Here is a 110,440-nt window from a genome sequence, read left to right on the forward strand (position 1 = left end):
AACACAATTTGAAACAACAATAAAAATAATAAGAAGTGATAATGAGACTGAATTTGTCATGACTCATTCCTTTGTCAATGAATAGTACATTAAACATCATGTGTCAATATTCCACAACAAAATAGTACAGTTGAAAGAAAACATGGTCATTTATTAAATGTAGCAAGAGCTCTCATGATACAATCTCATTTACCCAAAATTTATTGGTCATATTCTGTGATATATGTTGCGCATATTATAATCATGATTCCCACACTTGTTTTAAACTATTATTCTCCTCATGAAATGCTTTATAAATTTGAAACAGATTTTAATGGATTTAAATATCCTTTAAATTATGTTTTGTCTTATAAAAATTTATCACCTTCTTACAAATCTTTTGTTATGTCTCTTTCTTCACATGTTGATCCAAATACTTATTTTGAAGCTGTGAAACATGATTGTTGAAGAAAAACTATGAAATGTGAGATATCTGCTTTAGAGTCAAATCAAACTTGGAAGACTGCTCTTCTGCCTAAGGACAAAGTTGCCATAGGTTGCAAATGATTATTCAAAATAAAATATAAGAATGATGGGACAATTGAAAGGTATAAAATAAGGTTAGTGACAAAGGAATACACACAAACAAAAGGCAAAAGGCATTGACTATCTTGATACTTTCTCTCCAGTAGCAAAGATGATCACCATAAGGTTACTTCTTTCTCTAACTTCTATTTATAATTAGGAATTGAAACAATTAAACATAAACAATGCCTTTTTACATGGAGATTTGAAAGAAAATGTATACATTGTTGCTCCTTCTGGATTGACTTCTATTCCACCAAGAAATGTTTGTAAACTAAAAAAGGTTTTATATGGCCTTAAGCACACCAGTAGATAGTGGTTTGCCAAACTGTCATATTTTTTGTTTTCTATGGATATACTCAATCTATGAATGATCATTCCTTGTTCATTAATTTTTCTGAAGGATCTTTTACAGTATTATTGGTGTATGTGGATGATATAATATTAACAAAAAATGATAAAGAAGAGATTGCTCGAATTAAACAAGTATTGAATCAGACATTCAAGATTAAAGATATTTTCTCGGTCTATAAATAGCAATAAGTAAGAAAAGGAATAATGGTGAATTAAAGGAAATATACATTGGAAAATTGTTAACCGATGTAGGTCTTTTAGCCTACCTGCAAACCTGCACTCACTTCTATTGATAATCATGAAAAATTCTCTTATACTAGAAATGTTCCTTTCACAGATATTTAAGCCTACATGAGATTGATTGAAAGGCTTATGTATCTCACTAATACCTAACCTGACATAACATTTTTCGTTGCTGCGTATTCGGTTTTGTTTCTCTGTACCAATTCATCTCTTGTTAATGCATCCAATGTGGAGTTAAACCCAAACTATTTGACTGGATTGTTTAATGTTGGATTGGTTTTAGTTTGACGGATTATGTACATTGTTGATGCAGATAAATGCTGTTGCACGACTTGCAAAACATATTAAAGAAATAATAATTATCAAATTATACGTAATTATTGAATATAATTATTTTACATTATTGTACGCAATTATACCTCTCTGTACAAAACATGATTGACTTTCACTTTTTTTGAACTAAATAATCTGTTTTCTATGCCTTTTTCCCTTAATGTTCTAATTTAATGTCTTCCTAACATAAATTTGTTGTCATTATATATATAATACAATGAAACTAATATTTTTTTATTAAATTTAATTACATAAATTTAATTGTATTAAATAAAAAAAATCAATTACTTACATTAATTCCATTTACTATCATTTTATAATAAAACTTTATTTTTAATAATTTTGCGTGACTTGCAAAACATATTAAAAAATAATAATTATCAAATTATATGTAATTGTATGCAATTATTGTACATCATTGTACGCAATTATATACAATTAATTTAATAATGATAAAATCTCATCATTAGTGGATTCCTACATAATTAGTAATTAGCGTGTAATTTTGGAGATAGAAAGTCTCCATACACTATACACAACAAAAAATAAAGATATCTTCATTTTTTTCTTACTATTCTACAATTTTCTTACAAAACAACCTGACTAACAATTATGTGACTAACAATTATGCATGTTTTTGCAAAATACTCAAAATCTGAAAACCAAGTTATTTGTCTTACAGGGTTGGTTTATTTAAACATTTCAATTATATATTATTATACCAAAATAAAATAAGTTAATTAATGAGTTAGGAGGGAGAAAAATGAGCAAGAAGGCAGAAAGAAAGGTTGGGAATTAAAGAAAAAGAAGACAACGACAAAGGTTAAGATTTAAATAAGAAGATTCAGATGTAACACTTTTTCTTTTTCTCTTTTCTTCCCTCCCTATTTTTTTTTAAGAGTACTTAGCTTTTACATAATAATACACTCTCTTTGTATAGTAGAGTGAAAGACTAACCATCAACCTTCACAAAACATGAGTTTCACTTTTTTTCTTGAACTACAAAATCTGTTTCTATGCCTTTTTCCTTAATGTTTTATTAACATAAATTTGTTGTCACAATATATATATATATATATATATATATATATATAAACTAATATTCTTTTATTAAATTAAATTTAATTGTATTTAATAAAAAATTCAATTACTTACATTAATTCCATTTAATCATAACTTTATTTTTAATAATTTTGTGTTTCTAAAATATATTAAAAAAATAATTATAAAATTATACGCAATTATTGTATGTAATTATTGTACGCAATTATATGCAATTAATTTAATAATGATAGAATATGAATGCATTTCTACGTAATTAGCGTGTAATTTTGGAGAGAAAAAGTCTCCATACACCTATATACACAAGAAAATAAAGAGATCTTTATTTTTTACCATCCGGATATATGACTAAATAGGTCATCGAAAGGATCTCGAAGACCCACCAACACGAAAGCTGTTGGGATCTTTCAGAAAATAGATTCCTATTCGAAGGGTGCATAACCGCATGGATAAGCTCACACTAACCCGTCAATTTGGGATTCAATTCGGTTCCGAGGTATCGGGAAGGAATTGGAATGTAATCATATCGATTCATCCAGATACAGAAGAAAGAGTTCTCTAATGATGTATGTTTTTGCAAATTATTCAAAATCTGAAAACCAAGTTATTTGTCTCATAGGTTTGATTTATTTAAACATTTCAAATATATATTATTATGCAAAAATAAAATAAGTTAATTAACGAGTTAGGAGGGGAGAGAAAGGTGAGCAGAAAGAGAAAGAGAGGTTGGAAAGTAAAAAAAAGATTTAGATGTAATACCTTTTTTTTATCTTTTCTTCCCTCCCTATATTTTTTTTTTTAGAGTACTTATCTTCTACATCATATACATACACTCTTTGTACTAACCATCAACCTGTAAAAACATGACTTTCACTTACTTGAACTACAGAATCTGTTTCTATGTCTTTTTCTTAATGTTTTAATTTATTGTCTTCTTAACATAAATTTGTTATATATATATATATAATATATATACAATTACTTACGTTAATTCCATTTACTATCATTTTTATAATAAAACTTTATTTTTAATAATTTTGATATTAACTAATATTATTAACTATTTATATATTATTATTTATTCTTAATATTTTTAAATGAATTTCTTAAACATATATCTCATGAATAATATATATATAGTAACTAAAAATTATTTTTTTTAAAACATATATAGTTAAATTTAATATAAATCTCGATATTTAGTTTTAGTCAATAGTTATAATTAAAATTAAAATAAATAAAACTAAATACAAAATATTAAAGTTAATATTAATTAAATAAATTTAATAACTTAAGCTTTATATAATAGGTGTTTATGGGTTAGACTTAGTTTCATCAAACTTGACCTTAAAGTAATTTGGGTTTGATATATGATTTTTTTTATTAAATTCAAACTAAATCAATCCTGTTAATAGTAGATTTAGATCAATAGATAAAAAATAATTAAAATTATTTTATATATTTTTTAAAATGTTTTTCCTTTTTGGAAAATAAATATTTTTCATGAAATAAAAATCTAAACTTACACATTTTCCATGATTAAAAAAAGTATTTAACCCTTTATTAAATACAATTGCCTGTGGTTTCCTAATTTTATTGCATTTTCCTTTACAATTATATTTTGTAGACTATAACTTAAAAAGAAAACTATACCAGGTCCCATGGTAATTCTGACTAATTTCTATGTTAGCCATATTTAATTTTTTAATTTATGAAAATATGATTTTTTTTTTTATCGGCAAACAAAATATGAGAATAGTATTAGATTAACTGTCATGTAAAAATTAGTTAGATCATAATAATCTACCTCCTATTTTGTTTTTCAAAATTTAAGACCATGATATATTATACTATGACATCTAAATATATACTTAATTGAATCTAAGTTTGAAAATTGTAGTTTTTTTTTAAACTTTTATAATGATACATTGGATATAGCGTTGACTTTTATCAAGTTTTAAGTGATATTCATCAAAATTGGAGGATTTTTTATCATAATAGTAAGTTTTCATTCTCTTTATCAGTAATAAATAAATTAAATAATTGGAATATTTTAAGAATACTTTAACCCTTATACTAATCTCTTAACACACTTTAACTAGCATGTAGTAGAATAACAGTCTTAACTAATAGAACTTTGTCTAGATATTTAGAACATTTTTAATGGGAATTTCCGTTCACAAGGTTCATATTTGATACCTTGTTTAAGGAAATTGAGTCCAGTACTCTTGAGATTAACACCTTTAACTGGGATTGTTTTTGGCATACCAAATTTGAGGCAGGGATATATTTATCTTTGTTCTAGGTTGATAATATTAGTTGGATGTTGCATTTGAGAGGATGATTGGTTAAAAACATTTTCACTAAGGTGTTTTACTTGTAGTTATGTATGATTTGAGTGCATGTAGGAAAAATTGCTGTCTTTAGACTCTAGTGGTCAAGAGGCTTATGGCAAAAACAGTCTTTAGACTTATTACTGGTTTAAACTCTATTTGAGCAATGACTTGGAAAGCAAGATTTGTAAGGTGTTGAACAAGTTTTCTATTTCTTGGTAATGTTATTAAAGATGTTTTTTTTTTTGTTTAAAAATTCTTTTATTCTTGTACATTCAGGTTCTAGAAGGTATAATTAAGTATAGATGGAATGCATTACCTGTTGAGCAGAGAGATGAAATGAAAAATTTCATCTCTGATGTCATTGTACAGGTACGAACCACATTTAAAGAAATCAGAGATTGGACCATTTCAGTTTTTCTTAGATTTTTTATGGACACCAAGCTTGTCTGCATTATTTATCTCATTATTGACTTTTTTTGCTAGCTTTCTAGCAATAATGCTTCATTTCGAGCAGAAAGGCTGTATGTCAACAAGTTCAGGTAAAAATAGTTGTTCTGTTCTGTCATTTCGACTGATTATTCTGTTTAAATTATCAGTCTCACAAACCATTGTTCATCAAGTATGTTTTATCCCATATTTTTCCATATTTTCGATTGTCTACCTTGTTGAAAGGTCTGAAATGTGAGCATTCCTTTATAAGTTTTAGTTCCTCTTTCATTTTAAATAGTATTATTAACCAAGACGTCTTTCCTCTACCAGAATTTTAACAGGACATGTGTTCTACCTGTATTTAATTTTCCATTTTAATTGACATGTTCTGACTTTCTCAATTAAGTTAAATCCAATGTGATAGTAAACAAATACTAGATTTTGCTGCTTTAATGGTATATCTTACTGAATTTTCTAACTCTTGGTCTCCTACGAAACTTACTGTTATTTTCACAGGTGTTAGAGGGCATTTGTTGGTAGCCTTGGGGTATGGTTTATGGCCATCAATGGTTCTTATCTCTGAAGATGTCCAGACCTTTTCTGTTACTATTATGTCAAAAGGTTGGTTTAGTTTCTAATGTAGTTCTTTTTCTCCCTGGCATTCGTTTAATGCTTCTGCTCAGAGTTTCTCAACATCACTCCAGCACTTCTCTTGTATATTTGACCTCATTATTTTTATTTAATTGCAGTGTTTTCGGGGGACAGCTTGTTCTATGGTCGGTTACCCTTGTTAGAGTACATTTTGTGTTGGCTCACTTGTTTGGTTCTTTGGTGGAGTGTAAACTTGTACCATCCTAATATTTCAATCTCTTGGAGTTATATAAAGTAAAGGTGTTCTGATAAGTATCTGATTCATGGTATGAGCATTGTAGGGAGTCACCATAATACTTCTTTTATTGGATTTTCTGCTTTTAAAGTGTTGAATTTGCTTTCGATCGAGTCATGTCTCACATAACCACACCTGTGATAATAATATCAATAAGCATGAGACTTCAAGCACACAAGTTCCTTGCAAGAATTCCCTCAAATGTAATTCCGGGTCCAAATGCAAGTATCAAGCCCCATTCAGAATCTCCTCTACCATCTTTTCTAGTCTTGAGAGCCTCCTCTATCATATACTCCAGCACATACACAATGGTGTTGCTGCTAGCATTGCCATAATCCATGAGAGCCCTTCTACTTGCACTTAGCTTCTCGGGTAACAAATCAAGTCTCTTCTCAATGCGATTCAAGATGGCAGGCCCCCCTGGATGCACAGCCCAAAACACCTTGTTGTACTCCTTATTCTGGAACCCAACAACACTCATTAATTTCTCACAGAATCCTTCAACATTGTCTTCAATTATCTGAGGAAGTTCCCTTGCTAGCTTGAAGCTTATCCCCTCTTCTGTCAGCCTCCCATCAATTTTCTTCTCAGTGTGTGGCAAAAACTCCTGAACTGCAGTGTGAAGCTCAAAGAGAGGCTTCTCATACTCCAATATTGGGTCTGACCCAATTATCATGGCACCAGCACCATCCCCAAAGAGTGCCACCCCGACAAGATCATAGGGTCTATCTGCACTTGGTGGCTTGAACCCAATAATTGTAGTTTCTGAGGTAGCAAGCAACACCCGACTTCCAGGGTTGTTCTCAGCTATGTCCTTTGCAACACGTAGGCCAGCCACACCTCCTGAACAACCAGCGAAATAGAGCATGATTCGTTGGGTATCAGGGCTCAGTCCTAGTCCTTTCGCTAGGTAAAGATCACCACCAGGTAGTCTTGCTTCACTAGATGACACATAAACCAAATGTGTTATGTCTGATAATGATCCACCCCAGTTCTTAATGCAACCTAGTGCAGCCTCAATGGCCATTTCTGTCACTGCCTCGTTGCATATCTCTAGCCTCTGCTTCACTGTGGGGGTGCCTTCAGTCACAAGCTCTGGATACTTTATCAGTATTTCCTCTGACATAACCACGTACCTTGTTTTCACTGTGGTTGTTTTGCCTGTTTATACCACATCAAGCCAAAGTCAGTGTCTCATTGACCTGCCTTGAGGTTTATTTTATTAAAATCAGTTTGGTTTGGTTTCTGTTTAGTAATTTTGCACGTGGCTTCAAATCAACTTCCAAACGAAAGCAACATCAGGGTTTGTTTTAAACATACATTTTAACTCTCTTTTTTATCAAAAAAGAATAAATAAAATAAAATGAGGTATTATAGGAGTGTCTCAATCCTTGTAAAAAATCTCAAATCAAGCTTCCAAGCACCCAACCAGCTGAGGATCCAGCAGACATTATAACACATCGAATATATTAACATATGAGATCAAGATACAAGAGCACAACAAATACAATTACATTAACCTTCAAAGGAATCACATTCTCAAAACAAGACACAACAGTCCAACAACTAAACAAGATCTTTGTCAGCAAACAGAAACAGAAGTACACAAAACATCCAAGTACATTTGCAACTTTTGATCCAAACATTCATAACAAGTTTGGGTAAAGCCATTGTTTGTTGTATTCAAACATGATTTCAGGTTTCCACACATTGTTGTATTCAAACATGATTTCAGGTTTCCACACATTGTTGTATTCAAACATGATTTCAGGTTTCCAACTGTTTGAAGAGTAAAAGGTGGTGGAAATAAAGAGTACACAAATCACCTGACATGAATAACAATATCCCTATGTATACATAGAAAAGGGTAAATTGGTGAAAGCTTGTGTGTGTACTTACAAAGTCTAGTGAGCTTCTGCTTAAGCTCAGGATTGTCACAGTTTGTGCTCCTGAAATATCCATCAACTAAATACTCTTGCATGACAAGCTGTGGAGGGAAAGCCTTGCCAAGAGCTAATATGGTAGCCTTCCCAGGGTTGACCCCTTTCTTTGTAACACCTTTCCAAATACCTTCTTCTCCCATATTTCTTCTTAGGTAGTGATATCAGATGCATGTAATTTCCTCTACCTAGAGAAAGCAGAACCAGTTGTATATATAATCTTCCAAGCATGTCTATGACGTTGTGGCGTGACAAGTTTATAATAGTATTACTTGATGCACACAACTTTTGTTATATGTATAAAATGTGGGTTAGTTAGGAGGCAAGTTGTTCATGGAGATCATATTGCATTAGTTGATGGGAAGATGTTGAGGATTTGTTTTTCAGTTGAAGTTAGATCAACCACACAAATGGCACCAACCATGAACCATGAACCATCTTAAGTCACTTCAACTACCATGATTAAGGTGGTCAACATAACACTTGAGATAAGAAAAATCCCCAGCAACAATACTGAACAATATGGATTTGCTATCTAACCATCCATCTCTCTCTAATGCTGCCACATTGATCCTTAAAATCAAAGATTAACAATTATCTTTTTCTTCAGTAAAAAAACTTTTTTAGCAAAATTTGAGTTGGTATATAACATTCATACTGAAAAATGTGCTTATGACTAAATAGTTGCACATGTAGGTCTTGAAATGTAAAAATATTATGTTGGGTTAAAAATGTATGAATCATGTTTCATTCATATATGTATATATATTAATCAACATAATTATTCATATATTTTTTATCTCTATGACTTCTGTGCTTCTATCTTCTTTGCAAACACAGTGGCAGTATACTATGCATATAAATGTTACTGGTGTATTTTCATGAATGGAATAAGTAGGTACCAGCAATGCTCCCTGGTATGGTTGATGGAGACCGTTCTCAGCTTCTTCCGCGCCGACAGCTGTATGCTGGTCCCATGTCAAAGTTGAGAATGCTCATGATCTGTCGAATGCCAAAACCTGAAGAAGTTCTCATAGTTGAAGATGGAAATGGGAACATCCTTAGTGAAACCTTGAAGGACAATGATGTGCATGTTCGGTACAAGGTTATAAGGTGACACCTTAATTCTGCTAAAAGTCTGTTGAATATTCATATCTATACATTAAAAAACTGTCTCAGTTTTTATCCTCAGAATAGTGTTTTAATAGATTGGTTATGTATAGTATTGTTTGTGATATTCAGTTAATTGGAGACACTTTTTGATTGGCAATCACTGGGAAAAATGCGAGATTACTACTCTAGATGTTAGTGCCGTCATTCCAAGTAATGACTATGTCATGAACACATACAATTAATTACACACATTTAATATGGCAATAAATGGCTGAATTATTCAAAGAGGGACTAATGAGGTCAGTGGGAGCAATGTTGGGGTGTGATGTTTCCCTGACTGGAAGGTTGTACATAAGTTGTTTGAGTTTATGCATGAGACCCATCTTGGAGTTCAGGTTATTTTTCCTACTTTGAAGCTTTCTGTCTCTACTTTTGCTAGCATATTATTCCTTATCATACAAATCATGGGTTGGTGGAATATAATCTTAATCTAAGCTAACACCTCTTTACTATGTTTATTTTGTTTGTGGTGGGTCTTTGTTTCAGGATATGGCTTGTGATACATTTCTGAAAATAGTTCAGAAGTGCAAGCGTGAATTTGTGATCACGCAGGTCTGCAAATTTTTTCCTTCCTAAATATGTAGCCATTTTATTACAATCTTGCATATAACTTGAGTACATAATCTAACTGCCTCAATGATTGGTATTTCAGGTTGGGGAAAATGAACCGTTTGTGTGTGAGATTCTGAATGGCCTTCCCAACAGCATTATGGATCTTGAACCCCATCAAATACATTCTTTCCATAAATCTGTATGCCTTTAGAAATCTATAATCTCAAGTTCATTGGTTAAATATATATACATGTTTTTTTCCCATATGCTCTATTTATATACTTGTGTTTGCACATATTTAAGTAATATTCTTGTTTTGTAGGTTCATCACATGATTGAGGCTGAGTCTAATGTGCAGAAGAAAAATGAATATTTTCAGCGGTTGATGGAGCTCCAAAATCAGGTCTTCCGCTAAATAATTTTCATTCTGCTAAATAAAAACATATTACAAAGAAAATAAATGTAAAATTTAAAGAATTGAAATACACATTTATATACAATTCTCAAAACGGTATATTCTAGAATTAAACTATCTCAGAAAATTACTTTCCAAAACTCTCTTGAAAGGTATCCTGGAATGATGAAAAAAATGAAAAAAAAAAAAATTCTAGACATAATATCAAATATTCATTGAAATGTTTTTATACGAATAACTTAATTTAATAAATTGTAATGCAATGAAATTAAAGTAATACTTGTGTACCTCTAATAGAAAAAAATACAGTGTTGAAAGGAAAATGATGCTTTGAGAATCTTGAAGTTGTATACAACTCTTGATGTAATGAGTTTAAAAATAAATATATATAATAAATGATAAATTTGTAATTAAATAATATTAAAATATTAAAATAATAATATTAGATGTTGTAATGCGGTTGTATAAAAAATATGAGTTGTCAATATATCATTACCGATGGTTATAAATTGTGACATAGAATCTGAATATTGGCTATGGTTCTAGGCAAGTGAGCCATCATTAGTACTACATGATTCTATTCACCACAAGAAACAACACAATGGCACATGATTGTTACCATTTTGTGACAATGGTAGCGATTGTGGTATTAAGTTTGTGCACAAAATTCTTGTACTACAGAGCGAACTGCTAATGGCATTCTGACTTCATGTGATCCATCTTCCCAGAAGAGGTAGCCAAATGAGAATCTGCCTTGAATTCGTAGCTTCGAAGAAAACGTTACCTTAAATTTCATTTTCTTTCGTTTAGGACTAAATGTCAAGGTTGGTGGCACAACTGTGACAGATACGCCAATTGGAGCTTCAACACGAGCAGTGTAGACAGATTTAATTGGGCCAACATTAGTGACTGTTCTTGAAACTGTGAGGGGTTGCTTCAGCTCAGGAATAATAATAGAAGGGAGGTTCATGTTTAAGAGGTACTTGTGTGATTTATGGCATTTGGTAGGAACTCCTGTCAAAAAGCTTATGGCAGTGTCGTTGTAGTCCATAGAACAAAGGAAATGAATGTAGTCTGAGTTTTTCATGTCATATACCAGACCAGGATCTGTCACTTTGTTAGGATCAACATGTCCACCTCCGTAGTCAAATGGGTCAGCTTGTTTATGAGGTGCTCCCTCAGCCCAAATATACTCATGGTATTCATTTTTCAGAGAAGCTTCAGAAAAAGCACAGAAAATTAGGGCCTTCGACAGTATGATATTGAAGTGTGAGATGAGACAATCTAGTGAGAGAGTAAAAAAAAACTAAGGAGTTATTCTTGATCTTTTAGGTTTGTTTCAAGTCATTTGATTTATGTAATTGATATCATTCCTCTCAGACTCTCTTAATTTATCTGCTCCTCTCTCACCCTCTGTGTATGTGTATATACATATCTGTACATGGATGTGTATAAAGTGAGAGATGAGAAGCGTAAGAAAAATGTATTTTAGCTATACATTTAGAATGAATGATTAAATCTACTTTTTTCAATAATATAGATTAGTTATGTATTGTTTTATCTTTTAAGCTTAACTAAATGTGTTTCCTACATATATGAGACTTAAGAAACATACTAATATGCTGTCAAAAAAGAACATACTAAAATTGTTTTATCTCTTAAGATTTTACAAGATAGTTTCCTACATACTTAAGTCATAATAACATTTAATCCAGAAAAAACCCCGTAAATATAAGATAAATTCTATGGTACCCGGCTAAATTTAAGAAGTTTGCTGATTTTTGAGTGACATAGCAACTCTATAGATACTTTTAGTGTTATTCTAATTAAAAGTCATGTTTTAATTTGGTAAGGATTTTCCAGGTAAAACTTTTATGACCAGAAAACAGCACTAGAAGCAGTTGAAAAAACTGATTCTAAAATGTTCTCTTTAATTTTAACCAGTTGTGAAATGAGCAAGAACATTTTACCTGTTGTGACAAGGGCAGATTTAATTGCAGCAGGGCTCCAAGTTGGATGGACAGTTTTTATAAGTGCAACAATACCAGAAATGTGAGGGCATGACATGGAAGTTCCTGACTCAATGTTGAAGGTAAGGGGCTGCAACTTTTCTGATTTTGCATCAGATACCAAACGCTCAGAAGAAGCAGGTGACCAGGCCGCAAGAATATTAACCCCAGGAGCAGCAATGTCAGGCTGCACCACATTCAACATAAATGTAAAGCTTTGCCTTTTGTTAAGATAAAAAATAGCTATTTATGACATTCAGGAGGAATGATCAGAACCTTCAATACTGAAGGAGACAAAGAACTTGGTCCTCGCGAAGAGAAGAATGCCACTTCCGGTGATATCTGTTGGCCAACAACTGTTTTTGTTTTGCCAAACTTTATTACAGGATCTCTACAATATACATGCATTCATTACAAGGTATTCGTACGTAATTAATTTGCTATTAGTATGCAAAAACATAAAGAAACCCAACATGGAATGTCACCTTGCAACTACTATTACTTGCATTTAGTACCATAGTGTCAGTGTTATTTTCTCGTTAGATCTGGAGTTTCATCTGGGTATATACACTATGATTTAGTAAAGTTATTTACTGAGTAAATTATTGAAGTAAAATTCCAAATGTGATAGGAGCATAATACCATGGAAAAACCATGTTGTTATCATGTAATAATAAGACTTTTCAGTAATCAATAATATTATGCTTTCTCAAACCAAATACTCTTGTTGCATTTTCTTTTTAATTCTGAGAGATAGATGAAACTAGCTAGCTGCATTTTCTACCATGAAAGATATATGTGCAGGTTACCGACCCAATAGACTCAACAACCATGACTCTGATACTACATAAAAATTCGAGTGAAAATCTAATTCAAATTTCTAAAAGCTAGTTCATAAAGTGAGAGTTATTCTCCCTTTACTGTATACACTGTTCTAGGCGAATCACTAGATGTTGTCATGTTGCACTTACAGAGTACTCACCTAGTTGCTTCTATGTATGATAGAATAGTTGTTCCCGTGATAAAATCAACTTGGACACAGGGTTTACTCCATGATGTATCAACATCTTTTGTAGGAAACTGAGCAAATATGAGACCAGAGCCCCCAGCTTCCGTAACTGTTCTTATAGCTACTGTGGCCGACCTCTGTGACCGAGACTGGAAACACAGAATTGCTTTACCTTTTGCTAAGGTGGCATTCAGACTCCCTGAATTGCAGCCCCTGAACAAAAAACAACAGATATGCACTACTTTCAGTCACAGTCACGACAGTTTCACGCAGATATCGAGCAAATACGAACAAGGAAATTTACCTTGCGCTTTCTTCATCAGCATCCGAAGCTGCTATGTCTTCTCCAAAAACTATTGGATAAAACTTGCTCAAGTCTTTTCCTGTATATAAACTCTGACCCTATATGAGGAAATAAAATATAGTACTGTGTCTGCACTGCTAACGGTTAATCTAGCAAGGATGCAAATTATTAACATACATTTTGTGTCTATTTGCTCAGTTTAAGGTTTAGATTTGCATCTATAAAATACCCCTTTTGGGCTTTACAAATTCACTTTTAATTGCAATTATTTTGGCCAGTGTTTTGAATCTACCTACAAATTAAATCACCTGAGAATGATATTCAGGTTTAATCTAAGAGTAGATGCTTGTTCAAAAGAGCATTCTTCAGTCTAACAAACTTTACTTGCAGAATCTTAATAAGGTAACAAACCTACACTTTAATTTCTTAATTATACTTAAGTTAAAGTATAGTGGAGGAAAGGAATTAAGCCAATGATATTTTAAAATATTTTACAAAGTCGGAGACTAAAATGAAATTTCTATAAACTCCATCACTAAAGTGAGTCAAGTAACTAAGGCTTACAAACTTATTAGGACCAAAAATGGAGGCTTAGTTGAACAAAGGACCTGCAGACATATGGAAATGGATGTATAATGTATTGTTGCTTCATACTTGACATGCCAATCTTATATTCGTAAGGAGATGAAGATTCATTACTGTTATCTGAAATCCTAAGCTAGGCTCATCTCAATCAATAAATAACTTCCTGGGCCTCGTTGGAATAAAAAAAATAATCGCTTTTCATTTATTAAATGTTTGAAGAATTTTGTGGTGAAACATCACAACAAGAAAGATGAAGTACCTGTAGAGTTTGATTGTTTCCGAGGATAATCCTTGATGGAAATTCTCTGTCTATGGTACTAGCAGCAACGGTAATAACCCAAGGTGCAGTGTTTATGACAGTTTGGGAATATGGACCAGAATTGCCACCAGAACATACCACAGAAATTCCTTTAGCAACAGCATGAAAAGAACCAATGGCCAGTGCATCCTCAACATAAGTAGGAAGTGGAGGATCTGAGCCAAGAGATGCTGAAAGAATGTCTACCCCATCAAATATTGCATCATCAAAAGCTGCAAGAATATCTGCTGAGCTGCATCCCCCAGTAGACCAACAAATTTTGTAGACAGCCAACCAAGCTGATGGAGCACCACCTCTTGCCAACCCTTTAGCTAGTCCCATAAAGCTTGCATTTTCCACTGCAACACCAGCTGCAGTAGATGATGTGTGAGTGCCATGGCCTGATGCATCTCGAGGAGACAAGTACTCCACCCCATCACTTGTATTTAGTTTACCAATTTCAGCTTCATATCCTTTAATATACCAACGTGCACCAATAATTTTCCTGCCATCATATGAAAGGATACCATTTAAGGTTACATTTTCCCCCAGAGTGTTCAAAGTAGAAAACATAAATGTAAATTTACTGGACCTCTCAATTTTAGAGACAAAACATAATTAGTTGCTATATTGATTAAAGTAGAGACCATTTTAGAGACTAAAAAAATTTTTGATTTCTAAATTGGTTTCTATTATTGTTAAATAGTTTATAAATTGGTATCTAATTAGCTACCAATGTTTTAACTACCAATTATTTAGATTCTAAATTTAGTAGCAAAAACTTTAATAGCTAATTAAATATCAATTTAGAAACTATTTAACACTAATAGAAACTAATTTAGAAATCAAAAAAATTTTAATCTCTAAAATGATCTCTAATTTAATCCTAACAACTAATTATTTTTTGTCTCTAAAATTAATTTCTATTTAATGAGTTTCTTGTAGTGTCTTAACAATTCCTTAACAAATTAAAGACATCCTACTATCAGCCACAACAAAAACACATTAGTGAATTAGGAAGTGTTGAGTTTTGGAGCTCATCGAGTGCCTAAGTTCAATAGTGGTTGTAACTTGGAACATTTAAAAAGGAAATTGAATGGCTAGAAATAAATTCTGAATGAACCTATTGCAAGTGGAGCGGTTGAAATTTTCTCCTCCTTGGCATACACCACGCCAGTGAAGAGGAGGATTGCCCATGTGTTCATCTCTAAAGCTCTCAGACTCTGGCCAAATACCTGAAGAGTAAAGAGCCAATTATATAATCACAATCTCATTTTATGATGTTAACATGCACAGCGTGAAGCAATTCCATACTAACCAGTGTCCATGATGCCGATGATGGTGCCTCTTCCAGATTGACCCCTAGAAAGAGCACTGGTTATCATTTCTTGCTTTACGTTCAAGAAGTCCCAACTTCTTGTTGTGTGAAGACTGAGAATTTTATTTGGAATTACACGGACAACCCCTGGGAAATCTGCATGTAAATAATACAGAAAAGGAGTGAAAATTATTAATTTATTAGTACTTATTTGGGAGAGCTTTGATTGAGATATGATAGAGTTCTCATTCTAGGAAAACAGAACATTTAAATACTCCACCAAACATCTCATACTATTTCCACAAGAGTTGAACATCCCATAATACCCAAATTTCTACTGCAATCACTCATCATCATATGCAAGTGCAATCAATTTGACTCAGAGCCACAACTTCTGTATATTACTTCCCAACGTATATTATTTTACAACCATCATTTTGACATTATGCTAACTAGAGAGATTGTAGTTTTTGTATCTGTCAGAATTATTTCATAATTTGAAATCAGCTATCTTTCTGCATGATTTCCTTAATTTCACTAGGATCTAAAAAAATCGTGCATGATGGATCATGGAATAGTCCGTGACTGTTGCTAGCTTAGGTTGGTACTGTGTGTCACGAATCTGGGGACCACTTTCACTTTTTATTGAGGAAGTACAAAGGTTCACATTTCTTCTAATAAAGTCTTTTTTAAAGGATAATAATGGTCAAACAATATCAATCTTCAAAATGTTCACCTTCATTTTGATCCTATTTATTCATTTGCACAGAAAGTATTTTGCAATGCTTTCACATATCCCCTACTGTGGATATAGACTCAGCTTGAAATTACCTGCAATGAGCCTAGCTTGGGGCTGACTTAAAACTGCAGCGAATCCAGAAAAGCCATGCTTATAGCTATACAGAATGGACTTCCTAGCAGCGTCTTTGCTGTTAAAATAAAAAGGAAGATATCAGATTCTGAATTTTAGTTTTTAAAGGAAGTTTCATAACAATATGCAAAGTAGGTTTCTCATGTTGAAAATTTCAAACATGTTATGTGCATCAAAATAGGCAGGGTAGATAACCTCATGGTTTCCCTCACACACCACATTTCCAAACTCAAATTGAAACTTCAGAGGAACAGAAACAATTTCACAGAAAAACAACAGCAATGAATTAAAGGGCAATTAACCTTCCGAGAATTCTTGATAGTATGTCAAGGTGGGAGTCTTCAACCAACTGTTGCTCACTCTGCTTTATTCTGTTGTTGCCCATATACACAATATGGACCTGCAAAAACCAGAAAGAGAATCAAATAAGTAGGATGCAACTAAGGGAAAATAAAAATGTGGTTGGTAGAAAAAAGAAGAAGCATAGTTTACATACATTGCTTGAGGCAAAGGTGACAAGGACACAAGCTTGTTGTTGCAGAACAAGAATTACAAAAGTAATGACTAAGTTCCAAGCAAGAGCCATGATGGAGTGAAAGCAAGAATGAGATTATGAAAACAGCACTGTTTGAGTGATGGTTTGGCTTAGTAGATTTTGGATAGTATATGTAACAGTGTACATAGATGTCAAAGAAACACACCCACTAAGTACCTGCTCCACCACCACTGCCAGCATTTACTCTATGGTGGGCTCAGTCTCAGCTTTTGGCTCCATCATTGATCTTGGAATCTTTGTACCTATTAAGGGATAAAGTGAGATAGAAACGGGGATTGAGGACCATGAAAATGATCTTTCTTCTAGATTGCCACTTTCTCTTTCCAACCATGTCCTGTTGCATTGACTAATATCGGAATAATTGATGGTGATGTCAACTCCTTCTATTATTTATTGTTTATAATATGCATAATGTGATTCCAACCAGGGAACAGAACACTTTTCTGGCTCAGAAAGAACAGGTATCAGTCTCAATATTTGAAAGGAATTTTACTTTATTCTTGGATAAAAAATTCACAACCACAAAGACTCTGCATATATATTAATCCTAGAGGTTATTTCCATCCAAAAATCTTAAAATTTTGTCAAAAAAATAAGTTATTAACAGAAATTTTATGATTTATTAATGATTGATAGTGTCTTCAAAGTTGATGGTATTCATAGTAACTACTGCAACAGTTTATGACTACTTGTCATCTTTCAGGAGCTGGAAAAGTTTAGGTTATAGTTATTGGAAGGAAGTAACCTTCTCATTCAAAGGAAAATGTTCTCAGAGCAATGACATTAGAGTAGAGATTTCAAATTTCAAAGGTAAACTCAAACCATGTGCACTAACTTGAAGTGAATCAGAATATAAAGTTTAACTCAACTTTATAAAATCAATTTCAATTTTATAAAATTTTACACTTACTTATATAATATAAAATATTTATTTTAAATTAATTTAAAATTACTTATATAATATAAAATATTTATTTTAAATTAATTTAAAATAAGATGATGTTACACTTATTTATATATTATAAAAGGTTTATTTTTAATTAATTTAAAATGTAAAAAAAAAATATAAATAAAATAAAATAAAGAAAACTTAGAGAAAATGAGACATGAGGTAACTTTTCATTTAAAATTATTATTATTATTTATACTTATATACAAAGGAATTCACCTTTTTAACTTCTGTAAACAAAATATATTTATATTAATATTTAATTTTATGAGGAATATTACATTATTTTTTATTTTACTTTTAACATATTAAAACAGTTATGGGAAACAGTTTTAAACATAGAGAAAAAAAAATTAATTTAATTTTCTAAAATATTTCTTCATTTTTTTCAATTTTTATGAAAAGTTGCTGATTTCAAATTTGAATTTTTGAATTTTTTTACCTTTTTTTTCTCTTTTTGCTTTTTCTCATTTTTTTCTCTCTTCTTTCTCAAATTTCTCGTACTCTCTTTCTTTCATACATACTAATAATAAAAAAAGTGGATGTCCGGGTAGTTTAGATAAAATTAATAAACTCTGGTAGGAAAACAAATAAATTTAATTTCTTCATAAATGAAATTTGATCTTGCGGTGCTTTAGAAAAGTGATAATTTAATGGTAACTGTTTCTATTTAAAAAAATAAATAAATAAATAAAATGGTTTTTCGAAGAGACAAGTTTGTGGAGGAAGGATCCAAAAGCTCGGCGAACGGATATAGTTTGGAAGTTGTTGGTAGCAGAAGCAGTGCTATGAGAAAGAATCAGTGAAACTATTATCGTGGCTAGATTCAATTTCTTCGTTCCTCTGAACGAAATTGAATTCAATGGATGCTATCAGAAAGCAAGCCTCCAAGCTTCGAGAACAGGTCGCTCGCCAGCAACAGGTTCGTTACTGCAGATCCTTCGCTTTCTCCTTTATTTCTCTGAAATTTGTTAGAGTTTCTCAAGGTTTTCTTTATCATTTCCTATTTTCCGATGCAATTCTCGTTTAGCTCCCGCTGCGCGGTTATAGCCTTGTAGTTGTTGCTCTCGTCAAACATGATGCCGTCGAGTATTGGATCTAATCGAATTTCGCACTTGCATTGTGAAAATCAATTAATGAAACGGTAGATTCGAGATGAATTTTAAATCGGTAGCTTATCTTGCTAAGGCGTTGAGATCGGTAGCTGAATTCGAAATCACCGCGTGTGTATGAGTTTCCGTGCCTTTAATTGTGAGGATTATGCTTAAATTAGTATCTGATTAATATCAGTGTCTGAATTCAAAGTCACCGAGCCACGTGCATGCCTGTGTTTCATTTCATCAATGAACATAACATAGATGCAATTTAGTAGCAGATCAGAATTGGAGTTTTACATGGATAATCTGCGTAATAAATAAAGGTTTTCATTGAAAACCAACATTGGTTACCGATATCAAACTTCAGTTAAAATTGGAGAACAACAGCACGTCTACCTTTGAAAGTGCATGTAGGTTTTGTCCTTCGTTAGTTGTGACGATTAAGTTTTTTTTTTCTTCTTTTTGTCTCGAATGTTCCTTTGGCTTGATTTGTTTCTTTCTCAATCAGCGAGGTGCTAACTAAAATTCAGAACTGTTGCTATTCAGGCTGTTCTGAAGCAATTTGGGGGTGGTGGTTATGGAGGTTCAGATAATGTGGCTACCAATGGAATGGAACTCCAGCTGCACCAGAAACTTGAGAAACTTTATATATCGACGCGTGCAGGGAAGGTTGCTTGGTTCTTCGATTTCAATTATTTTCTATTCGTGTATAGTTCATGTCAATTTATCTCTTCTTCTCTAGGCTGATAATAGCTCTCCTATTGTGTTTTCAGCATTATCAAAGGGATATTGTTCGTGGTGTAGAAGGTTATATTGTTACTGGGTCTAAGCAAGTGGAAATAGGCAAGTAATATTGGTTTGGGAAGCTTTTGTAAAAATTTGTTGCTGTTACTTTGCAGGAAATATTGTTATTGAATTCCTATGTATCGCATGTAAACAGGAACAAAGTTGTCAGAAGATAGCAGGAAATATGGTGCAGAAAATACATGTACCAGTGGTAATACACTGAGTAGAGCTGCACTAAGTTTTGCACAAGCACGTGCTCAAACGGAGAAGGAGCGTGGAAATTTACTAAAAGCTCTTGGTACACAGGTACTGTATATGTATTGATGCTTTCTGTTGTGTATATGTTGATGTATGAGCTCATTGAGCAGTACTTGCAACGCAAGGTTTATAAGGCTCAAACCTGACTTCACAGAAATAATGATTGGGTTTCCACTAACTGAACTGGTTTACAGAATATGATTGAGATTTACAGATATTTAGCTCTATTTTAATCTAATGCAAAAAGAACATGCAGGCTATTATGTCCAAATCCATTATGAATAGAATTTAATAGTCTCACTCATATACCGAGTTCATGAATCTTGCTTTATCTATAGCGGTGTCTCATATTGTTGACCAGGTTGCAGAGCCCCTAAGGGCAATGGTGGTGGGAGCTCCATTGGAGGATGCACGCCATCTTGCTCAACGTTACGACAGAATACGACAAGAAGCTGAAGCCCAGGTATTCTAAAATTTATCTTTCATTTTTTTTAATCAGCAATATTATCTTTCACTTAACTTTTCAAAACTTGTTGGACTTCCACTTTCATTTGTCAGCCTGTTTTTTGTTGTCTCCCGTGTTTCATTACATGTTTCGATAAGGATTTTATTTTGCTATTTGACGTGTAATTACTGTCTTTTTAACCTAGACAGGCTATTGAAGTTTCTAAACGCCAGGCAAAAGTAAGAGAAATGCCACCCAGTGCTGAGAATTCTATGAAATTAGAAGCAGCTGAAGGGAAGCTGCAAGATCTGAAGACAAACATGACCACACTGGGGAAGGAAGCAGCTGCAGCATTGGCTGCTGTTGAAGCACAGCAACAGAGGTTAACTCTTCAGCGTCTTATAGCTATGGTATTGCAGTGTGCCCTTACGATTCCGCAATGCTTCGATTTAATGAAAAACGCTGGATCAGAGTCATAACTTCTCATTGATCCCACATCTTATTTCTTCTTATGAAGGTTGAAGCAGAGCGTGCCTATCATCAAATAATCCTACAAATACTTGATCAGCTTGAGGGGGAGGTAAGCATTCATATCACTTGCTCATTTGACCATTTATTCCGCATACAGACGCTAAATATTCCTTTTGACGGACAGATAATTTTATTTCGATATCAACTTGATTTCGTGCTGTATGTTTATTGATGATAGATGATATCAGAACAACGACGAATTGAAACCCCTCCTATTCCCAGTCTGGATAACAGCATGCCACCACCTCCGTCATATGAAGAAGTGAATGGTGTCTATGCATCTCAAGCACATAATGGAACAACAGATAGCATGGGTTACTTCTTAGGAGAGGTTAGTACGAGACTGCTTCTACTCTCTTGTACACAGGGAAACACCTACAAATATTAAATTTTGAGAAAGGTGACAACTGTTTTCTTTTTTAATTTTACTCTTCTTGCAGGTTTTATTTCCATATTCTGCTGTATCCGAAGTGGAGCTAAATCTATCGGTTGGTGATTACATTGTTGTTCGAAAGGTTCGTTGAACCAAAAACATGACTTATCTCGCACAACCCCCTCGCGCTCCCCTCTGGTTTTGGAGGGTGCTCGTGCTTCTCTTGAATTACATTATTTCTGCCATCATTTCACCCATGCTAACGGATTAATATAATTTTCGAAACAGATTCGGGTAATAACCAAGTAGAGTGCATTTATACTATTCTCATGCAATACTGAACCCATCAAAACAGAACTAAAGCAGTATTGATAACCTGATATGAACTCTGAACATGATCGATTATGTCATTGCCCATTCATCTCTGAATGATTGTTTGGTCATCTATTTATGATGTTGCTTGTGTGTCCCAAATCAAGCTGTTGTGCTTCACGTGCTGATGACTAACACAAAATCCTTGTTTTTCAAGTTGGCCTGATTTTCCTTTGGTTAATGATTATGGTGGCTGTGGTTTTAACAGGTGACAAACAGCGGATGGGCCGAGGGCGAATGCAAAGGCAAGGCAGGTTGGTTTCCGTTTAGTTACATTGAAAGGAGGGAACGTGTTCTTGCAAGTAAGGTGGCTGAAGTGTTTTAAGCTTTTCCTGTTGAGTTGGTTTCTTAACCTGCGAATTTTGTATGTATGTTTTGATATGTAAAACAAATTGATTTGGGATATAGGTGGAAACTTTTCCCATGTGATTATCATGTAGAATTTATAAATGAATATTTTGTTATCCACTTTTATTTTATTGCACTCAACTTGTTTCCTTTATACAAGTGCTTATGCGACTTCTAAGAACTAATTATTTGGGTGATCTCATTTGTCATTTTGATTATGCATCAAACTAATTTTAGTTAGAAGTGACGTTTTCTTTTTATTATAAATTTTTATTCATTAAATGTCAACCAATTTTGGATTTATAATATCTTCAGCATAAACTCAAATATGTGAATATTTATCTAAAATCATGTTCATTGGTATTTTAAATTGATTTTGAAGGATTTAATGTTAATCCGTGTTTTTGGACTCATTGACGTATCGATGAACATGTTAAAATATAAACTAACTGAAATATAAATGAACTGAAATTATATCTAACTAATGAAATTATTCAAGATTTTAATATATCGGTCATAATTTCAAAGAAAAAAAATTATGTTCAAAATCAAATTTTAATAAAACTATTTCTTTATGTTCACACTTCAACACCTGTGCACAAAATTTTGGTATAATCATACTTTTGAGGATCTAACGAAGTTTTTCTATAATACAATTTAATATCGTTGCACTAAAAAATTGAAATTGAGATCATTAATTAAATAAAAAATTATTTTGTAGAAATTGACTTACACTGTGGATGATATTAAATAACAATCTATTTAAAGGAACGTTTCCATCAATTTAATTAAGAGAAAAATAGTTTTCACTTAAATTTATTGCCATCCTTATTACAATTAATGTCAAGGATTTTAGTTCACAATGTTTGCTAAGTTGCATATCTCCTACCTGATTGCAGCATGAATAAAATTTTCTATACTTGATACATTTTTTGTGTCACTTCCTCTCATTCCTTCTGAATGAAGTTTTCCCCAATATAAAAAATACATTACTATTCTGAAAGAATGAGAGGTGACTAAAAAATTTACGAAATGCAAAAGTATTATTTGTATTGTTGCATCAGATTTCTTTTGTAGCACTCTCATAGTTTATGCAGTTGGCATTTCTGACATATATTAACAACAAAAAATGAATCAATACACAAATTAAATAATCAAATTAAACTAGTCTTAAAATTAAAGGATGAAAAATATTTGTTTTATCTGAATTAAATATTTGTATATTCATACCCTTCTTGTTACTTGTTTTTCAACAATTATCTAATTCATAATATTTTTATAATTGTTTCAAATTTATATACACATCTTATGTTAGTTTCATTCATATTTAATTTAGATAAATATAGTTTTGATTCCTTAATATTTTGAAATATTTGTTTCAGTGAATTGAAAATGAAGTGTACCCAAAGCAAAATGAAAACTTCCCCTTGTGCAAGTTCGTTAACTCTCTGTTCCTAAACAGTTTGCTACACGACTGTTTAACAACTCTAAATAATAAAGAATTAAAATATAAATTAAATTATTGAATAAAAATTAGTAAAACGGGTTATAAAATAGTGGTATAAATTTCAACACACTCTTATCTAATGAATATTAGACAAGTAGAAAAATGTGTTTTATAATAAAAAAATTGTTTTTATTTAATTTATTCACAAAAGTGTGAACTTACAAAAATATAGTTTTTATTATTTTAAGTAGGTTTAAACAATTTTAAAATGATAAAATAAGGGCTGAAAGGATCTGTAACCATGTTTTCTAGGGCTTCACAGTTTTACAAGTACTCAACAACGAGGAAAACGTTTCAAGTACATTGCAAAACCATTAAGTGACTTGTTATAATAATATATAATATATTAAATCGAGTCACGATTTACCATTTATGAATAGAAGAAGCGGGAAATTTTCAATTCTTCTCACTCACGTTTGGAAAGACAAATCTAAATAGAATGAAAAAAGGAGTGGACAATTTTATAAATAAGGATAATTGTTCTTACAATTTTCACCGTACATTAAAATTAACAATAGAACTTAACTTACACTAGTTATTATGGTGGTTAGCAGACAGATAGGCAAAAATGATGGAAACCATGATGACCAGCATGACAATCTGCAGGGATGGTTTACGTCAGTATATTCTAAGAAATGCAGAATCCAGTTTAAAAAAGCAAAAGCCAAAACGTACCATAAATGAGCCATATCCATTTTCATTCTTCACAATGAATGATTTCCTGCTTAAAAGAAACCAAGGGTTTGTTTGTTAGACTATGAATGGTAAAAAAAGACACTTTTGAAGCAAATCGGTCATGTACCTTTTACTCAAGAGACCAGATTCTCTGCAACTTTTCTGTATAGCTACCAGCCTGCTCAATGTTTTTGTGGCATTGGGATCATTTTTGTCAACCTACAATGGAAAATATAGAAGCTTTTTATTTGGAAAAGGACGGCTTTAAGAACTGCTGCTTATAGGGGGGAAAACGGCAAGATCGGCAATTTTGAACTTTGGCTACTATAAAATGTCTTTTACATTAGGTCAATGGAATGGTAGGATCAAGGGTTATTTGCTATTTTCTTGGGAAAAAAACACCCAACCAGGAAATTTTTTTGAAGTGTGTGCATCAAGTTATTGATGAACCAAAAGTGTGATCCTTTTAACAGATTGTTCAGGGTAGAACAAACAAAACAATATAGTGACTCTGCAATCCAATGAAGACTTGTAAGACTGTAACTTGCTTTATTGTTCAGTCAACGACTTCAAATATTTATTGTAGCAATTGCTACCGTATTGTGGCAAAAACTATGGTTTTAGTAAAAGTCATAGTCATTTTCCCGTTGTAAATATTATGTGTTTATTGTATAAACATTCAGTAGGAAGTAGGAATATTATCCAATCTTAAATGCAACATGAGTAGCGTTCACATTCTTCTGTTGCAAACCTAATACGGTGTTAATGACAACAGATTCATACCTTGGACTCCAACACAGAAGCAAAATCAAAGAAAGCGCCATAGACATCAGCCATAGTCTTTGTTCGGTCAATCACCTTGGCAGTTAAACCTATAAATTGGAAACAAAAATGAATAAATAACATCTAGTTTGATATTACACACCCACAAACAGTAACAGCGTATAACAAGCACAAAACCAATAGTTACATGTTGATCCTTTTTTATTCCCAGAAGAAAAAACAATAGTTTGAAAATGAAATGGGAAGAAAGGAACCCATACAAATGCCACAGCTAACGTACATACATCTAGGTTATGGTATTATCACTTCACTTCAAAATTATAAGGATATCCATCATAGAATTGTAGCTCCTGGCCTCTAAACTAAAAAAGTATATGCTATTTAGCATTAGCTACTTTGTCCAAGTTCAAACTGTCTTTCCAATTCTTAACCAACATCCATAAGGGAGGATGCAAGTATTTATTTAGATGTGATATTTAAACATCCAAGCTACAAATACAGAATCTAACAGGATATGGACATCACGCAGCCCAAGAGTAGTTATCTTTCAGACAAATGCATATGCAGGTTCCATAACAAACAGATTCCAAGGCAATTTTATGGGGATTGATTCAGCATGAAATAACGTGAAATCCAAATTGAAGCAATTAAATATTCCTACGACTTCAAAAACATATGTCCTGTCTTATATACCAATTGTGGCTTTACGTTTAGCATGCCTCAAAATTACATTACAAGGACTTCAGTATCAAAATAGTTGTTCTGACCTCTCCTCATTTTAACTACACCTCTGAAGACCTCAATGTTGTTGTAACATAACGCTAGTGTTCCAATTGCCATTATCTGTCACAGTGCAGCTATGTCAAATAAACATCAAAATTACTGGGGAAAGATTATCAAAATAACTATTGCTAGATACATTAATCATTAAACATAAAATGAATATGAACGAAACTAACACCCCTTTGACCCCAAAAAAAGTTAATAGTGCTTAAAGAAAAATAGGTTCCACATAGCATCAGGGTAATCCACCCAAGCAGCTTCTTCCTCTAGAACATATGCAGCTCAAAAGAAAAAATTTCTTATTCCACATAGTATTAACTAAAACCAGCAAGGCTATATAGCTAAACCCTCAGACCATCATGATCTATTAAAATAACTCAACCACAGGAAGACGATCTGTACTCTAACAATTATTGTACATGAAGTTTTGATTAAAAGATATTCTGTTTCATGGCTTACCACTATGTATCGGTAAAACATTTAACTAAAAAATGTATAATAGATTGTTATTAACACATCTTTTGGGAAGTCTTTAAACTAAATCTTAGAAGAAACTGAAATAATATATTCATTTTACTTTTTCATATTTTATTGAACTGAATAGGGAGGAAGCTGAAATTATTAAACTCTTCTGAAACATAACATGGTATGCAAACAATATAAAACATGCAGATAAATTACGGTATATCATTGCAACAAAGAGTGACATGAACTAAATAACAGTTCCATCAGAAGTAACTAAGTAAAAGAACAGCACCTGGGGTATAGCACAAAAGCGAAATATAGACGAGTCTCTTAAAGCAGCCATGTATATTAAGGAATCTTCAGCATGCATCAGAGCATTAGTGACCATGTCATTTAAGCATTGTACTGCTTTAACAGAGTTCTCCTCATATTTCAAATCCTGGATTATAACAATTAAATTGAAGTGACAAATAAGAAACCCATACATCAGCACACCTGGACATCGAGCGAAAGTCAAAAAGGCATTTCATGTGTACGTTAAAAGTGTGACTGGAAATTTGATTTCACCATCACACCGTGTGAGATTAATGAAATGGGGGAGAAAGAGCAGAAAGGATTTGTGTAAGACTTTGTGCCCCTTCAATTTAGTGTTTGATGGAATTGATTTTAAACTGTCAACTATAATTGACGTGCGTGCTTAAATTAATCTGAACCACATACTTGTCATGGGACATGTGCTTTTTCATTGGAGAATGCGAGAACTGATTTTCTAGCTTTTGAAATTAATTAAGCTAGATGTAAATTCCTGTAGTGTAGAGCCAAACCTCGAGTTTGTTAACATATTTACTCCAAATCTCTCGTGGCCAGAACATGCGTGACTTGGGGATTTCATTGATGTCTTCCAGATAATCTCGAATGATGTTTGTTTTCTGCAATCTCAAGAGGTAGCATAAAATGTAAGCAAGCAATTGCAACCGTACTGCAGTTTTCATATCTTACAACCATGATACCTGAAGAAACAAGCCCATTGAATTGGAAAGGGAATCAGAAGCCAGATCTTCTGAACCAGAGGCATGGAAGAGCTTTGATAAACCCAGCCCAACAAGTCCAGCCACGTAGTGACAATATTCATCATAGTCATCAATTGTTTCAACCTGCAGATGGAAGAAAAAGGTCTCTTGGCATAAATCAAGATGATCTTTCTATGTTGAAAACATGGCAGAAATCCCTTTGCAGCATAGTGTTCAGTACATAAGAACTTATAATAGATGCATTAACAATAATAGTAGTATAACATCAAAATTAAAAAATTGTTGTGTTTAAATAAAAATAAAAGATATCTGTTTTCAAATCATTATATTGACCATCTCTCTAAATTGCCATCTACCAAACAAGATAATTTAAAAGACCAAAAATCATTAAAAACCAGAAACTAGCAGGACATTTAAAGGAATAACAAACATCATATAATGTCTTGTCAATCACAGAGGTTCACAATATTAATTGTAAGATAATAAACATAATATTTGCAGAACAGAAGCCTTGTGAGACAAACCTCCTTGCAAATAAATTTGGCCATGCCAGCACCCATTCTTTTTGTAATGTCCTCAATTGCTTCCTGATAGCTGCAAAAATCATTGACTAACATTTAACTTGTTTGTCATAGAATATACAGCAATAATTTAATTACATAAATAACTGAGAAAAGCTAAATAAAAAGGAAGTGAATCAATAGTCCATATACACATCTCCGTTGGTCGTGAAATCTCTTCAATTTGAACAATATGAATGCACCAACACAAATTATAGAATGAGATCCCCAGTTTAGGCCTTAAATATTTTTTGTGTAAAAACCTACCAGAGACCAAGTGGAATATAACTAGCAATGGACAGGAACCCCGAAATTTTTGTAACTGGTGAAAAAAATACAAAATACAGAAACCTCTGTGTTATAATGTGGAAATAATTGATAATTCTTATTAATCACAGATACAAAACACCATGTTTATTCATCAGTATGTAATCGACATTATAATAAGTAATTCCAACCCAAATTTTAATATTCCAGAAAGGGATACAAATGAATCCACAAATGTTATTCACAAAGATATTCTATTGGTAGCACAGCATGCATTAATGATAAACAGTACACACCCCCACTTCCCCAAGTGTAATAACAATGATAGCATAAAATTGGAACCAAGATTCAAAGGGCTGCTGCTGATTGGAAAGGAAAAATCATATGCTGTGGAATTTAAAGTTCAATTTAGGTAAACGAGCACAGATAAAAACTGACTTCTTTCCAAGTTCCAGAAAAGCAGTTGAAACATGATGAATCTGGTCCATTAGAACTTTGTACTCCTTTGTGCCACCTAGTTACATTAAAAACAATTAGTGTTCGAATCAGCATGAATAAATTTGGAGGCTCATATACTATAAACTCATTCTTCTCGTGATCAATAAAGGTTGTCTTTAATAACAATATAAGTAATTCCTGTATGTAGTTTAAAATCCCATTCAATTTCTGAAAAAATAAGTTAGATGTGGTTAAATTGAATATTTATGACTAAAAAAACCACAGATTGGGAAAAGAATGTTCAAATTGTATTGAATCTTAACTTAGCATAAAAATATTAAATAAAGAGCACAAAGACGACACACTCACATGAAAAGTGCCAATCACGATCATAAATATGACGGTGAAAAGCTATCAGTATAGGCACCTTGACATCTGTAGCTATGCTAGTGTCATCCTCTGTCAAAAAAAAATTGAGTTACAACAATATAGATAATTTCAATTTTGTAACAACGGAAGAGTTATTGTTTAGAATAACTTTAAACTAAACATGCATCGTTCAAAGGAAATGGACGCAATAACCAGCAGATTCATAAGGACTCGGAAATTCTATGCCAAATATGCGTGCCTTCCATAAAGTATTCTAGAAAAAGAAAAAAACATTGAAAAAAAAAAAACTCGAGCTACTGGTTTTCAATTGAGTTTCCATTTTCAAGAGCTTCTAAAAAGAGCAGAATCTTAAAATCACTATCGTTTCCCAAAGAAGTTGGACGATAACACCAATCCCTGCACAACATTCAAAGCTTCAAAAAATAAAAGAAATAAAAACAAAGCATTGAACAATCACATCTCCACACAGCGTTGATAATTAAAACCGACAGTACTGACATTCATTCGTCATCGCAAGCTACAAAAAAACAAAACAATAAAAAGCGCGCGCATCCAATCGAATATACGAATACAAACCAACGGTGTCGAGCGCTCGAAGAACCAGATAGAATATGCAAACCTGACGGAAAAGGAAAACGAGGTCAGTGGAGAAAAGGCGGAATCGAAATCAGAAAACGAGAGAGGAATCGGAAGGAACTAACCGCGTTGCGAAGGTCGGTGCCGAGCTGCTGAATGACGAGTGCGAAGCTTCTAGAAACCTTGTGCAGCATAGTGTAACAGAAGGCCCAGTGCAGCTCCGGCGGGATCTGCTTCTCAGCGTTTCTGGCGGCTATTTTGAGCTTCAGCAACGGGTAAAAGTCATCTGGATGCTTCAGAATCGATCTCAGAGTCCCCATTCTCGAAGCTTCCGCGTTCGAATTTCGATAACCACAATCGACGTTCTTTGGAGCTATTTGTAACTGCGCAAGATCTTCCCTCCGATGGTGACTACGACTACTTCGCCTTTCGGGTTTGCCAAATTTTGGAAAAAGGGAATATATAACTATTTATTCATTTATGGATTTAATTATTATTTATTTATTTATTTATTTGAGATTGAAAATTATAAATTATATTTCTAGTCACACTCGGTATCAGCTAGCAATTGCTTTCATCCGCGACATAAATAAACATAAATAAAACAGTTTTAAATATATAAATTAAGATGTGTCTTCCAATATAAATCATCCATTATCTTATTTAGATTCTAGACATTAAAATCCAAAAGTTTTTTTTTCTTATTTTGGATACCAAAATTCAAAAAAGATAAAAAGATAACCAGAGAATTAGCATTTTCATTTTGTAGACAAATTCGTTTAAATGCACGTCTTGTCCCTTTGTCTGGACTGGATCAGATTTTTATATAGGAATCATCCTTCCTTAGCCTAACCACCAATGACTACCATTTCTTTTTTGTAGTCTTTTAAATTAAAATTATCGTTTTACCCTTAAAAAATATACTTTTAATGAATAATAATAAAGGTAGTTAACAAATAAATAATTGATGGTACTATATCATGATTTTTACTAATATGTTGTAATATTATTTTTTTCATTATTAAAATTGATAAATTATATTATTTGATACTATTTTAGTCTTGTGTTACTTAATATGATTTTTAAAGTCGTGACTTATTTATTTTAGTAATTTTTAAAAAAATTATTTAATATAATAATTAAGAGATAAAATTATACTATATTAATAAATATTTTTATTATACTTAACGAAATCTTGTCATCTTATATGATTTATCAATTTTAATAATTTTTATAAAATTTATTTACTTTGATAAGTAAAAAATAAGACTACACCACATTAGGAATATCTACTATGTGTGAATAGTTAAAAAAGATGTAAGTAAACAAGAATTTTAAAAAATAAATAAATGTTGTAACTCTAAAGATAAAATACTGCATACAAAATTATATCCTTTTAGATGACTTTTATTATTTATAGGTTTTAATTTTGGAAGAAATTACACTTGAGTCTCTATTCCTATCAAAATATTTTTAAGTATTTTTTCATAATATAATGATTCTACAATAATTTTTTATTTATACTTTAAAAGAGATATAAATCATGTATATTAAATATTTTATTTTATAATCTATGGTCTTAAGTTTAAGATATTTTGAGGTCGTATTAGAATGTTTTGATAAGATTTTATCCAACTAAAATATCTTAGATACAATTATTCACTCTAATGATACTATCCCAATATTTTCTGTTTTAAAATTTAAAATTTTATCATAATTTTATTTTTAAAAACACATAAAAAAATTAAGAAATGAAATGAATATGTGTTTAAATTATCTTTAAATTGATTTCAACATATAAAACTATTAAAATACTGAAATAATATATAATTTATTTTAAAATATAAATGGTAAAATATACTATATGCAACGATGAGATTAATATATTACTACGTCCGTGTAGCAGCTTTAATGATAAGACAGCATATTAATTGTAAAAATTGAAAATATTAAATTTCTTTACATTTTTTTATATTATTTATCATTGAGAGTGGAAAATATTTTTTTCTAAATAACGATGACATTAATATATTACTACTTCGTGTATCAGTTTTAATGATTTAATCACATCATATTAATTGTGAAATTACCAAAATATTAAATCTTTTTACTTTTTTATATTATTTATCATCGAGAATGGAAAATATTTTTTTTTCTAAATACCACCACTAACTGTGTAAACAAGTTTTACCAACGAGGACTGAAACTTTAACTTTTATTTATTTGCAAACACTAAAACTTGTGTATTTCTCATGTGAGAACAAAAACTTGAAACAATTACCAAGTGTATCGTTTAATCCTTTTAAAATAAGTACATTAAAATTTGTAGCAGAGAAAATTCTTATATAATTAACAGTGTAAAATCTTGTACAGTAAAAAAATATCTAAGTGGGAAAAAAAAAACAATAATAAATAAAAAATTGTTATCACAAGTTAGCAAAGAGACAGATACCAACCTATTTAATAGTATATCTAACTTAAACTACAGTCTTAATTTAAGACTTGTATTAAAAAAACATTATTAAAACATACTAATGTAATATAAAGATAATCTTAAATTTAAGATTCTAAAACTCAAAAGTGAAAAATATTTTAAATTTTAATATAATAATTAAATTATTTTTTAAGACTAGAAAACATGAAATATTAAACTATACAATAAAATAAAATAAAACAAAAAATAAATGAATAAATGGATGTTATAAAAATCGTTCATGTACTAATCACATAGTACACACGATGAATAAGATAAGAAAAGATCATAAATATCACAAAAGTTTTATATCTTCGATGTTACATATATCTCGATCTTCCATAAATGCATGGTTATTAAAGTCAACGAAACACACAGATTTTTTTTTAAAAAAAAATATGTTTGAAATACGTTGACCATGGAAGATATTTCACGTTAATTGTCAGTGTAAATAGTAAATTAACATATATATATATATATAAAATACATTTCTTGATTTTTTTCTTTGAAAACAACGAAATGTTTTCAATTGATAGTATATTAAAAACCTATAAAAATAAATTATTTAAAACGTACTTATATAATTTTTTAAATATTTAAATTAATGTTACATGAGTAATCAAGTGATACTTTGAGTATACACTTAAAATATTTTAAATTATTAAAATAATAAAAATGTAAGAAAAAAAAGTGAAAGTTTAGTTAAGTTTGGGATATGTATGCTCGTTTTTATAATTTAATTTATTAGATTTGGTTAAGTTTGAGATGAATATTTTCATGTACTATTAAATTAAAATACTTTGAAAGGTGATTTTATTAATGCATGGTATAAAATAAATTTAATCAAAACAGTAAAATGATTAATAATTTGATAACTTAATATCTTGAGAAAAAAATAAGAGAATATACAAGTATAAACTAAATTAATATTGAAAGATATGGATATAAGTGTGTATATTATAGTTAATTCCAATGAAATATTAGAAATATAAATCGAAGAAAAATACTCGAAATTAAAAAAAATGAAACATGTGTCTTTATAAAAAAAATTAATAAAAATATTGTAAATAAAAAGGTACAAGATAAACGTATACTAAAACATTATTTCTATTTTACTTTCAACGATTTAACATAAGACGGGATATATCCTTTTTATTATGTAATCACTAAATTATAATTATATTATCTGAATTATTCATTTTTTATCTTGAAAAACGTGACCAATAAATCTTAAATTACTTTTAGTTTTTAAGCATTTAAAAGTACATATTAAATTAACTTTAATATACATTCTTAAATAGTTTTAAATTGATTAATAAGCTATTTAACGAGTTTTTGAATAAATTTTCGAATTCAAAATTTATAAATAAAAAGCATGTTTTAAAAAGATATCTTATTAAAAATATCCAATTACATTATTCCAGGAATTATATTTATTATGAAAAATAATGAATATTTTTTTAAAAAATACAATGATCCATTTTGAATCTAATAATAACTTTTTTAACCAATTTGATTTCAACATTATATTTTCACAGTTGTTTTCAGGTATCACTACTTCATATTATTCCACACAAAAAATGAAATATCAATAAGTAAACATAAAAAATTTAAATAATGAGACGCACCTAACTAAGAAAAAGAAAAGAAAACACGTTTTGTTGCGGTTTTTTTTCCACCAATTTGTTTATGCAGGGCACGCGAGAAGCGAGTGACACGCTAAAAGCGAGTGACTCAAAAATATAATTATTAATATATACTTCTCCTCTACTCACTGAATATATGAAGTATATGTCACGAAATTTATTTAATATTTTTGTTTATATAATAAATATATTATTCTCAAATTATATTTATTGAGAATTAGATTTAAGTTTATAAATAAAGCTATTTTGATATTAAATAAGGTTTAGAAAATAAAAATTAAGTCTAATAAATATTTTTTAATATTTGATGTTAAAGGAAAAACTTTACAAAATCATTATTACATTGAGGATTGAGGGAAATGAATTAGGTGAATTTTATCATTTGTTTTATCTATTAAATTACTGAAATGATAATTTCTAGAATGAAAATATAAATTATTTGATGTTTTCAATTTTTAATTCAACATTCATTTTTATTTATTATTCAATTTAAATATGTATTAAGAGAAGGTTAGTGTTTTGCTATGGAAAAGAATAGTGTATTTGTTAGAATGAAGAAACCGTTAATTGGGACCGTTCGATATAATCATATGTTAGACCGATAGTAAAATGCCTTTCCTCACCTAGCTATTAAATTTATTTTGGGTGTAATTTATATTTTAGTTTTTAAAATTTTAGAGTAAAATGTATTTTTTCTGTTTCAAATTTTGTAAAAAAATAGTTTCTAAAATATTTTTATATTATTCTAAATGCTAAATCCAAGAAACTAAAATAAATCAATATCTTAAACAATAAATATATGAAGACTAAAGGAACTAAAATGATTTTTTTAAGGGAATCCGAATTCCATTAAAAATTAGGGTTTAGGTTTGAATATGTTTAAAATTGCATGGGTTAAAAATATGTTTAAATTTTTATTATAAGGATATAGGTTTTTAAAGTGCATTTATATGGGAAGTGTGATTTGTGGTTGTAAATTGAATAATATTTTATTTCTGTGGGGTGGTGTAGATAGTAGATAATTGTTAGTACTGGTTTTCTTTGGGCGTGGGCTTTGGGAGGGGCAATGGGAGTGGAAATAGTGAATTAGGGAGTGGCGTGGGAAGTTATAAGTTTAAGCATTTTAAGTTAGAGATGACCCACAAGACAAATCTTTCTTTCTTCTTTCTTTTCTCTAAGTTTCACTTTGATTTCTCAAATTCTCCTCCATTTTTAAGTTTCAGTGATTTCATCTTAAAAAAATAAAAATAAAAAGTAGCACAATTTGGAGTTAGAAAAGTGTAAGTTTGTTTTATTTTAGTGATTTCCTTTTGGAAGAAGTGAGCTTGTGTTCAATTCACCAATATAAGGTTTTGGGTTATTAAGTTTGAAATTTTATGAGTTGAATCACTGTTATTCTTTAGCACTTTCCCTTGAATGATCCAATGTTGAGGATAACTAATTTTCATTATGTTAAATATTAAATTTGGTACGTGTAAGAGTTGTTTGGGTTTTAATTTTAATGAATTTTGATTGCACATGAAATGTTAAAAAAATGGGATTTCATTAAAATGTTAAATGTTACCTGTATGGTTTTTATTCTGGTGCGATGAGTAAATTACATTCTTGTTGAAATGAAAGAAGATACTTCCTAACCTCCATTCTAGCTTTTATACTTTCATTCTAATTAGTTTAGAATTTAAAAGTTTCCAAAAATATGAACAAGTCAAATAAATATATTTTAAAACGTGTTATGAAATTTCTGGAATTTTGGGAGGAAGAATTTCCCATTAATTGAATGTTATGTTTTAAGTTAGTCATATCAATGCAATGATATAAAAAACCACTTTAGAGTATATCTCGTATATTTTAAATGGTAATTAAATATTTAATTATTAAAACAAAAAATAGTATATAGATAGAAAAATCAATTATTTATGTTTTATTTTAAGATAATCATTATTTCTCTATAAAAATTTTTCATCAACTTTCTCTTTAATTTGCTAAATTCATATGTCATCAAACTAATTATCGAAGTTCACCATTAGATTCTTAACAACGAATACTATAAGATTGTCCTGTTGGAGTTTTAGATAAAGTAAGTTCATTTTTCTCTTTTTTACATTTGAGTTGGTTTTGAACTTGTTACTTTGGTATAGATTTTTGCATGTGATATTTTTAGCTTAAAGACCAGTCTTTGTCAGAGTCTTAGTAATATGCCTTTGATCAGGACTATGTATTGCAAGTTAAGTTATCCTTGGAGCCATGTAGTTGAAGCTCTATGTGAGCACACATAATCAAGTAAAAAAAGTTAGATTAAATTTTCAATAAAATCCTAGATTAGAATATTTGGATATGGGTGAAGTGGTCACCGTTTTTAAATCTCCTTGCAAGATTGTTTACTTTTGAGTAAAACAATATTGAATGGAATTAAATGTGAAATGGTTTATTTTGTATAGTATATGTTGATTTTGACATTGATAAGTTATTAAATGTGTTTTTGTCTGAGATTGAAAGTATTGAATGATAGTATGAATTGGTTTGAATTTCATCATCATTCAATTGAAGTGTAAGAATGATAAGTATTGGTTGTTTGAATCTAAATGATTGAAAGTGGTTTAGAAATAACAAATGTATAAACTGACATAATAACTTAATGAAAGTAACTTTGCAACTCTAAGCATGATATGTTTTGTTGCCTCGTATGTTTTATAAAATTCAAGTTTGAGTGTGAAATTTTGTTGGAAATTTTGAAATATAGTAGTTTTATGTAGCTTTTAATATGCAACTTTCGTTGAAACTAGAAGATTATCGCAAAAACAAGGTAAAAAATGGGGTGCTATCGATTTGATTTTCATTTCTGCTAAAGCTAAAAAAAACTTAAATTTCAATGTTTGCTTATGTGTTTTTGGATTATTTTTTTTTTTTTTTAATTTAATTTTATATGAAATTTAATTATATATTTAGTTGAAAATTCTTTAGTCCGTGTGATTATGTTCATTTTATGAGTAGAATTTATTTGTTTGTTTTCTAAACTTTGGTGTGATTAACTTGTGTGTTTTTGTATAATGTAAGATAAGAAATATGAAGTTGTAATCAAGATATGATATTTTTAGAAAATAAAATACTATGTTAAAATTGTTAGGATGTACATTGATTGGTGATTTGTTTTGAAAGATATATTTTGATTTTATTGATATAATGAAATCATATAAATGAAGTTATTTAAGTGACAAAGTCGAATGTAGTTCCCATGAACGTGTCCGTTGTTTGAAAGACAACTAATTTGACATGATATGTGAATTAATCATGTATTTAATTATGTTTTCTTTATCTGTGATGATCGTGTTTTTACACGGAAGAAAATGATGATGAAGGTGGAAGAGTTCTAAATTAGATAAAGAAAATGTTTAATTTTTCAAGAATTTTATTTGATATGGGTAGATATTAAATTTCAAATAAAAAAAATATTTTGAATTATGTATAATTTATATGTTATATATAGAGAGATATTTATTTTAATATTCATACCTATTATATTTTATATATATAATAAAATAAGAATGTTACAATTCAGATTGATTTAATTTAAACAAAATCTACTATCTTTTTTAGATGATTTAACAATTTCATAACAAACAATTCCATGCATCATCTATGTGATAATTTTTATGACTATCATCATAAGTTGAAGAATAGACAATAAAAATATATAATTCGAACTAAACAAATATTCATTAACAATCTGATAGCTTTTTACGTGATTATAATCATACAATTATATTTACATTCATAAACCATTAAATAACACAATAATGAATCTTAATTAAGCAACATCACATAATACATTTTTTCAGTAAAACAAAGTTAACAGCAAAAAACCCGTAACTAATTAATCAATTATTCTCACAATTTCAATATATTTTTTCATACGACGCTGACCTTTGACTTACTATATTTTTAAACATTTTTTAATAATTAACAGTCTAGATTGTAGACTCAATTACTATTAACATTTGAAAATGTAACCATTAGAATCTCATGAAAAGATAATGTAACTATTTAGTTTTTATTTTGAAAATGAAATTTTGATTATAAATTAAACAGTTTTTTTAAAAAAATTGCTAACGAAGGGTGAAATGATGAAAGTGTTGAAAAAAGAGTGTAGGATTTTTTATATTAAATATTTGTGTAGTTATAACTTAAAATTTATAATAAATATATCAAATGAGTTTTTTAATTGTCAAATAAATGGATGGAAAAAAATTTGGTGTGATGGAATATGTTACAAAATTCTTATTAAGCATTCATGTGAAAATAATTTAGTTTGATAACATATATAAATTAAACTTTAAGAAGTGGAAGTTGCATTTAAGGCTTGGCAATAAATGTTATATAGAAGGATAATAAGAACAAGTCATCTACTTATTATAATTCATAATGAATTTATATTTTTTAATTAAAACTTCACCATTTATTGTTATCTTCTTCGGGGAAACATATATAGTTATTTTGATTTTTTTTTATGATGTACCCTTTTTCACATATATTGTATTTTCTTTTATTAAATATTAAATATTTGTTCTATTTAGTCATCAAAGATGAAGTTCAGATTTTTCTCTTAAATGGCGTGTCGGTGTTCGATACTTGTATCAGACACCACACTCTTATGACATTGTAGAACACGTATCCGTGAAGTGTCTAATTCAAAAACTATTTGTTAGATTTCTGACAATTCTAGTACGGTTGCAACACAATTTTAAAAAGAAAAAAAAAATTAATTTTCTAAAAATTCAAACTTGATTATATAAATTATTATTATGATTATAAAAAAAATAAACAAATCCTTGTGAACCAGTCAGGAAAAACATCTTTTTGTTTTAAAAAAATAATCTGAAATATACTTATGCAAATAAATCTTTATTGTCAATTTATATAATTCATAATTATATAATATATAGATTCGTGTATCTGTGTTCTATATTTGTGTATCTGTGTTCTATATTTTAGAAATTTTTACGTATCTCCGTTCGTACAGTGTCTCTGAGGTGATAAATAATAAAATTGTTTACTATTCTGAATAATGGTTTACCATGAAACCGTCTCAATCAACATTTACTGTCAATAAAATGCAATTTGATTTATATAATTTTGCAGAGCTAAACAATAATTAAAATATATAAAATTGTTGAAAATTTAATTACAAAACCCTATCAATAAAAATCTCTTAGAAAAACTTTAGAAAATCACCACATACTTACAAATTTCTTTTAAAACCTACATTTTTTTTTTTGAAATCTCAATGGAATAAATCCTCTTATTTTTGCAAAATATAAAATTAGAACTTCTAGCAACAAGAATAGAAATATTGAATATATAATGTTGAACACATTTCCCTGTCGTTATATAAATCTATTACAAATTATTAAATTTCATAAATTCAATAATCCATCCACAGTACTTTTATAATTTTAATAAATAATAATATTATTACTAAAATAAGCATGTGAAGAATGTACTGTTAGCAAGAGAAGAAAAGGATAGAAAATCAGTTGAAGTGTGGTGAGCCACTCAGACCTGTGTTCGGTGGGAGGGAATACTCTGTTTCGTTTTCCTTCCCTCCACCAAAGCAGTGCAGAGAGCAAGAAATGGCATTCAAACTCAAATCACTACCTCTTCCTTACTCTCTCTACTCCTCTCCCCGCCAAAACCCTAATTTCATGCTTTCAAACCATCGTCTTCCTCGTCGTTTCGCTGCACATTCTCTTCCTCTCAGTCTCTGTCTCTCAAGCACAGCTTCTGCATCCACGTTTCATCGCACTGCCTTCGTTACCGCACGCGCATTTCAAAGTGATGAACTCATTAACGAAGGCGAAGAAGACAGAGATGAAGAAATGCCGAGACAGGGTGAGAAAAAGGAACTAGCGAATCAAGGGATATGGAGGCAGATGAAGGACATTGTGATGTTTACAGGTCCAGCAACCGGACTTTGGATATGTGCACCACTTATGAGTCTCATCGATACTGCAGTTATTGGTCAGAGAAGCTCCATTGAACTTGCTGCTCTAGGTATTGAAACGGATCAATCGTCGCTTAATCCGCATTATTAAGATTTCTCTTAATTATGAAAAATATATCGTTTATCTTCTTTTTTTCCTTCGAGCAGGTCCTGCTACTGTTGTTTGTGATTACATGAGCTACGTGTTCATGTTTCTCTCAATCGCCACTTCCAATATGGTTGCCACTGCCCTTGCTAAACAGGTTGGTAACAGACACGTGAGATTATTGAATGCTAAATAAGATAGTGTATCGAAAAACTGAGGCACGATGCAATTAGGTCCATATCTGTGATGTTGACACCATTGATGTTGTTAAGTATAGTGAGTGTAGTGAAGTTACTCTTATGTGCTACAAGGGAGAATGGTGGTGCCCTGCGGTTTTTCGTCACAGATCTTTTAACATGGTTTATCTTGTATATAGCTTGCATGTGAGGACAACATAGAACTGTAAAATTTTGTTCCCAGACAATTTTTTTTAGTGGTTTATCTTTACGAGAAAGTTTATGTAGTGGCTCTATACTGGCATTTTTTTTCTGGTGTTAACACTATGGACCAAAGCTTAAATTTATGCATGTGTAGGAACTAAAGCTCACAGTTTTCTCTCAGACGGACTAAACTTAGAATGGAGACAAGTATAGGGACCAGTGAATAATTTAACCCAACACTTATTAGCAGTAACGAGCCGGCTAGACAATAGAGAGTGATCGTAAAACTAAATAACAGATTATTTGAAATTAAATAAGCTCTATTGTTATCTGCAGTTTGTTATTATAAGTAGAGACCATACCTTCTTCTGGTTTCTAGGCTACTGTATCGTTATGTATCTATTTAAACAAGTGTATACCGATACAAGTGAATACAAATCTCTTTACCAGATTGATTGCTATAACAATATCGGTGATTAGGAAATTAATGTCTACACTACAGTAAATATTGGCGTGGATGATTTATCTACTACTACTACTACTATTATTTTTATTTGAATTGACTGAATCTACACGGTTGTGTAGACTTCAATTTGTATACTTACACTACAGCTTAGCATTGAATGTTGTAAAATGTAAATACGCTGTGATGCATGGTTTATCTATTATTATTATTATTATTATTATTATTTGATTCGACTTAATCTACACGATTCAATTTGTATATCCACCACTCTGCACTTTCAGGACTTATACTGCTCTTTCACGAGTTTATGTAGGACAAAGAAGAAGTACAACACCACATATCTGTTTTGCTTTTTGTTGGGCTATCTTGTGGCATTGCGATGCTTTTGTTCACAAGGCTATTTGGTGCTGCAATAATAACTGGTATTGAAAATGGAGTGTTTTATCCATCTGTGCTCTTCAACTCATTTTGGATAGCTAGAATGAACCTGAAAGGTTAGTACTGTAGAGCCAATCCCATAACTGATGATTTTGCTATTTACATGCCTTTTCAGCTTTCATTGGACCAAAGAATGCACACATAGTACCAGCAGCTAGCAGTTATGTAAAGGTTTGTTTCTACCCGATTTTATATCCTTTGAGTTAAATAAAGACTGCAATCCATGCTCTATAAATTCTAGAAGTTACAGAACTGTTATGGAGACAAGTAATTTACCAGTTCATAAGCTTTTTTTTTTCTTGTAATTATGATAAAGGTATTATGTAAGATTGCTTTTTTTACAAAGGGATAGAATCTTGTAATATGAATTTGCTTCATTAATTATTTTTAAACAATATGTGATGGTGTTCACATCCACTTTTTTTTATGCTGTAAATTTTCAGTTACAGTTTTCTTTTTCTTCTTTCAATTTTAGATTCGAGGCTTGGCATCACCTGCCTTACTTGTTGGATGGGTTGCTCAGAGTGCAAGGTGCAAATATGCTATTTATTTCTAACATCTGATTCTCTGATGTAAGTAGTTGGAATTTTTATGTCAAATCTGAGATACTGCTCCAGTCTTGGTATTCCATTTCATGCAGCAATTGATATCAAGATGAAATACTGTTCAATATATCAGTAGATTATTCTTGATATTTTATTGTGTAAAATTCCTTTGCTTTAACATTTCTGAAACAACATCTCTATATCTGGAATATATATTGTCTATTTCTTATATTTTAAGCTAAGTATGTATTTTCCTCTTTCTAAGTTTTCTTTAAAAAATAATTGTAATTATGAATAACCTCTTAAAGTTTCTCTTATATTCGCAGAGCTTAATACATACCAAGTATCAATGTTTGCTTTGTCTGATTTGAAGAATATGTCAATATTTGGCTTGTTAAATTAATTAATGGTTTTGGTATTCATGTTCTGCAGTCTTGGTATGAAAGATTCCTGGGGACCCTTGAAAGCTTTGGCTGCTGCTAGTTTTATAAATATAAGTGGTTGTATAATTTTGTGCATCTGTTTAGGCTATGGTATTGTAGGGGCAGCATGGGCTACAATGGTTTCACAAGTATGCTGAACTAACTCTTATTTATGATAATATAGTGGCTTGTATTATATACGGTTGTACTCATTCTCAAAGTACTAAGCTCATTGTGCACTGCTTTTCTCTTCCCTTTTTGCTTCTAGGTTGTTGCTGCTTGCATGATGATTCACACTCTAAACAAAAAGGGATATAATGCACTTGCCTTCTCCATTCCTTCAGGGCAGGAAGTTTTGACGATATTTGGTCTTGCTGCTCCTGTATTTATGACAATGATGTCAAAGGTTGTCTCTAGTGTAATACTAGTTCTGTAGCTTTGTACGCAGTAGTCTAACCTTTTAATATAATCTGAAGTTATGATGTTTAGGTGGCTTTCTACTCACTACTTATATATTTTGCTACATCAATGGGTACACATACAATGGCTGCTCATCAAGTTAGTTTTATTTCCTGTCTCCTGTTTTTGTGACTATTGCTTCCTTTGCCTGCTATCTGAGTTTTTTTTTTTCTTTCTTTCCGAAAACGAAATTCTAGGACAATAATAATCTAATTTCTTGCTTCAGGTCATGGTCCAAACATATTCCATGTGTACAGTATGGGGTGAACCTCTCTCCCAAACCGCTCAATCATTTATGCCTGAACTGATATATGGAGCAAATCGGAGTTTGTCCAAGGTTAGTTAGTGTTTCTCATTTATAATGTCACAAATCATTCTCTGATGTCAAAAGGTATTTGCCCTGTCTTCTATCTACGGCCTTTGATCTCTCAACCCCCCTTTTTCTTGTTTTCATAATATCAAACAGGCCTGATTGCTTCTAAGGTCGCTTGTGATAATTGGAGTTATACTTGGCTTATTGTTAGGGATTGTTGGAACATCAGTTCCTTGGTTATTTCCCTACATTTTTACACCTGATCGGATGATCACCCAGGAGGTCAGTTCATTCTTTTTTCAAAATTTAGATCACATATTTGTGTTGTCTCCTCTTTCATTTTAATCCACTGCAACCTGTTTCAAAATGTGTGGCAGTACTATCAATCATTAGAAGCTAAATTGCTTTCTTCCCATGGTTTATTTTGTCCCTTGAGAGTTTTATGATTTTAAAACGTAGTCTGGATAATAATGATTTTAAAGCCGGAATAGAGACATTAAAATGGTAAGATACTAATGCACAGTCGAACTATTATAAATTATACACAAAATAATTATAAAATATAATAAAACATAAAGAGGATTCTTTTGGTTATATTTGAAAATTAAAAAAAGGACCATATTATTATGTCTCTTGCATTGTTAAAACTTAATAGCAATAGTTGAATTAATAAATAAATTTAATTTACATAAATACTATTAGTAAAATGAGTAAATATGATTTAAAATGAGCTATTATAAAGATTTTGTGAAATAAAATAGCCACCACATGTAATGTAACAAAGAAGTAGTTGCCAGCAGTGAGGTGATGATGGATGAAGCTGGAGGTATCAAATTTGAATCCTGAGATTAGATGTATGTGCAGAGATTTTTATGAATTATAATAATTTGAAATTTAGACTATACATAACTGTTAACTACTGTATTTGTAACCTTGCAGATGCATAAGGTGCTGATTCCATACTTTATAGCCCTTGCTGTAACACCCCCTACTATCAGCCTTGAGGGAACATTGCTGGTATGTATGCTCACTTCATCTTCTTCCATACTTGTTCTTGTAGGATGTTTACGATCTTTGGGTGTGTTTGGGTAAAACGTGTATTTGAAAGTTGCACAGCTGTGCAGAAAAATGGCGCAGCTGTGCAATTTGTCATGCAGAATGAGGCATGCGATTTTTAATTTTAAATCCCTTTCCTCAACCCTTAAATCCCACATTATATCCTAAAAACCCTCATCCCCTTCTCAGTTGTGCCCCTATTTGACTCACCCCTCAAATTTTCATCTTCCTCGTCCCCCCAGAACCTCCTTAGCCACTCCTTTCACCACCATCATATACCTACCCTCCACCACAGTTAAACCAACCATACTCCATATAAAATCTTCCTTATCTCTTTCCCAGGTCACACAACCTTCTCCTTTATCCTACCCACCAGCTTTCATCTTCTTTCTATCTCCTCCAAATCACCATTATTGCAACTCAGTGGTCTCCAAGCAGAAGAATCCAGTTGTTGGGTCATCTCAACCCAAACCCTCAAGGGAGAAGCTCTATTTGAGGAAGATGGTGGAAACACCCACTGCTAATTCACTTGATTTCACTAGAAAAAATATGATGCTTTGTACTGCCACACTTTTTGTGCCACTGGTTACTTGGATTTCTCCTTCCTTGATTTTATAAGCTTGAGGATGATTTCAATTTATGTTTTTGGCAATATGGGGGTGGGCGAGATCTACCTCAATGAAGGAAAACTTCTACTTGGGATTAGTTTTGGAATTCTTAGTACTTTGTATATTGGAATTAATTATGGTGATCCAGTCAATGAAGGAGAAGTATCATTCAGACAACGGGGTACAACAATGTCGTGGCTGAAATCAATCCCATTTTTGGCTTCCTGCTAGTGGAATAAAGCATGAGCCCCCCATTCACCTATTAGTGAGTCTTAGTGGATGCTAAAAAAATGCATCTTTTCATCCTTAGTTCCCCCCCTTCATCTAGATTATGCATAGGTTATTAACATCCACCATTTTGGTGGAGGTGAGTGAAATGGAAAAATCAGTTACCGTGACCTTCTCTTTTTTATGGGCTACTGATTGACGAATAGGAACAACTTGATATTGGTGTCTTGCTTGCTAGGTGACTTCAAACTATTGCCAATGGAACTTTTAGTGTAGTTGTGCTTGAGGGCCTCATTATCTCGATTGCTAAGTGCTATTGTCATACTTAATTCCTTGATCATTTGGATCCCCTTGAAGGTTTACCCACAATGATCTAGTTATTGTACAATTCATGGGATGCATCAAGCTCCACATGTTGTTTATGAACATAAGGTTGGTGCATACTACTTTGAGAGAACATGGGTAGCTACTGGTTATAGACATTTGTTTGAGGAACTACTAAGTAGCAAGCATCAGTCTTTTGTTCATAAACAAAGTGTTAGACCTTGATGCATCCCATGGTAGTGTCTAGGTCAATTGTTGGTGAGCCTTCACAGATATTCAGTTGATAAGAATTGAGTATGATCATAATGCTTAGCAATGGACGTCAGAACCCCAAGCATAAATGCTTGTGGGTCAAGCATAACCCATAAAAAGACGAGGTCAAGGGAGCTGATTTTTCTGTTCGACTCACCTCGACAAAAAAAAAAATAAATAGTTGATGCTTAAAACCTATGCATAATCTGAGGTGGAGAAAGAATGTGGAGTTGCAATGCGATGTTGTCCACTCATTAGTGATAGCCTCCAGAAAGTTTTTGGGTCAATAGGTGGATGAGGGTTTGTGTTTCATTCCACAAGTAGGAAACCCAATAATGGAATTGAACTCAGCCAATGCAATGTTAACAACATACCAAGAAGTACTGAGAAATTTCAAAACCACTGTTAGGCATAATATTTCCTTCTATGTGGCAAATCTTGTCCACCCCACATTGCCTAACAAAATTGAAATCATCCCTCAAAACTAGGAGATCAAGGGAGGTGAAATCCAAGTACACATAGTGGTATGACCATACATAACATTGTACCTTGTCTAATGGAAAGGGTAAGGAATACAAGAACCAAAATTGTTGGTGGGCGGTTGCCATGTTATTTTTTTGTACGATAAATGTTAGTTTTTCCGTTGGGGGGACTCAAACCCACGATTAGGATGAGTACGGGTAGTAGCTATCCACTACCCCCGATTACCCGTTTAAAATTACCTGTGGATTATTTTATACCCTTAGATATTTATTTTTTGTAAATTTTAAAAATGGTTATCTGAATATAAATTCAAATAAAAAAATTATCCTTGTTGGAGATCCCACATCGACTAGAGATTAGAGTCTTTCATTGTATATAAGTAGGTGCAAACCTCAACCCTATGAGCCGGTTTAATGGGGTTGAGTTAGGCTTAAAGTCCACTTCGTAATATGGTATCAGAGCCCTTTCGAGCCTATCCTAGCGAGTGTTTGTGTTGGGCCTATCGTGCCACCCGCTATCGGGCCGCTATCGAACCACCCATAATATATAATCCCACGCACGAGTTGGTAGTCTCAGCATGAGGGGTGGGTTGGAGATTCCACATTAGTCTAGCTCAGTTGATTGAACAAGATGTGAGTTATTCTAAACTCCTTACCATGTGTTTAATTTCTATGGATAAAAGAAATAAAATTCAATTATTAGTCTTTTTAAAAAAACAAAGTTAAATAAGTCTACTTTGTGTGTTTCATTAACTCTCTCAATATCTAAATTCTGTTGTTTCAAGTTGAATTAATATTTTGATATTTTTTTATCATAATGGTATCTAATGCTTATTTGATGATGATTTAATTTTATGCCCAGTATTGCAACTCATTAGAAACAGGGACCTCTGCATGTGCCACATAATAACTGCTATTGCAACTTCAATGTATGTTTACTCGTGCAGGCTGGGCGGGATCTGAGATATATAAGTTTGTCAATGACTGGATGCTTTTGCGTGGGTTCACTAGTATTATGGGTAAACACCTTTCCTTGAACTCCTGGCATATTGCTTCACCAATTTTGCCTGAAACATCCAATTTTTTGTGATGCCCAGGCCTTGAGTAGTAGATTTGGTTTGCTAGGTTGCTGGTTTTCCCTCGCAATATTTCAATGGGTAAGAATATGACCTAGACTTGTACTAAGTTAAAGCACCAGTTCCTTAAGTATCCTGATTTTCAATTCTGTTATGGTTGTTAGGCTCGGTTTTCGATGGCCCTCCTGCGCCTTCTTTCTCCCAAGGGCATTTTATACTCGGAAGATACAGGCCAGTATGAGCTGCTAAAGCTAAAGACTGCTTAGTTTGTGTCCCTGCTTTTATACTTATATTATATTTCATCACACAAGTTACAAGGACAGAAGACTGTTGGGTCATCTCAACCCACGGGTCATTAGTTTTATAATTCATTTTATCTGTGTTAGATTGGATTGAATAAATGATTTTTCCTTCTAGTAGCATAAAAAATAATTCAGATCCTTGTAGTGGTGCAATTTGTATTGGTTTATGTAATACTTTTCTTTTTAATTTTGTATTTTTTTAATGATTTTTATTTAACTGCCATCTTCAAGGTTTAGAATAATAGTAATTACACTTTTATCATTTATATAAACTGTCACTTAATATTTAATTAATTTACATATATTTGTATATTATGGTATAGAAATGAAAAATATGAAATAGAAAATTTTATAAATATTTATTAAAGTCAAGAAAATTTGTATTTTTTAATCTTTTAAGAGAATCTTAAATTATACCTAAAAAGAAAGTAGTATGGTATGACTTATTACTTCGGTTGTAAACCATTAACTAAGGGCCTTCAGAACAATTCTCATTTCCCTCAATTAATTTTGAAAAATTGTATATGCTTGAGAAATGAAACATTTATTTTCTGACTTGGTATTCTTTTAGGATTCTGTGACAATTGCGATATACAATTGTGGTTTGTATAAAACTAATCCTGAGGAAAATGTTATGTTTGGTAGTAAATGAATTTTGTGGTGAGGACTATTGAAGGATAGCACTTGTATGATACAATTGGATAACACATGATCATCTTTTTCAGCATCGAGTTATCTTAACATCTAGAAATGAGATTGTTATCAAGTTGCATGCTGATATTGACTCCGGGTGATAGTCTTTGCTTATTGAATGAAGCCATGGATTTCAAAGGAGAATGTTGATACTTTGGTTTTTTTTAAACCATTTCTTCCAAATCACCATTTAGAACTCAAAATCGGTGTTCATGTTATATTGATAATCATGCATATAGTTTTTGGATTATACAATGGTATAAGGTTTATAATCACTAAAGTGAGTTGTTCTCTTCCACAAGCAAAGTAAGTTTGAGGGATATTATTTGGCAAAAGGTTTTTATTTCTTTATTGTCATTATTTCCATTGCATAATGAAATTCCTTCTAACTTTTCAGACTTTTTTGTTTTTTTAGTGAAAATAAATAAGAGTTAAGGACAATGCCACCAATTATACATAGAAGCAATCTCAAAAAATTTAATTAAGGGTGGACAAAAACTCCAATTAAACTAATCAATATATCAATAGCAGTTCAAGTTCAAAGCAACTCAAATTTTAATTTAAATGATAGTTTTCATTTTAAATTTGTATTCAAATTTCTATTTAAAGAATATTTTGGATTCTAAAATACAACACTGAGGTCTTACAAAATTTATATCACGTCAATTTTTTTATACAGAAATAATGAATACAAGTTTGTCTCGATCTATATGTGGTTTTGATTTTTATTTTCAGAACACAAAAAGCTATTCCGATTTTATTTTTCTGGAATGTATTATTTTTTATTCTAGATTTTTATTTTTGGAATAAAGGATATTTTCGAAATTTTATAATTGTGTTGAGTGCAGTTTAAAAAATATTAGGTGTAGGAAGAATTTGCCCGAAAATGAACAGAATGTGAAGAAGGAATTTGGGCTTTCAATCTGGAAGGATCAAGAATGTAAAATTTGTAGTGGATAGAGACACCTCGTACAAACTACAAATATGAATTGGACGTGGAGGGTTTTGAAGGTGGCATTTAGACACTAATCATGTGCCCGTGCCTCTTCGTTCTCATTCGACGAGACTGCAAGTTCAAATCTCGTGATTGGGTTCTTCAGCGAAGACCATAGAGATATATGAACAACAACATGCATGTGCACTTGCACCCTCCAAAATCACATCACTCATTTGTATTTTATTCAATCAGTGCGAGTTTTTTTTCCTGGAATTGATCGGGTGGATGAAAACAAAATGGTTGAGAGACTTATGCCCCTTGATTCTGTAACCACATCAATTTGTGATGGTGACCCAAATAAAAAAAATTAAATGCTGTTAATTCCTTTTTTGTATTTTAAAACTAAAAATGGAAAACTCGCCGACGCCCAACACAGCCTAACGATTTTCGGTTATAATTCGCTTTCGTTTCGTTTCGTTTCGTTCGCCAAAGCCGAGAGAGCGAAGAATGGCATTCAAACTTCAACAACTACCTCTTTCTTCCTCTCTTCACTCCTCTCCCCGCCAAAACCCTAATTTCGCACTTTCAAACCTTCGTCTCCCTCGTCTCTTCTCTGCACCTTCTCTTCCTCTCACTCTCCGTCTCTCAACCACAGCTTCAGCATCCTCGTTTCATCGCACTGCATTCGTAACTGCTCGCGCATTTCGAAGCGATGAACTCGCTGACGAAGGCGAAGGCGAAGAAGAAGAAGAAGTATCGAGGCAGGGTGAGAAAAAGGAACTGGCAAATAAAGGCATATTGGATCAGATAAAGGAAATTGTGATGTTTACAGGTCCGGCAACCGGACTTTGGATATGTGCACCGCTTATGAGTCTCATTGATACTGCAGTTATTGGTCAGAGAAGCTCCATTGAGCTTGCTGCTCTAGGTATTGAAACGGATTAATTGTTGCTTAATTCACATTATTAGGTTTTCTTTCAATTACGTGAAATATCTAGTTTATCTTATTTTAATCTCCTTCGCGCAGGTCCTGCTACTGTCGTTTGTGATTACATGAGCTACGTGTTCATGTTTCTATCAATTGCCACTTCCAATATGGTTGCCACTGCCCTTGCTAAACAGGTTGGTAACAAATGTGTGAGATTGTTGGATGTCGAATCAGATGCATGTGTCGTTACACAAAATTGATGTTCTTATTCTAAGTTGAACAAATATTGCGAAAACTGACTAGTAGTAAACACCTTGTCTCTATCTGGAACAATGGTTTTAGGATTAACATATAGTTTGACTGGTCTTCATGAATATATCAGCCATTTGCTTGCTGGTGTAACCAGCTTTGAGTGTGGAGATATGGGCGTATTTGAATAATCTATCAATTACCACCAAAATCACTTAAACCATTGGAAGAGGGAAGCCCTGCGATAAAATACATAGCTAAATCTTCCCAATTTGATCTGGAATAGGAAGGGGTTGAAGTAAACAAGCAGAAAGAGTATTTTCAGTTTTAGCTTGTTGACAAACGAGGCAATCCTGAACATATATTGCTTGACATCTTTGTGCATGCCCTGCCGATAAATTGGGCTGTTATTCTGGACAAGTTGTAGCCACACCAGCATGTACCTCTAGCAACGAGCTATGAAACTCATACCTAATCTGTTTTTTTAATTCATGTTCTGCTAGAATAACTAGCCTGCCTTTCAATTATAACAATTGATAATGTACTGTGTAATAGTCTAGAATCAGCACATACAGCCTCTTTCAGCATTGAATGGTTGAGATCAGGCCACGAAGAATGATCTTGATAATGAATCTGCTGTCTCATTATCTTTACCAGGTTTATATTCAATTGTGAAGTCATAGACCAACAATTTGGGTAGCCAATATTTCTGTTCCGGTGTCTGGAGTACTTTATCAGTTAAACTCCTCAAACTGTTCTGATCCATCATAATCACAAATTTCTGGCCAAGGAGGTATGTCCCGAACTCAACAACCACCTCAGATATAGCATAAAACTCCCTGCTATAGTCTGACTGCTTGTGCATTCTAGTCGTCAATTGGATGGTGATTTTTGCTCAACACAGCACCTATACCTAATCCTGAGGCATCTGTTTCCAAGACAAAAGTTGAGAAAATCAGGAAGAGTAGGACTGGGGCCTGAACAATGGCAGTTTTGAGATCTACAAAGGCTGTGGCAGTATGATTATCTCTGTGGAAATTTTCTTTCTTAAATAAATGTTAAGAGGGATGGTTAATCAAGCATAACTTTTTATAAATCTTCTATAGTATTCTGTAAGTACAAGAAGGCCTCCTAACAGATTAAGATTCAAAGGTATAGGCCAATCCAACAGTACCTGGATTTTACTTTTGTCCATTCCCACTCTTTTACTTGAGACTGTGTTCCAAATAATCTACTTGCGGCAATCCAAATGAGCATTTATATAATTCGCACAAAGTCTATGGTGCTGCAATATCTGAAGTAGCACCTCCAAGTGAGACTAATGGGGTGGGAGGACCAAGAAGAGCTATAAATCAATATATCATCAAAGAATACCAAGGCATATTTCCTCAAGAAGACCTTGAAAAGCTTCATTCATAAGCTCTGAAAAGTTGCAGGGGAAATTAGTTATTGTCCAAATGCTTTCATCAACCATTCATAATGGTCGTGGTGAGTTCTGAATGTTGTCTTATGTCTATCATCATCCTCCCTGACTAAAATTTGATGATATCAGAATCTTAAATCCAGCTTAGAGAAATAAGTTGCTCCATCTAATTCATTAACAACTGGCATAGGGAAACTGTCTTTTATCATAATTCATTCATAGCACTATAATCAATACAAATCTTCGTGTGCCATCTTTTTTACAATAGGAGAGGAAAAGGAGCCAGTGCTTGTCACAATAATACCTTCTTGTAGCATGTCTCAAATCATACTCTTAATTTTCTGTTTCTGACTTATATGTACTTCATTAAAAACATAGTATTGACACCTAACCTTCGATGTTGCAATATTTAAATATGTGGTAATGCAATGACCTCATCTTTATCTAGTATTACTTGATTTGACTAAATCTACATGACCTTGTAGATTTCAATCTGCAGATCTAACTAGTGCACTTTTGGGACTTACACTAATTTTTTCTCGAGCTTGTGTAGGACAAACAAGAAGTACAACATCACATATCTATCTTGTCTTTTGTTGGGTTATCTTGTGGCGTTGTGATGCTTTTGTTCACTAGGCTATTTGGTGCTGCAATAATAACTGGTATTGAAAATAGAGTGCTTTAGTCACTTGTGTTCTTTGACACATTTTGAAGAACAAGAATTCACTTGTGCTAGAAGGGTAGCAGAATCAATCCCATAACCTATGATTTTTCTATTTATGCAGCTTTCACTGGGTCAAAGAATGCACACATAGTACCTGCAGCTAGCAGTTATGTAAAGGTTTGTTTCTACTTGTTTTTATATGTTTTGATTTAAATAAAGACTGTAATTAACATTCTATGAATTCAAGAAGTTACTTGACATGTTATATATGGAGGGAAGTAATGCAGAGGGTGATTAAATGTGTTTCTATTATCCGTTTTCACCTTTTAATTAAAATAGTCAACCTTGTTTATAATTTGATTCATATTTCAAATATTTATACTGGAAACATTAAAAACATTTTTTTTTTCTCATACAAATTCTTAATAACAAATTGAAAATAAGTTGCTGTTTTTTAGTTTGAAAATAAAATCAACAATTGAAAATGGGAAATAAAAATGCATGTAAATTTCACCAATTTTTTTATTTGCAATTCTAGATTAAGAATAACATGACAATTCTCAAAAACTGCTAATAAGATTTTGCTTTGTGTTTCCTAATTATAAACTGTGGTGTTCTCCTCTTAATTTACTGCAGTGATTTTTCGGTTACTCTGTTTTTGTTAGATTCGAGGCTTGGCATGGCCTGCTTTACTTGTTGGATGGGTTTCTCAAAGTGCAAGGTGCAACTATGCTTATTTCTAACATCTGAGTCTCTGAAGGGATAGGTTTTGTTCAATCTGAGTTAATGATCTCGAGGCTTGATATTCTATTTCATGTAGCAATTGATATCATGTAGGAAATACTATTCAATATAATAATAGATTTGTCTTGATAAATTCTTGGAAACTATTGGCTAAAGTTCCCTTGCTTTGACATTTCTCAGACAACAAGGTTAATTTACTACGTCTTTGTGTTGAATATATATTGTCTGTATCTTGTATTTTGAACTAAGTATGCAGTTCCTCTTTCTAAACTGTGTAAACAACTTTTTTAGGCTGCTCTTACAATTGGCAGCTTAATATAATACCAATTGTCAATGTTTGCTTTGAAAGATTTCAAAGAATGGTGAGCGTTGGCTTATTAATTTAATTGCACATTCTGTAGTCTTGGCATGAAAGATTCCTTGGGACCCTTGAAGTCTTTGGCTGCTGCTACTGTTATAAATGTTATTGGTTGCATAGTTTTGTGCACCTGGTTAGGCTATGGAATTGTAGGGGCAGCGTGGGCTACAATGGTTTCACAAGTATGCTGAGCTAACCCTTATGCATTGTATTATATGTGGCTCTACCTACTCTCAAAGTACTCTCTCTTACTCGTTATATACTATTTTCCTATTCTCATACTGATTCCAGGCTGCTGCTGCTTACATGATGATTCAAACTCTAAACAAAAAGGGATATAATTCACTTGCCTTCTCCATTCCATCAGCGAAGGAACTTCAGATGATATTTGGGCTTGCTGCTCCTGTATTTATGACAATGATGTCAAAGGTTGTCTCCAGCATTATACTAGATCTGTACCTTTTTCTGGATTAGTTAAAGATTTTAATGTAATCTGAAGTTCTACTGTTTAGGTGGCTTTCTACTCACTGCTTATATATTTCGCTACATCATTGGGTACTCATACAATGGCTGCTCATCAAGTTAGTTTTATTTCTGTCTGCTGTTTTGTGATTTTTCCTTTCTTTGCTTGTTGTTTGAGCTTTTTCCGTGAAAACCAAATTCAAGGCCAGTAATAATATAAATTTTTGCTTTAGGTCATGGTCCAAACATATTCCATGTGTACTGTTTGGGGTGAACCTCTCTCCCAAACTTCTCAGTCATTTATGCCCGAATTGTTATATGGAGTAAATCGCAGTTTGTCAAAGGTCAGTGTTTATTTATTATGTCACAAATCATACTCCGATGTTCAAGAGCCTGTGCCCTATCCTTATATCTACTGTCTGTGATCACTCGTGTTTAGTTGACATTCATGTTATATAAGACATTTCTGATCATTTCTTCTTTTTCAAATTTTCATGACAGGCCCAATTGCTTCTAAGGTCTCTTCTGACAATCGGAGTCATACTTGGAATATTGTTAGGGATTGTTGGAACATCAGTTCCTTGGTTATTTCCATACATTTTTACACCTGATCGGATGGTTATTCAGGAGGTTAGTTCAATCCTTTTTATAATTTTCATATTTGTGTTGTCACCCCTTTTGTGCTTAATCCTTTGCAACTTATTTCAAAACATGTGCCGGTATTGTCAATCAAGTATTTAGAAGTTTAATTACTATTTTTCCTTGTTTGTCTTGTTCTTTAAGAGTTTATGATTTTAAATCACTACCTGTGTAATAATATTTTTAAAAACATATCAGATATTAAAACTGAAAATATTGTAGTTCAGAGTTTGTCTTTGACGGGTTGAACCAATGTAATTGTTACATAATCACAAAGTAATAGATAAATATTATGCTTATAGAATTTGAGGTTTAGATTTTAAAATAACATAAAAGACTGTGTCTTGCAGTGTGAAAATTTAATAGAGTTGAATAAATAAATGAATAAATTTAAGTTGCACAAAATAATATTAGTAAAACATATAAATATTAGATTTAACACAATCTAAAAGCAGTATTATAATTTTTTTTATTTTTTTTAAATAAACGACCTGCTGTAGTGGCCAACAGTATGGTATGGTTATGAAGCTGGACATATCAAATTTTAAATCCTAGGGTCGAAGTTTTGTACAAGAAGCTCAAACCAGTTAAATACTAAACAGGCTGGTTCACTTAATTCTTTACTGGTTTTCAAACACCAAGTTAAAGAGGGTGTGCTGACTGGTTACTGAACCAGTGCCTGGTTGGACCTGCAGGCACTCAAGAGGGAAAACAAACGGAAATGCAGCGATTTTTGTGAATTAGTATATTTTGGAATTTAGATTGTAGATAGCTGTTAACTGGTGTGTTTGTAATCATGATCGTGCAGATGCATAAGGTGCTGATTCCATACTTTATAGCGCTGTCTATAACTCCCCCTACTCACAGCCTCGAGGGAACATTGCTGGTATGTTCGTTACATCTTTATATAAATGGGAAAAATAAGCATATAAATTTTTTTCATTACGTTCTCTTCAAGGATTTTCAAAGGACTTTTGGTGAGTTTGTTTTAAACAGCTTGGTGAAGCGCTTATTCTATATGTTTTTATCATGAGAGCTTATGTTATAAATTTGACTACAATACTTATCGGAATAAACTAAAAAGAACTTGTTCTTGAAAAGTTTGCTAAGAAGCTTATTATAATAATCTATTTTATTCCCGACACCTCAGTCAAACTTATTTTATTTATGGTATTACTCATTCAAAACAGGGACCTGCGTGCCACATAAAAACTATATTGTAACTTTAATGTATCTTTACTCATGCAGGCTGGGCGGGACCTGAGATTTATAAGTTTGTCAATGACTGGATGCTTTTGCGCGGGTTCAGTATTATTATGGGTAAACTACCTTTCCTTAAACTCGCTTGTTTGCTTGCCCAATTTTGCCTGAAACGCCCAATTTTTTGTGATGCCCAGGCCATGAGTAGTAGATTTGGTTTACTTGGCTGCTGGTTTTCCCTCGCAATATTTCAATGGGTAAGAATAAGATCTCTAGCTTGTATCAAGTTAAAGTCTTCAAGTATTCTGATTTGCAATTATTTTCTGGTTGTTAGGCTCGCTTTTCAATCGCCCTCCAGCGCATTCTTTCTCCCAAGGGTGTTTTGTACTCAGGAAACACAGATCAGCATAAGCTGCGAAAGCTAAGGACTACTTAACTTGTGCCCTTGGTTTTATAAAATAGATCTTTCAAATCATTAGCAAAAAATGATTTTGAGTGAGATCAAATTTACAAATTGATTTTAGTTAAAATTGATTTGAAATTATGTAATTTATGTTTGGATATCTTTGTTTTAAAAATAATTTTGAAGCAAAACTAAGTATTAATTTATCGATTAAGTAAAACTTGTTTAAAATTGTTTTAATTCAGAATTAATTTGAGACCCAATCAATTTTTCTTATGTTACTGAAATAACAGAAGTTTCAACTTCATGATTCTAACGTGAAACTAGAAAATCTAACATGAAACTAAACGCGGTCTATATTACATTTCTATTGTAGTACAATGCACTTAAACAACTTGGAGCCTAAATTCTGAAATACTCGTAACAGAAAAAGAATGCAGAGTCGCATGAATTGCAGCTTGCCAATCAATAATTGTTTTATCTGATGGGTTTAGGGTTTATATTATAGTGAAAGATGTTCCTTGTTACCAACAAAAGGTTATTCCTTGAAGGAAATGTATTTATCGAGGTTTTTAAGTTATTGCCATCACTGTGTTCAACAAGATTTCTGATTAATAATTGCAAATACAATATCGCGGTAGAATCTACTGATTTGGTCTTAAACAATCTTGACCTAAGTCGATGCACTGTTATGTTCTCCAGTGGTTACAAGCACATTCTATCGTCGTATTGATGCGTTCTCTGATTTAAAATGAGCTTTAACTGAATTTTCCTCCGCCAATAAACATCCAATACCATGACCTTTGGTTTTTATGCATGCAATAGCCTCAACCTTGGTCGGGCAGGCACCATGACTAACCTCAACAAAGGTAGAATGTGTTCATGACCTACTTCTTCCCTTCCATGAAGAACCAGGCCGCGATAATTTAGGTACTTGAACCCTACTCTGCAATTTCACAATAGCATTAGGGAAACGTGGCTATTGAACACAATACTTTATGCAAAACAACATAACGGCACAAACTTTACCTTGTTTACCATTCTTGGATTTAGTTGCTTTTTCAGAATAAGGTTACGAACTTGTTTCTTCTTTTCTTCCGTTTTCAATTTGGATGCACTGGGCCTGTATAAAATCACAGTTCGACCAACCTGACCAACAGCCACCGAACCAGTTGCTTCTTCCAACTGCTTCACCACATCATCTAACTCGCCTGGACAGCTCCTATGTATTTTAATCTGTACATACCATGCAAACTTCAAGTTACACTTTTTCACTTTACAAGTTACAAAGCAATAGAGGAAACACAAGATGAAGACACCATGGTAGAAACAATTATGTGGATGGAAAAAACAGTGGCTGCAGTCTACAGCAACCTAATTAAGTGACTGGTAGAGAATGAATCCACCCACACATTAGTGAAAATCGCATTTTGTTTTCTACGCATGCAACGTAAATGAATGCCTCCAGCCACACGAAGTTTCAACTAATTTAAGTAGACCACTGAATTTTATGAAAATATTTGAAGAGCAATCAGCCAAAAAGCAAGAAAAATACAACTACAACGGTTCCTTTTTCCAAGCATCAGGAAAATTCATAAAAACAAAAAAGACAACCACAATCAAAACGGAGAATAATTTTTATTTTCAGAACACAAACATACTAAACATGGGATCGAGAAATTAACGTAGTTGATTGATACCTTGAGAAGTTCATTGGCTTCAAGGGTTTCAACGAAAGAGGTGGCAACATTGGCCGTAACACCAGACTTTCCCACCAACTGGGTCTTGAGCTTATCCCCCAAACTGTGAGCATAAGACGAAAGCTCTTTCCTTTCTTTCACACTGAGACTCGGCACTTCCAACTTCAGCCTCTCCTCCCTCTTTTCCACCAAGGGCGACGACGTTGAATCCAATTGGACATCTCCCAAATTGCCTCTTTCACTATCCAATTCGTCGTTTACAATTTCTGTTTCTTCGCCGTCTTGGGAAACCACAAGAGAAGAAGAAATGGAGAAGAGAGATTTTCGAAGCGGTGGGAAATGGACATGTCGAAGGGGTGTAGATACACTATTACGAGACGAAACAAGAAGAGGTTTGAGGAAAGAAAAGAAAGAAGAGGGTGACGGTGACAATGGTTGTGAACGAAGAACAAACATTAGATGAGAAGATGCTGCTGCTACTGCCGCCATTTTAGTTTGGATGAATCGTGAGATGGTGTCTGACTGTCTTTTACACAGGTTTGGATTTGGAAAGATAGCACACAAGAAAATAGGCTATGCTATATTACATATATATTATATACAAATATATAATTACATGTTAAAAACACTAACAACAGAAGGGTGTTTGGTCTAGTGGTATGATTCTCGCTTCGGGTGCGAGAGGTCGCGAGTTCGATTCTCGCAACACCCCATTCATATTTTTCTAAACGCTGGAATTTTCACCTTTTGTATTTTACATATTTTTGGTTCTTTGACCTTTCATAAGATACTTATATTTTGACAACACTGGCAATTCTTTTACATATTGTAGATCATTTATATGAAGGAAAATTACTTAATACATCCAAATTGTTTTGCAATAAAAATAGTCGTTTATCACAAGTTAGTGTCGGATATAAGAAGACATGTATATAAGTTCGAAAACAAGCTGGATCTACCCATTTTCAAATTATGAAACACATGACTGATTCAAAATTTAATCAATAAGGCACTTAACAAAGCTAACGCGATAGAATTTTCTACCTTGTACGAGAACATCATAATGCAGAAAGAGAAAATAAAGTAGCGCACGCTTTCCCTCCAATACAAAAATTAATGAACCTTGTATTCATAATCTTCGAAGGAAGCTGCTCCCAAGGACCATATTCTACATTCTACCTCATTAAGGTTCCCACATTTTAATAAACTATGGAAATCACAGATTTTATTAGGCCTTTCTGAATTCTATTAAAACATAGCATGTATTCCATGTAAACAAATAGGTCACATTCGTTTTATAATTACAAAAGTCACGACTCACAAGAGAGTTCATTCAAATTTAGAAGCACTCAGCTTCCGTTTCTGTATTACACAAGAGTTTGCACGCCACTAACAATTTCATGTAACTACAGCAACTTACCCAAATTCTGAAAGACAAGGTTTTAAAGAGCCACAAAAAGCACACTACTTACAAGTGCAGAGACAATATCAATAAAAATAGTGCCAAATTTGCTGAGGACAAACAAGCTGTACTTTCCAAACGACCATCCTAAGAAAAAAGCTGAACCCACCCAATGTGCACCATTTTTAACCACCTTTGAAAGAGCACAAAACACCTCCTTTGACTGACCCATTAATTCCAATTGCTTCAAAAGGGTTAAAATCTTTTGACCCAGCAAGCACAATCTTAAAAGTAAACCAACCATTCAGTACTTAGCACCTTTGACTTCATACATATATCTCCAGGCGCTGACTAAAGCCCTAACATGCCAGATATCACAAAACCAAACATGAAGAATTTGAACTTTCGGAGCAACAAACTGCGACATTACTACAAATAGAAACACAAGCGACACAACGCATTAAACCATATTCCCTTAGCTAAACAACAAGTTCAGCTTTCGTAGGACACAAGCTACATATATATTTAGCAAATTTATAAACAGATATAAGAATCGCAACACCCACAGAGTAACACTGCAAACACTACATAGACTGAACATCCCCAAAAGGAACATCATTAGCATAAGCCTTGATTCAGAGTTTAGCCTCCAACAAGAGAAAGGGTGGACCCCACCACACAACCTGAATCATATCATAGGTTCAAGTGGCCAGTGTCCACCCAACCCATTCGTGGAAACTTTTCAAAACCACGTTCATCACTACTACTACAATCACCACAACACAAAACCTACTCAGAAACAAAATGTGCATGCATATTAACAAATACAACAAACATTGAACCATGTTCCAGCAACCACGAAAAGCTTTGTCCTTTACACACAATCCTTCACTTCAAACTTCTTCACGCTTCCAAAAGTTTTCCACAAGTTCGTTGCTTTCCCTTCGTTACACCATCGCGAGGTGGGTTAAAGCACACTGGCAGAACTTCCTCGGACTCGTACGGAAAGTTCATTGTTTCGAAGTGCTTCTCCAATTTCTCTATCCCCTAATATTAGAACAAAGTAACAATATATGTTAATAAAGCACTACAATAATAATCAAAAGTCAAATTATATTTTAGTTTTAATGCAGAAACTTCATAAAAAAAAGGTTGTTTTTCTTTAGCAAAAAATTATAATGAGGTGAAGAGAGAGATATAATAATATTAATGATGATTAAGTGTATTCTATGATTACATGTGTATGTGACCATACCTGCAAACGTGCAGAAACCACTTCACGTATCTTGTGGGACTGGAACAAGTCCCATTTCATATTGGAGGCTGTCAAAAGAAACTTCCACGCTGCCTGGGGTTTGGTGAAGTTCACAAAAGCGTAACCCTTGTTCATCCCAGTTCTGCTGAACAAAATCACCATCAATGGTGTTCACACAGGAAAAATAAAATCATAGCTAAACACGCAAAAATTGTGCAAACCAACTTACTTGAAATCAATAGGCAAATAAACAAAATCAAAAGCCAGAGAACTGGACTCTTCGCCTCTCTCTTTGTCTCTTAGATTCACTTTCATGCAGTGATTGTCCAGAAACTCCACCAGCATATCTCGGCTGCGTCAGACACAATGAACAGTTAAAAAAAATCCCAAATGACAAAAATCACAGTAAATAAGAAGTTGAACCATCACAGGCTTTGAAAATTGATCCAAGAAAATCTGAAACAGAAGGGAATACGAAGGGATATATATTGAAGATCGCATACGTGTATTTGCTAGGAATGTTTCTGATCATGACAGTGGTTTCATTCCTGTCCACTCTAACAGGCAACAGAGGATAACAGCGTTTCTTCTTCGGAAAGCCCTTGAAACACTGTTCATCTGGGTTCCTCGTAACCTTTCCGTTCCTCAAAAAGTCAAAACTTTTTCGTTGACCGTTTTCTTCTCCCTTCTTTCTCCGCGCGTAAGCCTTCATTCTCGAGCCGTCAGAACGGTGCCCTCTCACTGTTCCGCAGCTTATGAAAGCCTTGAACACTTGCTTCTGCACAAGCCCTTTTGCGCCACACGTCACGGCTTCTGCTACAACCAGTTCATCGTTCTTTGGGTTCACTGCATGGGCATTCACCGGAGAAGAGTACTTTTGTGTTCCATGAAAACAGGGTGGTTGAGCTTGTGGTTCCAAAGGGGTGGTTGCGGTGGCATTGTGAGAGGGAAGGGAAAGTGGTGGAAGTGTTGTGGTGGGGTAGTAAAAATAAGGGTGAAGTTCTCTGGAGGGGAATGAAGAAACGACGTAGTAGTGGTAGTGGGAGTGAGGAGTGAACGTGGAAGTGGGGAAATTGGGGCATGGAAAGGGTTGTTCTTGTTGGTGAAGCTTGAAGGTGCGAGAAGGGAAAAATTCGGGTGCTTCAGGATTGAGAGAAACCATGGTTGTTGATGGAGAAAGGTATGCAGAAGAAAAACGATGATGGCGCAGTGCAAGGAGTGATGATTAAATGGCTTTTCCGATGAGAAAGAAGAAGAAATAGCTAAAAGACTGTTGAAGGAATGACTTACACATTTATCACATTACTGCTCCTCCTTTTATAGATATTCCAGTGCTACTTTCTAAATTTTCTCTCTTTTATAATAATAATTATCAATTACTAATTAATATTATTAATTTTATTATATCCAAAGTTTCCTTAGATACTCTACAATTTTACAAGTTTTTTCCTTAATAATCTCTTTTTAAATAATAAATTCACGTGTTTGACTTTATTTTCAATAATATACCCATTTACTCTATTTGAAAACCTAACTTCCAACGAATGCGTTTTTATTGAAAAAAGTCACTTGAAATTTTGTTTATACTGATGAATTCTAATAAGGGTTCTATTTTCTTTTATTTTGTAGAGGCTGAATAGGGTAGAAGACGGAGAAAGAATAAAATAATAAGTTTTTTCTTGGTAAAAAATTATTTGAAAAAAGTTAACTAAAGTTAGGAGAAAATGAAATTTAAATGGTTTGTCAGAGATATTTAAAAGATTATGTAAGGTAGAATATAATTTGATTTTGTAAAAATTATAAATATTTTAAAATAGAAGTAAATATAAAAAAATATTAGATATTTATTCATTAAAAAAAATTATTAAATAAAAAATAATTTTTAAAATAAAAAATAATTATTTATTATATTAACTATAATCTTTTTTATTTTTAAAATAATATTTAATTTAGTTAATATAATAACTAATTATTTTTATCTTTAAAACTAAATTTTATTTAATAATTTTTTTAACAGTAATTATTGTTTGTGAATTAAAGATTTTAAAGGATTTAAAAAAAATGCAGTTGAAAGTATAAAATAAATAAAAATAATTTTTTTATCTGCAAGAAATAAATAAAATAAAATGAGACAATTCAGGCTGTCTCAACCCTTATACAAAAACCTAAATCAAGTTCCTAACCTCCAACCACCTAGGGAACCGACAAACATTATAACACAATAGCATAATAATAAACCCGAACAAGATACAAGGTCCCAACAACACCTCAAAGAAAAACACACCCTCTAATTAGGATACAAAAACCAACAACTAAACAAAAACTTTGTCATAACCAAAAGCACGTCAAATATCCAAGTGCCTAAACCAACCCTACGAGAGGGCACCAAAAAAACCAAATTGAACCTGCACAAAGTACACCACAACTTTCAAATGTGGCCAAATCATAATCATCAAACATCAATCTCTCTAAACTCATACATCATACAAGATTTTGGCTCTAAATAAATAAATAAATAAAAGTATGTGTTGTGTATTTTTATATTTAAAAATAGAAAAAGAAAGAAAAATATTTTATAGTAGAAAATGTATTAAAAATTGAATTAGTATATTGGAGGGTTTTTCTTAATTTGTACGAGAGAAGGAGAAAAAAAAATATATAAGAGAAGAATTAATATATTTTGTTAAATTTGTGTGAAATTAAAATTGTGATTATTACTTGGTTTAAAATAAAAAGGAATAAATAATATGAAAAGATTAAATTAAAATTTTGGCTTGGTGCATTCAAAAATAAATATGGTGATTGTAAAAAAAAATAGTTTCTGTGTTAAAAAAAGTAGAAATAGAACTTAATTAATTTAATAATTTTTGTTATTGTGTGTGATGATAAATATATATATATATATAAGAAAGAAATATAAAATAAGTAATTAAAAATATTTAGTTTAAAATGTAATTTTTTTAGAATGAAAAAAAAAATATGTTTTAATCTAGAGATAACATTAGGAGGGTGAATCATGACATTTAAAATATTATTCATTTTAAAGGTCATTCCTCCGTTACAATTTCTTTGTTAAAAGACGCGATGAGTTAGAATAAAAAAAATATATAAATTGAGTGATATAAAACTATATTGAAACAATTATTATTATTGGTGAGCTAAATTAAGATAAGATTCTAAAAATTGTAATAAAATAAAGTTAAATTTATAAACATAGATTAAGGATAACATTTGTTGTTTGCGAAAAATTAAAAATTGGAAAATAATAATATTAAGGTAAATTTGTAATTTGCTTGAGATAAAGAAAAAAAGTATGGTTCAATTTTTTTTGCTTTTGTTTTATAATTAAGAATTAAGAGTAATTATTATAATGATTTAGAATATTGTTGTTTATTATATCTGTTGTTCATGACATGATTGTGTTAAAATGATTGCTTTTGTTCATGACATGATTGTTGTGTTAAAAGTTATTTAAAGAATGCAGTAGGAATAGTAAAGACTTGCATCTTCCACAAACAAAAAGATGAATTTCAGTTTGGAAAGACTCTCACATTTGGAATTCCTTTTACAACATTAAAGTGATATGTTTTGGGAAATAAAATAGGTAAGAGTCCATTTTCAAATATTTTTAAATTATTATTTTGGAAAAAAAATTCACAGTTTTACATGGGATTATGTTCATGTCATGTTACACTAAATTTTTCAACTTTTTTTTTTTCACTCTATGACCATTTTTATTGCTGCATTTTAAATAAATTTATGTAAACATATAAAAGTTGCCAATGATTAGTTATTCTATGAAAAAATTCTTAAAAAACGTTTAAATGGACCTACTACTAAATAACTCTTATTTCTTATATTTCTGATATAAAATATAATGTTAACACAAAATTACTATTTTTCATTTCTATATTCGACAACATCATCTATTTAATATTTTGATTAAGGTGTAATTACCCTAAGAGAGTGACAATAAGGTAAATGTATAATAATTTTTTAATATTTGAAGACATATATTCACAGTGAAAATTTTATCATAATTACATAGTCTAATTAAGGTTTAAAAAAGTATTTTTGTGATAAAAAATTGAATGAAAATGATTTAAAACTAATTTCACTAATTATTGTTAACAAATTTGCAATTTTTTAATGTGCTTGTGGTGTTAAGGAATGATGTTTGTTGAATGAAAAATGTTTTTTGGTACAATAATTATAAATAGTTTAAAAGTATGTAATTAAATGATCATTCATATTTATTGTTTGGATGAAGAGAAGTAGGAGAAAAGAAAAGAAAAAGTACGGACATAACAACTAGAGTAACTTCCATTATATAATAATATTTAATAATGTTGATTATAAAAAAATAATACAATTATTTTATTTTATAAATATATTTACATATTAAATTAATTTTAAAATATATTAATTATTTTTTAATATTATTATTGTTAACATATTTTTTGAAAAATGTTGAATAATAATATTAATAAAAATAAATAATAATAATAATCAAATAAAATTATAATATAAAAAATATATATAATTATTTATAATACAAAAATTCTATAATTATTATTATAATAATAATATTATTTAAATTAACTACAAAATTACTTTCTAAATATATTTTATAAAATTGTAAATATTTTAAATTATTTATTTATATATAATATTTTTTAATTTTTACATATATCCATAATTTTTCATCTATAATTTTTCATAATATATAATATTAAAATTTTATTTTTAATTAAAATATAATTATTTCTTGATAAATTTTTATGTTCTAACTAAATTACATAATTTGTGATTTTTCCAAAGTCAATTTCTAGACAAGGTTAATATAGTTAATTACAAACAATTAAAATAGACAAACAAATAAATTATATTTTTTAAATTAATTTAAAAATAGCAGTAAATTTAATTTGTATATGCTTAAATAAAGTTATTTTATGGCAATTTTCTATGTTCCTATAATTTTAAGTAAATTTTTTTTTCTAAAAATATTTATTCAACGTATCGAAAATCATTTACAAAACTTTAATTAACTCAAATATACGTAAAAATACATCATATTTTATTATTCAATTTTTTTTAAAGATAAGAATAAATTTGTAAACTTTCATTTTACACCTAACAACCATCATATCACTCACAAACTCTACTTTAACTTATCTCATTTTAAACACATGTACTATTTTCATACTTTCTTCTCAAATCTTCATACATCCACTCCCTTAAATCCTCATAAATCTTCTTTCCGATCCAAACACACCCTGCAAGTTTTACAATAATTCACACATTATGTAATTGGTTAAATTAAATATTATTGATAAAATTTGATAGACTAATGCAATATATGTTTTACCTACATGTTAGGGAAAAAACTTGAATTTGAGAAGTTGCATTTGCTCTTCATGCAAAATTATATATATATATATATATAAATGCATACGACATCTTGATAATTTTAATATCACAGTCAAACTTACTATTTTGTCAAAACTTGTTGTATAATATAAACATATGGTTGTCGATACCAAATAAACTAACGATGCCCCCCACAAGAAAGTGATTGGTGTCATAGAGAAACAAAAATTTGTTATTGAGGTACAAGTATATAATATACTTGTTCATAATGCATGGGTGATGGAGGTTAAGGAAATTGCTATTGATCTTGGTAACTTTGTTGAAGTTGTAGTTGGTCAGGCGATATCCACGAATAAAATGATTTGCTAAAAAAACAAATAACTTTTTGTCTCATAAAGATTATGATCTTTTAGAAGGATTCTCTCATCTCAAAATTGTGACTAATGCAACAAGTCATAAATTAATTTTTGTGAAACAAGTTACTTTTCAATCTATTTCTCGATATTTAGTATTGCAAAATTGTTTTAAATCTCTTCAAGTGATTAATATAGTTAAATCTACCTCAACTATTTTATTTTTTTTAAAGAAATAATATGGTGTATAAGGTATGTTGAAAAGATCAAATATAAATTAGTTAATAATTAAATCTTTAGTTGAATAGCAATTTAAAAATTACATTATAAAATTAATAATATTTTTTTAGTTTATAAAATGGTCTCTAGTCTATATATACAAACTAATTAAATTAATTTGTATTTAATTATTTTCTTACAATATATATATATATATATATATAATTATAATAATAATAAACCATGGTACTAATACATAATATGTATTTATTGCATGGATGACAACTGTTTATTTAGAAATATGAGGAGTCACTTTTAATGAATAATTTGATTTTCATCAAGTTTTCTATAAATTATTTTCTATTATACCTATTATTAATCTCTATAAAAACAATATAACTAATTGTTTTGAATGATCTATTCTATCCATTTTTTAGTACAACTTAGATTAATGATTTTTTTTATTAAATTTAATGTGAGTATTTAATAAAGTAGAGTATTTAATAAATGTTTTAAAATAAGTAATTTGAATAAAGAAAAGATGGAAGAGTAGGGAGTAGTGGTTGGCCCAAAAAATGACGGAAAGAGAAGAAAAGGTGAAAGAGTGAAAAGGTAATCATTACATAAACATTTAATGCATCTCTCTGCCACAACATTATTGTCATCTACTATCTGAAAAATAATCTCTTTTCAAGATATTCAATTTTTCTTCTAAATTTATTATTTAAAACCAAAATACATTTCAAAAATACTATTTATTTCATGCTTCTTATTCTGTGTTCCATTCTAAACAATCAAAATACAGAGAAAATAAATATGAAGGACCAAGAATTTGGTAGGATAAAAATCGATAAAATAGAATAAAATCTGTAAAAAAAAAAGAACATAAAATTTTAGTTATATTCTTAATTTACTTAATATAATTAATATAAAGAAAGACAAATTATTTATGATAAAAAAATATATATAAAAGGCGATAACACATAAATGTACATTAAAACAAATCAATTAAATAAGGTATAATAGCCAAGCTACTTAAAATTACATTAAAATAAAATAAAAAAATATTTCGACAGGTTGTTATTAGTCCAATGGTTACTAAACATGATTAAATAACGTAATTATCCGGTTCTCTTTTTTCGATTTATTTTGATAAATAGCTGTTTTTTAATGTTATTTTTTAAACTTTTAAATAGTATAATTCTTCAATTATATCTGTTAATATGTAAATAGAGAAAATAATCAGTGTTTTTGAAATTAAGATGGATTGATAGTTAATTAAGGTGTGAGTCTAATTGAGATGTCAAATAACATAGTAATGCATAGTGATGCATAACATGAAAGTTTAAAAAAAAAATTAAAAATTAAGATGGATTGAAAGAGATTTTAAAATGTTTGATGTTGCATTTTTTTTTTTTAGTGATTATTAAGTTTTGTGAATGAAATACCAAGTGAAGGTTCATTTGAAAAATTATTCAACATTAAGTAAGAACTAGAAAAATATTTTATAAGTATGAATTACCTTTTTGTGGGAGTATCGCTCATTTAGTTGAGTTTTCCTAAGTTGCACTTAAGAAAGAAAAGTACAAGATGAGTTTATATTCTCTAAATGAATATTGCTCAAGAGACAAGAGATTGCTTGAGTAATAACTATTCTTAAGAGACAAACGAGATGATCTCGTTAAATAAATATGATTCCTCAAACACAAATATCATTGTAACTCAAGTTTAATTATATACACGTGTATTCGTGTTGTTGGTGTGTTATTAAGTATTAATTAAAATACATTGATATATTAATTATACATGTTTTAATATAATTGATTAATGTATCATATGCCTTTTAATATGTGTATGATGATAATGGTAAGGGTAAATCTATATAAGGTGATATATATATGTAGAGTGATATATTTATGATATGTTGTGGGTACTTAGAGTGGTATGACCTTGCATGATTAGTAGCTTGTGTGGCAAATGACTTATGTGACAAAATGCCAAACATGTTCGCTCATTAAATAATGTATGAGATATTTTGGGTTTACAAATCATTTGGTAACACAAATTAAGACATTAGGCGGTGTCATATATCATATTTGGATAAATAAGTGGATCAACTACCTCGACATGGGGCAAATGTTAGTATCAAGTGAGACATGCTTAATACCTATATGTCTTTTTAGCACATGTCTTGTGGAGCTTATATTATACATTGATGATGTGACTAATGACTCTGACACCTTATTGACGATGTTTCAATTGAGGTTCGTAAGTGTTGTTGAGAGATACCTTCACCTTATTATCAATGCAATGTGTAATAGGTGATGTGATGTGGTGTACATGATGTGTGATATATGCGTGTTTGTATTATGTGCTTTATGTACAATGTATGAGAAGTTTAAAACTAGATTAACGTATCTTTGCATTTTGTTGTTGATAGTTATAATCTTATGTAGTACATAAATAAATGATGTTGTAACTGGTAGCACAAGTACCTAAAAGTAGAGGTATTCACAATATGATTTAGTTTGATTTTATTTTTAGTTAAAAATATACTAAAACCAAACATAAAATTATATGTAGTTCAATTTGATTTGATTATACATAAAAAAAGTAAACCAACAAACTTTTGTGATTTGATTTAGATTAGTTTTGTAGATTGATTGTATAGTTTTTCTTATCAGTACATGTATTCAATATAATTTTTTTAACGTAACAACCTAATGTTATATTGTGATTAATAAGTGTATTCTACTTCAGTATAACGAAGGATTTGTTTTCTTCAATATTGTGTATAGTATTAAACCATTTGTTTACACATATTACCAACTTTTTTTTTTATCAATAAGGGAATTATATTAAGTTATAAAAACACAAGTCGTGTTTATGCGAAGAAAAAATAAATAAATATTATATTTTATTCATTGTGACATAAATATTAAATAACATGTAGGATATTTCATTGTATTAAAAAAAAAACACGTGTATAGTATTACATGACATGAATTCAAAATATAACCATCAAAATCTCTTTATAATGTTTCTTTTCAATAGTCTTTTTATTTTTTTTAACACTCTTTTCTCATAAGGTTAGTAATGTAACATCCATATTACGACTCATCCTATATATCATTCACATGTTAAAACATGTTGTGTAACTCATTTGTCAACCAGATTAAACATATTAAGTATTTGCCTCACACATCTTTTATATACAAGTGAAATAACAAGTACTATAATAATATTTAAAAAATAGATTTCGGTTTTTGTACTATTTTGAAGTATCAAACTGAAAATAAATAGAATCATTTAATTTTAAAAACAAACATCCAAATTGATAAAACAAATTATTTTAGTCATTGATTTTTTAAATTAATTTTCAGTTATTTTTTATCAATTCGATTTTAAACACTTTTATCATGTATCAAGGATATTTATTATTTGTTTACATACTACTATAATACTACTATAATGCAAATATTTTTATTATCAGACATTATTTATAATCTCATCACACTATTTATATATATATATATATATAAAGATAAAATAAAATAAAATAATTGTTTTCTTTTTATTGGGAAACAAAATACATATATCTTGAGAGAAATAAATAAATAAATAATATATATATATATATAAATAAAAGTTTCTCATAACTTAACCTTTCTATGTAGTTTATGACCATCACAATTAATAAAGAAGAGCACAAACACAAGGTAAGTCATATTTAAAAAAAATAATAATACAATTATTTTTATCAAACACTTTCAAATACATCTCAAAATTAATTTAAGACATTTAAATCATACACAAAATCTAGTGTTTTTCACAAATATATGTACTCTACATCTCATGTCATAACACTATTAACATATATCACAAAACATTTGGCTCTACTTTTAGAATACGCCTGTGTTGAATTTGACCTAAAGATATGTATTTCTCATACTATCTTCACTATGTTGTCTCTCAAACACATGTATGTCAATAGGAGTTCAATCCTATCATATGAATAAATCCCCATGACTTGTGAGTCCAACTATTTTTCACACCACAGACTAAGTCATAAGAACCTTCTTTGACTCTTAAGACCTGATAATCGTTCTCTATGTGATTCTAAATTGGTAGTTAAAACTTTGATAGCTATTTAGATATCAATTTATAAACTATTTATTAATGATATAAACTACTTTAGATAACAATAATTTTTTATTCTCCAAAATAGTATATAATTTAGTCAATATAATGACTAATTATTTTTTGTTTCTATTTCTTTTTATTTAATGATTTTCTTGTAGTGACTAAACTAGTTTCTCTTAATGGTTAGTTGCTCGACATAAAACCAAAGTTTTCAACTTCATAAGACTCACAATATCAATAAACTTGTATTTAGAAAATCCTAATCAATGTTTTGAACATACCTCTATGAATCCTGGACTAACAAGAGACTCATTTTAGCTTTAAAAATATGACATATAACACCTTCCTCCCCAAACATTTTGAAATTCTCAAAGCTGACAAAAAAAGACAAGGAAGAACTTACTTCAAAGAAATTTGGTAAAAATCTTAAAAAATAAAAAAAAGAGAAGAATTTTAAAAAATAATGATTATTTTAAAATAAAATTTAAATACTTGTATTATTTATATGATTTATGTTTTAATAATAAAATATTCATACTTTATTTTTTTAATCTATTATTTATAAACTTCCTTTTACAATTTTAACTCCTAATACGTGATTTATTCATACCGCAATTTATATTTTCTTTAATAATTGGTAGAAAAATATGTTTTCAATAAAGAAAAAATATTATTTCTATAATTATAAATATTATTTAAAATACAATATTTTAAATGTATATCATATTAATATATTTTTTTTAAATACATTAAATACAAAATCTCACTTATAACTTATGTCTCTAGATGATTCAGGTTACATCCTTTTGTTGCATATCAAAATTAACTGAATCTCCTAGAATTGACTAAAAGAAAACAAAAAATCTCCTAAAAAAATATCATGTATGGTATCATATTATTTTAAATTAATAAAAAATACATTGAAATTAAAAAAACTAAAAAAAATAGTTTTTTTGTTTAAAAATTTGGTAAATCTTGGATCATTGATGATGATGAAGATATGGGAAGAAGGGGGTGTCGAATATGGATTAGAAAGGCGTAATGATTTGATGGACCCACGTGGTTATAGGTGAATTCAACACCCTCCTTTGGGATGCACGCTACTTTCTTCGCTTCGGCGCAGTAACTTGCACTACTTTCTATATCAAACCAAACCAAACACCACTTCCAAAATCTTCCAACCAAAACACACTAATTATAATGTTTTTACATTATAATACAAGATCTAATCTTTTATAACAAAGTTAAATGCATAACACATATCAATCCATAAATCAAAAGTATTGACAATTTTTTTTATCAATAATTTATTTAAAAAAAAAAAATTAAAATTTTGTACCTGTAAGACTTACGACTGACCATATATCTTTCCATCAATGGTCGACCAACACCATGTCTCGGTTCTTATTAATGGTTTGACTGACGCCCTAAACCAATTACGCTCAAACAAGATTAATCAAGCTAATCAATGGTTAAGAGTTAGGTAATGTATTTCTAAACATGACCCAAACCCTCTAATTTGACCCAATGAGAAAAAACCACTAAAATAATATAAATAACATAAATTTCAAGAACTAGTTACGTCCTCATACAATGTTCTCACTATCGAATGCCGAATACTAAAACTGATTTGAGTGTCGGATTGTCTTCTGCATGTACTACCCACGCCTGGATTACGAGAAGACCGAAAGGTAAAACGAATAAAGAAAAGATAAGTGTTTGTTTAGAGAGGAAGTGAAGTGTTATCCAACCGACCGATCAAATAAGAAGAAAACAAATTTAAAAAATAAGATCAAATAAAATGTCATTTGTTTAATTTAGACATAAAAAAAAATATTATTTAAAAAAATACATACACAAGGTAAACCGAGTTTTTATTATATTATTTGCCCTTTTGAATATTAGTTGGTCCCAAATTAGTCATAAGAAAACAAACTACACCTGGTTGGCCAACTTGATAAGGATTGACATGTTTTTTCCATTAAAATTAAAATAAGAATAGTTAGAAAAACACAAATATATAATAATGACGTAACTTAATTGATAAAACTTATAAAATAAATTTTGATTATTAATTATAACAAAATTATTTAATAAGTAAAAATAATATTACTTAAGAATAAATGTAAATGAGTAGGAAGTCAAGTTTAATAATATATTTAAATTGATATGAATTAAATTACAATAGAGCTATATTAGAGAGCCTTATTATGGACAATCTATATTAATGTTGCAGAAAGAAGGTAAACTTAACATAACTATGGTGCGATCCATGTAGAAACATTCTTGGGTCTTCTTTCACAAAAGAGTTCAATTTTATTTTCATAAGAACAATTTGAATGCAGAATTACTCCTAGTTACCATGATCAAACAGGTGGAGTGCAAGAATACTATGAAAAAATATTTTGTTGATCACCCTTTTTTGCCAATAATGCAGCTCCATATGCAGCTTCTGTTTGATTTGCACGACTCACGGGCAAACCAAGCACCCTCTCACGAATCTTTATCCACTTTTCATTTCTGGCTCCTCCACCAGCAGTGAAAACTTCCTCTACCTGGGTTGCTCCTAGCTCCTTTAGCAACTCATATGCCTTTGCCTAAAATACCATTCAAGAGTCTTTCACATTTGGCTCTAGTGGATGCGTGAAGATCCACTTGTTTCAACAAAAATATGAAACAAAGACAGTGTCTCAACTGAGTCAGAAGATTTTCAGTTTTACCTCTATACGCGCAATGGATTCTAAAATCCCATGCAAGTACTCAACATCATTTTCAGGACGTGGATGAATCCTGCCCAAAAATTCAAACTTGGTTATGGAAATGAAAAAGTCTTTTAGACTTGTTCAGATGAAGTTTTCAATGAATGCTTCAAAGAAGAAAATACGAAAGTTGACATAAATTGTACTTTTTGCTATAAGTTAAGATTGATTTGTGGTGAAGTTAAAAATAGCCTTTTGAATGGTACAGTTAGCAGAACCAAATTTGGCTTTGTCACAAAACCCAAAATGAACTAGCCTTTTAAGAACTAGCTAATGCTGATTCTTTCTTTATATTGAACTTCAGACATCGTTTCTCCTTTCTAAAAATTGGCACAATCACCCAAAACTTTACCTTCTGTTGATAACTTGTTTAACGAATTTTCTGTTTTTGGTTAGCACTTGTTTTGTTTAAGAGACTTTTTGGGAGAATATTATAAACAGGATTCCAAACAAGCTAAAAATGAAATGTGAACTCAAAAAAAAGAGTATTCCAATGGTAAAGCAGATGGGATTCAGTACCTTGGAGCCAAATTTGGATCTGCTACTGGGAATCTTTCACCTGCTTTGGGCAGAGGATAGTAATCCAGAAGAGAAGGTTGTGAGGGATTGATCTGTTCACTCAGTTTCTCTAATTGGTCATCGGTGAAAAGCTGTCTAAGAATGGCTCCACCAGTGTTTGAAGCACCACCAACTAGCCATTTATCATCAAGACGATGGCTGTACACCCCAAACCGAGAATCCTCAATTCTTGTGTTGCTGAGTAGTTTAATAGCTAGTGTTGAACCCAATGAAGTTACCTAATCAAGGACAGTATGAGAAACGAAGTTATAAAAAGAGACACAGTTGCATTGATAAGGAACATGATCTGCAAGTGTCAGATATGGTTTAGCAGAAACACTTCTTTTGCAAAATCATAATTGACTAAGTATTAGCACAGAAAAATTCCATTCTTGAAGCTAATAAGCTTCAACATTATTCTTAGATGCTAAACCGAATACAAAATCATGAAAAATACGAAGTTTCCAATTTAATTAGCAATCCATAAATGCAGCTTCCTATAAAACTGAAGTTGTATTTTGAGATAAAGAATAAGCAAAGTAAAAAATAAGTTAAAAAGAAGATTACAGCTTTCCCAGGTTGAGTAGCACGAGCTGCAAGAAATGCAGCAATACTGTCGGTGGTTCCGGTGCATACAACACAACTCTTTTGAAAACCTGAAAGGATGTGGATCATACATGATTTTGAACTTTATAGCAGTAAGATTTTAATCAGGATGTTTAAGGAGACTCTGATGTATATCACTACACCAAATAGCACAAACACATACAAAAACAATGATGTGCTACTTGGATACCAAATTTATTAGAAGCCAAATTGGAAGCATTGTTTCAAATCTCAAGAAGGCACTAGTCTGAAGAGAAAACAACACCCAGATAAGGTTGTACATAACGAATTGGAAGGACAAAAAAACCTTATTAATTGCGTCCTAGTAACGAACAAGTGCCTTGAGTGTACTCAAGAAGTATTCAATACACTCTACTAAAGGTTCAAACTAATTAAAAAGGCAACAATTTTTATGTTGCCTATCAGATATGCTTTATTTTTTCAATAAATAATCAATAATCTATATCCCCCCAACCAACGTCCCTAAAGTTAGAATTGCCAAATTAATAATAAGGTTTTAGCCATACAAGTGTAATTTAGTTTTATAAAAGGTATTAAGCACTGAACTTTAAACTTAACCTTATAAAACCGGTTCATAAAATAATATTTGCACTCACTTATATACTATGCAATATCTCTATCTCGTGAGACTATATATTTATGGGTTCTCTAACACACATGTCACAAAGACCCTCCAATCTGTACTTTTGTTAGGGGATATAATCTAAACAACTTTGATAACATATTAAGAAGTGAACTTTAAGTACAATTCAACCTTATAAAACTGATTTATAAATTTAACACTTACTTATATACAATAACATGTTGTTATTTCTAATCGATTTAAGATCTACAACAGAATTCACAAAAGGACTCCTTAGATACAGATTACGCAATCAATGTATAAAGAAAACATACCATATTTATTTCCAATTTCCTCCTTTAGACGAGCAATCGGAGTTCCAGGAGCAAGAACTGAAGGTAAAAGATGATAATATGGTTGAGAGATTAACCATGAAGGATAGGAGTCCATTTCAGGATCATAGCCAACCTGCAAAACATAGAAAATGGTCAAAATTGCAACATAGACATAAATCTCCTAGCTGTGAAAAACACAATGGTGATAGACTTATTAAATGATGCCTTGAGAGCATTATTATAATCTGTAACTCCAAGCTTTCCATGAAGAAGCCACAAAAGCCAATCTGCTTGGTGCAACAAGAGAGCTGGTTTTTTATCCGAACCAACATGATTCCACCAAGAGACAAGTTTACACAGAGTGGACGACCCAGTGCAAACCGTATGGTTTGGAGGAGCAAAAGACTTCACCATTGGTAATGCATCAGAACAACTCTCATTGTAAAGAAAAGGTCTCCACAACGGTTCCCCTGTGTAACTGCAACACCAGATTCCACAGAATTCAGATACACAATCTTCAATAAAATTCAAATTAACACAAAGGAATCAAATAAAATAAAAAAGTGCAGGTCAATACTCATGCACCTATCAACAATGATAGTAGTGGCAGAAGTCCCATCAATGGAAATAGACACAACATGTTTGCGAATGTCAATTGGGACATCTTCAAGCAGAGAAAACAGTGTCTCCTTCCATGAACGTACCCAATCATGTGACTCACCATTCTTTCTAGACAAGACAAACAGAAATCTCAGCCTACCATAGCAGTACTAGTAGTAGAAATTAATAATTGCACAAACCTTCATTTCAGTGGCAATTTCATATTATTTGTTACTGAAAATCTCCATGTTAAACACAGAATGAATTCAATTCATCATCTGCTAGAAAATTGAAACGGGAAATATAATAATACCATGTACAAGGGGTACTCTCTCTTTGCCTCAGCTTGAATTGCCCCATCTTTGTCGATTATGGCAAACCTGGCACCAGATGTGCCAAAATCAAACCCCAGATAGAGTCTTGCTACTTCTGCATTCTGATTTTTCTGGTTACCAAGGGACATTGACACTGCTCTTTGTTTTCTTACCTTATTACATAACCCATTCCCTGTGAGAATAGGTTCAAAGTATGATTACACTATAATGAATATGAGGGAATTGAAGAAATAGCAGTTGATAATTGCTATGTTCAAGAAAGATCATATACCACGTTTTTGCCTTTGGATTGATGGCAAAGATGCAAAAACGGAACTTGCTTGATGGGTTATTGAAATTGTGCCAACCATGTTGAACTCTTCTTAGCATCTTCTACCATTATCCAGGGATAAGGTGCTGAGAAACAAAACATGGTGGCAATTGGCAAAGCCACTCCACATAAAATTAATTAATTAAAAAGACAGTAATAAACCTCATAGTGTGTTTTTTTTATTGGTTAAAAATTACCAAAAACTATAAATTAATTTAGTAAAATAAAAAAATGTTATTGTTAATTTCATAATTTCCCAAAAAATTGTTAAAGTTGAAATATTATTATAAAAAGCAAAATTTAAATACGGTATCATATTATAGAGATGTTGATCGTGTTGCCTTAAATTTAATTACAAAAAATGACACCAACAACTGTTATAATAAATTTTGTCCATAAAACTGTGGTGATACTATCATGTCTTAAAATAAAAGTAGCAAATAATGTTCCTAAAATTTGTCCTTAATAATTAGCATTGCTGCGATTTCTTGATGTAAAAAGTTGCAAAAGAATGTAAATTGTGTTTATAGGTCTTTTCTTACTATAACTCCATAATTTTTTTCGACACTTCCTAGTTTTTAAAATATCAAAATTATATTGTATTTTATTATTATTTTGAAAATATATTTTTAATTCTATAATTCAAATTATGTTTTTTAAAAACATATATTTTGGACAGAATATATTTTTTTTCTTAAAAATAAATTATAAATTCTATAATCTAAAATATGTTTCTATAATGAAACATTATGACCGTACAATCTGAATTTTTTTGGAAAATATCTCCAAATTTTATAATTTTGAATATATTTTTAAAGATTAAATGATATTTTGTCTAATTTATGGGGTGTTAGAAGAAATTAAGGGGGTGCAGAAAGAAAATGTAAAATTGTTATCATGGTTGAAGGCCCATTGGGTAGCTTAAATGTCTTGCAATTGCTTTGTTTTTTGTGTGTTGGTTTTGAAATAAGAAAAAAAATATTGAAAACTTTAATGGGCCGGACGGCTCTTTTTTTCTATAATGATTCCAAGGACCCATACAATAAAACTTTGCCATAAAGTAGAGGAATAGAAGCAAATTTTATACCCAGGAAAGAACAATTTTAAGGATATTTCTTCATGCACCTCTATATTTTTTGAAATATCATAATTATTTTTGATAATTTTGGTTGATTCTAGAATAAAAATTCCGTAAGCAAAAGGTGTTTGTAGAATAAGAATTCTAAGCAAAGTGTGTTTTCAGAATAGGAAATCCAGAAGACAAAAAACTATTCTGGAATATCCTTTCTGAAACACATTTTTGTAATTTTCAAAATGGTAAATCTGGAATTCATAAAATTTATTCCCAAAAAATATGTTCTAGAGATATTTCGGAAAAACTTTTTGAAAGTCATTTTTAAAAGGGGTAAAATGGTCTTTTCGAAAAATAATGGGGTGCAGAAAGCCATATGTGGGGGTGCAAGAGAAACACCCTAATCTTAAACGCTCTTGGTACACCAATACCCAATTGAACATTCCATGCGTGAAAAGAATAGAAAAGGAATATTGAAAGAAGTATGTTGTGTTAACTGAAGGCATTTATCGTATTTACACAATTATGTATACATCGCATGTTTAAAGCTATTTAGTTTAGTATTAGTAGTAATACCTAAAATAAGCACACTCTTATTCTAGCAATAGAAATTTCAGGTGAAATTGCACAGTGGCCACAAAAGTACTACCACTACTATAATGTACTAGGATAGGGCAGGGAATTGTAATAAAAACTGAAGAAACCATGACCTCTTGTTCCGTGACCAATAAAACCAATATTGCCACAAAACATGAAAACTGAATTGGAAATTCGAATCATGAAACATTACTATCCTAGTTCAGCATGATGTCCCACTTACACGTGAATCTTCGTTTCAGTTTAAGCAACTTATTTGTTTAAATATCTTAAAATTTAAGTTCATTTACATATTATATTGTTCTCACTTTAAGTTCGAAAGATAACGTTAGAATCAATCATTGTATTTGAGATATTGTCCACTTTGAAGATTGGTGTTCCGTTTTTATCTTTAAAATACATTTCGATAAGTTGTGATATGAGGAAATATTTAAATTGTTATTGATCTCGATTCCTAAACAATATGAGACTATATTAACATTATCCGAACATATATTTTTTAGCCTACTAACATAGTATTATTATTTTGTAGTAATGAATGTGAAGTGAATGTGATACAAGTAACTAGCTTCTGGTCACCGTCAGAGGCACAGCCAAAATAAGGACCACAAACAATAAAAAAGGTTACCCTTATCATCGTGCATGTGCCATAAAGCTAACAACATCCACTCAAGGTGGAGTGAAGTGCCCCAAAGAGAAAATCAATTTCTTAGCCTTGTATTCTTTGCCTGTACTCTTTCACACCCAGAATATATACATAGAGACAGAGACACCAATCATGAAAAACTTTGCCCATATATATTTTACTTTAAATATTTACAGTCAAAAATATAACATGGCTGGTGGACTTTTAAAGTTTAGATTTAAAATTTACTTCTTAATATGGTATCAGAGTTATTTAAAGTATATTCTAACGTGTATTAGTTGAACTTTTCAAGTCATCCGTTGTTAAACCGTTATCGGATCATTCATAATATATAGTTTTAACGTGAGGAAAATGTGTTGGAGATCTCATGTCGACTAGAGACTAAGACATTACAAGTGAGTGCAAATCTCACTTTATAAGTCATGTTGATTTAAGCTTACAATTCACTTCTTAATAAAATTGATTAAAAATAAAATAAATATTTATAATATATAAATGTAAATTTCTCTAAGGTGATTTTATAAATTATTAACATGATTTATAAAATTTGTTAGACATCAACTATCTCCATAAACTTCTATTGTTTTTTTACCTTTTTGTTTATCATCTCTAATTGAATATTTTCATTAAGGCTACATGCACGGTGGTTGTTGGTTAGTTGAAACAAATCCATCTTTTCTAGCTTTTCATTATGATCCCAAATTTCCATCATACGTTTTTTTTTTCTCTCTTGTTCTTCTGATTTTTAGGTTTGCTAATGGTCTTGCAAATTCGAAACAAAACTAAAATATTTTGTTAGGAACGGTATCAACATCTAGTGACACCTTTTATATTAAAAATTAAATTTGATATAATTAAGAAAAAATATAATGAAAAAATATTTAATACTTTTAATACTTCAGCTTCTCACATCTCATTAACGAACTAGGTTACCACCGTAGACAATGAATGAAAAAATATTTAATATTTTTAATATGTTGGTCACTTGCAGCAATTTCCCTTTTCACTAACCTAATTTATATCATTGTTTTTAGATATAGTTATTGATATTTAAAGTATTATATTTGATATCATGAGTAGATCTTTTTTAAGCTTAAATTCCACACAATTAAGGTAGTGTGTTACTTTCACGTAATTATCTTTCAAAACGCAGTGTGTGTGAATATAGTATATTCTTTAATTGTGCACCTAGATAGAACTAATATATAATTTAGAGTGCTCTATTTCCGATATTTATAGTTTTCAAAGTAGAAACCTTTACTACAACAAAAATTGAATGAAAGGACTAAATATTTTCTCAATTAAAAGATTTTTTTTTTTTTTTTTTGGAAAAGGTCATTTTTTTCTTGTTTTCTTGGTGAATCCACCTAACCTTCTATATTGCACAAAACTTGATATCTGATGGTAAAAACGAGATTAAAATATGTATCTTTTCTCTTAAATATAGTGTTATAATGAATCATTGATTATGAATTTATATTAGGATAGGTCGCAAAATTAATTTTGTTGTTAAAGTAAATTTTACATACAATCCTTTTATCTTTTGTTTTGGGTCAAATCCGATACTCTACCATACCCACCCTATTATTTATTAAGAAAAATAATAATTATCAAATTATAAATAATTATTGCATAATATTATATACAATCTCATGAGTAGTGATCTACATAATTAGGTAGTAACTTTGAAATAAAGTCTTCATACATTTGTATTTTTATTTTTTTTCACATTGAGTGATGTAAATATAAAAAATAAATAAAGACATATTCAATTTTTTTACCATATTCTTATATAATTTTCCTATACTATTAATAGAAATACTCCGTCAATCAGTAGACCAAATGGAGTAAAAAACATGAGTTTAATTTTTCGGTTTATCAGTGAACATAACAAATATTATCCACATAGATTGACTTTAAAACAAGTAAGATTAATTATAATTGATATAAAACAAGCTCGTAGTACGACATTTGGTTAGTTTTAAACATTAAAATTAAGAAATGTACAATGTTAAAAAAATGACAAGGTGAAGTGATTAGTTAAATTGTTATTTTTATTCGAATACAATATATATTTAACCCTAAATAGAGAATAGTAACTCGAAGGAAGAGAATAAAGCGTAGGGGGAAAGGAAAAAATCTAAACATATTTTAGATTTGAAGCATCCAATGGTAGCTCTTGGGTCTAAATGTACACATAAAAAAAAAAGTGATTCTGTTGAAATCACATGCAAGGGAAAGTTTTTAATTCACGAGAGTGTTAGATAAAGTGGTTGAATTTGATTTTATTAATATACAGCATTAATTAATTGGTTCATCGATACCTGTGATGCGTGTTGCCAAAATTGTTCAACCAGAAGCTCAAGCATTAACGCGTGCAACCACGACGGCGATAGCGGTGCCGTGAATTCAACAACAATAACAAAAATAGAAAATCTTATATATAAAAAAAATGATATTATTCTTTAACTATATTTATAATTTATTTTTAATAAGATAAGCTACAAATTATCAAGGTAACACTCTAGAAAAACACCTACAATTCTATAATTATGCATGTAAATTTTCTCTTAAAAATATATGTTTTAGGAGGAAAAGAACAATAAATAAAAAAGATAAATGTAAAAAGCAAAAGGTAAACAAAACAGAATTGCTTGAAATTTAAGGTATCATGGTTGCATGGTCACATGGTACCAAACCCAAATGTTATATTTTTGATAAATAATGTATTGGTATGGATCGATCGGTCACGGTCATTACTCAATATTCCTGATCGAGTTGATCGTCATCTTCATGGATGACCTGATCGATTGACATATTTAACCATTAACGTTCAAACCAATGTCAGTGAAACTAAACTACCATTAAGAATTAGGTAATACAATCACAAATATAATTCATTCCACTAATCAGTCCCAATAAGGCAAGTCTATTAAAATAATACAAATAACACACATTCTAAGAAGAAAATTACGTCATTATTACTGTACACACTCGAGTCTCTAATACTCTCTTTATTGACTTGAGTGTCGGAGTGTCTTCTGCAAATACCTCTCTCATTTAGCATTCACCCGAAATTGAAGAGCAAAAGACCAAAAGAATTACAGTAAAACTTTAACAACCTAAGAAAAAAAAAAAACGAAATCTTCGATAGTTGTACATGTACATCTCCTTATGAGAATAAATAATAAAAAGATATATTATATTTTATTCAACTTATTTTAGTATTATTGTTTATTATTCAAATTGTGCCTGTTCCTAAAAAGTTAAACATGTGCATGTAACTGTATATAAAGTTTTGGCCAAATTTTTAATCGAGTTTTTTTTCCTAATACTTCCTATATGTGCACTTAAATTTGATAATTTTCTCAAAATATATGTGCATAATGGACTCAAAGCCAACTTTATTTTTTAAACTTTTAACATGCTATTTAAATATAATAAAAAATCTCTATCATTCTAATTGTGACCATAGCTTTTAAAAACTTTATTTTCTCTTAATGGAAGGCTATAATTTTGGAGTTTACAAATTTATTATATATAGTCTCGTAAAAGTGATTAAAAGGCTTATTTGAGAATGATTAATTTTAGTAGTAGATACAAAAGCCAATTATAATTTTTACCCAACAAAAGAGAATAATAACATAATCAAAACAAAGGAAGGAAAATGACGTAATAACATAGGCAACTATATAGAATGGGCAAACTTTAATCCATTGATTTGATTTTTTCAATGTACATTTATTTCAAATGTAATTTCATGTGTTTATCCACGTAGACCCAATCATCACTCACTTAACGACATTAAAATAAATATATAAAAAAATCAAATTAAATCATTTCAAAGAAATTTGAAATTATATTGAATAAAATAAAAACTAACGGACCAAATTAAATTATATTAAACAATTTATATAAAAGACCACTACATCACACCCAATTTAAAACCCAATATAATATGTTTATGAGTTTTGTGTCTAACCACTCACTTTTTTTAAGACCTCAAAATGATATGTTTGTGGATATTTTTTTCTAACTAGTCGTGCATTTGTTTTATGTTCGCCACATCATGTATTAGATCATAGATTTTGTTGAAGGAAAAATGTCAACATGATTCAACACTAATCAACTACAAACATATTAAATAGTATAAGTGAGATACCAAAACATCACCTTTAATTAAAATCCACAAAATAATAAATTTATAAACATTGTCTTTTATTGTTATCTTAATCATTCTAGTTAAAGTAAAACACAAACTCAAAATCATATCAATTTGGTCAAATTTTTTTAGGTTTTTCAACATATGTTTTGATGTTGTTATTTACAAAATGACATGGACAACATTTTAATGGTGGTTTTTAATTGGGTTGGTTGATTTCGATTTGCACATAAGATTATGACAAATGGCAAACAAACCTTTTAAAAAAATGCTGAGAGGTGAATATTGAAAATGTTTGTCAAGCATAAATAATTTTGTTTGAATAAAAATTAGATAAAATTTATTTTCTTGTACAACCAATTTGTTTAATAATAAAATATAAAATTAAGATATTTAATAAAAATATAAATTAAACCATTTAATAAAAAAAAAGAGTTATAAAATGAGTGTATAGAATAAGAAAAGAGTTAAACGTACCATAATTTTTTTAGCATCAACATTTTTGTGTTTCTCAAAGTCATTACTGAGAGATGTTATTGCCTTCCAAACTTTAAAATTTCCTTAAATTTTGTTTTGGAAGCAATAAAACATATCTTCTCTTTTACCTCTATATCTCAATTTTCTCTCTATTATCTTTATTAAGTTACGTGTGTAGAGTTTCTAAACTGTCCACACTCGATCAAAACTTCATATAAGTGATTTTTAAATATACTCACGAACTTAAATCAATTATTGTTTAGTTCTAATATATAAATAATTTGATACAATCGCTTATTTTGAACTCACTATACAAATAAATTAATGTAGATTTGCGAGTATATATTTCTTTTACCTTGATCATAATGATGTCTATCTAAGCTTAAGTATACTTTTAATCTTTATATTTTGTTTAATCAAAATTATGAATTTTATTTGTTTAATAAAATTTTTATTCTCCTTATTTTATAAATTTTGTATTTTTGGTTTAATCTAATATCTGTCTACATTTGATTCTAAAAAGTTAACCAAAAATAAATAAATTTGTCATTGCACTTTAAATGAATACGTTCACTTTAAGGTTTAATTAAGTCTAAATATGGTTTTTTAAAATAGGACAATCAAATATCTATTTTACGGATTAAGAAAAAAATAAGATTTTTTTTAAGCATATCTATTGTTATATTTTTCAACCGCTTGGAATATTTTTTAATAATTATGGATTTTCCTAACTGGTACAAAACTCCACCTTAAAAACCTCAAATCTCTCGCAATTTTTTTTAAAGTTGTTTTTTCATTTAGATTTTGATTGATTATTTTTGTAAAAAATAGTTTTTTTACAGAGGTAATGTACTTCTTAGACATTGCCCATTTTTATATTTAAAATACATCACAATTAAACTTCGTGACCACAATAAAAAATTTAAACAGATAATTACCCATGCAATAAAAAAAGATAACATTGAAATAATATAAAAATAAATTACAATTTTAATTTAAAAAATTGTCCGTGTAATTTTTCTTATACTACTACGTTATCAAAAGTACCATATATTATATACATTATCAATTTTCCATGTGTTACAGTATCAATTAATTAGAAGTTTTTTAATATTTTAAAGTAATTGTTATAAAACACCATTAACTTACTATAAACAAAAAAACTTGTATATCCACAATACATTATTATTCCCTAATAAAACATCACTGTTTATTTGTCTATTAAAACTTAAGTCAGACATATAATTTAGTATACATACTAATTATAGATTTCAAAATCTATTTTCTAATACATTAAATGTAACCATTGATAACACTAACACATGTAACTAATCCGTGATAAGTAAGTAATATATAATAATAATAATTCATTTTTTGCATAATTTTTTACAATTTTTTTTTTTGCATAGTTTTGTTACATCGTTATTACATCGTTATTAATCAATTTTTGTTTCATTGAAAAAAGCTATAAAAAAATAATATATATATATTTTAAATATATTTATTATCTTCTATTATCATAGAAAATGTGGACAGATATATATAATATGCATGTGTTTCACTTTCACTAGTTTAATTAAAGTTCTTATCAACAAGCAAGTTATCATTCAAGTTTTATTTGAATTTTTTTTCTAAAAGATTTTGAAAAAAATATCGCGGGAGATAAAAATATACTTAAATATTTTTCTTATTAAAATTTTTAATTATATAAATTGAACATTTATGGAAATTGGCCATTAATATGTTTATTGCTCTTGTGCTCCCGCTCAATCTCAGGCTTAGGCTTATTTAAAGCAATTGCTCTCTGATATTATTGCGCGGGCACTTCCACTGTTCCGCTTAGTTTAAAAACCCATCTCAACCTCCTCATCCGCCACGTCAGCATTTGGAAATTTCTAAATCATTTTTTATATTTCTCCTATAAAAAATAAATAAATAAAATTAAAATTACAATGAAGAAAATAAAATTTGAACTGAGACCATGCCCTACATTTTCTCACCATTTTCACCATCTTCTTCACCCACTCTCTCTCTCTCTCTCTCTCTCTCTGCAACTCGCCTCGTCTTAGAGAAAACGAAACACACTGTATGTGATAATCATATATCAAAGCTTCAAAGCAGGAAATAAAGAAAAAGAGAAGAAAGAGAGCTAAATGTTCTTCGCTTTTTCTTTCCATCGCCATGTGAGTTCTGACACATTCTATTCTTCTTCTCGTGTTCCCTCTTTAATTCGTATTTCGCTGGTTTCTATTGACTCACCAACTCGGTGAGTCAACTCATGGCCTCGTCCTCACGTGCAAGGAGCAGCTCGCCATTTTCGCACCGCAAACCCTCCACTCCTCACTCCTCCTCCTCCTCCACTTCTTCCTTCACCAACGGACGCGTAATGCCTCGCTCCTGCTCTTCTTCCACGTCGTCGTTTTACAACTCCGGCGGCGGTGGCGGTCCGTCCATGACTCCGAGTCGCGGTCGCAGCGATTCAATCTGCTACGGTTACGGTAATCCTTCGCCGGTGGAGTTCGGAATGGAGGACGAGGTGATCATGGAGCCTGTGGATCCTTCCAGGTCTCGGGATAGCATTTCGGCCACGATTCGGTTCAGACCGTTGAGGTAATGCTTAGATCTGTAGCTGTGAAATCAGATCCATTAGCTGTGAGTTTTAGAGAAACCGAATCGTTCGGTTTGTTTCTATTTTTTCCGCCTTTATTTGTCTGTGATCGAATGAGTTGTTACGATGTTTTTTGGCTGCAGTGAAAGAGAGTACCAGAGAGGAGACGAGATCGCGTGGTATGCGGATGGTGATAAGATTGTGAGGAACGAGTATAATCCAGCTACTGCTTATGCATTTGGTATTTTTCATTTCGAACTTCTCTTAGCGTGATTTTTTGGGGAACTACTAGTGAGCAGTTAGGTTTTTTCTCTCCGTGTAGAAAATTATGGACGTGGATGTTAGAATTCTGAATTGTTTTGTGGCAGATAGAGTGTTCGGACCGCATACAAATTCCGACGAGGTGTATGAGGTAGCTGCCAAACCCGTGGTGAAGTCTGCCATGGACGGTGTAAATGGTATGAACTCTTGATTCAAGACAATATTTGACAGCGGGAATGTACTGCCTTTGGCAGTGTCCAATTAGTAGCAATTGCAGAGTCATTTTATTTCTTCGATGGAAGCTGCTTTAGTTTCTACTGATGCATATAGTTAGTAGCTAGATTTCAATGGTTAATACGTACTGGTTATGTGTTTAGTGCTGGTGGAGTTTGCTGGGTTTGGAAGATAACTTATGATAAACATTGCAGGAACTGTGTTTGCATACGGTGTGACGAGTAGTGGTAAGACACATACTATGCATGTAAGTGTCACCTTTAAAATTAATGTATTGATTTTGAATCTTTGATATCTGGGTTTATACTTTGAAAGTCAAATATCTGTGTTTTATCTCTTCATCACATTGTAACATAACGTCAGTCATTTAATTCAGTAATTATGCAGATATTTATTACGGGTTATTGTATTCACGCTCTCTCCGATTCAAAACTATCTGACTGTTTAGAAATTGTTTTGTTTCAATTTATCTTTAGCTTAAGGATTTAATAAAATACTTAATGGGATTAATTTCTATATATTATTAATATAAGAATTATTACACATTTGAAAATTATGGTAGATATGATTTTTGAGATATTTATTTTAAAAATTAATTAAGTTACCATACATTATTAATTTGTGATTGAATGACAATATATAAATATTTTACACTCTCATTGTATGAGCTATTTTTCTGATACTTAATTATGTTTTTTTCCACCTTTTTCCATATCTCTTAATATCTTCACTAAGTCCATGTTGGTTCAGCCTATTTTGGGGAATGATAAAAATATATTAATGAAGCGACAATACTTTTGGTATTTTAATGAAGATAAGTTAGTTCAATGTGTATTTTCTGGTTATGGATACTATTTTATATTTTTCTTTGTCCTTGTGAGTGAATAACCTTTAACGGTGGTAGTTTGAACGAATTTGTTCTGTTTTCAATTTTCTAATACAATACATGAAAGCAACTTTCTTGTAAGCCTTTACTTTTTATATTATTTTGCTTGATAAAAGGTCCAATTCGTTAACAGAAAATAGAGATTTATTCATATAAAGATACAATGTATTAGCTTTGTCAAGGGTCGTGTACTTGACGGTGGAACTGAAACTTTTGATTTGAGAGTAGATCATTAGTTATCATATGAAACTAGCAGCCATTTTTAAGGTTGATTTGCTTGTTACATATTATATGGTTTCAAGTAGATCTAATGTAATTCAATATTGCAACTTTGTACGTTAAATTTTGAAATTCAGTACCAGGATTTGGGATTCAAACTTTTGGATGACACTGAAGTCTTACAGATATTTACCATACCATAATTATTGTTTGCCTTTCCAATTCATTCTTTCTCTAGAATCTTTTTCATGGTGTACTTTTATAAATTTATGTGATCTTTAAAGTTGTGTTTCTGATTTGCATTTTAATAATGATATTTTCAGGGAGACCAAAATTGTCCTGGTATCATACCGCTGGCTATCAAAGATGTTTTCAGCATTATCCAAGATGTGAGCTTTCATGCTAACTTAGTAAATGTTGATGAAGTCATTGTTATATGTGGGTTTATTTAGAAATACTTGTGTGGCGCCATTGTTATTCATTATAATATCATGCTTTGAACTTGACAGTGTCTTTTGTATCTGTTATTATCAATTTTCTATTGCTTTGTGTGCCATACTTGTGGCCAAATAGGCATCTACTTGCCATGCACACCGTTTATTCCCCCAAAATACATGAGTTGTATGTCTTGACTCTTGATAAGATATCTTAGTCAGAACTTATTTTATTTATGATTACCAGTTTTGAATAACTAATTGCTTTTAATGCAGACTCCAGGAAGAGAGTTCTTACTCCGAGTTTCATATCTAGAAATATACAATGAGGTAAAAACGGAACAAATTGTGTTCACACTTCCCACCTTCTGTGTTCTGAACATGTCAAAACATATTTCATCATTAAATGCAACACTTTCGGCCTTACCTCAATTATATTTTTCCAGGATCTGCATTTTGAGATATTGCTGGTCACGTTACACTTTACACTGTCTAATATATGTCATCTTTTTCTTATTTGTTTTGATAGACGTTTTCCCTGTTTCTTTGCTTCTATCAGGTGATAAATGATTTGCTCGACCCAACTGGCCAAAATTTACGTGTTAGAGAAGATGCACAGGTTTCTTACTTATTTTTAGTCAATTGAAATTAAAATTACTTATATTAATTCTTCCCAGATCTTTAAATGAACTCCTTTCTACACTGTTCTCAATTTTCTTTCAATACGCTTAACCGATATTTCTAGCTGCCTTTGCAACGTGTCATGTCATATATAAGAACTTTATATTAATAGCTTTTTTGATAGTGCTAACGTTTCTGTTAAATTTCCATCAAGATAATTCAAGGACACGTGTTATTGGAATAAAATCTAGACATTTTTTAGTTTTGAACTTTTCAATCAAATTTCTTGTTTTATTAAGACTAGTTCTAGACATGACCAGTGATTTATGCTGGTATGTGTTTCAGGGAACTTATGTGGAGGGCATAAAGGAAGAAGTTGTTTTGTCTCCTGGACATGCCCTTTCCTTTATTGCTGCTGGGGAAGGTTAAAGTTGATACTGAGAGTTAAATTTTCCTATATTGTTGGTTACTCGGTTAAATGTTCCTTTATTAATTTGGATGTTATTTAATGGCAGAGCATCGTCATGTTGGATCAAATAATTTTAATCTTTTCAGCAGCCGAAGTCACACGATTTTTACACTTGTAAGCATTCTTGGAATTACCGTATCCAAATTTTATGTCGAAGCAACATTTGTACACGGGGTCTAATTGTCAAAGGAAATATATCTACATCACAGCTTGAGGCCTCGGGTTTTTTAATGGCTGTGTTGCACTCGTACATTCTGCTTAGATGGTTAATTGCATTTTCTGCATGCTGGTTAAATGTTTAATTTTTCCTCAGCTAATGTATTTGGATACCTGGACCTTGGTAAGCCATTTTTTGTTTCCCTTCTAACCTGCATTGTTATTGCTTTCCAATTCATTCGCAGATGATTGAAAGCAGTGCCCATGGTGAAGATTATGATGGAGTGATCTTCTCTCAGCTTGTATGTGAACATTATTTAGAATTTTTCAGACAACATGCACACAAACACATTGCCTGCTATTCTTATTTTTGTACTTGAATTCTCCGATTAGAACTTGATTGATCTTGCGGGATCCGAGAGCTCAAAAACTGAAACTACTGGATTGAGAAGGAAAGAAGGATCTTACATAAACAAAAGTCTTCTGACACTTGGAACAGTAGGTGTCTTTCATGTCCTATATTTGCTGTCTATTATTAATACTTTTTATGATTTTTTTGTAGTAACCTGGTCACTAGTTAGATAATCTACTATTTATCTTTTTGCCAAAGATCACAAATTCTACCTTCTGAAAGCCTTGGTTTTATGGTTTCAATTTAAAGGTTATTGGAAAATTAAGTGAAGGGAAAGCATCTCATGTTCCATATCGTGATTCAAAGCTTACTCGCCTCCTGCAGTCTTCACTTAGTGGGCATGGCCACGTTTCAGTGAGTTTGGGATTCTACTACACTTTTAATGATAAAATAAAATCTTTATTTGTTGGTGTCCCTTTTAATTTTGCACAATTGTTGAGACATCTTGGTCATGAAAATTAATCTTCAAGTGGTTGTTAATATGAATAAGAATAATAGAAACTCCGTTATAACCATTTATTGTACATTCAACATACTCATCAATGAAATGAAGAAGTCAAGCTTTAGATTGTAAAGAGGAACTGGAGAAGCCCTATTGAAATGCACATCCTAGTCGATCAGTTTGATGCTCTATTTTTATTCTTTTGAAATAGGTTTCAGACCATTACTTACTCATTCTATTACTATACATTAAATTTGGCTGCCTAATTGCTGTTGACAGTCTTTTGAAATAAAGGCTTCACACAGTTATGACATGATTTTGTTTTTCTGAAAATTGTGGTTAAGTAGTAGTTTTGTGATTTTAAATTTATTATACTAAGCATTATACATCTTTTTATCATTTGACACATTTCAAGATTTTGTTTTTGTATTTTATGATTTGATACGTTCTATGATTCGGAATTAGCATGACAATTTCAATTTGAATCCCAATTTATTGCAATAGACTCTTTAAATAGGGCATGGTCTTTTGAAACTATTTCCTTTCACTTTATTTACCGTAATGGATTTGAAAAAAGTACGTCAGAATGTCTGCATGAGCACCATTGCACCATATTAATGTTGTCTTTAACATGGAAATTTCAGCTTATTTGCACCGTAACTCCAGCATCCAGTAATATGGAAGAAACTCATAATACCTTGAAGTTTGCTAGCAGGGCCAAGCGAGTAGAAATATATGCCTCACGTAATAAGGTCTGGTTTATATTTTTGTGTCACTGAATATCTATTAATTAGCCACATCAGTCTGGCTATTATTCATAAAAAAGAACTGCGTGACTATTATCATCTCGACGAGGTTCGTGATCGATTATTGAATATTTTGTTAAAACAGATCATTGACGAAAAATCTCTAATTAAGAAATACCAGAGAGAAATTTCGGTTCTTAAACATGAACTTGATCAGCTTAAGAAGGGAATGCAAATTGGTGTCAACCACGAGGAGATTATGAGCTTAAAACAAAAGGTTTTTAGTTTCCCCGGAATTGTTTCATTTTTCATTTCTTACTCGTTTTTTTTTTTTTTTGTATTTGTGTTCGAGATCTGATTCTAATTTTGTACAACTATGCGTAGTTGGAAGAAGGTCAAGTTAAAATGCAATCAAGATTAGAAGAAGAGGAAGAAGCGAAGGTTGCTCTTATGAGTCGGATCCAGAAGCTAACAAAGCTCATTCTGGTTTCATCAAAGAATGCAATTCCGGGATATGTAACTGAAGCTACCAGTCACCATCAGAGTCACTCTGTTGGCGAGGATGATGTGAGTGTTTCTTTCAATCGGTGTGAAGTGTGTTTGACTGTCTTTTTGAAATAATAACCACTCTAAAGTACAATTTCTTTGAGCTCCTTATCATGATTTAATGCAATATTTTTGTGCAGATTGGGTTTCTTGTTATAAATATGGCCCTATCTTAGTTCCTCGAGCAGCTCATTTTAGGCTTAGTTAGTTAGATATTTGCATTCTTAAATTTAGGACCGAAGCTGTTTAAACAATCTTAGTATTAAATAAACTTTTAAGAAAAAAATTGAGCTTGCCTATATAGTAAGTCTTACTTGACCTGAGCCTATCGGATATAGGCTAGGCCATTGGCCTTCACAAGCAGTTTTGGCCAATTTTCATCCCCACTCGCAATATATTGAAGTGTAAATGTTTTTAATGAAGTGGTCAAGTATTTTATCCTTGCTACTCTTTTCTTCGTAATTAAATTTAAGCAAGTTAAATCTAGCGTCAGCATTGTCCATATTTCAAGCACAAATAGCGTTGTTCTGGTGAGGGGTATGTGATATAAATCATTCTTAAGCCTCTACGCTTTCAGGTTGAGTTGGTTATTCATAATTATGTGAATTAAGTATTTGTTATTATCAGAAAAATATCTTCCTTCCATATAAACCTAGCTTATTCCTTTTTTCTTCCAGAATTATGATGCCCTACGTGATGGATCTCTTTTGATTGAAAATGAGAGTCAAAAAGATGTTTCCAATGTGTCATCTGATCTGTCTCATGATGTTAGACATATAAGATCGTCAAGTAGACGGAATGAAGAACTCTCCCCAACTAGCAGTACCATCACTGATTTGATACAACTACCAGCGGTAGATTCATGTTCCCATTCCCCCTCAAAATATCTGTTTGCTTGTCTCATTCCATAATCTGCATGTTAAATGCCTCATCTGCGGGAACGTGTCACAGTCCTGGTTAAAATAATGCATAGAGAAGTTATTAGAGGGCCTATCAAAATTTCAAAAGCTAGTTAAAGCCTCAAACTCAGCCGATGCCGTGATTGTGGGGTTCCCTTGTGACTTATGAACGATTTCTTTTATTTTAATGTTTATGTGTAAATACTGACATAGTATCCATCGCTGCGATGTTTTTAAAAAAGTATTGCCTTTCTGCTGACTATTTTATCTCACAGTATTTTCTTTCTTCAAAAGTGGTTTTCTAATATACCTTTTTAAATCTCCTTTCTGACTACATATTAAATTGTAGGGAGGGATGACAATATCTGATGAGATGGATCTTCTTGTCGAGCAAGTCAAAATGCTTGCTGGAGATATTGCTTTCAGCACCAGCACTCTGAAACGCTTAATGGAGCAGTCTGTAAATGATCCTGAAAGCTCCAAAATACAGGTATTCTGCGAAGCTTTCAAACATGTTTGTAAATGCGGAGAAGAACTAATAATGTATTTTCGATGCTTTAATTTTTCCGTAAAAACAAGCAATACAGCATCGTGGCGGATGTGCCAAAAATTGCGACGTATTGAAATCATGTGTGTACCTCCTACTTTACGTTTCTTATGGCAGCGAGAATTTAGCTTGGGAAGTTAGCAGACTTCCAATGCAGAATGCAAAGTTGGAGTTGAAAGCCCTTCTGCCACTCCTTCCTTCTTAAATTATTTTATTCACTACTTATTTCTACTATTTCAAATTTATCTTTATTGAAGTTTTGAAGCACGCTTCTTTCATATATTGTGTGCAATATCGAAAGTTATGATAAAAATAAAAGTGAAATAAATTTTATTTTTTTGTTTATGCAATTCAAAAAGTATTTATAATTGTGCCAACACAATTTGTTTGACAATTTTTTTTTTATAATATATCCCATAAATATGAATATACTAATATTACGTAATTAAACTGAAAGCACTGACTGCACATTTTTCTACAAACATATCTATGCAAATTTTATTGAAGTGCATCGATGCTCCACGTTACAACAAGTTCTGTACCTAGCTCTAATTGATATGACACATCGCAGATTTAAGTTTTTGGTAGAAACCCTTTATATGGAATATGTGAATTTCTTATTACAGATTGAGAACTTAGAACAAGAGATCCAAGCAAAAAGGAAGCAAATGAACATTTTAGAGCAAAGAATAATTGAGAGTGGTGAATCTTCCGTAGCTAACTCGTCTCTGGTTGAAATGAAGCAGGTGGCAATTTTGATATTGAAATTCTTTGGCATCCTAATTTACTGGAAAGTTGTATTTGTATAAATGCAGCAGGTAATTTTAATTTTGATTTCTTTGTGGTTTTGTCATAACAGACAATCACAAGATTAATGACGCAGTGTGATGAAAAGGCCTTTGAGCTGGAGGTATGTCTATTATTCACCATGAGTCATCAATTTATTTCCAGTACGTTGTACCCACTGATATTTTCCAACTAGTATTTTTCATTGCATTTTACAATTTCCATGATATATGAGTTTATGAATTATCTAGTCAATGATTATTAGCTTATAATAACTTATATTTTTTAATATATCTCTATAGATAAAATCGGCAGACAACCGTGTCCTTCAAGAACAGTTAGATAATAAGGTACGTGTTTATCTTTTTGGTTGCTTTCTTCATCCTTAAAGTTGAAGATGCAGCAGAAACCGCTTATTGCTATGAAAATGTTGACATCCGTTCTTTTGTTATTTTTGTGTGGCAGTGTTCCGAAAATAGAGAATTGTGGGAAAAGGTGAAGCTGCTAGAGCATCAACTGGCAACAGTCCCTAGTGGTACCTCGTTAATGCTTACTGATCAGTGTCAATTTGGAGAACACATTGATGAGCTGAAAAGGAAAATACAATCCCAGGTAACTATTACTTCACTATTTTGAGGCCGCATGGTTAAAAGGATTATGTGCTTTCTACATCCTTTCCTTTGGTTTTCGTTTTATCATTACTTGGTTATTGCTTCCCTACTTGTCTGCATACTTCCTCTGCCTTCATTCCGTTAGTTACAAGTGATAAAATGAAGTATTATTATTTAAAATCAATTTTAAGGATGCTGTTGATATTTGCAGTTACTAGAATCTGCAATAGCTAATTTTTTTTGTCTAATTTACAGCTTTGGTTTGATTGAATTGCCTGACATATTTCTTCACTATTCAGGAGATTGAAAATGAAAAGCTGAAGCTCGAACAGGTTCAATTATCAGAAGTGAATAGCGGGTTGCATGTACAGAATCAGAAACTCTCTGAAGAGGCTTCTTATGCCAAAGAACTGGCTTCTGCTGCTGCTGTGGAGTTGAAGAATTTAGCTGGGGAAGTTACCAAACTTTCATTGCAGAATGCAAAATTGGAAAAGGAATTGATGGCTGCACGAGACCAGGCCAACACTCGAAATTCTGTTGTACAAACAGTTAATGGTGTTACCCGCAAATACAATGATACACGATCAGGGAGGAAGGGAAGAATTTCAAGCCGTGCTAATGAAAGTTTCGGAGTTGGTATGGATGAGTTTGAGTCATGGAATCTTGATGCTAATGATCTGAGGATGGAACTGCAGGCTAGGAGACAGCGAGAGGCAGCTCTTGAGGCTGCATTATCTGAGAAGGAATTTCTGGAAGACGAGTACAGGAAAAAGGTTGAAGAGGCCAAAAAAAGAGAAGCCTCGCTGGAGAATGATTTAGCAAATATGTGGGTTCTTGTGGCTAAGTTAAAGAAAGAAAGTACTGCCATGCCAGAATCAATAAAAAAATGTGACGAGGAAGTTCATGTAGAAGATCTGAAAAGTATTGACATTGAAAGTAGTATTGTCCCCAAGGAGCAGGTTTTAGATTTATCAATACCAGAAAAGGAAATAACCAATGAAGAACCTTTGGTTGTTCGCCTTAAGGTAACACCCAAACTACGTTTATTTCTTTGTTTCTTTCAACATCGAAAATGTGAAACTGACTATTTTTTTGTAGATTCTAAGTATTTTATAGTGTCAGTTGTCAAATAGCCATAAATTATTCCTTGACATACACATTTGGAAGTCTAGATCTCGCTCCCACATTTTTTGTTTGAAAAACCTAGGGATAAATAAATTTTTGCTAACTCCAAAATTTACTCTGTTAAAATTGCTACCTATATATTTTTATATTCAATATTTAATAAATATGTGAATTTGTGGTAGCATACTTGTAATATATGATTAGAATGATTACTTATCAACACGTCAAGAGTAATAAAGTTATTGTTATGACCAGCTTTGCATATTTATTGAATGTTACCTATAAAAATGCTGAATTTTTTTTTGGAGTTTCCAATTTTATTATGGACTAATTTTGTATATACCAAAATTTATTTAACTTAAAACTCAATTAGCACAAATAATTATGTGCTTCAGACTTCTCTCAGTATAATGACTGTCCTGCTTTTAATTATGTGATTGACTTTTTGAATTTCAAGGATGCCACTTTTTTTCTCTGAAACAATCTTTTTCAAGTTCTCAAGGATCAATGACTGTCCTGCTTTTTTACAGTTCTTTGTCACAAATGTTGGGTACCAAGGAGGAGGTCTAAATTCTATAGCAATGTGCAGTCTGTAGAATTGTTTGGACTGTGCTACTTTTACTTTGCATGATAAATTATCTTCAAATTTTTGAGAGACTAGATCTCAGAAGGCATCGAATTACTTCAATTTTACTGTACAGTTATGTAATCTGTAATGTTACAAAAAGTTCAATAGGTTACACTTTTTTTTATTTGTAACTTCCTATTTTAGGCACGAATGCAAGAGATGAGAGAAAAAGAATTCAAGCATCTTGGCAACGGAGATACTAATTCCCATGTTTGTAAAGTATGCTTTGAGTCGTCAACTGCAGCAATTCTTCTTCCATGCCGGCATTTTTGTTGTAAGTCTTTTCCTACATTGCCCAAGTATCTTTCTTGCCTCCATTTTTTTCAATTTCCTTTGGTTTTACGACTATTTTCTGTCTGAATTACAACCTCTTGTTTGCCATTGCAGTGTGTAAATCTTGTTCACTTGCTTGTTCTGAATGTCCAATATGCCGCACAAATATTGCAGATAGGCTTTTTGCTTTTACTTCTTGACTCGTTAAATAAAGGTCTTGCGATTTTTTCAAAACCATATTAAAATGCTGTGCAAGTACAAAGTTATAACATGTTTTCATTTTTGTATGTTAAAAATTTCCAGGGTTTTATCTCATTGAACTAATATATCCGTGCGGCCACAGGTGCAATTCTTTCATTAGTATTTTGTATTTAGAACTGTTTGAAAGGAATGTCGATAATATCTCTTTTTACACTACCCTGGAAATTGTATAATAGGGGGAGGCCAAGGGGTGGGGAAAAGGAATGTAAAAGGGAAATGGAAAGGGTGTAAACAACACTGCTGAAGTACATTTGCACATAGTCTATCTCTTTTTATGTAATACAGCAGATTTTTTGTTGTAAATCCTGTCTTTTCTAGGGTATAAGAACACGTTTTCCTCCTTTTCCCCTTCAGACATTTTGCTGTTTAAACAAAAATCTTGTGTTACAGGGCTTTGACTTTACCCTTATTAAAACATGATTGCTAATTTTTTATAGTACCTTGATTATTTTTGAACCCATGTAGTAGAATATTATTAATTGAAATTTTCTAATTGATCTGTCCAAGGTTAGCTGTAGTTTTTACAAACGCCAATTATACAAAACTATTAAAGTTACACTTAAAAAAAACTAGAAGAGAAAAAACTATCGAAGCTGTGTGCAATTTGTTTTGTTATGAAGGTTAATAATGATTGGTTAAAGTAGAATATGGATTTGCCGGACCAAACAGACGTAGAATACATATTTTCTTTTCGATGAAGAGTAGTTCAGAAGTGTAATTGCTTTTTGAAATTAAGCTTTTTGAAAACTTTTAACTTTAAATCGTATATCTGAAATGATAAACCGAAAAACTAACCTATAATTATTTAATAAACCGAAAAACTAACCTATAATTGTTTAATATGTAGTAAAATGTTATCTATATTTATTTAGAGTGATTTGTTAGTAATATATGGGTATAATTTACTAAAATTAGTTTCACCATTTCTTTGACGTTTATTAATTATAGACTTTAGCTTTAAGTATTAAGCTTTTTGTTTATCATTCCGAGTTTAAAGTTTTTGGTTAAGATTTATCGTTAATATTTTTTATTTATTTTTAGCGTCTTAGTTCTAGAGTTTTATTATCATTATTAATTTTTATACATCTTTTCCATCAAATCTTTCTTAAATTATTATATTATTTTAAAAAATAAAATAAAATATTAAATTAAAGTTGTACATGGTAAATAATTATGATATAACCGAAATTGTACCTGTCAAATACGAGTTCAGTTATTCAAATTTTCTTTAAAATTTGTTTTCCAAATATACGAGTTTAATTATCTACTATTTAAAATCTTATTTTACAAATGATTAGCGTGTGCACGTATTTATCAAATATAATTTCTTTGAAAATTACCAAAATCGTGAATGCAATTGGTGATTTCTTTGAATTGAATTGTACTCCCTGTATAATTTAACCAAATACTGAAATAAATAAATAAAAATTCCTATTTGCCGAAATTTGGAATAAAATTACGCTACTTTTAGAAAAAAAAAACAAGTTTATATCTTGTTTAGAAAATGGGTCGAGTTGGTTGATACAAATTTGGCTTTTCATCCTGCAGCCTTCAATTAGATAAAATGACCGAATTGTGCTGTAGAAGAAGAAAGATAATGCCTTAGAAAAAAAAGCTCGTTCCAGAAAACTTTTTTCAAAACATGTTTCATGTGTTCTGAAAAGTTTCTTCAAAAAGCTCATTATTAAAGGTATAAGCGTCTTTCAGATATCCTATTCATGAAAACTTATTTAAAAATTTATTTCATGCATTTCTGAAATTTAATTCTAGAAATTTTATTTCAGAAATCTCCTTTTGAAAATTATGAAAATCCCCTTTCAGGAAAGTGTGTTATGAAAAATTTCCTAAACGAGTAATTTGAAATTCACTTTAAAAGAGGATAAAATGGTTATTTTAAAATTATGGGTTGCAGTAAGAAAAAGTCTACAAATTCTTTTAATGATCGGTTAGACAACTTTAAGAAAGTGAGAATAGAGTGAAAAGGGTAAATGTTGTGCAATAATGTGTTTACCTATATTTACTGAAAATTCAAAAGAATGATTATATTAAACAGTAAAGCCTCTAATCATACAAATTAAACATATCTCATGAATTCGGAAGACTAAAGAGTAAATTTTTTAATTAGAGTATAAAAAAAATTGTACCCCAAATTAGAGGATTAAAACAATTTTTAAATATTTAATAAACTTTCAAAAATAAATGTTAAAGAGATCATTGGTTTCTCTGTATTTAACGTCACTAAGCTGGTTTATCTCAAAAAATAAATTAACCTATTATATGGAAAGACTGAAAGTTAATTTTTTTTAATTATTTAAGCTAAATAGATAGTGTCTTAATTCTGAGAAATAAAAATATATTTAAATTTTTAAAAATATTGACACCTGTTTCTGCAAAATTTAGCTCAAGAAAAATCCTTTGCAAATTACATCTTAAAAATGTTTTACACAAACTAAGCAATGTTGTTTTTGTGGGGAAAAAATGGTAATTCGTTTAAACCTTGCTCATTGGGTCAATTGATACGCTTTTTTGAAAGTTGTAAGGAAGGATCTTAGCAGATTCAAGAGATTCTGACATTTATTTAAAAAAAAAAACTCAATTCTTTTTATTAAATTTCGTTTTTATTCTGGTTAATTTTCTTTTATAGCATTTTTTATTTTGTTTTTATTTTAAAAATACTTCGAATAAAGTGACTTAAATAACATTTAAAAATAAAATAAAAGGTTATTTCAAAATTAATAAATAATTCATATTTTTATGCTTATAATTTACAAGCTATAAACATTTGAAATATTTTTTTAAACTGGATAACTTCACACTCTTTCAAAATTTATCCTCCCATCTAACTACTACTTTTAATTCTTATTTAATTAAATAATATTTTATTGTTATATATAGTTAGTAAAATAGATGTTTAAGAAAATATAGATCCATATTAAGAAAGAATAGTAACAAATCTAATATACTAGGATAAGGAGAGTAATATTCTTTTATATAATTATATTATAACTCTTAATATTATTATTATAATATTTTTTTCATATCATTTAATTATAAATTTATTTTTTATTATATATATTTATATTTAAATTATATATAATATTAAGAAGTGGACTTTAAGCCTAACTCAATCTCATAAAATCGGTTCATAAAATTGAGAATTAAAATCGGTTCATAAAATTAAGAATTATAGCCACTTATATATCATAAAAGACTCTAATCTCAACTTTTAATTATTGTGGTTATCAAAATATCATTTCTAAATGGCGTATTTCGTTCTAAAAAAGAAAAGGAAAAAAGAAGATGAAGTTTGAGAAGAGAAAAACATCAAAGAACAAAAAAGAAAGCTTCAAAACTTTAAAAGATGCAGGAAACAAGACCCATTGCACTAAGATCTCCAGAAAGTTGTGGTTTCCATGAACTTTTAGTCTTGAACGTATACACAAAAACAAAAATTGCAGAAAAGAAAATAAGGGTATATGAATTCTATAACAAAATTTCAGAGAGTTGATTAACGAGAGCGTTTAGTTCTTTTTACCAAAGGAGGAGTAATTGAGGGAACTTTGTAGGGTGGGTACTCATAACTATGAATCCAATTGGAGTATTCTTCACCACCTTTTGCTTTTGGCATTTCCATAACTCCAACTAAACAATCAATCTCAGGATAAAGATTCGAAGCACTCGTAAATTGAGATTGCAGTTGATCATCTTCATTTTCAAACGCTGATTGCTGCTCATAATCCTGAAATAACCCTTCAAAATTGTTAAACAAAAATAAACCTTTATCTAAGTCACTCAATTAAAGTTAAGTATTAAGAACCATTTAAACCTAAATCAATATTATAAAATTTAAATCTATGTTAATATTATAAAAAAAAATTATATCTAGTTATATATTATAAAACATTCTTACGTTAAAATTGTAATTAAATAATTCTGTTATTATATTAAGAAATGTACTTAAGGACTCAAATAAAAAAAAAGTGAACATACTTATAAAGTGAACGTACTTATATTATGTGGATTGATATTGTACTGACCGGCCGAGTATTATGACTCGGCCAATTCGAGGACCAAACCGCGATCCAAACGATAGGGTCGATCACGCCGCACACGTGGTCGACCGACACGTAACGTTCAAGTCAAAGGTTGATCGGATTAGTGAGACTAATTCAAGATCAAGAGTTACTTAACACAACCTTAATCACAAACTAATCTCATAATCTAGTCCAACAGCGATTCATCAAGCTAATATAAATATTACGCATTTCAAAGAGAAAGATACGTCATTTATCTATAGTACTCTTACTACCTAGTACCGATACTCAATTGAGTTTGAGCGTTAGAGGAAGTTCTGCAAATATACACCTGCCTAAGAGCCTAAGTCAGGGAGAGCCAGAAGTGTGAAGGCGACCGAACACGACAGAAGGATCAATAGTTCTCCCAGATATTAAATTAAATTAAGTAAATAACATACCTTAGAACAAACATTTGATGCAAAAGAAGCATCTAAAAGGTCTTCCATGCAGTAACCGGGAATGGTCTGAATCAAGTACTCAGATATGCTGCTTGTTGGAACCGAACTCGAGTCACAAGTTACTCCTACCGTGCGAGAGGAACCAATATTTTGGTTTGAGAGTGAACTTTGTGCAGTTAATTTAGAATTACGAGAGGTTGTTATTGTTCTTTCTTCGGTGGTGGCACCAAGCTTTATTCCAGTGAGAAGAAATCTGTCGTGTGTCTTGGTATGTTCGTTGGCTCCATGAACGGAAACGTCACATTGTCTACAAAGGAGAGCTCTGTCCTCTCTGCAAAACACATAAGCACGCTTCTCCTGCCAAAGAATTTAAATAACGTGAGCCGTTTTATGGTGTCAACGAGTACAAGAACTCGTGGGAAAAAATTGATTATAAACCTGTGTCAGATTTGGTTCTTCGACAATATGGGACTAGTTTAGTGCTTCAAAACAAAATTAGAGATGAGGGAAAGAGAGAAGGAGTGAGTACATGACAGATATCACAGAGAGTGGTGGCTTTGGAGGTGGGGTGGTGGAGAGAGAAGCGTTTGTGTTTGTCTGCGAGCTTGTTGGCATGGTGGATGCTGCTATCACAAGCATGGCAGAGAGCTGCTTCATCTGAGGGGCAGAACAAGGAGGCCACTTCTTTGTGACACACATCACACTGGATCTTCATCTCTGCTTTCTGCTGTGTTGTGTTTATGTCTATGTGTTGTTGAATGTTGGATCAAAGAGTTTTGGTTTTGTTTTGAGGTTTGAGGTGAAGAGAATAGAGACAAAAAAATCATGGGGTTTTCAGTTTCAACACCATAATGGTCCAGAGAAAACAGGTAGGGGTATTAAGTGTCTTTTCTGAACATCTGAAAGAAAACTCTGGATTTCTAGACATGGATGTATCAATAACTATCTTTTCTCTCTCTCTCCATCTTCTGTGTTTTTCTCTTTCTTTGAGTAAAGTGGAAGTGACCAACTACGCCTAATTTATCTGTTTATAGAAAAAAAAAATCACTCATTCTCTCATCTCATAAACTATTTTGGTGAACTAATAATACACATAATATTTATTTTTTAAAAAAAATCATTTCTCTAACTTGACATCTCGGTCTATCAGTCTTTCAAGTAACAATATTACATAAAAAAAAATATAAAAATATTGAAAAATTAATTCAAAATTTATATTTTAATAAAAAAATACAAAGATATTCTATACCTATTCATAAAAAATTCTAAAAAAAAACTAGATAAAAGTATATTATACCAATAAAATGATTTTTTATAAATAAACTTTAAATTAACCAACTTATCAACATACGCATCCCTTCAAAAAAAATTAATTCTAAATCTAATTTTTCTACAGTAATTAAAACAAATATTTCATCAATTAAAAAACATTCATAAAACATTAATACTAATAATAAATACAACCCAAAAACAAAGCATAATCATCATTCAAACCGAGTAATTTGAACGACTTCTTCCATAAGATGCAAAATCTAACTTTAAAAGTTGTATGGAACTTTATTATAAAACTCTTAAAAAATTACTCAAAAATCTACCCTTATATCACAAATTAATTTTGTGAAATTGCATTAAAAATTTAGCATCACTGATTTAATCCATCACTTCATTATTAATACATGACAGTTATACTGTCAATCTTGTACAACAAGTTAATTAAAGACTATGATAGATATAATTATATTTATTTATATAAAAATAATGAAAATATAAGCGTGTGTTCATAATTTTGTTACGCAATTAAAATAATAATTATGATAATAAAAAATTACAACCACTTACGTGAATAGAAAAGAAATAATGTTATTACCCTTGTAACAATTAAAATAACAGTATCTTCTTTGTTGATTATTAATAAAAATTATTTTATAATAGAATTATTTTGAATTGTAATGGCACGTCTTTATGCCTTTGCCAGCTACACATACAGAGAGGAGTGGGGATGCTGCAGCGTTGTCAGCTTCTGGAAACCCAAGCCGCCAGAAATTATATTTAACACTGCAAACACCAATTTTATGAAATATTTTAAAATTTTCTTAAAAGTACACTTTAAATTTAAATTTAATTCAAGATTATAAAATTAAATTTTAAAATAAAGTTGATATATATTTTTATATCATAAATTTATTTTATATCTAATTGATCGGATCACTTTTTTTTAACTCCTTTACTCTGTCTTTCTTTGGTTTCTTATTTAAGTCAACTTCTTCTTTCTTCTTATATTCTTAGTCAAAATATATCTTTTAAAAAGATGCTTTAAAGTAAATATTTGGTGTTTGGTGATTGGTATAATTAATAAGTGACAATTATTTTTTTAAAAAAGTTATAACTATTTATTGTTTAATAATTATTATTAGATTTAATTAAGATTTGAATTGATTAAGAACGTATTATTTACTATTGTTTTCTTCGTTAATTTTTCTCTATTTTTAATATATATTAATAATATCAAATAGAACCGAATACTAAAATTCTTAATTTTGTCTAATTTCGACTGTTATTTACATATGGATATTTTGTTAACCTTATTATTTAACAAAACTTGTTTATGTTGAAGATTTGCCTTCTGAAAAATAAAATTTATGATGTGAAATAACATTATTATGTTCAAAAAATGGTCTAAATTTGATTTTGTGGAAGTTAAATTTTAGTCGGATAAATTTAATTTTCAAAAATCAAATTAATTTTCAAGGATTTCTAACATCCTGCATGACATTGTTGATATATGAGAATTCAATTATCTAAAAATCGAATTTCAACCAAATATTTAAAATTATTAATATTATTTTAAATTAAAAACTCAATTTTTCAATGATGAAATATAAATAATGAACATGTAAAGTTTTTTCGTATTAATACTCATACAATAAAGTTTTACGTCCTCCTCTGGGAGTTTCCTTCATGAGGTTGGGTTAAAATTAATATTGATGGGGCTGCTAGGATATTCTGGTTTTGCTACTTGTTGAGGTATTTTTCATGAGAGTATGGGAGAATTTATTGGAGTTTTTTCTGCGTTTCTTGAAGTTCATACTGCTCTGGTTGCTCAGTTTTATGGGATTATACATGCTATGGAGGAAACTCAAAAGATAGGGCCTACTAATGTCTCACTGGAATGTGATTCTGCTTTGGTTTGTGTTGCGTTTACTAACAGGATAAATGTTCATTGGATGTTTCGTAATCGATGAAATATTTGTCGTTAACATATGAGTTTTGGTTTAGTCCCCGTATTTTTGTATTTTTTTAATAATATTTTTTTCATGTGATAACAAATGATTGTTGTTACTCGAGGTGTCAGTCTAACTGAGATCTTAAGTTGCATAGTGATGTCTAACATTAAAGCTTTTATTTAAAAAATATAAATAATGAACATGTCTATTTTAATAAATAATGTTAACACAAATTTATTTAAAGATTTTTTGAAATAAATTTATTTAAAAATAAAAAAATTTAAGAATTTTAAATGAGGTATATTAATTTTTAAACTTTAGCTATATTTATTTACTATAATAGAATATACGTCACAAATTAAACTCAAAAGTTATTGATGATGAGCTTTTGAAGTTTAGATTCTAAAAAAGGACAGACCAGGTTCCAAGAATTAGCCATAAAAGCAATCTAAAATAAAAATAAAAATAGTTAAAAGATACATCATATAAGCTTAAATCTTATAAATTATAACTTATTTATTAACTCACGTCACTTAAAGATTTTATTCATGTCTTCATCTTTAAGAAATCAACGAAAATATATAATTTTTATAGTATTCATTTTTGTTTTCTCTTATCCTAATTCCATGAGTAGCTATAGGTGTTAGCTTTCAATCACTTTCTGACTTAATATTTTTTTGTTTAATATATAAAGTTTATATATTTTTTCTCTCAATTCAAATTGCTCCATTTCATGAGTCAATCCCCAAAATTGCAAGAAAATTAAAACAATTCCCGTTTTAATTTTTATATAAAAGTGGAATATTCTAGTAAGAGAAATATCTCATCAATATTATTATCAATTTAACAAATCTTTTCTAAATATTAAGAATAAATATTTTTTTGTCTTTGTATTTTTATATAAAATTAGTTTTTGTTTTTTCTAAATATTAGATATTTTGGATACTTATAGTAAAAAAAATTATTATACTAAATCATTGTTAGTTTTTTCTTTTTACATAATAAATAAATTTTTAATATAAAATAGAATATTAAAATATTTTTTAATATGAATGTTATAATGTTATAATATTATTTATTAAATAAAAAAATACTGGTAAATACTTCTTTATTATAAATATTAAAAAAATGAGAAAAATAATTAATTCCAGACTATACTTGAAGAAGTAAAATATATTTAACTCTAAATTTTATTCAAAATGCTCATGTATGTTTAATCAATTTATCACAAAAGAATTTTTAGTAGAAAAAATATAATATTTTTTATAAATGAAATTAGTTTATCCTTTTTTAAATTATCTTTTAGATAAATTTTGTGGTATTGCATGTGAGAATGCAAAATAATGATAAGATTTGGCGAAACAAGAAAGCAGGGCCAGAGAAGCTTCAAACAATGTGTCTTTCTAAAAGGAGTTAAGAATCTGAAATTGAATTATTTGTTTTCAATCATAATGTCTCCGTCAATGCATTGAAAAAAATAATATTATAATTTAAAATTACATTTTTTTATGCGATTACATTATAAATTTTAATTTTATTATTTTATTATTTTACTATTTTAATATTTTTTATATTATTTAATTTTAAACTTACTTCTTATTATATATATTATTTTTAAACTTATCACATAACAAAAATTATATATAACTTTATAAATCGTGAAAGCATCATTTTCCAATATAAAATCACGTTTTTCTTGCCCATATTGTAATATTCCAAAAAATCAATTATTGTGATGCACCATGCCTCCAAAAGGAACTTTGTCAATGTAAAAAAGTGCTTTTTTTCAGCTAACATTCAAAATGCTGGTGTCATTCCCAGCTAACATTACCAAATAAATAATTATACTAAAATATGCATTTACTTATTCTTATGCAACAGAAATTTTAGACTTTTCTTACTTATCTCCTTTTGAAATTTGTGCCAGAAAAATTGGTTTCTCAACCGTATTTTCTTTAAATAAAAGTTTTCATATCTAATTTTCCATTTATTTTAATTAAGACTTTAAACAACAATAATTATCTATCATAATATAAAAAAATATTATTAAAATAAAAAAGAAAAAACTAAATTAAAACGGACGTGTTAAAAAAATATAAAAAATAGACTATATCTATTCCTAAAGAATTTTAAGAAAAAATTAAATGATATCTTGTTATACTAATAAAAAATTATAAATAAATCTTAAATTAATAAACTTATCGATATATATTTATTATTATAAAAAATAAAACTTGTTTAAATGATTTTCATACATAAATAAATATGGTTAATCTAGAATAAGTTCATGAGATTTGCTAATAAATATAATAAATAATGCATTTCTTAAGATTTTTACATATTTATATTATTTTTAATTTTTCTTTGAATTAGTCTTATTATAAAGAATCTTAATATTTTATTACCGTATAATCAATATAAAATGGAGAGGTACTAGAGTATGATAAGATTCTTAAAATAAAATATTTATAAAAAAATTATATTTTATTAAAAATCTTACACCAACTAAAAATAAATAAATAAATTATAAATTATATAAAAATTATTTATATAAAAGATGGATTAGAGATCTAACATTAATTAAAAATAATTTTTTTAATAATTTTTATCTCTTATTTAGGAGATGATTTTTTTACATGAATCCTAAAAACATTCAGGTTAATATTTGAAAATTTCTTAATCACGAGATACAAGATCGTTTCTGAAACTATATAAAGCCCAACATTTGAATTTTTCTTAATTTTCTTTATTAACACGACATGTATTTGTTTGTATTATCATTTATATTACAACTTGTCAAAGTTTCAAATCATAAGATAAAGTAATTATAGTTTGAACACTGAGCATTAACATCCCTTTTGATTTTTATTAATTCAAAGTTTTTGTTGCTGGTTTCTTTCCCTACAATTAAGAGTGGTTGTTGCAGAGTTTGATCCTCCTGAGTTATATAATAATAGAGAAAACGAAGGCGAGAATTAAGCAAATCTGGAAAGTGCCAGAATCAAGTTGGGAAAATGATTAAATAATGAAGTCGGCAAAGTAAACGACAGAAAACACTTTTTTCGATATGCAGGGTTCATACGTATCATCTTGCTTCACAATCTTTCAAAGACTATTGTAAGAGATTTGCAGCTTTCGGAGAAGAAAATGGTGGGCACAAGATAAGAAACACATATTTCTCCACTTTCTCAATCACCAATTATTGACTCTCATCAAACATTTTTTAAATAACTTTCTAAATATATTAATTTAGTCATAAATTTAGTATAACTAGTTCGATTTGATTTTTTTATATTTTTATCATAGATTATCATTGAGAAATTATATATCATTATAAGAAAATTATAAAATAAAAAATATTTTTAAAGATAAAAAATAATTAGTTAGTAAAGATTATTTAATTTTTTTAAAAATATTAATTTTTATTATTGTTAAATAATTTTTAAATTGGTATTTAATTAGATACCAAGGTTTTAACTACCAATTATTTATATTTTAAATCTGGTAGTAAAAACTTTGGTAACTTATTATATACAAATTTAGAAATAATTTAATAATAATATAAACTAATTTAGAATTTTTTTTTTTAGTTTTTATAATGGTTTCTAATTTAGTCACTATAACAACTAATTATTTTTTGTTTCTAAAATTGATTTTTATTTCATGATTTTCTTGTAGTGTATTATATGTATTGATATGACTAGTATTACTTTTATGCTTTGTAATGGTGAAATACTTGTCTTAATTATTGTGTAAAAATCAGATTTAATATTTTTTATATTTTTCGTGAAAAGAATAAATGCACTTGCTGATAAGATGATTGTTGTTATTTAAGATATCAATTTACCTGTCAAGTTTCATAATGTCTAACATGAGAGCTTTTATCAAAAAATTCCATATTATATTTTTTCGTTGAATTAGTTTAAATAAATTTTATTATGATTTATTATTTTTTTTAAGTTCAGAATAAGGTTTTACAAAAGACTGTGTTATCTTTTTAATTAGATTAATACATAAAAATTAAAAAAAATAAAAGTTTTCAAAATATTAATCCGATTAATCTAAAACAATCTAACCGGTAAGTTGAATTGAATTTAACATAATAAAAAGGAAAAAATTAACTTAATTCAACTTATTATGAATTAGATAATGAGTTTGTTTAAATTTTACTCAATCCAACTTATCAACAACCCTAATTAAACCTTCGAGATTTTATCTTCTAATGAAATCCTCTTTAAACTTAAAACCAAAACTTTAACACTTTAATGTGTTGTGTTCTATTGGTTTGAATTTGATTAAATTAAGTGCTATAATTTACTAAGGCATAACATTGACCTAGAAGAAATCCTTTTTCACGTGTATGACTTTCTCAACTTATATATTAGATTAAATATTTATAGTTATGGTCTCATTATTCAATCCACTTAATTATGATAGATTATAATTAACTTTATAATATGTTATGAAGTAAATTTAAGTATAATTTAATTTTATAAAACTAATTCAAAATAATATTTATGATAATTTATATATTATAAAATATTTTTTTACATATATTTAATATGTAAGATTTCATGTTTATATTATTGTTTTACATGAAGAATGAATATAGTAATTTTATTTACTTAATAAAATATATTTTCATTGTAAATTGTTTTTATTTAGACAAGTGAGATTTTTAGTTTGGACATACTTGAAAAGTAATTTATAATAAAATTAAATTCATAAAAAAATAATATAATACAGCCATCAACTCCACAACAATTTTTTTTTATATTTCTTCTAACAAGAATATCACCTCAAAAACAAATACATTAATATAAAAGGAGTGCAATGGCTAAAATTTCAAGTAACGAATTTGAAGTGGAGAATGTAGAATAACAAAATGTACATAAAAAAAAAGTGAACTTAAATATTTTAAAAGTAAATACGAAGCTCAGATAGTTCTCCTAAATGGTGTGTCGGTGTTGGATACTCATATCGGACACCAACACTCGTATGACACTTGTAGGACACGTATCCGTGAAGTGTCTAATTCAAAAAGTATTTGTTGAATTTCTGACAATTATAGTACGATTCTAAACAATTTTTAAAATGAAAAATACATTATTTTTTTAAAAACTCAAACTTATTGTATAAACTTTTATTATGATTATAAAAATAAGAAACAAATCATTTTGAACTAGTCATGAAAAATATTTTTCTGCTAAAAAAATTAATCTGAAACATATTCATGCACACAAATCTTTATTGTCAATTTATATAATTCATAATTATATAATATATAGATTCGTGTCCTCGTATCCATTATACGTATTTCCGTATCTGTGTCGTATCCGTATATGCTACATGTAAAAGTGGTTTGAAACTGAAAAAAAAAAGTTTTGAAATAAATTATAAGTAAACAATATGAAGAAACACAAATAATGTAAATTGTAAATAATTGCTGAGACGTAGGAAGAATTTGCAAAATGCAAATAATCCATACAAAAGATTGATATATAGATATATGAACATTTTATCTTATTAGCGTCTTTTATTTGTTGTTATTAAATTTTGTTTCATTTTTTTCACCACTATTTAGTCTCTGTTTATAAGTTATTGAAGATTTTTTATTTATATTTTGCTGTAAGTTCATTCATTCTCAAAGAAACTTTCGTAGTTGAGTACTATAAAAAAAATGGGACTTAAGGAAATATATTTCACGAGGTATTTTTGTCAAAGAAAACTGTGACAAAGTTATTTGGAAAAGAAATAAGGTTCAAGTTCTGGTAAAAAACACAAAAATATTTTTAATCATATAGTTTAAATTAAATATTTAATTTTAAATTATACATCAAGAAACTTATTTTTTTTAGAATTTGATTTTTATTGTATAATCCGAAATGAATCTAAAAATCCTGAATTGTAGAATATCAAAGTATATTTTAAATCGAAAAAATTGAAAGTACTTTTTAAATTATATAACTTAA

At 30.3% G+C, this 110,440-nt stretch overlaps 11 protein-coding genes, 1 non-coding gene and 1 pseudogene across 23 annotated transcripts; 6 read left to right on the forward strand and 7 right to left on the reverse strand.

Annotated features, from left to right (window-relative positions):
- Nucleotides 1-6,247: 6,247 nt before the first annotated feature.
- LOC137811104 (type III polyketide synthase B) lies at nucleotides 6,248-9,180 on the reverse strand. The gene is made up of 3 exons (XM_068612694.2): nucleotides 9,050-9,180; nucleotides 8,107-8,335; nucleotides 6,248-7,368 (listed from the first exon to the last, which is right to left on the reverse strand). The coding sequence occupies exons 2-3, from the start codon at nucleotides 8,288-8,290 to the stop codon at nucleotides 6,374-6,376; spliced, it is 1,179 nt and encodes a 392-aa protein (XP_068468795.1). The 5' UTR covers nucleotides 8,291-8,335; nucleotides 9,050-9,180; the 3' UTR covers nucleotides 6,248-6,373.
- A 597-nt stretch (nucleotides 9,181-9,777) lies between these two features.
- LOC137811112 (protein EXPORTIN 1A) lies at nucleotides 9,778-10,287 on the forward strand. The gene is made up of 3 exons (XM_068612707.2): nucleotides 9,778-9,872; nucleotides 9,973-10,071; nucleotides 10,195-10,287. The coding sequence occupies exons 1-3, from the start codon at nucleotides 9,810-9,812 to the stop codon at nucleotides 10,285-10,287; spliced, it is 255 nt and encodes an 84-aa protein (XP_068468808.2). The 5' UTR covers nucleotides 9,778-9,809.
- A 459-nt stretch (nucleotides 10,288-10,746) lies between these two features.
- Nucleotides 10,747-17,559, reverse strand: LOC137811093 (subtilisin-like protease SBT3.9). 2 transcript variants are annotated; one of them, XM_068612684.2, is made up of 11 exons: nucleotides 17,178-17,559; nucleotides 16,984-17,081; nucleotides 16,642-16,739; nucleotides 15,811-15,966; nucleotides 15,616-15,727; nucleotides 14,454-14,997; nucleotides 13,610-13,707; nucleotides 13,279-13,518; nucleotides 12,573-12,687; nucleotides 12,258-12,483; nucleotides 10,747-11,505 (listed from the first exon to the last, which is right to left on the reverse strand). In XM_068612684.2, the coding sequence occupies exons 1-11, from the start codon at nucleotides 17,265-17,267 to the stop codon at nucleotides 10,937-10,939; spliced, it is 2,346 nt and encodes a 781-aa protein (XP_068468785.1). In that variant the 5' UTR covers nucleotides 17,268-17,559; the 3' UTR covers nucleotides 10,747-10,936. The 2 variants fall into 2 exon arrangements, with proteins under 2 accessions (XP_068468785.1, XP_090153238.1); XM_090297112.1 differs by lacking the exons at nucleotides 10,747-11,505; nucleotides 12,258-12,483; nucleotides 12,573-12,687 and adding an exon at nucleotides 12,782-12,853 and having other exon boundaries at nucleotides 17,178-17,381.
- A 1,179-nt stretch (nucleotides 17,560-18,738) lies between these two features.
- LOC137811124 (SH3 domain-containing protein 2) lies at nucleotides 18,739-22,537 on the forward strand. Of its 5 annotated transcripts, none has more exons than XM_068612735.1 (10): nucleotides 18,739-19,108; nucleotides 19,830-19,952; nucleotides 20,057-20,126; nucleotides 20,224-20,375; nucleotides 20,689-20,790; nucleotides 20,982-21,182; nucleotides 21,290-21,352; nucleotides 21,482-21,634; nucleotides 21,744-21,818; nucleotides 22,257-22,537. In XM_068612735.1, the coding sequence occupies exons 1-10, from the start codon at nucleotides 19,049-19,051 to the stop codon at nucleotides 22,371-22,373; spliced, it is 1,116 nt and encodes a 371-aa protein (XP_068468836.1). In that variant the 5' UTR covers nucleotides 18,739-19,048; the 3' UTR covers nucleotides 22,374-22,537. The 5 variants fall into 5 exon arrangements, with proteins under 5 accessions (XP_068468836.1, XP_068468828.1, XP_090153239.1 ...); XM_068612727.2 differs by having other exon boundaries at nucleotides 18,884-19,108; nucleotides 19,814-19,952; XM_090297113.1 differs by having other exon boundaries at nucleotides 18,884-19,108; nucleotides 20,978-21,182.
- Nucleotides 22,538-24,338: 1,801 nt separating this feature from the next.
- LOC137811141 (squalene synthase 2) lies at nucleotides 24,339-30,716 on the reverse strand. Of its 2 annotated transcripts, none has more exons than XM_068612767.1 (13): nucleotides 29,997-30,716; nucleotides 29,872-29,914; nucleotides 29,275-29,364; nucleotides 28,906-28,981; nucleotides 28,165-28,234; nucleotides 27,620-27,763; nucleotides 27,434-27,538; nucleotides 26,902-27,048; nucleotides 26,129-26,204; nucleotides 25,362-25,450; nucleotides 24,706-24,797; nucleotides 24,579-24,624; nucleotides 24,339-24,503 (listed from the first exon to the last, which is right to left on the reverse strand). In XM_068612767.1, the coding sequence occupies exons 1-13, from the start codon at nucleotides 30,189-30,191 to the stop codon at nucleotides 24,435-24,437; spliced, it is 1,242 nt and encodes a 413-aa protein (XP_068468868.1). In that variant the 5' UTR covers nucleotides 30,192-30,716; the 3' UTR covers nucleotides 24,339-24,434. The 2 variants fall into 2 exon arrangements, with proteins under 2 accessions (XP_068468868.1, XP_068468858.1); XM_068612757.1 differs by having other exon boundaries at nucleotides 24,579-24,627; nucleotides 29,997-30,430.
- An 8,781-nt stretch (nucleotides 30,717-39,497) lies between these two features.
- On the forward strand, nucleotides 39,498-47,611 carry LOC137811195 (protein DETOXIFICATION 46, chloroplastic-like; annotated as a pseudogene). The gene is made up of 14 exons (XR_016517196.1): nucleotides 39,498-40,038; nucleotides 40,136-40,230; nucleotides 41,233-41,341; nucleotides 41,473-41,528; nucleotides 41,833-41,888; nucleotides 42,335-42,473; nucleotides 42,593-42,730; nucleotides 42,814-42,882; nucleotides 43,010-43,120; nucleotides 43,250-43,378; nucleotides 44,036-44,113; nucleotides 46,994-47,065; nucleotides 47,144-47,203; nucleotides 47,287-47,611. The product of XR_016517196.1 is annotated as a protein DETOXIFICATION 46, chloroplastic-like (transcript).
- A 1,505-nt stretch (nucleotides 47,612-49,116) lies between these two features.
- LOC137811203 (protein DETOXIFICATION 46, chloroplastic) lies at nucleotides 49,117-56,315 on the forward strand. 2 transcript variants are annotated; one of them, XM_068612843.1, is made up of 14 exons: nucleotides 49,117-49,982; nucleotides 50,082-50,176; nucleotides 52,208-52,316; nucleotides 52,440-52,495; nucleotides 52,984-53,039; nucleotides 53,464-53,602; nucleotides 53,712-53,849; nucleotides 53,933-54,001; nucleotides 54,116-54,226; nucleotides 54,384-54,512; nucleotides 55,330-55,407; nucleotides 55,770-55,841; nucleotides 55,919-55,978; nucleotides 56,056-56,315. In XM_068612843.1, the coding sequence occupies exons 1-14, from the start codon at nucleotides 49,562-49,564 to the stop codon at nucleotides 56,155-56,157; spliced, it is 1,635 nt and encodes a 544-aa protein (XP_068468944.1). In that variant the 5' UTR covers nucleotides 49,117-49,561; the 3' UTR covers nucleotides 56,158-56,315. The 2 variants fall into 2 exon arrangements, with proteins under 2 accessions (XP_068468944.1, XP_090153161.1); XM_090297035.1 differs by lacking the exons at nucleotides 49,117-49,982; nucleotides 50,082-50,176 and adding an exon at nucleotides 51,581-51,719.
- Nucleotides 56,316-56,716: 401 nt separating this feature from the next.
- On the reverse strand, nucleotides 56,717-58,380 carry LOC137811212 (RNA-binding CRS1 / YhbY (CRM) domain protein). Its single transcript, XM_068612861.2, has 3 exons — nucleotides 57,825-58,380; nucleotides 57,154-57,360; nucleotides 56,717-57,070 (listed from the first exon to the last, which is right to left on the reverse strand). The coding sequence occupies exons 1-3, from the start codon at nucleotides 58,311-58,313 to the stop codon at nucleotides 57,005-57,007; spliced, it is 762 nt and encodes a 253-aa protein (XP_068468962.1). The 5' UTR covers nucleotides 58,314-58,380; the 3' UTR covers nucleotides 56,717-57,004.
- An 84-nt stretch (nucleotides 58,381-58,464) lies between these two features.
- TRNAP-CGG (transfer RNA proline (anticodon CGG)) lies at nucleotides 58,465-58,536 on the forward strand. Its single transcript has one exon. It is a non-coding gene; the product is annotated as a tRNA-Pro (tRNA).
- A 1,301-nt stretch (nucleotides 58,537-59,837) lies between these two features.
- On the reverse strand, nucleotides 59,838-61,742 carry LOC137829295 (uncharacterized). Its single transcript, XM_068636100.2, has 4 exons — nucleotides 60,985-61,742; nucleotides 60,711-60,833; nucleotides 60,482-60,623; nucleotides 59,838-60,273 (listed from the first exon to the last, which is right to left on the reverse strand). The coding sequence occupies exons 1-4, from the start codon at nucleotides 61,641-61,643 to the stop codon at nucleotides 60,130-60,132; spliced, it is 1,068 nt and encodes a 355-aa protein (XP_068492201.1). The 5' UTR covers nucleotides 61,644-61,742; the 3' UTR covers nucleotides 59,838-60,129.
- An 11,058-nt stretch (nucleotides 61,743-72,800) lies between these two features.
- On the reverse strand, nucleotides 72,801-76,782 carry XK-1 (xylulose kinase-1). The gene is made up of 9 exons (XM_068632236.2): nucleotides 76,614-76,782; nucleotides 76,321-76,514; nucleotides 75,993-76,132; nucleotides 75,633-75,885; nucleotides 75,408-75,540; nucleotides 74,451-74,539; nucleotides 73,845-74,122; nucleotides 73,287-73,356; nucleotides 72,801-73,163 (listed from the first exon to the last, which is right to left on the reverse strand). The coding sequence occupies exons 1-9, from the start codon at nucleotides 76,690-76,692 to the stop codon at nucleotides 72,957-72,959; spliced, it is 1,443 nt and encodes a 480-aa protein (XP_068488337.1). The 5' UTR covers nucleotides 76,693-76,782; the 3' UTR covers nucleotides 72,801-72,956.
- An 8,643-nt stretch (nucleotides 76,783-85,425) lies between these two features.
- LOC137819111 (Kinesin motor family protein) lies at nucleotides 85,426-97,226 on the forward strand. Of its 4 annotated transcripts, XM_068622869.1 has the most exons (26): nucleotides 85,556-85,789; nucleotides 85,914-86,216; nucleotides 86,358-86,455; nucleotides 86,583-86,672; nucleotides 86,904-86,956; nucleotides 88,138-88,203; nucleotides 88,525-88,578; nucleotides 88,808-88,867; nucleotides 89,215-89,293; nucleotides 89,385-89,452; nucleotides 89,740-89,796; nucleotides 89,888-89,992; nucleotides 90,156-90,260; nucleotides 90,993-91,100; nucleotides 91,240-91,371; nucleotides 91,479-91,661; nucleotides 92,318-92,494; nucleotides 92,889-93,029; nucleotides 93,713-93,832; nucleotides 93,946-93,996; nucleotides 94,175-94,222; nucleotides 94,338-94,484; nucleotides 94,783-95,508; nucleotides 96,381-96,510; nucleotides 96,624-96,723; nucleotides 96,813-97,226. In XM_068622869.1, exons 2-25 carry the CDS (start codon nucleotides 85,993-85,995, stop codon nucleotides 96,707-96,709), a joined length of 3,108 nt encoding a protein of 1,035 aa, XP_068478970.1. In that variant the 5' UTR covers nucleotides 85,556-85,789; nucleotides 85,914-85,992; the 3' UTR covers nucleotides 96,710-96,723; nucleotides 96,813-97,226. The 4 variants fall into 4 exon arrangements, with proteins under 4 accessions (XP_068478984.1, XP_068478970.1, XP_068478963.1 ...); XM_068622883.1 differs by lacking the exon at nucleotides 92,318-92,494 and having other exon boundaries at nucleotides 85,426-85,789; XM_068622862.2 differs by having other exon boundaries at nucleotides 85,752-86,216.
- Nucleotides 97,227-100,132: 2,906 nt separating this feature from the next.
- LOC137831770 (B-box zinc finger protein 20) lies at nucleotides 100,133-102,254 on the reverse strand. Its single transcript, XM_068639582.1, has 3 exons — nucleotides 101,774-102,254; nucleotides 101,245-101,601; nucleotides 100,133-100,509 (listed from the first exon to the last, which is right to left on the reverse strand). Exons 1-3 carry the CDS (start codon nucleotides 101,957-101,959, stop codon nucleotides 100,279-100,281), a joined length of 774 nt encoding a protein of 257 aa, XP_068495683.1. The 5' UTR covers nucleotides 101,960-102,254; the 3' UTR covers nucleotides 100,133-100,278.
- Nucleotides 102,255-110,440: the final 8,186 nt, after the last annotated feature.

The sequence above is a fragment of the Phaseolus vulgaris genome, chromosome 11 (genome assembly GCF_051622355.1).
Source record: "Phaseolus vulgaris cultivar YP4 chromosome 11, ASM5162235v1, whole genome shotgun sequence".
NCBI lineage: Eukaryota > Viridiplantae > Streptophyta > Magnoliopsida > Fabales > Fabaceae > Phaseolus > Phaseolus vulgaris.

Coding starts and splice junctions, on each gene's coding strand:
- LOC137811104 (XM_068612694.2), bottom strand. CDS start 8,290: ATGGGAGAAGAAGGTATTTGGAAAGGTGTTACAAAGAAAGGGGTCAAC. Junction 7,369..8,106: donor GCAGAAGCTCACTAGACTTT/GTAAGTACACAC, acceptor TGGTATAAACAG/GCAAAACAACCACAGTGAAA.
- LOC137811112 (XM_068612707.2), top strand. CDS start 9,810: ATGGCTTGTGATACATTTCTGAAAATAGTTCAGAAGTGCAAGCGTGAA. Junction 9,873..9,972: donor GTGAATTTGTGATCACGCAG/GTCTGCAAATTT, acceptor TTGGTATTTCAG/GTTGGGGAAAATGAACCGTT. Junction 10,072..10,194: donor TACATTCTTTCCATAAATCT/GTATGCCTTTAG, acceptor CTTGTTTTGTAG/GTTCATCACATGATTGAGGC.
- LOC137811093 (XM_068612684.2), bottom strand. CDS start 17,267: ATGGCTCTTGCTTGGAACTTAGTCATTACTTTTGTAATTCTTGTTCTG. Junction 14,998..15,615: donor AACCGCTCCACTTGCAATAG/GTTCATTCAGAA, acceptor ATATGATGGCAG/GAAAATTATTGGTGCACGTT. Junction 12,484..12,572: donor TGTCTCCTTCAGTATTGAAG/GTTCTGATCATT, acceptor AATGTGGTGCAG/CCTGACATTGCTGCTCCTGG.
- LOC137811124 (XM_068612727.2), top strand. CDS start 19,053: ATGCTATCAGAAAGCAAGCCTCCAAGCTTCGAGAACAGGTCGCTCGCC. Junction 20,376..20,688: donor TAAAAGCTCTTGGTACACAG/GTACTGTATATG, acceptor ATTGTTGACCAG/GTTGCAGAGCCCCTAAGGGC. Junction 20,791..20,981: donor GACAAGAAGCTGAAGCCCAG/GTATTCTAAAAT, acceptor TAACCTAGACAG/GCTATTGAAGTTTCTAAACG.
- LOC137811141 (XM_068612757.1), bottom strand. CDS start 30,191: ATGGGGACTCTGAGATCGATTCTGAAGCATCCAGATGACTTTTACCCG. Junction 28,982..29,274: donor TCGTGATTGGCACTTTTCAT/GTGAGTGTGTCG, acceptor TAATGTAACTAG/GTGGCACAAAGGAGTACAAA. Junction 24,798..25,361: donor CTTCTGTGTTGGAGTCCAAG/GTATGAATCTGT, acceptor TTTCCATTGTAG/GTTGACAAAAATGATCCCAA.
- LOC137811203 (XM_068612843.1), top strand. CDS start 49,562: ATGGCATTCAAACTTCAACAACTACCTCTTTCTTCCTCTCTTCACTCC. Junction 50,177..52,207: donor CCACTGCCCTTGCTAAACAG/GTTGGTAACAAA, acceptor GAGCTTGTGTAG/GACAAACAAGAAGTACAACA. Junction 53,040..53,463: donor TGGGTTTCTCAAAGTGCAAG/GTGCAACTATGC, acceptor CACATTCTGTAG/TCTTGGCATGAAAGATTCCT.
- LOC137811212 (XM_068612861.2), bottom strand. CDS start 58,313: ATGGCGGCAGTAGCAGCAGCATCTTCTCATCTAATGTTTGTTCTTCGT. Junction 57,361..57,824: donor AAGCCAATGAACTTCTCAAG/GTATCAATCAAC, acceptor TGGTATGTACAG/ATTAAAATACATAGGAGCTG. Junction 57,071..57,153: donor ATCCAAGAATGGTAAACAAG/GTAAAGTTTGTG, acceptor GTGAAATTGCAG/AGTAGGGTTCAAGTACCTAA.
- LOC137829295 (XM_068636100.2), bottom strand. CDS start 61,643: ATGGTTTCTCTCAATCCTGAAGCACCCGAATTTTTCCCTTCTCGCACC. Junction 60,834..60,984: donor AACATTCCTAGCAAATACAC/GTATGCGATCTT, acceptor TGTCTGACGCAG/CCGAGATATGCTGGTGGAGT. Junction 60,274..60,481: donor TGGTTTCTGCACGTTTGCAG/GTATGGTCACAT, acceptor TTCTAATATTAG/GGGATAGAGAAATTGGAGAA.
- XK-1 (XM_068632236.2), bottom strand. CDS start 76,692: ATGGTTGGCACAATTTCAATAACCCATCAAGCAAGTTCCGTTTTTGCA. Junction 76,515..76,613: donor AATCCAAAGGCAAAAACGTG/GTATATGATCTT, acceptor CTATTCTCACAG/GGAATGGGTTATGTAATAAG. Junction 73,357..73,844: donor GATCCAAATTTGGCTCCAAG/GTACTGAATCCC, acceptor ATTTTTGGGCAG/GATTCATCCACGTCCTGAAA.
- LOC137819111 (XM_068622862.2), top strand. CDS start 85,885: ATGGCCTCGTCCTCACGTGCAAGGAGCAGCTCGCCATTTTCGCACCGC. Junction 93,030..93,712: donor CTGAAAGCTCCAAAATACAG/GTATTCTGCGAA, acceptor TTCTTATTACAG/ATTGAGAACTTAGAACAAGA. Junction 93,833..93,945: donor CTCTGGTTGAAATGAAGCAG/GTGGCAATTTTG, acceptor TTGTCATAACAG/ACAATCACAAGATTAATGAC.
- LOC137831770 (XM_068639582.1), bottom strand. CDS start 101,959: ATGAAGATCCAGTGTGATGTGTGTCACAAAGAAGTGGCCTCCTTGTTC. Junction 101,602..101,773: donor CTCTCTGTGATATCTGTCAT/GTACTCACTCCT, acceptor ATTCTTTGGCAG/GAGAAGCGTGCTTATGTGTT. Junction 100,510..101,244: donor CATCAAATGTTTGTTCTAAG/GTATGTTATTTA, acceptor GGGTTATTTCAG/GATTATGAGCAGCAATCAGC.